Source organism: Seriola aureovittata, chromosome 9 (genome assembly GCF_021018895.1).
Source record: "Seriola aureovittata isolate HTS-2021-v1 ecotype China chromosome 9, ASM2101889v1, whole genome shotgun sequence".
Lineage (NCBI taxonomy): Eukaryota > Metazoa > Chordata > Actinopteri > Carangiformes > Carangidae > Seriola > Seriola aureovittata.
In genome coordinates, this window is record NC_079372.1 from 4,507,236 (window position 1) to 4,609,694 (window position 102,459).

Here is a 102,459-nt window from a genome sequence, read left to right on the forward strand (position 1 = left end):
TTCACATCAAAAGAGACACAATCAGGCAGCCTTGAATTCACCAAGAGACTTTTTTTTCTCTATTTTCTCTTCATCCAAGGAGCAGTCATTCATCACTCCCTCTTTGTTAATATCCCATAAGACCATAGGAGGGAGTCTGTGGCTTACACAGGCCCAGATCCAGCTGCTTGTGGATGACTCACAGGACAGTGCTTCCCTATGGGGAGCTCTATGTTCCCCTCCTCTCTCCCACTGTACCCCTCCTGCTCTCTCCTGCTGTCTCTCCTCCTCGCCACACTCTCTCACTCTGCCTCCTCTGTGCTCTCTCTAATCTCTTTTTCTCCTCGTTCCAGCCTCCCACCCTCTCCCTCTGTCCTCTCTCCAACCTGCCAGCTTTTTCTTCCCTTTCGAAGCTCCTCTCTCATCATCTTTAAAGTCACCACTCGCCTTTCTCCCCTTCATCATCTGCTCCCTCCCGTATGTTTTCTCTTACCAGCCTCTTCTTCTCCTTTTCTTCCAGCCACAAAGATTAGAGACCTTGCCCAGAGTCATTGAAGAGGTAATCTAAGGTGTACAGTAAATACATGCTGAGGGCACAGCAGAGAGAACAGCTGTCAGTGTAAGAAGTATTATCTGGTCCCTATGTGGAACTACCACCTACTTCCACGGTTTTGAAATCTCCAAAGCTTTTTACTGCATGACAGGGCTGGTCAACCCAGGCATTGTGTGCACTTTCCAGTTTGCTGCTAAATGGCACACATCAACCAGGGAATAGTTCTCACTGCTGAAACAGTTTATAGCAGCTGGCAGCAACAGCACTCGGGGATGTAACAGCCATTTGATTTGCGTGAGATCGAGTCAGTGTGGATATCTTACAGTTCTAAGGGACTGCAGGAAAATTACTAGAGGGGGAGGGTATTGTATTTTTTTTAATTTATTCTTCTGTGCCATGATGTGGCTGTTTTTTCCACAGTAAAGTAAAGTCAAATTAGCAACACAATATGTCCATGCCCTCTAGAAAGACACACAGTCCTATCGCCTTGACTATATTTGTCAAGAGAGACAAATCACTGTTGGGAAATGATTCTGTTTGATGAACTGACAGTGGTTCGGTTAAGGTTTGGGTAGGTTTACAGAAATGTCATGGTTTGGATTAAAATGACTTTGTTAAGGTTAGGAATACAAGTCCAATGTGATGTTCACCCATACATCCATACCAAGGCCCAAGGCATAAGCTAACTGAGCGGCTGTTTAGGGCCCCTGTGGCCTCCCTTACTATACTATGACTTTTTTATGCGTTATTATACAATGATGTTTTTGTGAAATGTTATGCCTTACTATGTGATGACATTTTTATGACTTTTTATGCCTTACTATATTATGATGTTGTAATGACATTTTATGCCTTGATATTTTATGATGTTTTTTATCCCTTAAAAATACAATGACATTTTTATGACATTTCATGCCTTACTATGAGTTTTTATGCCTTATACTATGACTACACTATGACATATACTGTATATGTATATATATGTATATATATATATATATATATATATATACTGTATATATATATGACATGTAAGTCCCTATATCAAGAGTGATGTTACCATGTGTCATCTATAGATTAGATTAGATCATTTTGAATAATAAAATTAGATATTTTATTTATCCCCTAGGGGAAATTCATGTGTCCATTAGCTCATTGTTGATAATAATAGTAATAATAAAAACAGTTAATAATAAATAAACAATGATAATTAGATTAGTCCACTTCATTTGACTGAGGTGTTGTATAGCCTGATGGCTATAAGAGGATATATTAATATCAAATATTACATATATACATCCTCTGGATATATGAAGATATAAGTTCATAACATATCTGAAATACGAGAAGAGAGAAGAGAAGAATGTTTGCATTAATCTGTGTAAAATATCCTGTTTTCATTCAGTATTTGTTGTATTTAGTATGTAATTTAGTATTACTATTAGAAGCATGTGTGAACAACCATAATATTGTTAGTTAATATTGTATATTTATTTTAAATATTGATTAATGTGGTGATTATTTTCTTGTGGACATGTGCAAACTTGTTGATTTGTCCAAACAGTCTTGCACAGACATGTTGTTTACTGTCAGAGTCTTTATATTTGAAAAGTATTTTTGCCAAAAATATGACTTAAACAATTATTTAAATATTAAAATTGTTGCAGATTAATTTTTTGTTGAGGGACTAATCAATTAGTCAACTCCTCATTTCACTTCTGCAGGCAATTAAAACTACATTGTTATTCAGTTTAATAGGTTCGAACTGGGTCATTTACCTTCTTTTTGTGCTGTCTAGTTTTGCCCTGGCATGTAGAATTGAATAAAATCACTGAAATATTGCTGACATTTTGAATTCCAGTGTTGTTTTTCTCCATAATGGGAATGCGTGTCTATGGGGAACAGGCTGTTCCACTAGGCAGCAAACAGTACATATGCCTCACTCTGGCAGGATGTAATGTTATTCAGCACATCAGAGTTCCCTCTGAGAAGTCAGCACTCTGGGTCAGCTCTACTTTATTTTCTATTTGTTGATGTTATTAATGTGTGAGTTCAGTCCGTTAACTTGTTATTTGTTATTTTTAATGTCAATTTTTCTCCCTTCAAGGCAGGAGATGTGATATTTACTGACACCTGAGGTTATACCAAACTAAATATGTCCATTGTCCTTTAGTTTGAATATAAAAGAACAGGTAAACAAACATACGGCATGTTTGTGTTTCTCCTCTGTGAATTTGACATATTAATTAAGATGATTCATCACAATTGTTTTCTATGTGGACAGCTATGCCAGCTGACAAATCTCCAACACATTATCCCATATGGGGAGGTAATGCAAAACCACCCACTGCTCCACTCCGGCTCTATTACAGTGCACTGAAAACTCACTCGTTCTTATAATATCAGTCTTTATGGAAGCCTAATGATGATTTATAGGCAATGCAAGGGCGGCTGGTGAATCGCGGTGGTGAGTCCATTTGTGCTGCTGAGCGAGACCTGTGTTGTAGCCCCGAGGTGAGTGGAGTTCATTTTGAGCAGCAGAGCGGAAAGGTTACAAAAGGGAGCGAGTGTGAGAAGTGAGGAGTAATAGCTGTAACGATCCTTCCCACTGACTCCAAATCCAAATCTGAAAAGAAACAGATATGCGTTTTCAATTGACCTGAGCTCTACAAATAGGTGGATGTTGTTCCACCCACCATTACACATGAAGCAGCTTATACCTTGCTGCTAGGGAACCTGGAGGCTGCTTTAACAGGGCAGAGCTGGCGGTGCACTGACACACCATGAAGAGATCTGGTTCTGGTTGGTTTCCAGGTCAATACCCAAACTCCAGCCTGATCTCTGATTAGAGTGGGAAGAGCTTGTGCACACCTCCCTCCTCGTACTGCTGAACAGATTAAAAACAGACACTGAGTCCAGAGGGGCGTTTGTTGGCTGCTGACCTTATTACAGTTTTTCTCAATCGCTTTGGCACATTTCTCGAATCATCCTCGACATTTGCAAAACAGTAAGTGAATTTCTCAAAACAATTCGTACAAATAGCAAAACACCATGGATTACCTGCAAAAGCCAGTCTCTTGCTCAAAATCCTTAGTTCATCTCTCAAAAGTAAATATCTGTGTCAATGAACATGTCACTGCCATCAGATGAAAAGTCCTTGTGTTATTGTGTACGGATAAGACAGTCAAATTGCTTAGTCGTGTTGTCAATATAACAGTTTACTCTGGAGGGATGTTCTGATGTAAACTATGGCTAAAGTTTTGATGACATTTATTGTAAATTGTTATACACCTTAGTGTATGTGGGAGATTGATTGCAAGAGACTGGACAAGATTCACATTTACGCTTTTACTGTTTGTGCTGTAATTTGTTGACAGACCATGTCACTGCGATACAGAAAAGCCTCTTCTGTCTCTTCCTCTGTTTTGCCTCCCAACTCCTCCGCCACGCAGCCTTACTCCTCTTCCTCTTCTTCTTCTCTCTGGCTGTTGACCCCGTCCAATTCCTTGTTCTTACATTGTCAGACATTGTAACATTGTGTTGTGCTCCGGCTATATATATATATATATATATATATATATATATATATATATATACTTGCCAGTTGGTTCATGAGATGCACCTTTGAGAATTTCAGAAAACTGGTTGATCATTTGTTGATCAAATGCTTCACACATTTCCCTTCGTTAGAGAAAGTCAAGATTCACCTGGGAGCAATTTACCAATTCAGGACAGATTTAGAAAAATAAGTCTAATGGAAATGTATAGAGATATGTTTGACATATTATGACAACTTGTTCAACCATTTTGCATGTAAAGACTTATGCGATGAACTAATGCCTAAATGTTGTGGGGGGTGACACTATTCACAGAGACCCATTATAATACATTTTGATCAACATGACATAAGCAATTGATAATGTAGGAAACAGCAGAGAATTGAACATAATCATTTGCATGATGAACCAAAGCATTTGCAACTTGTTCAAAGAAATGAAAAACTGCTTTTTTGATTTGCACAAGTGACACAATGATGTGAAGATTGAACAAGTAGTTTTGAGAATTTCAATTCTGATCTGAGAAATGTACCAAAGCGACAGAGAAAAACTGTAATTCACAATTGCGTTGGGACTTAGTTTGTTCATGTTAAAACATGCACGGTTGTCATTGCTCTGCCAAATTAAAAGTTGCAAGCAGGCACAAATTGGGTTTAATTTTCATCCGTAATTATTCATCTTGAATTCTTGATGCAGTCAAAATGTTGAAATAAGCATATGCATTTATACTGTCAACTGCCCAGACAGACTTTAACGCATGCAGTGGCAACAGTATCATATTTGAGATACTTCAGATGTGTCCACACACAAGTCAATATATTTAACAAATGTGAATATTCAGTATTAAAGGACTTGTTCCATATTTTAAAGTGAAAGTTCAGGTTTTTTTTTTACACAGGGTTGTGTGAGGTAGTCATACGTAGTCGTTACATTACCTGCAGTAGATTCTAATCAGCGCGCTGCCAGTCAGGAAAGCCGACCAGGAGCACCAGCAGAGTGGCAGAGCCATGTGTTGCTGTGCACGGGGCCACGAGACAAAACCAGGCGGTTTCCACTTGTCTTTATGCTGAGCTAAGCTTTTTATTGGTTGTACAGATATGAGAGAGGGATCAATCTTCTCGTCTAACTCTTGGCAGGAGAGTGAATAAGAGTGTTTCCCAAAATGTTAAACTAGTCCTTTAAGTGTCTGCCATGTACAGACTATACTGAGAGCGGTTTTTCAATATCTATTTTGGCTCATAAAATGTTGCCTGCCAGAACTCCAGAGTAATTGGCGCAATTCATTCTGAGAAGCACTCTTGTGAATGATTTTTGCATATTATATATGTGAAATGTTATATATATGTTATATATATAACATTATATATATATATATATATATATATATAGAATTATACCCTACTTATATATATATATATATATATATATAAGTAGGGTATAATTCTATGTCATTAGCTGTTGATTTTCTTCCTGGCTGCCAGTCGGAGGTTATTGTTCAGGCAGTAAGTGGGTGGGCAAAGGAGGTGTTGGCTCTGTCTTAGGCTGGTAATTTATGGCTCCAGCTGCTGTCTCCCTCTTCCAAGGTGCCTGGACAGCTTGATTCATCAGCAGTGAATCTTATTAGGGGGAGAAAAACAGATTTCTAAGGGGAACACATTCTGTGAGAGGACAGTGCTCATAGCTGATTGGACACCAGTCTCCCTGGGGGAGAGATGTGTGGATGCAAATCAACCAGCTTGTAAAAAAAAAAACTGCAATAAAAATCTCATGACAGCAGCTTTTCTAATGTATAATCCGAAAAAAAAAAAAAGGAAAAAAAAGATGAAATGTAGTTAAGACAGCTGAGCTTAAAGGGGACTCCATTGATTTTACACATCAAAGTCTGTTTACAGTTCTTATAATACCGCTGCATATATGGGAAAGAAGTTGTCTGAAGCCTTTAGTGTCTCCGGAGGAGCTGTGTGAAGTGACCTTACCACACCTCTGCTGCCCGCGGCTCTCTGAAATAACCTGTTGGCTCTCATGTTGCATTGTGGGTAATGGAGGCCCCCAAGTTTTAACAAGCAGGAGGTATGGATGGAATTTTTTTTTTAAAAAACAACAATATACAGTATATATATATATCTGGTTTTGTATGCTCGTTGCCATAATAATTTGAATTATATCAGCAACTGAATACTATATTGAAATGATATCATGACTGAAAAATTCAGATCCATCAATACCATTGAATTTATTGCACTGCAATATTTGACTTTGAAAACCACCTGTCTGAATTTATTTGGTTTAAGGTTCAATTCCTAAAAAAAAAATCAATACTCAGTTTTAATTTGTGCAATTTCAAAAACTTCATTTATTACTTCAATTATTTTAGGGTTCTCAATTCAGAAAATTCATGTGTCTATTATTGAAACGCTATATTGAAATTACTGTATTTTAGTAAAAATATATTCACCATTTTGTGTGGTGCAAAAAATTGCATTGTAGTGATGAACCTACAAATAAGAAATATCAGTTTGATGAGCTGCTCCACGAAGCAGTTTACAGAGCTTTATAACCAGTTTCAGCTCATTGTTTATCTGCCCAGTCCTCAGCTTTACTGGTTGAGTTGACTCTCACCGCAGCAGACAGGCACAGCTGGCAACTTTTTCATTTCCAAATCGTTACCTCAGGGAGTTGGCGGAGACCACAATAACATACAGGAGAGTAAATATTGGACTCATATTCATCAGGTGGCCAGAAACACTAATAAATGATATGTTGCTCTGTAACTGCCGGATGTGTAAATAAGCAACAGTTCGCTAACACGTTCACTATTCACTATGAAGTATTTGTTTCCTATCATTAATCTGAACCTAACCGTTTCCCTAACCCTCACCAGTCAGCTCTGCCTACTAAAACCAGCTTTTAGTTATTGTGGGGTTCAGTGTAAGTTTCTCCTCCATCGTACTTGCTTTTAGCTCATTGTGATCAAACACACAAAAAACCCATCTTGCATTCTGCCAAAGGTGTCAATATTTTTATTAATCTTCAGTTAAGGCAATCCATTACAAAGCATTTCACAAACCACAGTATGACGACAATATCATGTCCAACACCTGGTTTGGAAATTATTCAGCATGCAAGTCAGAGACCAAGAGAGGTATGTAAACAACCTGGGATAAAACAGGAGTAGTGGCAAGAAGAACCCATACAGTATGTGTCTCGTAGGAACAGAATGGAAAGAACCCAGAGATACAACATGCTAGAAGTGGCTGTTATCTCTAAATAACATCCAAAGAAACAAATGAAGCACATGGCAGATGCACTAATCAGGTGAAATGAAGGCAGACTACCAAAACTTCCTGCCATTTTGGCACAAACATGCACATTGTCTAGAGGCCAAGTTCATCTGAACACATTTTGGCACTGAAAAGTCTTTATATGGGGTTTATGTACATAATTAGAGTTCAGCCTCAAAGAAAACTCAAAATGAAAGGACAATCAGATCCATTTCCACCAGGATAAAATAAATAATTGTATTGTTGGAAAGACATCTTTTAGACTGAAAAATAGATTTTGTAATAATTTCATGTTTCACAATTGCATAAGTGTCATTACTGTGCTCATTTCATATTTATTGATTATGTGTTTACTACTGAGGGTAGCAGTTTTTTTTTCTTTTCTTTTTTTTGGAGCAGGCCTCAGGGCCAAAAACGTACAGCTTGTTGTAATCTTAGTAGAACAGACAAACAGCCATTTAATCCTACCTTAACTGATTTCTGATTAGTTTTAATTACATGAAATATGTTTGAAATGTGCACACAACATAAACCCCCACCTGAACTTCACATGGTTTCATTTCCTCTTTTCTCACAGACAGTTGCAATCACACTCAGTATATGAGCTGCATGCTGATGCTGACTTTCTGAGAGGCATCACGCCTGCCAGAGGAAAAACATTCCTAAGTTCAATTTCTGAGTAATGAGTACTTTGTTATTGTTTTGAAATGAAAAGTGAAAAAAATACAACTTTGACAAGAGATTACTTGCAAAGTAAATATATCACATTTATAATCTAATGATATTTAAGTTATTAATTCATAATACTTATTTAAATATATTTAATAGCAAATGTATTCAGTATATTTCTTTTTGGCTTGAATGGCTTTCTGTAGAGGTATACTGGTATTTATGAGTGTTATGTCACTAAAAACTTAGTGGCCTCATTTCACTTCTGAAGAGAATTTGGCAGCAGATTGAACGCTGCTTTGTCTTCTGAGGGACAAATGTCATCACTGATGAAAAATTAAAAGAGAAGAAAAAAGAAAACGAGGAGCTGGGCCTGTGACAGGAGGAGCTCGCTGCCTCCGGACTGAGTGTTTGCTACATCATTAGACTATCTTCTCTCTGAGAGCGCTGACGCAGTGGGAGTCAAAGAACACTGGACGGCTTACAAAGACCATAAAGCAACATGAACTATGTAAACAAAAAAACAAAGTAGAACAACAGCGCGGAAGAAGAGCTTCACATTCTCAGAGAACAACACAACAGATCTTTGTAAACGTCAGCTCTCCAGTGTCATTCAGGGAAACTCTGTTGGTACAAAGTAAGACTCAATAACACAACAGATCAAAAATAAACTCACTTCCTAATGAAACCCATGAATGTTTACTTTTTCCTTGAGGCAATGTAAATAGCCACAGTTGAATTGTAAACAAGTCTTGACTTTGAATATTGTACAAGGCTCAGCAACACTGTTAACTTTCATTACTTCAAAGATCATTAGTGAAGAGCTGTAAGTATAAAAAGTATAGTATCAGTCACTGAGGCTGTAATAGTCCTAATCTTACAACAGTTTGATCGTCACCAACGTTTTTTCTGTGTGTACATCTTAAACATGAGACCTGCTGCTGCTGGCAGAATAACACCTGGGTAACTGAATTTGGATATGTTTCCATATAATAGGCACATTTGGATCGAGATATTGAGTGACTGAGAGATACTAGTGAAAATAATGGCCATTAGACAGTAAATAGATAACTCAGGATGCACACAACTGGGACACAATGGCTGTAACTGTCTTTAGAAACCTTATGTACAGTCACTAAAAAGAATGTGTGAATATATCGACTTGAATTAATTCGTAAAATAACATTGTGAAATTGTGTCTTAGGCAATAAAATGGCATTCCAATGTTTTGTTAGAAAATGGGCTGATGTGCATTGGTGTAAAACAATGTAATCTGGGAACACTCGGTGAGACAATGAAAAAGTAAAACACATTAGACACAACGTGCACATAACACACCGACTGGATCAGAAAAGATGGACTCGTAACTGTTCTCGTTTTGTGCAGTAACTTGTTGCTTTCTTTAGATCACATTCAAATATCTCTGCTGCAAGATTTGTGATTGTTCAGTTTTCACTCTGGGAAAACAAATCAGCGGGTATTAGTTGACATCAGTCTTTCAAAAGTTTATTTGTCGGGTCCTTTAAAAGTACTGAGCAAAATCCCAGACAATAAACTGTAACCACAACAAATATAATGGAAAGAAACATAAAACAAGAGAGATTTGGCAGCATGACTTAAGAAGTGTAGTTTACCTGTCTGCGTACTAACAGGGAAAGCAAGTACGTGCTTTAAATTATTCATCTGTTTTCCTGTAAACATAAAGTTTCATTTTATTACATCAGTATAATACCGATACTATGCTTATAAATATACTCATGTCATCCTGTTTAAAATGATGGTGGAAGATGATGTAAAAGCCGTGTTGAAAACATAATGCGGGGTCCTTTCCATTATTTTCATTGTGGTGGCTGTAGGTTCTTTCAAAATAGTGGTTTTCAGCTTATTAACGTCATAACCTTTGTGCTTTTTATTTGGACAGTAATTAGTGCATTCTGTTACTATAAATATTAGAAATACGTATAAGACATGGTGCTGGAAAATTAGTATGGCAGCAGCTCACAGCAGGTCCTCTACATTACAGCTTGCAATCAAAAATTATCCATCAGTGAAAATGATTCATAAACTGCTGAATAGGTTTCATCACATGCTCTTATATTACAGACCTTATCAAAGTAGAAATGGGGACTTTTTTTTATTACACTGGTCACAAAATATAAGATGGAAAACTACAGGGGAAATATGACTTTAATCCCCAACCTTTAAAACCACCTCAAAGGAATAAGTTATTTCTGCAATAAATAAATAAATAAATTAGTATACACATGATCTTCTAGTTTAACACACATTAACTCCAAAAGGTATCACAAACATGATACACACTGGCACATTCTAATATATTTATGCCTTCAAACAGGCCCCTCTCTACGGGGTTTACTTGCTATCCAGTACATCACCACTTTGACAGGTTTGACAGCGAACAACTAAAACCTCCTTCTACACCGGGCTCCTCTCAGCGCTGAAGAGAGAAAAACTCCCTGATCATCAGCCGGTTCCCCCTAAACTGTCTTAAAGCTCCAAAACAAGATGGAGTCTCACCATCGTTTTTTTTTTTTTTTTAGCCGGATTAATATTTAAGATAGAGCCTCGAGAGCGTTTCCATTCTCCCCCTCAAAAGGACGGTTGGTGGAGGCAGGTTCCAATCAATCCTGACCCTGCCCCACCCCAACGTAGAGCTGTGCGGCGGCGGCGGTGGTGGTGGTGGTGGTGTGTGGAGGGGTTGGGGGTTCAGACGGGGTTGGACTGGGGGCGGTCCCCGGGCGAGTAAGCTGGTGGGACGGGGTTGGGTTTAATGCCTCTGCTCTTCATGTAGGAGATCAGCTGGTCAGGGATCTCAGCCAGTACGTCTTTAGCCAGCCTCGCCATGCTCAGCACGTGGTTACCTGTGCGGTCCATGTAATCTCTGAACGGGACGAACTGTTGTGACACGGGAAAGAAGGGTAGGACTTTATGAAGGGAACCTATCATGTATGCAGTCGTGTAGCGGTATTTCGTCTCAAGTCCTTCTAGTGAGTTCTAGCGTTCCACCATTTGCAGATGATTTGACACTTGAGGCACCTAATAATGGCAACACCTGTTCCACTAGATGTATGTTCCGCATCATACATGAGAACTTCCTATGTCATCTTTCCACATTACTCAACAGGAGGCAACTACCGTGCAATTACCTTGTGTATGTTGTTTCTTTCACTGTGATGGAGAGCGGGGATTGTAGTGAATACAACGCTTGATGGATGGATGGATGGATGGATGGATGGATGGATGGATGGATGGATGGATGGATGGATGGATGGATGGATGGATGGATGGATGGATGGATAGATAGATAGATAGATAGATAGATAGATAGATAGATAGATAGATAGATAGATAGATAGATAGATAGATAGATAGATAGATAGATAGATAGATAGACAAGTTGACATTGACATTTGGCTGTGGAAAAGAAAGCTCACAGAGTCTCCAATATGGAGAGAGTTCATCCTGCTGGGAGCATGAATGTTTGGTAAATGTAAATGTGCTCATTAGATTTTGATATTAGATGCGTACAAGTAAAGATTTTGTCTCGTGGCAGCGCCAGATGAAAGACCAAGGGGGGGTCACTAAAATGATTAGAAATGGTTTTCTCAGGACCTTGTCTCAGACCCATGTCGTATTTCAGGATAACATATTCCGCTTTGGAATAAAACAAACAACATTACCATCTAGAGACATGTCCACTAATGGAGCAGAAATGATACTTTTCAACCATTGTGCCTTTGGGAAATGAGCCGTTTCCGTCCCATGATGAGCCAAGAGTCAGACCAAACATTAGCGACGTCTCACCTGTACGATGTCTCTCTCTGCCAACTTCCCCCGTGAGGAGATCCTGATGTCGTCACCGTCCAGCTCCACCATGGCTACAGAGAAAAGATGTTTTCAGTATGCCTTTGTGTCCACATGGCACACACAGAAAGTAGTCAGGGTAAAAAATATTTTCCTACTGTGATGTTTGTTTGAATAAAACACAAAACCACTGACGTAAAGACACAACTGGTTTCCACTGTTTTGTTTTGTTTTTGCAAATCTGTCCCCAAAGAACTTTAGTTACTGTTCTCACCATCAAACTCAGCTTGACCAACTCCAACAATGATGATAGACATGGGGAGTTTAGCTGCCTGTCATGAACAAGAAAAGCAAACAGTCAGTTATCAGTCAGACACCTGGAAGAACACAAACTCTATTTGCTGAAAAACGCCTGACATCAGAGTCGATATCAGAGAACTGAGGGGTTACATTTCCAATTATTCTTGTTTTTTTCCCCACCAATTCGCTTCTCATTCCGTCAGAATTAATCTGAAGGTACAGTTCCCCAGAGAAGCCAGAGACAGAAACAATAATGAACAGGATAAAATAAGATAAACATAAATGATACATAGCATCATAACAGTTTCTTCACTGTGTTTCACATCCCATTATTCTGTATAGCTTGGGTTTCCTAGAGACTGACAGAAAATATGAAATACATTATTCAACCAAGGGGCCCCAAGGTTGTTAACACAGCCAGCATATGCCAACAGAATATTTTAGCTAACTACTATACAGTGTATATATTTTAAAGGCTGCTTTTAAAACGTGGAATCCAAAATGAGTTAGAGTACATGAGCTTACACAATGTTCTAGTGCTCTATGCTCACAAATAAGAGCAGCGGAAGAAAAGCAGTTAAGAAACATGTACAGACATGAACAAGTCAAAATGCTGTGTTCATAAAACACGACTACTTCATCCTACACACTTGCATCGCACAGTCTAACATTATTTATTCATCATGTTTGTATATAGAAATGGTCCAAATACTGTGAATGTCCGGACAGGAGAGCCACATGTCCCATCCATTCATCTCCACTTTAAACAAAACCTAAACCTACATAATAAAGGTTTAATAAAGGTTCATCTTTCACAGTTAGTGGTGTGGCGGTTACTCCGTTGCACGAATTTAAACCGCAGTCCCGGTGTGGAGACTGTGAAAGCTCTGGCATGAATGAATGATATATGCGTGTGGTAGAAATGCATTTACAGGGGAAAAAGTAGGTCAGCTTTCCTGGAAAAACCTCCCGAGGGAAGAGACCTGTCATAGATAGGACTAAACAGAGTGAGGAGGACCATCCTCTCCATGTTCTCTATCATTATTCCCCCTCCATCTCTGTTCCCATGTTATCTTTCCCTCCACCAGGCTCAGTCCTCATAACCTCTTGCTTGCTACACAAAAATACATACATTCTGTTTTGCCCCTTTCCAGCAGCAGAAGACCCTAAAGGCATTTACTTATAAATGCCAGATCAGATTCTCTATCCAGAGCTGAATTATTCAGTCTACACCATTTGTTACTTTACCTGTACTGTAAAGTCACTCGAGGGATCTTACTCCATCAATCTGTCTGAACTCATCCTTCCTCCTCTCGCTGAACAGAACCACAATAAACACAAATGGGCTGACAGCAGATACCTGTTCTCATAATAAGATTCTGTTGAACATTTAAGGACTGTACAGACTTATGCAGAGGGAAGATTGGCACTAAAATCATGCTAACACTTCAGCATCCAGATGTTCAGTACATGTAGTTAATCTCTTACAATCCCATTATCAAATATCAAAGGATAGAGCTGGAGTTTGTATTTACCCCAGAGGCTGTGCTGTTAAATGTGTGGCCATACTAGTCAGTGAGGGCTAATCTGTGCTGGTTTAGGGAACAAGGAAATCAGAATAAACATTACAGTGCAGTTCGGCCAGCAGCAGTATTTTATAACATTACTGCTGCCATGCGCAATGTGCTATCTGCAATCTTTAAAAAACACCTCTAAAAATACATCACAGCATCAGAGAGCACAAACAAGAAAGCAAAAGTGCAGAGATGAGTGTTGCATGTAACTCTTCCACCATGATTCATCCCTGCGGGGCGAAGGCTAAATGCCAAGTGAAACCTTTGCTCTGTGAAAAGAGTAGCCAGGTCCAAACTGAGAGGTGAGAGGTGGCAGCAGGACACAGCAGGTTCGGCCCAAGCAGCGCAGAGCAGCAGACAAGATCTTAAAAGGAAGGTGTGGCTGTTCGAATGGTTTGATTAACAGTCGCAAATTCCCTTTAAACCCAGTCTGCTGGGGGTCAGAGCACCGTGTACCTGGTCGACGATGACTCGCAGCGTGCCAGCCTTAGTGCTGTGGACGTATTCCAACTACAAATCTTTTCATGAGAAAGAAAATAGGCAGAATTGCAACAAAGGCAAGACAAACACAGTCAATTCTTAAAAAATCTGACCAATCAGATGCCTCACATGGTCCACCGGATCAGGCCCCTGCTTTTGATAAAGTGGACGTGTTGACCTCAAACTGAATTTCAGCTGAGGCCCTCAACCGCCCCGAGGGTCTCAATAAGAAGGAAATAATAGACGAACAGAGCACCCAGGCACAGGGGCTGAGACAAGTGGAGCAGAAAACATCCCATAAATCCTCAAATCTAGTGCTACTGGCTTATAAAGCCCTCAAAGTAACAAAAAGCCTGAGAGCAGTGTCACAGTAAGCTAAAAGCACCTGTGATGCCAATGCCCTCACAGAGGCGAAGGAGGAGCGAGCGACAGAGAGAGAGAGAGAGAGAGAGAGAGAGAGCGAGAGCGAGAGAGAGAGAGAGGTGAACGTCCACCGGCTAGAGTTAGAGATGCACTTACATTCACTATGGCCTCCTTGGTCTGAGCCATGTCTGATATGACGCCATCAGTGATAATGAGCAGGACAAAGTACTGAGATCCATCCTGAACCGCTGCTGCGTACCTGAAACAGAGGAGTCATCAGCACACAGTGGTTTAACTCAGAACCACACTGACGATGTTAAAGCTTAAAGTTGAAAACTGATGCAGACTACATGTTGATGGATTTACATGAAACTCTGAGATTGGTTTGAACAGCCAGAGAGAAAATCTAAAAGCAGCAACCACTGTGTCAGAGATTTAGGAAAAAAAAAAAAAAAAAGAAAAAACATTAAAAAAACATGTTGCTCAGAAACAAACTCCCCCTCCACCCAGCGTGTGACACAAAAGCTTAATATAGACACGTAAAGAAGTAAAATATGTTGTACAGCTCTTCGCGTCTCAGAGGTCTATCCAGACACTATTATGAAACCCATCAGAGACACCACAGTGAGTGTGGCCTAGTTCCATCTCCCATCGCTGGCTGGTCTATGAATAATTTATTAAACTGTTTATGCAAAGTGCTGCAGTCTTATTCTTTAAGAACATTATTGATTCCCCAGCACTCAATTGACCAGACTTGATGAGCTAGAAATAGGAAAAACATGTCAGATCACCGTGAGAGCCAAGGACAGGTCGGAGGTGAGCCCTCGCTCTCGCCCTCGCTCTCGCTCTCGGTTTGGTAAATTTGAATGTGAAGTGCTGACATTTTAATCAAAGAGCGTGCCCAGTCAGTGACAACGGCAAGAGCGATGACTAGTGTTTAGGAGATTAAAGAGACGTTTGTCTTCCTCATCTGCCGTGCAACAGTGCGGGCTACACTCACTGGAGACATGTGACCATGTTACCAGACACGATACTGCGTTACTGATCACCTACAGCGGGGTCAGCCCTGTAATCGCATATACCCGTGACTGACTGATTGACTGACTGGTTGAATGATCATATTTCCACCATTGGTCAGCCGAATGCCATGTGACTGAGTTAGAGTTTCCCCATTGGCCACTGCTCTTTCAAAAGGAAAGGGTGCAAACATTTTCTATTAGGTGTTTACAGCCTGAATTGATGCCAACTCAACATTAGTCGCTAGATTTAGAGACTTTTTTTCAAACGAGACTAGATATAAACCTTGTGCGTGGCTGGACCGTGTATGGGTCTCAAATGCTGCTACGCCTCCTGTTGCAACCTTGAGGAGACAGTTTTAAACCACACACATCTGCTGTGTGCGTAATGTGGTACAGCCCCATTTATAGCAAATCCTATGAATTGAATTTGTGCATTAATTCCATTGGCAATGACATGATGTTTGAATTAAAGCATATCGTGCTCCAGTCACAGTAATGCGTATTTATTGAATAAAGTGCCTCATCAACACATCTGAAAAGCTACATGACATGAAGCCATTTACAAGTCCCGTGCACTCGCCCGCCTCCCACCATCTTACCTTACCACTTTCACTCGACATCTGAAAAGCAATGTAGCACCTGCACTCTACTACGCCTGACACAACATACGCCTTATTACCATTTCTATTCATCTCAGCCTGACAGCTGATTGTTTATTTTCCCTTCATTGGGTCTGCTCAATTCATAGAGGAACCATCACTCACTGTCTTAATATCTCTGATGGCGCATCTGCCTGCGGAAGATTACTTACAGATCGACTTTGAATGAAAGGACGACTGTGGTGTGATGTGTTCAGTGGGACAGATATTTGTGTTTGTACCTTGCCACATGATTAACTACAGGGGCGAAGTTGGTGGGTCCATACAGCTGAACCGTCTTAAGGCTTTGATGGTAAGCTTCGAGAATCCCCTCCATGCCGTTGCAGTACGGGTTCTCAGTGTTGCCGTTCTGAGAAAAACAAAACATGAATGGTACAAAAAATACAAATAGGGCAGATAGAATTGATTACAATGGGGTTTCACGCGTTTGTTATTAATAGATTTGAACAGCGGTGTTACAGTTGTACTATACAGTGTTCAGGAAACCTGCAGTAAGAGATTTTCTTGGCCTCCTCCCGGCAGTGGAAACAAGTTGTGGACACAACACCGACATATCATCACCTTTCAAGTTGATGAGGTAAACAGCTGCTTATTTACTCATTCAGTTATCGAGCAACATTTAACATTCTTTTGGAGGCTTCAAGCTAGTATTAGCTTCTGGAAGATGTCGCTATGACTCACTCACAGGATAGCAAGGTCCTTGTTGTTGTTGTAGGTGAGGGGCTGGGCCGAGGGAGGGAGGGAGGGAGGGAGGGAGGGAGGGAGGGGGGAGGGGGAGGAATGATGTGAGTGGTTTGCTCGCCAGTTTCTAGCTTGATTTCCAGATCCTGATTATTGCAGCTTTAATAAGAGGCTGAAGCGCAGTGCTTCACTGCCCTCTCTGGTTGAAACTGTCAAGACTGTTGCATCTCTAACCACAGTGGTGGGTTTGTTTATGCACATTGTATATTGTCTGTCCCAGTGTGTAGTGAATGAGTGAAAACACAGCCAAGAAGCCGTTGCCTGGGTATTTACACATGTAACGTTTGTCTAGGTTAGTAGGTCAAACATTTGTCACCTCAGTTTTGTTCACACTGTGAAAAAATGTCCATCAAATTAACAGTGAAGTGTTGTAAGATCATGACATCAAAGAAGTGTAAATAGAAAAACAATGAAGCAGTGTTTAATTTACAGTAATATTTTGTAAAAGACAAAAAAATGCAACAAAAAATAACTTGATCTTAAAACAAGAATATGTTAAAAGAATCATATAATAGTAATGAATTTACACATTATTGTAGTTTAAATATAGAACAACTGTAATACTAGAAGCAACACAATGCAATTAATATTAGTTTTTTGACAGGTAGATTTTTTTTTTTTTTTTTTTAAATACAGAAAGAAACTATATTACATTTTACAATTCATATGTTACAGTAAAATTCTGTCAATATGAAGGGTTAAGAGGTCTGATTAGAACTGAGGTTTATACTAAACAACATATTAGAAGATGCAGCACCTGGCTATGCTAAAGAAAAACAAAAACATAGAACAAACACAATGTCTCTTTTTTATGATTCTATAAAATGATATAATCATATATTATATATTGTGTATTATATAACTGTATATACAAATATACGATACATCGCACAAAGTACGTAAATAAAAGTGTGTTTTATTGTTGGCCTTTGACAAGATTTAGCTTAGACTGCTTTCAATCAAAGCTAAGCTAATCTGAACACACTCCTGGTGACTACATGCTCTTCCCACACCCAGTGCAGCAGTGAGGCTGCAGCTGCAGGAGCCCTCAAGTACCACAGATACTTCTCCTCCAAAAAAAAAAAATATAAAAATCTAGTATAGATTTACTCTTCCGGGGCCGAATGACATTTTTGGAAGCATTCTTTTCTCCCAGAGATGTGCTCTTCAAACTTTTTTTCAAAGGTTAGCTTCTTTAGCTACAAGGCAAATTCCAAATCAAACCTATATAACAAATATTTCAACCAAGACTGTAACTTTTCTTTTAAACCCACTTACAAGACTAGAGCATGAAAGAATGAGGCTTCAATTATATGGTGAGATGAATCTTAATTTGCAAATTCTAATGGAAATATGGAGTGATGCAGACGTTACCCTGTAGACAGACTCCTCATTAGGCTGTACTATGCAGCAGCCAAAGCACATTAGCTGGCTGAGAGAAGCCAAATTGATTTAAGAATCCTTCAGCCTTACACAACCTAATTTGCACTATAAAAGGTAAATGGAATTCACTCTGAATTATGCATGTAAGAGGTGTGGAAGCATTCATCTAGAAATGCACACATCCATATTGCACATGAAAACATGCTTGCCTATACATGCTGGAGAGAGCATGTGCTCACACTCAAAGGCTCCACGGGGAGGGCCTAAATAAGTTTCACATCGAGTCAGATCAAGTATTCTGATGCAGAATTACTACAAGAGCATCTTGAATAACTTCATAATTTACTCACCAGAGGAAACTCATGGGAGACCCTCCCATCAGGGGGCAGCTTAGCACCGAATCCCAGGGCAGGGAACATCTTATCACTGTCATAGTCCTGGATGATCTCTCCCACAGCCTTCAGGGCCATGGCATAGGCATTCATCTGGTATGGGTTCATGTAGTGCAGTGAAGTGGACTGGGATGGATTTCCTTTCAAGACAAGAGCAGTCAGAGTCAGTGATGCAAGCCATCAGAGTGAGGCTGAACTGACGGCCGCAGCCAGAGAAACATGAGTGAACCCAGACTAAATTGGATGTTCTGAGTCAGAGGTGGGGCTTGATGTGACTGAGACTTATCAGCAATCCTGGAATTGAGTAATGTTATGACGGCTACTGAATGAGAAAAACAGGACATATTTATATTTCCCTGGGTATGATTTTGAAGTTACTGTGACTTGACGTGTATGTCTCATGGATATTAATCTCCAGCATTCCCCTTTGCACAAAGACAAATCAGTAACACTCAAAATATTAGATTCAGGAAATATCTAAATAGATCTATGCGTTTCTAGTCGTTTTGGTTTCATGACAACACTAGGATCTTGTGCCAAGTCCACGTTATGTTGGAATGGTTATTACAGCGTGCACTGACAATATAAGATATCCAGAAACGTGAGTGGAATTAGACTGAGCGAGGCACTTCGGCTGACATGAAGTGTCGACACGTTTGTTCGGTTTTCAGGCACGTCCGTACTGTGAAGCACCAAGTTGGATATATCTGCGCTGTCAGACCTCATGTTTACGTGAACAGTCTTTACAAGTCAGAAACTCGTGACTGCGATAAGGCCGCCATCACATGAACGCAGCATTGGGTTTGGGTGTTCTTTTGATTTGATAGGACAAGTCCTTAAGTGGAGGATTAGAGAGGAAGCATAGAGACAGATGTTAATGTTAGACCCATTTATTTGGTGCATTTCTACATTTGCACATCTGTATGTGAACGTGCCACCTCATTTAACAACGAATAATTTGTGTTGTACCTTTAAATACACAATTTATTGTTGTTTTGTATATCCCACTAGATGCAGTATTGTGTTTACCTTTTCTGTTTATAATCACTTTTGCCATGTCCTCTCTCTCTATATATATATCATACATGTACTTGACATTGTTTACTGTGTGAAAACATCAATAAAAATACATTTAAAAGAAAAATGATAAAATATATATAAAATATTACAAGCGGGGAGACAAATCCAGGCCCCTCTTTGACACACTGAAAATGCAATAGTCATACATCAGATGACAGATGGAAGCAGAGCAGGCTGACGGTGGTTGCAACACTCACCGTTTGATGCAGTGAAATCAATGGCCACTGTGAAGTGAATCTGAGTCCTGCAACAGATAAATAGGGTAAAGGAAGCTGTTAAACAAAAAAAAAAAGGAGGCAGGAAAACTCAGTGCTGCAGTTTAATGAGCTCTGGGCTCTCCTTTGTTTCACTGTGCTCTCTGCTCTACCTCACAATCCACCTGAGATGAGGTGGAACAATGCAAAATCCAAAACAGCGTTGATAATAGACCTACTTCCTATCTTCACAATGCTCTTGTTTTGCTCCATCCAATCAGGGGTTTATTATTCAATTTAAGAAAAAGAGAGAGCATACATCTTCTCATAGTCAAACTACATCCAAACCAGTATTGTGATCTTTAAATAACACTTACTTTCAAAGATTTAACAGCTCAGTGGCAAAGTTAAAACCACAAACACATCCCACAAACCCTACTAGTGCTTATAAAGGCACAGTTATTTGCCAAATGGTTTCCACAAACACCATAATGAGTTGCTGCAGCTGGCTTAATGACTTGACTGAACTCACACTGAGGAAAGATATGATTATTAACAAGGCATCAGAGCTGCAAAATAAAAACAATCCAGATTCATCACTAGTTGTTTTCACTGTGAACATTTACACAGTCTTGCTGCACCAGATTATCCAATACACACCATCAGAATCTTTATCATTGTAATCAACATTATTGTCTTTGCTTCACTTTGTTGCTATGGCGCAATCAATGGGGAAATTCAGGTATTCAATTCACTGCATCAATGTGAAAACGCAACCTCACAGTATGTCCAGGAACGACAGGATATTTTTTTTATTCATGAGCTTGTAATGATAGCCCAAACCTCAAAAGAGACTAAACACTGTCGAACAAGTCTCCGCTGCATTTGCCAGTTTCCCTAGAGGGACAAACGCACAGCGAAGGGAAGGTGGGTTTAGATCAAAGTGTGTGCTCTTTCATCGGGATTAACGCTGATTGCCTTCTCTGACTTCACCTCCATTATGATATTCCCACAAGCTCCGTATTGGAGATAATGGCGGCCTCCTCCAGGGGAGAGACTGACCCCAGCTCATTAATCAGTATTGAGCCGGACTGCTCGGCTGACAAAGGGGGGAACTGTTACAACGGCACGCTGCCTCAGCTGATGCTCTGCTGATTTCTGCGGTGAGTTTTGAATGTTTGGCCAGAAAAGCACAGTGGTGAGTCAAGGCCGGGTGCAGGACAGTAGAAACGGCAACATGGGAACGGTCAGTCAAACTGGCAATTAGGTCATCAGAGCATCACCTAGAGGTTCATCCTCAGACAGTAGCTGCTAAACTGCAGTGGGCTGAGCTACCCACAACATGATGCATTACCTCTTTTATCCGACTGCATTGACCGGTGTTATAGTTTTAGCATTAATAGCATAATGCTGTGTACAACTCCCAATCCTTTCATAAAGATAAAAACAGTGTAACAAGAAAACGCATACACAACTAGACACAACAAACGATAACCAGAATACAGTTTAACAATTGAAGCACCTAAATATAATAACAATGGAATGATCAGTCAGTTAATCAATGTCATAATTAATCACCTGAGACATTTATCAAACAAAAATGGAAAAAAAAGGATTAGCTGCTTTTCTGTGTTTTATATTATTGTCAGGTGAATATTTGGGTTTTCGATTGTTGGTCTGACAAAAATAATGTCAACGGATTTTCCAGTAAAGTTATCAAAACTTAACGTATGTGGTTTTTAGCCCTGTATTCTAGGAGTAGCGTTTCCACACCTCATGATTTCCGTCCTATGGTTCAATTTCAAAAGTGAGGGCGTGGAAGTCAGGGTGGTGTTTGAGGGTGTAGCATTTCTGATAGAAGATATTGCAGAATCACCTGCCATCAGTGTACTTCTCTGGTGATGGGTTTGTTAATACGTCAGTGGTGAGGTCTCCATCAGAAATGTGTATTGTATGATTATATACCATCACATATTATCTGACCAATGTCTTCTAGGAAAAACGTCAAGGTGGATATGCCTCGTTTCCGTGGGTGCTAATGCTTGGGTTGTGGTTATAATTAGGGTTGTTTTCTTCACATTGCTATCCCCATGTTCCACTCGGTGCAGTAGTTTTCCATGAGGATTCACGGGGTGAAAAGGTTCAGAAATCAGGGCTTTCTCAGTGTTGCCACTATCTATTAGAGAAAAGTACTGTGAACAAACAGGCCAGCAGAGCATGGACACAGCCGGGCCTCTGGGGATCAGTATTTGCTGTTGTCTGAGTCCTGCCGCAGGAAGAGTTACATCTCTCAGCGCGCATACAGTATGTCTGTGTTCAGTTGAGTGGCTTTGAGTTTCACTACTTGTTTTTTTTATTTATTTGTATTTTTTTTTTTTTTTTAAGTTTAACTTGTGACACGCGGTGGGGATTAGTTTAAGAGCTGAGCACACAAAATTTTTAGTGACAAAAACAAAAATCAATGTGGCTTGATGTGGACCGATGCTGGAGTATCGTCTGTTTTGCAGGTATTCTTACAAAGAACCAACAGCTGGTGGCTGGTCTGGAGATATGTTTTTTTTATCCCTGAAATCCTCCAATCTATAGTCCTTGAAAGCAGGTAATTTTTCAGTCATCTTTCATTTCTTAGACTTGTCCTTGAGCGTTATAGTGTTCTATGGACGAATTAATGCAACATCATCATTTCTTACATTTGATCAGGACTTCATAAATCTGACACCGGCCTTCAGACGGTCTCTTACACCCTGGCTCAGTACAAATCCTTCAGAACAGACGGTCCCAGTATTTCCCAGTGGGTTTCACATTGTCCCTTCATATCACCACTAACTTACTGTCTCATCTTCTCTCAGTTTTGGTCTCAGCTAAAATGACAGCTGTCTCTGTGTCACCTTGAATTATTGCAGAAGATTAAAATAGGTACGACTGTATCGGTATCATGTCAACCGTCCCCTTCCAGTCAGACAAACACCATATGGCAGGAGTCTTTGTAATGTGTAAAACATCGTGACACAGAATGCAGCTACAGTGAACACCTACAGTTGCATCAGTATGTGCTGGAAACCAGCCAACACAGACTACAGCAATGCGCAGATTGGCACAGTGTTTCTTGTTTAATGAAATTCAGGCAGATATACACAAGGGTGAAGTTTGGTTTGTGGGGTTGGGGATGGGTGGGGGTGGAGCATCCGTAATGTATGTATATATGCAAGAGTCATAGGAGTGGCCAGCCCACATGGGCTGACAACACACGTAGATTACCTCCAGAGAGGAAGCCAATACTCGGTACTACATACACATTACATCAAATATAAACCGAACAAAGTGAACATACAACTTTAACATGTACAGTGTAATTTAAACTTTCTTTGTTATATGTAAACGTGTTTTTAATTAACACTCAGTTGGCAGTTTTATGAGGGACAGCTAAAACAAATACAGTCTAATACAACAGTGCTGCTATAAACAGGTGTTTCTATTATTTTGTCCACGCCAGTTGTATCAGTGAGGGTAGACTAAATAACAGGTACACCTCTTTGTATAATGCAAATCAGTTCGACAGCACCACAGACCGCAGCCTACAAAATGATCACACAGCTGAATCAACACGTCTCCGAACTGGTTTCAGTACGAAAAACTGAACATTAAAAGCTTCATGAAGCAGGATTATTCACAGCAATAGACTGTATTAGTTTTAGCTGGGTGTGGGTGTACCTGCCAGCTGAGTGTACGTAAACTTGTACTCTACATTCATCTGCCACATCAAGCAGACTGTGACGCATTTCATCTCACCCTCTTCCCCCTCTGGGGCCGAATGGAAGAGTCCAGTTCCCACAACATAAGGCAGGATGTCAGATCTTAACTGACCTCGGGCTCCGCTCAGGTTAAGGGTGACACGTTGCTCGGGTTTGGTTTGTTTAATAATTCTTCTTCTTTTCCATGAGCAACACCGAGGCAACTTATTTCTAAATATATACTGTAAACCAAACTTGGACAATAACGTGGATGATTATCTAAGCAATCCCAATAAAAATTTAGTTTAATAAGTCTATTGTGCTGATGAACTTATTCCACGATCACATCACGTCATCCTTTGGCTTAACGTCACCTGGCTCCCATCTCATATCACCACATACTGACAGTTTAGGGGTCATTTTAAGCCACAAGATTTACACAGTTGTGTGTATGTATTGTAACCAAGGTCTTTATAAACCATAACCTTTTTCAGAACAGCTCCCAGAATCTGACAGGACACTTATTCCTGCTTCAAAAGTAAGATGATCATCTTAGTTAAAAACCTGAATGTTTTTAACTCTACCAATATGACAAAGGAACTGAACCATTATGAAACACAAACTTACTTTTGTGTCTCCCCTTTTTTCTAAAATGCATAATCCGGCTTTTATCTTTAATTGCCATTTACTCAACCATGTACAATATTTATTAAAATAAGATCCTGTTCAGAGTCTGCCAGCAGAACTACCCCATCTGCATAAATAAAGGTACCAACTGTGAGATCAGAACGGCTGACCTCTACGCCTGCTTGCCTGACCTCAAACATTAAATCATATATACATAGTGCAAATAGTGTAGGAAAGAGCACACCCCCTTGTTTCACACCAGAAGCAGTTGGAAACCGACTGCGGCTTGATAAAGAGCTTCCACAGCTTTGTAAAGTTTACCATCATTACCGTAGCTTTCAAAATCCTTCTGGAAATGTCCCCTCTCCTATATTCTCACACAAATGATTCCAGGCAGAGAAATTATATATATACAGTATATACAGTATATATATATGTATATATATATATATATATATATATATATAACCCTATATATATACATATGATCAATACAAGCTCTAATCCTATGGAACCCATTCTATTCGTCTGTCAAATGTCCCAATGATTCCAATAATGTTTGATTCTTTTATTAACACAGCAGAAATATTTATAACCACAACTAAGAAAACTTACCTCTCTATAATTCATAGGAACTCTGGGATCATTATAATTCATTTAAACAAACTGTGGGAATCATACTCTTTTCAAAACAAAAACTAAGGAGATGATACAGAACAGGGAGCAGACAAGGCAACTTCAGAAACTCATTAGATACGTTATCAATACCTGTTTGTTTTTTTTTTTAATTTTGTGCCATGAATTGCCTTCTTCCCTTTCTGTGAAACTTGTATTTCAATACTGATTACAGACCTGAATGGTGTTCTTATTGTCGACTATCCTATGGCAGGAAAAATATCATCCCAGTCACACCTGCACTTATTTGCAGTATGACTGGGATGATCCTCATCTCCACCCATATTGCTTTTAATTCTTTGTTACAATATTATACACAGAGTTGTACATAGCACTATTATTATAAGTAGTAATCTTTAAGGGAATATTAACTAGTCAATATAAAATTATGGATTCAATTATTTTACCTAAGCCAGATAACATGTAGAGAGGTCAGTCTTCCTTCTTTAGGCCCTGAGTAATGTCTGCAGGTGTTACTGTTAAGGCTGCACATAGCCTGGACCACCTTCACCAACCACGTAGGTGTGCAGCCTGTATAATGTAACCTGAGAGGCAAAACCCATTAGGCTTAACTGCATTGAGCACATGGTAATACTTGAAGGTGACTCAGATTATATAGCAACATTTTATCATTCAATCAACTCAGATCTCTCGTCTGGACTACGGCGGCTGTAGCAAGATAACCTATAATCCCCGGTGTGCTCAGATATACAGTATGTGGCAGTAAAAGTGGTCGTAAAAGAAAACTAAAAAAGATCGGGGAGGTCTAGACTGGCAAGATTTCAGAAAACTGTCACGTCAGTTTCTAGTTGCGGCGTCCCCCCCCCCGGACAAAGCTGAAAATAACTGTCTACATAACGTTACAGTGAAGCCATCCGCTTCTGCCTCCCCTTAAACTCAAACATGAGCAGGACCAACGACGGCCCAATGTCAGAATGAGACACCGAAGCAGCTCAAAAACAGTCCAGCGCACATTATCTGAAGTCATTTGATATCAACACCATCTCTTCCCTGTATTTCTGCAAATGTGAAACGCATGTAGAAAAAGCTGGTGAAAGAATCTGAGAAATATCTCCTGTTTTGAAGAATCAGTGAACGTCGAAGAAGAGGGGAAAAAAAAGAAAAGAAAATGATATGCTCCTATAAAAATACCATTCTCCTGCCTGACCACAAACCTATATGAAACAAAAAAATAAAATAAAATAAAAAATCACCTTCTCTCATTTCAGGTCAACACAACATTTTGGGATGAAACTATTAAACCTTAATAAGATCTTCACACAATAGCGACTGCACACAAGTCATCACACGGCCGATCTCACTGCAGATTTCATTTAAAAAGAAACATTTCAATATGTGATCAAAAGAATATAAATATTTCATTAGCCCCTCAGAGTCAGAGCAGTATATGGAGTTTGGACTTTAATTACCTCTGTTTGATCATATCTCTGCCCCAATTGAACGTTAATGAAAATTAATGAAAAACCAATTCACTGTGAAAGCAGTCAGGATGTGACAGGGTATCTGGAGAAGAAATTGCTATTTTTTACCCTTCGCTTCAGGAATAGTCCAACATGCATCATGCTAGTCATCATCTTTTACAGAGGGAGCAGTAAAGCAAACACACATGAAAGAAGAGGAATCATTAGAAGAAATCGAAAATATCAAATTTAGGTCACAGATCAGATTCATACAGCTTGCTGTTCAGGCTCTTGCTCATATTTCTCATCATCTCTCTGAATGGCAGTGTTGGCAGGCATTCAGGTTCAGTTTCTAGTTTTTCCTCAGTTTGATTTTATTCATTTGCATGAGTTGAAGAAAAGTCAAATCCTTCACTAGTAGAGATGCCAAATCGAAACTATGTGACCCATGGGAGTGACTGTGCGCCGCGCCAGAACCCATAAATTGCAATGTGTGGATGCGAATGCATAAAGTGTAAACAACAGTAGAATTAAATCTGAATCTGATTTCCGACTTAACTAAGATCATTCTTCAAAGATGTCAGTGTAAAATTAGGACATAAATAAAGGATTTGTTACAATAAAAAAAACACATCTTTTTGTATTAAGTATCTGTTGCAATATTTGTGACGACCTGCTCAGAGAGCAAACATCTTATTTTTCTATCTTGGTAATAGCTTGTTAAAACAGAATGCATCTTATAATTAGAGGACACATATCTAATCTTTCCCGGTTCACTCTCAGCACCCACTGCGTGTTGGATCGTCCCAATAGGGCAAATCTCCTCATTTCTAATGAGGTTTTGTGAGTTTTTCCCATCACATGTCTAAAGGTTAAGGTTGTGTGGTTTATCTTCAAAATGTGGGCGATGTGAAACCCTTTGAGACAATAACAGTTATTAAAGGTTACACAAATAAACCTGATCTAACTGGGCTAATGTTCACTGGAGAAAAGGCTCCATTTACACAGACTGATAAGACTTTAAAGTTGCCTAAAGGTTTTCCAGTTTAATGGACAAAACTGCAGCTACTTCTCCTGAGCTCTCTTCACTCACTGAGGCTGGTGTTTCATTTTCCATGGATACACTTAATCTTTCCCATTGTGGATAAGCAGCACGCTCATTGTTTCATCCCTTCACTCTAATCTTGTTTATTTTTCTCATCAGTCTGTCATGCAATCTGCTCCAAGCTGAGAATCTGTTAAAAGCAATATCTTTTTTCTTTTCCTTCTCTTACTTGATAAATTAAGTTATATATGATTGGAGCTCTCACAAAGTGAAATCATATCTTTGCAGTGGCGTCACAAATCACTTAGCCACCACAGCTGGTGCCGACATAGAGATCTGGTGGATAACAGCAGTGCACAAATAATATGAAATTAAATTCTAGGCTTGTATGTCTAAAATATACATATAAAGGTCCCAAGACAGAAGGAAAATGAAAATCTATTCTAGTGATGTTGGCATAGGTAGAGATCACAGGAGGAGGGGGAAGCCAGACAGCAGCCTAAATCTGATTTAATATTTATACTTTTAATTATATGAATCAATGATTCAGCTCATATAGATTGTCTTTAGGAAAGAAAAGCTTGAACTCATCTTAATCAAATATTTATGTATAATTTCTAGTTCATAGGACAACCAACCGGGACATAGAAATAGTCCAAAGCACAAATTTGCAAATAAGGAAAACACCTCCAACAACAAAATATCCACGATCTAGGAACCAGCAAATACAAACCACAGCTGGATGCAAACTAAGCAATCCGTCTTCAGAAGCACGTACAATGCAGATGTATATTGTTTTGGGTGCATACAGTATATGGAAATAAGAGGAAAAACAAGTCTACAATATAATATATCATGCACACCTATCAAAATGATGTGCATCAATTCAACCAAGTAGTAAAAACAAGTAGTCTTTAATATTTTGAGTAAATATATAGAAAGATGAATAACACTGAGAATCCTCCAGGACAGATTATTGGTTGGGTGTGAACCCACAAAGAAACAACAACCGAGGTCAAATTCTGTGATTCTCCGTAATGTACATTACTTTCACACATTTACAATGACTCGTTCTGCTTTGTAAACTCGACAGTTTTTTTTTGTTTGTTTGTTTTTTTAATTTGTGGACATACAATATTAAAAAGGTTCCCTGTGAACTTTTAGTAGCACTAAAGAGCATTTTTTATGAGCATGTGGCTGTTTTTGTTTGTCCCACTCACGCACTTGGGGACGTAGCTACATTCACGTGGGCGACACGATGCACAGCTCTGCCAGCGATGCGAACCAGTGAACCAGTGACGGCGGGCAGAAGAAGACTGCTAGCAAATAAACACTAATGTAAACTATGTAAGGTGTAAAATACTTTTTCTTTTTTTTTTTTTTTAAATCACATTTGTAAATGTTTAAGAGGAAGAAAATGTAATCAACACATTTGTTAGAAATCAAGGATACACACTGTGTGTTCTGGTAACACTGAATATAAACTTTTTTGTTTGTTTATTAGAAAACTCACTTGTAATGTTTGAGGTCTTTCCTGGCTATAGACTCTATTTCTATAAGGTCAACTGACATAACTGACACAAGGACACACAGTATAATAAATCCTTCATGCACACTTATGAAGTAATGCAGGCAGGAAGTGTTTTAGTGTCTCGTCAGTCACAACAACGCCATCTTGTAATAGGATATCAGGCGATCTGTGAGAAAGTGGATGAAAGTAAGAATCAGTGAATGAAAAAATAATTGCATACATGATTGAAGTCATTAGTGAATTATAATGAAGTTCATTTCCGGATCCATGAGATCCTTCACGTTTAAAAAGCAGGGTCAGTTGGTTTATGTTCAGCTCTCTGCCCTCAGAGACTCAAAAACCATCTTGTGGAGAAAATATGGAGCATCAATCAAAACAGAAAGAGAAAAGTAGCGATAGACTTGACTTACAGTACATAGAGATAGGAAAGTAATATTGAGCCTTTCTGCCCCCCACCCCCCACCCTGTCATGTTTTTGATGGTATCTTCCAGACTCTTCCTATCTCTGTGGCTCCTGATGAAGAATTTTAATAAACAAAGACTTCCATTATTGAGAGCACTTCTCATGGAAAACATCAGGGAGACAAAGACAACAGGAAGGCACAGACGCTACAGCGAGCCTTTCATGGTGATTTAAAAGCCCTCAAGAGAAAATATCACAACATCTGATGCTGGAGCGATTTTCTTTCAGGGATTTCATATTTCAAAAAAAAATCGCCCTGATCCCAGAGTGTTTTTTAAAGTAATAGTCTTTGTCATCATTCCCTCTCCCGGGCACGGCACCGAAAGAAGTGATGAGCTTTTAACATCTCTAAATGTCTGTAACAAAAAGATGAATTGCCACTCTACATAATGCTTCACTCCCCATGCTGGGTCAAAATAATTAATGGGGCAATCTCTCTCTCTCTCTCTCTCATTTCTGTCCGAAACAGTTTCATGTGAAGATTTCCACTTCGCGTTTAACATGATGGATAAAAAGCTGTGTCAACCCGTCAAACTGATGGCTTCATTAAGAGTTCAATTCAAATCTGAGTTTAAATAACTGAGGATTGTGCTTTAACAACAGACTCAGGTGTGTGCAGCCTTTAACAGTAGCTGCATATAACTTTTTTTTTTCTCCAATAATAATCACAATTAAAGCACGATGCACGTTAACACCTCCATCAGAATAAAGTCTCTCTCTCTCAGAATGAAATTTCATACATGTCCCGCACACGTTCACCCACGCCAAGATGTCCTCGGGGGAACAGCCTTCCTCAGGGGAGCGATCTATGAATGCATAACATTTACTAGTTTACTACCAAACAGAAGGTGCACCTTCTGTTCCAACACTCCAGCAGTATTAATTACAATTAGTAAAGTCAAATTTTTACTTCAGTGGAAATGCAGGTAAACCAAAAAGAGTCTACAGCGCTTGCAATAGGTCCATCTTTCTGAAGTGTGTTCTGCTGGATTTGTTGTATTATTGTGTATTTTAGAGTAAGTTTTTCCATCACCACTCTGTCAGCTACGTGTAAAGTCATCCGTCAGGAATCACAGCGAAATATGAAGAAAAGCTTTCGTGTTTTTAATCTCCGCATGGTTGCGCTAGTCTTCATGTCCTGATATTTCTTTGGACTTCCTCCTCATAAATTTTGAGTTTCTGAAGACATTTATCTGTTCCGACAAATCACCCTGTACATGAAAGCTAAATATCCAATAAATAATAAAATGATGTAGTCTTAAAACCTTTGCAGGCAATTTAGGGCTGTTTTTTTTTTTATCTTATTTTAAGGTCTCCTTTGCCACAGACGTTTAATATTCCACTGAACGTTTCTCTTCTTCTACACATCACGCAGAAATTTAAACTCAGAACACTAGTGAGAATACTATAAGCACACACCCCAGTATCAGCAAATCACCGTGCTCATCTTTAGGTTACTCAGAACTTGGATAAGTGTTTATCTGGGTGTAAGATGAGATAAGATGTCAAGATAAACAGACATAAAAACAAAACTATTTCTACCGAGTCACATTGTGTGCTTCTTTTGACCAACAAAATCTAATCAGTTCATCTTTGAGTCCAAGTGAACGTTTGTGCTAAATTTGAAGAAATTCCCTCGAGGCGTTACAGATACATAGATTTCACAAGAACGGAACGGACGGATGGATGGATGGACAAACGGAAAAACCAAAAACATAATGCCTTCAGCCACAGCTGTCATAAAAACCCAATATCTGAAATATGTGTGTAAGTGCTGAACATTTTGATTTGGACCTTCAGTGTATTAGTACCAGTTTTCTTTCTTCCTCCATTTTCATTCATTGTCTCTAGGACAAATTAGATCTGAAGCGAACAAGTACTTAAAGGTATAGATGAAAACACTGTTACTTTGTGTGTGTGTGTGTGTGTGTGTGTGTGTGTGTGTGTGTGTGTGTGTGTGTGTGTGAGCTGGGCAGAGAGACCAACAGGACAGATCTGGGACACTCAGCCATCAGCAGCAGGAAACTAAAACCAGGGCAGCCACTGATCCACTGAGAAACATTTCCATATGTGACAGGTTGTCCGGCCTTAATTAAGCTCTCAGATCTTCTCCATATTTTATCACAGTCATCCATATTCATTGACACTGTAGTTGTGGCTGCGGACAAGATCGTCTCCTTCGCGGCCACATAGCGCTCAGCACACACATGTGGAAAATTCCAGATCACTCACCCACTGTCGTCAATAACCCTGAGGCAAATGTGGACGGGTGCTTGTACTGCAATGGGCAGCAGGAGAGGTGGGAAACAGGATGAGTCACAGGAGCTGAAGTAATGCATTTAAATCTACTGTATTAAATCTCGCAGCACTGATTTTCTCCCTTATTTCCATGCATTAGTCACAGCATCAACATGTCTAAGTCTACAGGGCTCACTAACGTTCTCTGCTTCGGCAAACGAGTTAACTCCCACTATTGATTGATATTCTAACACTGCGTCTGTGAACAGTGAGACCACAGACAGAGTTCAGTGGAGTGACCTCGAGGTATTGCTGCTAGAAAAGAACTTTAGGTCAACCAAATAAGAAGTTTAATAAAAAATACAGCAATAAAACTTTTTCCCTTTATTTTTCCTTTCTTGTATAGGAAACAGCTGAGAGGCAGACAGGAACCAGGAACTCTGCAGTTAGTACTTGTGTTAGACCACCGGGCCACTGTGACGGCCCACAGCATCAAAACATGCCAGCACGAACCAAAAAAAAAAAACCGCGTCACCGTCTTTGACGATAAACACTGGAAGCGAGGAGCCATTTTATATGTGGCAATAATTTATTTTACTGTTCCTGTTGAGTCCAGTTGCAGACGACAGAACAGACGTATAAACAGGGGGGGCTTGAAACCTCTTTAGAGATAAACAGTCAACGCCGACATGGACAGGAGGGCTGCTGGTTGCTGTAGCTATTGCAGAGGTGCCAACAGGTGGCAAGCAGAATTCATGTGCTAAATTTTTTATCCGGCCCTCGTCAACAAAAGTGGCCATGTTCCTTTGTTGTAACAGTGTATGCCAGTTCCTGTTGTCTTTTGTCAGACAAGCAAAGATGTTACTTAAGGTTTTAGGGAGGTGGTTTATTTCTAACAGTGAGATGAAAACACCAATCATCACTAATAATATTCTGAAACTCTAATGCAACATGAAAACAGACGTCGTAGAGCACAGGCACAGAACAGACATGAAGAGAACCAGCAGATAGATTTACCCTCCACAGTTAGACAGAGATGGTGCAGTGACTCCCCCTCTCTAATGTACAGTAACTGTCATGTTGTTTCTGTTGTTGTAGCTTTTCTCACAGTTCACACAATGACATACTGTAGGTTGGTGTTTATACAGTTCAAACAAAACTAATGAAGGGTCCTTTCCATGTTTTAGGTCATGTAAAATAGTCCGTTTGGATCAAGACATTTGGGTCTGATATGTCTGTTTGTTTGGTTTTTTTTTTACAAAAATGACCAAGTTAAATTCTTAAAATGACATCTACTCCTCCTTCAAATCATTTTCATTTCAAAGGTTTTTACACATTGTAAACACAGATTTCAGCACAGAGAAAGTTTCCCCCTCTTCAGCAGCTGAAGGTGAAAACAGCTTTCTAATGTCAACATCTGCACTAACATCTGCACAGTGGAGCTCAAACATCCAAGTTAAGTGGCAATAAGTAAAACTAATTTTTGAGCGGCGAGGGACTTTAAGAAAATGAAGTAATTGCTGTTGCTCTGAGGAACCAGCCACAAAGGAAATACATTAATACACCACATGCTCGTACAAACAGTGGACTCACCCTCCTTTGATGTAATCCAGGAAGGTGTGCTCTGACTCCACGTTGAACGACAACAGGGACACCTGAGAGAAAAAGGTCCAAACAGATTATGTCACGCTCGATATGAAGGAGAGCAGAATCTACCAAGCTACACATTAACACTGACCTCTGAGCCAACAATCCACAAAATGACTTATCCACGCAGAGTGACTTTGACATCTGGGCAGCATATTAGTATCACAATCACTGAGAACATTAATGTGGCTGACAAGAGTCCCTTTATGCACTCCTGTGGACTCTGTGTTTCACCCCGTTTCAGGTCAAGAGAATGTTTTCCCATCTACTTAAAATTCACTGTCTGGATCAAAAGCTTTGAGACCGGGAACGGAACAAAAACATTTAACAGAGCTGAACTGCCTCATGCAATCCACTTAGAGGAAACTTCCTGATGAATACAAAAGCAAAGCAGGGTGAGGGGTGCGAGTGCAACGGGAGGTTTGCACTTATCTTAGAACTGAGTCTCACCGTCCCAGAGTTGATGTATCTCTTTTTCTTTATTTTCTTCTTGGCATTCACCACCTGGCATAAAGGCAGAATAAAAAAAGAAGGATAATGATAATATAAACTTACAGCACAATTCTTTTTATCCCCCCCTGGGGCAAGTAATAAAAACATCTTTGTCCTCCTACTCCATGTCTGTAAGGGTAATGGAGCATAGGGACTGAATCCAATAACCGCAGTGGGTGAGAATGAGATAGCATTGATCATACCTCGCAGCAAGACACAGATTATTCAGGGGGATTTTCATAAGCGCATATATTGTGCTGTACATTTTACATGCATATTACCAAGCTCTGGGGTGTGGAAAACGTGCCCTATATCTCGCCACAAACCATTTATTTGTCATAAACAAAATGGTAACCACATACAGGCTGAACTATGTAGTGTGCAAAATTCACAGGCGTGCACATAGATACACAAAAATGATAAGGAGAGCTGATTATGAGCTATTACAGCTCTCCCTGCTTTAACTTAATGTTACATGTAGAGCTCGCAGCCACAAACATGTATGGGACAGTAAGCTATCAAGGTCAGACATATCTACTGCTCATTCTGCGGGTCTGCACACAAACAGGAAACGCACCCCTGGAGGAGAGCGAGCTGTATAATAAAGGTGAAGTTATCCCAGGCTCTCCGTGGGCTCTACTCCTCCGTCCTGCCTCTGTCGTTCCTCCTCAACTCCTCCAACACATGATGATGCCTCACAGCGCCGCAGACATCGCTCAGTCACAACCGGGTTCGCATTGCGTCACACAGACATCACCTTGAATTATACCGGCCTCCGTTAGCATTAGCCTGCTGTCATCTCAGCTCACAGAGCTAATGTTTGCGGGCCTCGTGCATGTCAGGCTGAGTACACAGGAACCTGCACAGAGTCAAACACTGCGGCCTGTGACCTATTCAAATGCTTTCTATTTGTCAGCTGTGAAAAGGTGGATTCGTGTAGTTTTTGGCTAAATCCTGAGCCTGCTTCAAGGGCACTGACCTGGCAAAGAGTGTACGGAGAAACTGCTGTGTTTCATTTTCCAATGAAAATACAGAAAGGTTTGGTGAAGGGTAATGGATGCACCTTCTTCTGCCATGTCAGCAGGGCAGCTTTTCATGCCACTCACTCATTCCGTCTTCCTCACTGTCTTTCGCTCGCTCTGCCCTTACCCCCCCCCCCGTACCCACCTTCTTTTCCACCACTCTCTCTCTTCATCGGCCCTGTTCTTTCCTTAATCCACCACCATGACTAATTCAGAGGCTAATGTAACATGGCAAGTGTTTTAATGAGCAGGGACCGATAGGAGCCTCCCAGCGCCTAACAGTAATACCCTATCTCACCCTCAAAGGACCATCCAAAAAAAAAGTCCAATCAGCAGCATAGCTCTGTTGCATTCCCATTTGTATTCTCAACACAGAAGCACCTTTCCTCATCTGGTCTGCTGCACCACTTAACCTTACCGATGCTTAATGCCGGGCAGGGCGAGGGGAGACAGAGGAGGTTTGCTGTTAATCTCGAATAGCCACAACGCGACTCAAACGACCACGGCGTGGAGAGTATCCTGTCATTAAACTTTGGCTAACAAGACCTTGCAGAGCCAAAGGGCACACTGATTGGCTCTTAAATCGAAATTGTTTTTCTCAAACCTGCACCCAGAAGTTGAGCATAGGTTTGTTCCTGTGCCCTTGCAGGAATAACTTTTGTGCGAAAGGTGTTTCCACAGTTCATTCATGAGTAGTTTGCACACAGATCTGAGCAGGTACAGAGCAGCCGGTGTGCTTCACTTCACTTGAAACTCATTAACTGGCACAAAAATCTTGTATTGAACAAATAGATGTATCACACCTTCAGAGTTGGATAAAAAGGAAGTTTTTGCACTGTGACCTGAATTTTGCTTTAAAGTATAAAAGAGATCCAAGAGAAACAGCAGGAACAAGTAACAACTGTCAAAATGAAATGTGAAACCACAGCCGCTGTTTTACATGAGGGTCCTCAGCTCTGCGGGAACACTGACAGGGTGATAACAGTATAGACTCTCTTTCTCTCTACTCGCCTCGTAGACGTTTAACTGGCTCTGACCCCGACACAGCTCTTTGTAGCTGGTTGTGAATTCGCCGATGAAGTCGTGGCTGGAGGGAAAAGAGAAAACCCACATCACACACATGTTCAGCAGGTACAACGCTGAGAGGCCAGAGATAAAAGCAGCCGTAGGAATTACACCACAACCACTGATGCACAGATTGTGCTGTAAAAATCCATTTTCAATGAAAAATGAATAGCAGTTAAGTTTGAGGTATTGTGAATGTGCCGGCGGGGTTTCTATCGAGTGTTACTGAAGAAATACAAAGTAATTCACAGAGGAGCAACTGACACTGGGTAAGATGTCATCAATCAATTTATGATAATGAATAACGCGTCTGTGTGTGTGTGTGTGTGTGTGTGTGTGTGTGTGTGTGTGTGTGTGTGTGTGTGTGTGTGTGTGCGTCCACTACCTCCCGTCTCTGTCCCAGTCATACACTTCCACTTTGATCGTCCTGCGAAACACATCAAAAGAGAGAGAAAAAAATATTCAGGAGCCACCAGCTAAATGTCCTTGAGGGAAATTTCACAGTGAGCATTCCTGACATGACGCAGCACAAAACAAGCTAATAAAGCTCATTAATTGTGAGTGAAGGTTGAATTAATCAATCCAAGAGAGCCTGCCGTGTTTTGCATGCAAAAGATGCAAACATCTGCCTGAAGATCTAGTAGGAGAATGACTGAGAATGGTCAGCTGTGAAAATACATTAGCTCATGACAAATCTTTAATGAAACATTTATCTGAGTCTGAGACCGGTACACATTTACAAAGCTTACCTGGTTTCTGTCAGTCTTGCATCCCAAAAAAAAAAAAAAAAAAAAGCAAAGGAAGTCAGATTGGTAACCTGGCATTAAGGATTTGAATGACTTGTTAACCAGTGAGATTATGTTTCTCACCGTGGAGAGAGAGCAGGTAGACAGAGTTGCCAAAAGTCTGGGTAAAGCATTTTCTCTGCACATGCCAAAGATAGAAAACTAACCTCTTGGGAGGGAGCATATTTTTGCAAGTTCCTGAAATATGCTGCAAGGCGAGAAAGCAAATAAGTAAGCCTGGGAGAATTCACTGAGAATGAGGAAAGTGCTTCCCCCTCTTCTACTCGATCTGATGGAAAGATCAGTGGCTTGCCAACCCCCCACCCCACCCGACAGATGCTGTCAATCCAGGAGGATGCGTGGCGATGGAGGGCTGCCCTGTTATCCTGACCTGAACTCATTCTGTCTGCATTTAACATATTTCCCCACCTAACAGACATCAGGATTCACGTAGAGCGATGAGAGAGGGATGAGGTAAGATTTGTGCTGTGAATCTGTGCTAAAAGCAGCTGGGCTTTCCCTCTAAATACTGAACCAACATGTAATACATCCAGATATTCAAGGTTCAGAGTCAGAGTGAGACAACGTCTTCTACTCTTGACTGACAGACACACAAAAAAACTGACGTGTTTTGACACAGCATGACAGATGATTCCCAAGTGATGTGTCACTCACCATCAATTCTCTCTAATGTCATTTTCTTCCAACTAATGATCAGGGTCACACGCAGCAGCACTACAGAGAATTAGTCCCCGGATCAGTTTCATTTCTCTTCCTGCACCCACTGCATGTTGGAGTGGAAATTGCCGAGATTTCACTTTCCGATCGCTATTGGAGCCTGATCATTAAAAGATATTTGACTGATTCACCTGAGGCCGGGAGACGTGACCGAGGAGAGGGACTTAACGTGATTATTCCTGACTTAGAATAACATGTAACACATGGAGGAAATATGAAGTGCACAGGAGCATCGGCCATCCTGGGACCTCTGCCCTACTCTGTTCCTCCGGCTCCCGTCAGTCATCTCAGATCTGGATCTTCATCCTCCAGGAGATTCATCCTCCCCTCTTGTCTCTTCTAACTGTGTGTGAATGGCGTCCTTGAACTCTTCACAGATTAATATCCTTCATATTTGTTGGCACTCTATCTAAACGGAGGGGCTACGAATAGAGGGCATTGTATGATGTACAGATTGCACAGCCCTTTGAGGCATGTTTATGATTTTGGACTATAAAAATCCAACTGACATCACATGAAAACATTTAAAAGAAGACAAGGAAAATAAACAGGAGCTGAATCTGGGAAATCTGCATTAAGGGTTGAATCAAAACCAGGGCAGTTGTAATTATCACAGCATCATTGTATTTTTAATAAAAATTTTGATTTCATAAGCCACTAAAATTTGATTGGCTGAGAAATAGTGAATCAAAAGGATCCAAATCGCAGCGGCTCTGCTCAGTAGATGTTGGAAATAAAAAATGTCCAAAAAAAAAAAAACAATCAGCAAACTGAAGATATTTTAAATGAGAAGTCGGGGAGACCCTTAATAGCTGTAGATTTCTCTTGCCATCAAAATCCTCAAAGGGGATCAGACGTCTTTCATACTCCGGCTCCATCTGTCTGACCCAATTAGCTTCTCCGGGCAGGTGAGCAGAGTCAGGATGGAAGTGAGGAACCTCCGCTGACAACCAGCGTGGAGGAGAGGGCAAAGTTTGACACGTTCTTTGATGACTTCTACAGACTGTCATAGCTGTCTGCGTCCGCACACTTTCATGCTTACACACACACACACACACACACACACACACACACACACACACACACACACGCACACGCACACACACACGCACACACAAACGCACACACAAACGCACACACACACACACACACACACACACACACACACACACACACACACACACACACACACACACACACACACACACACACTCACCCACACACACGCAGTATGTTGTTACAGCCACCTGTCAACTTCTATAGAACGACAAATACAGCCACTCTTCCTCTCCCTCTCACTTTTTTTCTTAACTCAATTTTTTTTTTTTTTTTATTTTCCTGCCAAAACTCTTCCTCTTCCCCGGGTTTCCCGCGAGGCTCTTTGAGATTCCGATAAGATAGGAGATGCCACCGGTGCAGCCAATCAGAAATTTGAAATACTCTGAAAGCCTCTCGCCAGTTGTGGGTAAATCAATGAAGAGCGAGGCGAGGTAGCATGTAGTCAGAGACAGACCTGTAATAATTCTCCATTTCAGCAGCAGATAAAATGACGGCAGAAAATCAATGGCGTCTAAATCTGACGCACCCAACCCACTTTGAAATGAGTATGCTGTATATTGAAACTCTGCATGGTTTTGATTTTCCCGGGAAAATCACACTCCATGTGAGTGTGTGTGTGTGTGTGTGTGTGTGTGTGTGTGTGTGTGTGTGCGCAATGTGCGAGTGTGTATGTGCGCAGAAGACTTTATTGTACATCATCACTCATCCTACCTGTCATAGTCTCCATTGCAGAGCGCCCTGACGGGGATGGAGAAGGGCTGCCACACGGGGTTAAGTGTGTTCTTCACCACCTCAGTCTTGTGGCAAATGGTGAACCTGGGGACGCAGGTCATCTGGGATTTATAATCCGAAAACACACATCTCTAAGAAAAACTGAGCGATAAAATCTTCCCATTATAGTTTGCTTTGGGAGCACGTCTGCATAAAGGTATCTGTATGCAGCTGAGTTCGAGGGATCTCAATCTAATTCTCTCGACCTTGGTTCCCATCTTCTCTGATCTCCCCCCCTCCGCCCTCCTAGCTGACTTTGATAAGCCAAAATGAAACACCCCCCCCACTCCACCCCACCCCACGCCCTCACCCCCCGGGAAGCCAAAGCAAGGAAGAAACTCACGTGCCATCCTCGTTGCTTCTGTAGAAGACCATGAAGGGGTCTGACTTTCCAAAGAAGTCCTTTTTATCCAGTTTGTTGGCACAGAATTGCATTGTGGCGTAATCCTACAGACATAGGGGGGAAAAAAGAAAGTCAGAGAAGTGAAAAGACAAAAAAAAAAAAGCAAATGACATTGTAAATCCATGCTCCTGCCTCTGTTTGTCTCCTGTTGTTTGTTTATACATGCCGTGTGCCAAGATATAAAAGCACTGAAGCACCAAATAAAAGCAAAGTGCTGACTGAATCCTAATAAGAGCAGAGCGAAACCAACCAGTGGCCCCTAGTTTCCAAAATCCGCAAATGCATTCATTACCATTTCTTTATTATTTATTATGCAACTCCTGTATAACAACAGTGGATGGGATAAGGGATATCAAATAGAAAATACCTTGTTGTGATGAATATAATCATAGTAATAGTATGAGAGACCATGCAGAGGCACAGAGATGGATTCTAAAAACCTTGCACATGGAGGAGGGGGGCTGTGTACAAAAAGGATGTAGAGGGTGTGAGTGCAGCTAATGCTACATTAGAAAGGCTGGTATTACCATAATTATACTCATTTAGGCAGCATTTCAGTGTGTGCTGCCATTACAAGGACAATGAACATGCCCCATAATGCCCTTGGTTCCAGATAGTGTCCCTGTGGTCAAGGCATTAGTGTGCGTTGTATATAATAATGACGCCGTATACTGATCACACACCGGACAGGTAAGCGACCACAGCAGAAGAAACTCCGCAGTGTTCTCTGTCGCTGACAACCTTTATCTCAATGCTGGATTAAAAAAAACTCTTCAGCTCTGAAAAACACTGCATATGAAAGTCAAGTGTCTAATCAGCATATCTGAAATCGTGAGATTCGATACCAGAAGACAATCAGAGCCTTGAACTAGCTAAAAAAAATGAAAAAAAAAGATCCGTATTTCACCAGCTGGTCTCTCGAGCTTTTAGGTTTTCAAGTGCAGCTATTAGATCTGAATCAGCGAGCTGCTGGCCGGGGCCTTTATCGATCGCTCTGACCCACATCAGTGTGGTGCGCTCTGCCTCTGACCTGCCTCTCACTAACCCCCATCACGTCACTTTGCGCCTTGGACACAGACCAGCCTCTTTTTCTGAGGCAACTGCTGAGAGAAAGATGGACGCCACCACACAGATATGCAGTAAAATAAATCGTAATCTCCCGAAAATTGAGTTAATTTTATTATTGCTGTCGTTTCCAATCGTAGTTTATGTTTCCAACCAGCATTGTGGAAATGTTGAAACAGTCAGTGGTGACTAAATGGGTTGCTGCATATCTAATTTAATTTCCTACTGTCATTGTTTTGTCATTTTTTTTAACCGTCATCATTATTTGTTTCTGTTCAATATAGGTAAAGAGAGCGTGTTAATGGACGATTGCCTTTTCCCAATTTCTGTAGATGGATACGGATCAGGCAAGTTATAGAGCGATGCACTGTGCAGTTTGTACGTGATGCATGTCGAGCTCTTCCCTGATGTCTTCTCACAAGAGCATTTCATTTGTCAAGTTCCCACTGTGGCTCGTTTTGCGGATTTAGAAACAAGTGCAAGTTAAAACGGAGTATATAGCTGGACAGGTTGTGGTCCATGGGAGAAATTGGGGACGTAGTTGAAAACTGCTTTGGCACCAGCTACTTTCAATGGACGGTGGCTAAAGCCCGCCTGATGATGTATTATTCAAATTAACTTTGGGGGGGGGGGGGGGGGGGGGGGGGTGCTGACGTCTCTCTTCTATGGAAAGCAGTTTGTCCAAAATGTCGCTAGATTTGTCACTTAGTGCTTTTTTGAAAAAAGTCACCGAAGGGATCTGCCAGTGGAAAGTGTTGTGGATGTGCTGTAAATAGACACAATAGAAAATATTTGCACCAAATCATTTTGAAAGTGCAACTGCCAAATGGGAAAAGTCCAACACTCGGTCGACCAATGGTGTCACTCACTCACTTGACGTGCCCCGACTCAAGGGCCGCATTGTCGGAGGCCGCGCTCTACGAAGGCGTGGCCCTTCGTAGCTGTCGTAGACGGAGAAGGCCAAACCAAAATGAGACGGTCTGGTCTACATAGGATTTACAATGTGCGTCACCAGCCATGCCCGCCGTCACCATCGCATCACAAAGCGTGACTCCTGTCGCCTAGCAACTTGACAACACGTAACTTTTTTTCACAAAAATTTGAGGTTTTAAGGCCCTTGGTTTCAACAGTTGTACCGTTAGCTGTTGGAACTGAGCTGAAACCCAATACTTACATTTAACAATGTAATCCTCAGGTTCTCTGCCAGTGTTATTTACTTTGGAAACCAGCGCACACTGAATGTTGCGATAGGTTGGGCCTAGAAGGATCCGCCTATTGGATCCTCCGTTTCCCAGATAAAGAAGGACACGTTTGAAGGAGCCTCGTCGCCTAGTCACGCCGCTGTGACGCAATCGGTCTTCGCATGCGCCCTCCAAAGGATGCAGCCCCCGAATTGGGACACAGCTACTCACTCACTCACTCACTCACTCACTCACTCACTCACTCACTCACTCACTCATAAATTTGGGCATGTTTGCTTAGGTCAGTTATTAAATCCCTTAAAAATAGAACCATCTGATAACCATCCTGCTTAGCCCTGACACAGCCTCTACAATTACACTATCATGGCAACACAGTGCCTTAAGCCTTCATTAGGCACAGATAACACATACCCACTTTGGAGCCTAGCAGTGTTCTCTCATTAAGTGGGGAAAAAGGCAGAACATTCATTTCAGCCACTGAGGTTTAGGAGCAGCAGGGGAATACTGAGCGCAGTCTGCATCCTTCTTCCCATTTCTCTGCTCCGCCAAGATATCACTGCATGGGGTAAGTGGCAGAGCTATGCTCACTGTCACTTTCAGAAAGTGGGACTGGTCTTTCCAAGGAAAAGGAGGAAATGCAGACAATACTTGTATTCAAGTTAAATAAGCTTTTGGCTTCCACAGGATGGTGTACTGTAATGAATCACCGAATGAATCATGAGCCAGAGGATTATACGAAGGAGAAATTAACACAATTCCTCTGTACGCTTCACGCATCACTCCATTCTTTTGAGCGTTTGTCTATTATGACCATAAGGCTCGGGTGACGGATTTCTGTCATTGTGAGGAACAGTCTTATATACACAAAAGAAAAATGGTGACATTAACAGTGACAGTAATAAGCTCAATCCCGTTTTACAACTGCAGTGATAAAGTGAAGAATACTCGGTCAAGGGAAACACAATGCAAAGCATGTTGAGTGTATACTGTACACAGGCTCAGGAGGCACCTAACTGAAGGTGTAAGGACAGAGGGGGTCATATTGACAGATTGTAAAGCTCAGCTAGAAGCAAATCTATAATTTGTGATTTTATATAAATAATATGGACTTCACCTGACCATGTGTATGTTCATATACACTGAACCACACTTATGTGTTGCCTACTACATGAACAGGAAGAAACAATCTTTCAAATGTACACAAACACAAGCTGCAACACCCATCCAAATGTTGACGTTCTGACCCATGAGTGCTCAGGACCGGGTCAAACCACACCCATCTTCAAACCTCGATCTCAACTACACACCTGTAAAGTTTTTTTGACTGTTTCTCTCACGGTTGTGATGCTATCGCTGGGAACAAAATCTGTCCACAGACATACAGGCATATAAACACCTGCCAAAGTGCTGAAAACCACCCCTGTGCTGGTTCCTGCTACATTAGGTCTCTCCAGGACCACAGTTTGCAGGCACACACACACACACACACACACACACACACACACACAGTCTCAAAAGGTGAGAACAGCACCAGGCCCGCTGTTGCAGCTGGTAATAGAGCTCACTGTGGTTCACTGCTGTCATATGTAAAGTGCTGTGTGGTTTACTTAGATTTAAATCAGCCAGAGCTGCGGGTGGACTGTGAGGAGGATCTGGAAGGAACCCAGCCGCTGCTCAGCATGTCTTATGTGCCAGAGGTAACGACAGCCAAGAGGAAGCCTTTGATCCATGCAGAGGCTGTTGCTCTGTCTAATGACACCTGGCCTGCCTCTCGGTTAACAGTCCCTGCAGAACTTCCCCAGTCGATTCCCATTCTGCCGGTTTCAGTTTCCCCAAACAAGAGTTGCAGTGTTTACCTCTGGCGAAGCAACAACTCTGCTGTCTCCATTTATTGGTCACAGGTGGATTATAGAATAAACACCATCCAGATGGATGGTACCAATTCCAAACTGTTGTAAATCATAGGTAAGGGAACCGTGCTGACAGCAGCACCTCCATCTGAAACCTGCCATTTTTTCTTTTAATCGTCCTGGTCTTTACTCAAACCAGAGTAAACAGGGCAGGTGCGGAGTGACATGTCAAGTCTGGGTCTTTCTCATTGAGTCTGGGAGAAAGGAAATGGTCATTTGTACCAGTAATGATCATTTGCATTTATATTACAAAATGGCTTCTTGAAGTGGTGCTTTGCAGTGATGATGCTAACTCCTATCATCAGATCCAGTGCACCTGATGACTCACAGCAGCCCCTCAATGACTGTGAGCACCGACACTTCAATCCAGCAGGACCGAATCACCAATGGTTATGATGGCAGTTTTATCATCAGCATGGTCTATCTGTCTCACTCTGATGGGAGACTGTTTATTTGTCAGGAAAAAAAATCCTCAAAGCCACGACAACCAGGTGTTTTTACTCAACATGTATGTCGGGAAGTTATAAAGCTTTGGAACATTAGATGCTTGTATGTATTAAGACATCATAAAACATTTATACAGCAGTTGCAGCTCAATGGCTTTATAGCCTCTGAGGGAGGCCAGTTGTTCTGGCCAATAAGTCTTGCTACTCTCTCATGCTCCACTGGCAGCAGCATAATGTGATTATTTACTATCTTCATTTAGCAGGATAGAGAGAAAGCCAATGGGCATTAGTGGACACAGGTTATTAGAGCAGACTCATGGATTAACACACCACACATAGGGGGAAATGCTTGTTTTTAGTGATTGGAATGAACGCAGGCTCATTAAATAGCCATTCAAACCCATAACATATTCACTATGTACACCATTTCCAAATGACAAACACAGTTGCATAGAGACATGGCATATCCTGCTGGTTTAATGGGGACAGTTATGATACAACAAATCTTACTGAAGTCGAGGCTGTTAAACAACCCACTTCACTCCAGCAGGCTTGTGAACACCTCACACAACACGCGCCATTCCCTTAAGAGTGTCACATACAATTTCACAGTGACATGCCATAATCAGCCACTATAAACATGTCCAATTAAACTCTAATGTACCATTGTTATAGGACCCATTTCGAATTAGATCAGTGAACATTGCAAAACATGTATTATTATTATCATAGTAAGCCAATTAAAAAATAAACTGGTCAACACTTTTTGGACTTACTCTGCAGTTTCCCAGCTCCTCAGCAGACAAGATAATGGTCCCACATTTCTTCCCAGGTATGCCACTGTGAAAACAAAATAGATATGATTCACCCTTTCGACAAAAACATGTTCACAGCACAACCTTGAAGATCCACTTGATAATTTTGAAGGTTTGTGGCCTAAAGGGCACTGAGAGGCACTGTGCTGTATTTTGCAGCACAGCTGGCTGCTGGAGGTGAGTTAGCATCAGCCTCCGTTTGTGCGTCCAGTTATCTTCTCCAAGACGGCTAAAGTACAGCGGAGCAGCAGGCTTTCACTTGTACTCCACGGTCTTGACTTGTCACATCCCGTATGCCAACAAAGATTCCCAGCAGACAGCAAACCAGACATAAAAATTATAATAATTAAGAGAGATTGACAGTCACGCTTTTCATTTCTGACTATACAGGTGCATTTTCAACATAAAATTAGTTTTAATCCAATAATGCAATACACAATGTAAAAGTGACAGTCTGACAGATGATGATGAGCACATTATTTTGTTTCACCACTCTTAATGAATCAAAAGCAAGTTATAAATACCGGGTTTTGAGTGTTTTGGTACAATGTGGAATAAAACTGCTGAGACACAGAACTCCTGTGATCCCTGTTTGCCACCACCACCCTGAGACTTTAAAGCTCCGCAGGTCTGCTGTTGTTTACCGCTGATTTCTGCTCCAGCAGAAGATCAAGACATATCGCAGCACAAGGGAGCTTTGCAGCCTCTCTGTGTTTCAGCACATGACCTCCTCAGTAGCTTGCCAATCCGATGACACTAACAAAAATAGACACAGCACTTCTCCAGAGTTTGTACTAAATGTTATTTGGCTATATTTTTTTGAAGAGAATCTTTTTGATATTCAATCTCGCCAACTTTCAGCGTCCACTGAAGCTGTGAGAAGCAGAGAGTCGATTCCTCCCAACACAGAGTGAGACAACATATCTCCCTTCCAATCATACAGCAGTCCTCCAGCTGCTGATGCTCCTGTCATCTTTCCAGATCAAGACAGAAATTACACGGGAGTCCTGTTGTGGCCTTAGCTGGAGACTAATCATTAGAAGGTCAGACTTGCTGCTGATCCTCTTCAAGTTGATCTGACTGGCAGTAATACTGGATTCAATACTGCTAAATGAGAGGAAGCCTTTAACTATGAGCAGCAGAAGCTTGCATTATTTACAAAGATAATTTGAAGTATAAACCTGCACTGGCTGAACATACAGCACTCGATATGTCAGGGAACCTATTAAGAGATAGAGTGTGGTTTCCTTTTTCTTATCTGCTTGTGCAGGAAGTGTTGGGGGTGGGGTGTTTCCATTAACCTTTAGCGACCTCTCTCCAGTTTCCCTGGCAATGAACACAGACAGTTTAATGCTCCATAAAAGCAACTGTAGCCCCTGATCAATCAACTTTGATCAATATCTCAATATATATCCACTGCTCAAATCATCCAAGCTCAGCTTTTGCATATCCACCGTATGTGCAAAAGAACTATCAGACTTCCGTTCGGCTCAAAAAGGCCGTCACACTATCGGAGGGTAGGCACACTTCATTCTCAGGCTCTATCTTCAAGCTCCATGGAGACCACTTTCAAGGTGAATTAACTGTCCTTGAATAATTTATGTTTCACTCAGAGTCACCACCATGCCATTTGATGACACTTCAAAAAGCCAGTAAACCGCTGACCAATGAGGCCAGTAAACTCTGCACAGGCCAAGTTGTCTCACGCTGGTGACGATAACGACCAGTACGTCTTTCAAACTGGGAAATGAGATCCAGTGATTGATAAAATATCAACCAGATGCATTAAGATGCGCCACCCTGCTCTGATCTGCTGCTGAGACGACGGCAGGTACCAAAAGGGCAATGGTCTTTTGAATTAAGCATGCATTACTGAGTGCGGCATTTTCTCTGACAGTGACTAGTTAAGTTGAAGAGCAAGCAGGCACTGAATGGATAAACACAGTTCCTGTCATTTATCTGAGGCACACGAGTTCCTTTTTATTGCCCGGACTGAGCAGTTTTCTGCAGCTCTTAACAGCTTCTGTACCGACACGTGACTGCTGGGGATATGAAGTGTCCTGCATCAAGAGGCCTCATTCGCTCAGCACACATTCATTGATGCTTCCTCAGTGGGAGAACGCTTTGATGATGAAATTATGTGAAATGTGCTGCTGTGGTCCTCCTTCCTGTACTATCTGCACTGAACAAGGCCTACAGTCCGACTGCCGCAAGAAACTGGCGGGCTTTAATCAGTCGGCCATGTAAATGTGTGTCATATTTGTCTCCGCTGATTCTGCTGCAGTTCAAACATTTGAATATTCAAATCTCCACAGTCAAACAACATCAGGGTGTTTTGTGAAGTTTAACAGCCAGGCAATCCCCAGCTAACCAACCCATGTCAACAGAATAATGAGTTGTGCTTCAGTGTTTCAGGTTGCCTCATCACATCCATATACATATCTATGTACAGTATGAGGGCAGACTGTGTTTTTAGTCTTTCTCTTTCCAGTATTTTGTTTCAATTTGATTAATATTTTGGTCACATATGGATCAAATATAATATATAATAATGGATCAACCTCCGAGGCTGGGGGGGGGGTTTACAGTTAATTAAAGTTCTGCATGATTGAGGGTGTGGCCTCTTTGAGTGACAGGTTGGCGAGAGTATGATTGCCACAAGCCAGCATGCACCAAAGTCTCGGCTCAACACACGCCCCTCCTCTTTGCCCATTTCTTGATTAGCCGGGAGCTAGAGGGTTAGAGTCAGACACTGCCAAGATGGCGATGGCAGAACAGCTCACTCTGAGCTTCAAACCTCCTCTTCAGAAAACTGTGGGTGATGTCACCGAGGCTACGGCCATCTTTATTCACAGTCTATGGTGGGGATGTGTATCATGGTGTCTTCTGTCATGGAGGTGGGTGAGCTGGGACAAGTTACATCATCACAACCAGCAAAGTCAAACGAACACATAAAGTCAACTAATATGCGTCACTTCATAACATTGTCACTAGGTAGCGTGACTGCTGCAGTCATGTGATTAAGGATGTTTTTATGTGGAGATATAAACACACAGATTGTGACCAAATTATATCCTGAATTGTATCATCATGAGCTTTCATATTTTCATATAAAGTGATCATCAAATACATATTAATTAGAGACTGGTCAAGTTTAATTTGTTAACATTAGGCTAATATCAACTGATGTTGGCATTTTCATAGTTACTGCAGCTGCCTCTTTATAGCATTTTAGAAAACCCCAATTAGGATCAGTTAGGATTCATTTTCAACTCTGACCTGACAGTGCTACATGTTAGTTCGAGTGCAATCTGCCTGACTGCATTTTTATGAAATTCTTTGAGGATATTATATCCCAATGATGAATCCTAAGGTGCATTTCGATAATTGTTTTCCATGCCCTCCTTCCCTTCCCTTCCGCACCATTTAATAAGTGAGGGGGCGAGGTCTAAAGGGAGCAGATTATTTAAAATGGCGCGCACTCAGCCTTGTCTGTAGACTCGACAAATACTGTTCAGTGATGAATTAGCTGTTTGCTTAAATGTCTGTGCATTGCAGTTACTTCATCTTACAAACCAATTAATGTCAATGAGGAGAGTGCGTTTTCAGCTAATCATTGCAATATGTCAGCATAATTTGAGTCAATTAGTGTCTTCAATAATGATAAAATGAAAGTCAATAAGTCTAAAAAACCAAAAAAACAATGTTAAATACAGTATGATAATATCAACCGATTCTCACAAACACACAATGCACACTGGGTAGCATGAGTCTTCCATTGTTGGTCACTCCCTCCCTCGTCCACTCACATATTCACAGTACTGGACAGGCCAAGGAGAAGTGAACAAGAGCTTGTTAGACCACTATTGAAATGCACTGCTCATGTTTGCAGTGACCTCCCAGTCTTTTCTCTACTCTCACTATCAGGCAAAACATTTCCAGTTGAATACAAGAAAAAGAAAAAGGGTGTGAGATTTACAAATGAATGCTCCCCACAGAAGCAGACCCTTTCCATGTTGAAAACTATTTGAGCTGTCACCTTGAGGTAATAATGTCAACATGTAAAATGCATTAAAAGGCCTTTCATAATCTCATTGGCTGATTGCCACGCTCCAAATTTTAGCTACATTTCGGCAAAATCACAGCAAGCAACAGCGGACTGATATTTATATTATATGTATCAAACATTAGCTTCCTCTGCCCAGCCAATAAAATAAGATAATTTTCTTTTCTTTTTTTTTTTTAAATTTGAAACATAAAAGGTCGCAATTCAAGATTTTGTAACAGGCTCGAGTTAAGTGGTTCATTTTTAACAAGTGAGTTCAATAACAACCTTAAGTGTATCTGAAGAACAGTCATTTTAGCTCTATGCAATTCTATTACTTACTTTCTATTAGATTAAAGGCAATCTATACTTGAGAGGAACAGTAGTAAAGAACAGATGATTTTGCAGAAGCAGTGATGACATCTAAGTTCACAGTTAAGCGTAGACAATGAATGATGTTTGATGAGGCCGTCTTGTTCAGAAAAGACTGATGACTACCTGTTATCATCCATGGCTTCTGTGCTTCCAGTGACTGATTAATGTGATATAATAAAGGCATTAAGGCTTCCATCATCTCAGCAATGCAAGTGAGTAGTGACTGCACTAACCTCATGCTGAGTAGCTATGATACTTAACACCATTCACAGTTCTCTTTAATTCATACAGTCACTTACAGGTTACCCTCGGCACTCAACAGACACCGTGCCATGTGGTCCTGACCTATCCAATGCCCCGCTGTGATGTGTATTAATGTTGCCTGTGAAAACCTCAGCAGACCTCATATTAAGTCAGATTATCATCATGTTTGTGTGGAAACCCAGAGGATCAGAAACCTATCAGAGGATCAAACAAAACTTCACAACGAAAATAAACAAGTACAGACAGAAGTGAAACAGGGTCTTGTAGCACTGTGGCTCCCTTTCCCTACAAAGGAGTGGAAGGAAGAAGTGCTGTCATGCTCTTAGCTCACACTGAAACAGAGCTAACCACAGCTGTCTTGACAGATCCCCTGTTTGATCAACTGAATGGAAAGAGATCAAGCAGCATATTTCAGCATCACTACAATTACTTGGCCAAAGTTTCTGATATTCCTGTTCTGCAGAATACCAATGAGAACACTGGGAGAGGGGAGAGCATATTCCAGTCGCTAATTCCTGCACAAAATAAGCATCAAAGATCATTGTGCATGAGATATTATATCCTTGATATTCAGCCTCAATGTATGGCCTCTATAATTTCCCCTCCAGAGACAGTTGCTGTCGTGAAATGGTGATTCACAACGGCCTGCATTCTCTATTACCTCCCAGCGCGGAGGTGGGGTGGATGGAGGTTGGCGAGAATAACGTCCGAAGAGGGAGAAGGAAGCAATTGTTGATGCCGTTCACATTAGGTCATTAGAATGAGGAATGGTCTTGATATTTAACAACGCTGCAACGTGTCACGCATATATGAGTGGGGGAGGGTTATCTGCTCGACAATATGAATGAGAGCCCAAGAAGAAGAAAATGATTTTTTTTTTTTCCCCACACTGCAGCTGTTGCAGGGTGGGTCTACACACTTCCCTATGAGGCAAAACAACTGCAGTGTTATTAGGAAAACTGTTGTTTCACAGTTTCACACCTAAGTGGGCATAAGCAAATTAAAAGGTATTATTTGGGAAGGTGGAGTCTGAGGCAAAGCAAGAAATAAGATGAGAAATAGGAAAATGTTTACTGCACAAAAGAATGATTTCACTGAGACTGTCCAGTTCAGTCAATCCGGTGAAACTTTCTGGTTGACAATTGGATTGGAGTAAATGAACAAATCTGACTGGTTCGAGTTGAGTCAGAGACCAGCAGAGAGGGAGGGTAGACAGATAATCTGGTTTTGTGCCACAGTAAACATTTGGGGCAGTAGGCAGATCATAGTTGACAGAATTGGACAAGGCTGCCAAAACTCTTATGTGGGTTCAAATGGGATTATACCTTTAATCCCCTTGATCTTCATACACCGATAAGCACCCGTAATCCCTCACCTCACAAGGATTAAAAAAGAGCATGAAAAGTGTACCACCTAATTCAAAGGGACACTAGAACACCTAGTGTAGTTCTCAGAGAGGAAAAGAGAGCTGTTTCCTACTGGTGCTGCAAGAGCCGGTGTTTGTGTTTAAAACAGGTAGCTACAGGCAACCTGCGCTAAATTCTTTGAAGCTTTGTTAGAATCAGCACAAAGCAAGTAAATAGGGCAAAAAAATAAAAATAAAAAATATGGTGCAGAAAAATCTCAGGCGGATATACAAAACAACCAAACGAAAAGAATGTGTTTGTTTTTCTATCGGCGGAAACAAGGTGCAAGTTATGAGACCACATTGTCACCAACATCATCCTTGTTTTGTTGTTTGGTTGCAGTCATGTAGTGTAACCTACAGCATTGAGTGTTATTCAATAGATACCTCAAGTCTCCCACTGATGCATGACGATTATCACAACCTTGGTGCGTAAAACTAATCCTGTTTATACGAGTTTTGCGCTTATGTACTCCATAATTATGAACAATAAATATAAAATACGGATAAATTATGTATGTATTCCACTTGATGTGTGTGCAGTGATGTAATGAGATCGTTGTTGACATTTTGATTACATAAATTACGGCACAGGCTTTAATCACTGTAACAGTGTTTGATTTATTGGGATTCCAAATAAATGAGGCATTCATCAACCACCTGCAAGCTCAGAACCGCTTGTTCTGACTGAGAGAGAGAGAGAGAGAGAGGATTAAGACAACTTCTCATTCAAAAAGAAACTTCATCTCTCTGTCTAAAGACAAAAATGACTCAAAGTCATGACAGTGAGTTTCCTTCCTTCCTTGTTTTCTCTCCTGCCAAGAAGAAAAACCTTTCAATTTCCCCCCTGGCAAGAACAGAACATCCTTCTCTATCTGAGGACAAAAGAAATGCCCCGTTCTCTTTGTTATTACACGTGATGTAAGTTGCATTTTATCCCACTGGAGACACATGACATCAAATCACAGCATCCCTGTAGTGTCAAGAGGCCGTGGCACCTTTCGCCCCCCACCTGGCGTTAGGAAGTGAATAATGGAATTCATATCATGTTACAGTGGGTCGCCCTGACCTCCTCTGTGGTGTTCATCGCTGCCTATAGATTGTAATGTGCGTGCCGACAGATTGATAACATGGGAGTGTTACATCGAGGCAGCAGAGCGCTCATTCAGACGCTTTGAGGCGTTCTCACCTTTCCGGCTGATGACAGCCCCTGGCCGTGACAGGTATGATCACTGTCTGCGCCGAGTGCAAAACAAATAAGTTCAGCTCATCTGCTGTGTAAAAACCTCCCCTGCACTTGCCTGTTCTGGACCTGAGATTTCCATTATTAGTGTGAAACCAAAAATCTATTACCTATATATCCAATGAACTGCTTCTTTTCATGGTGGAAAAAAAGGAGAGATTTAGATTTTGTGTGACACCAAAGTCCTTGAAGACTCATAAACAGAACAACTGAGAGTGGGAAGTCTACAGTTTTCTACAGGAGCTGTGCGGCTGAAGAGGGAGGCGTTTTGCCTCCTATGCAACCAAAGCTGTACCTAATAAAACCCTGTTTCATTGGACAAAAAGGGGTTTCGTACAATCAGCACAGTTGGGGTTCTCCACACCTAAACAGGAATACATATTATTAGTGAGGGACCCTTGTTAGTGCTCAGCCTTGGAGCCCAAATTGGCATTCAGCAAGGCGGCAGAATGCTGTAATTGTGTGTGATGTCCCGAGGCAGAGATGCTGATTACTGTAAGCCGTCTAAAACACTTCATCCCTGTTAAGTAACACAGGCAAACACTGTACCTGCTTCTGTCTCTCCGCTCACAGTGCTACTTACAGTACTTAGATCACTTGTTATTTCAGTTTCAACAAAAAATGAACTTCTCCCACTCCCACTCATTATTTAAATAAGCAGCAGTGTTTTAACCAACAACCTTAAAAGTTCTGAGTCTCTGAAGGCGAGATGAAACAAGGGATGCTCTCTGCTTCAGTTTTCTCTGAGTGAACTTCTAGTGAGTCATATAGCTCTGCTACTTGACACAGCCATTTGTCATATTGTGAGCATTACACTAAAAATACATTTGACCTCTTCATATACATTGTTATACATTGATTATTGATTTTGATTATTGAGTGGTGAGGCAATTTCAAGTTAGGTTGTCTTCTGACTGTATTTCATCTAAAGACTATAAGGCCCAGACTACAGACAGGTGACAAATAAATGACAAAACTGAAAAAAAACAAATGCAGATGTTTCCACACATTTGCACTGCATGGTAAAATGAAGCTAATATCCAATCATGCTCTGTGTCATGTATTAAAATGCTAAGCAGGCCCAGTTGGTTTTGGTTATATATCCAGATGGCAAGAGGAAAAGATCGAAGTGAGGTTGATTGTCTAATCATAGCAGTGTATATGGGGTTGTAGTAATATAAACAATAGAGTGCAGCAAGGAATTATGTGTTTTTGTAGGCCAACCCAGAAGTAAGCTCTTGGATAAACAAAAGTTCATGACACTTACACGTTTTGTTCATCAAGATAATATTCACTTACCATTTTTGAAGTCTAAATACAATCAGCAGAAGTAAAAAGCTAATATCAGGCTATAAAACTACACCACGGTTGCAATACTTCAATCTCACCACCACTAAACTTTCAACTTATAGTTTGATTCAGCTCTGACCTATTCTACAAAGGCCTTTGCTCTTAGAAAGTTAATAATAGTTTACAAGAGCATGATTATGATCACAACAACGCTGTAAAGGAGGAGTGTTGAGTAGAGCAGTTTTCATGTTCAGTGTAACGATGTTTAATGTCTCCGAACATTACAGCTTATTACTGATAGCTGTATCAGGGCATTATTTCCAAGACAAAGATGTAAATATCACTAATTGACTCTAAAACAGCAGCATTGTCCTGCTCTCCAGCAAACACGAGTTAGTCATCATCCTAAAACTCTGTGAAAAAATACAGATTAAAAACATGAAAGTAGCCTTTCTATGCCAGGAAGCCAAACAAGGCTATCTTAGAATTAAATCATTCTACGCTTAGGTCTTATAATATTCTTTTTTTTGGGCTGAGTTTAGCCTCAGTCTTAATAGCACGATGTCACACACATAACATTAGGTATCAAGTCTATATTTTAAACTTCTTTTACAGGATTCTTGTTTTAAAATGAGTCAGCTAGAAGCATTAAAAAGTTAACCGAAGACAGCATTCAACCAACTTATGAAACTAATGTTAACTTAAGTAACTAGCTAACAACAGCTGTGATTTCAATCAACAAAACTGACAGTTGCTATAACGACAGGCTGCTTTTGTCTACCTCTGTGTGTAAGGTGAATCTACCACTAGCATGACAGCGTACAGCAAAATGAACTGAGGCTGTGTGGGGCTTAGCCAGCGGTCAATTACAAACTCATTTCAGTGAAATGTTTCCTCTTGCACATTCAAAGAGGAATTATCTGAGTCAGTGATTATATTGCTCCACAAAGTGAGGATTTATAGTATAATAATGAATTCTGATCAGCTATATAGTACTGTATGTAATACAGTAGTAAGCTGTGCCGTAAGCGATTCCAACCTAAACTTTTAAAATGCAAACTAGCAGACACCAGAAACCGCAGCTCAGATAACCAAAGAATTGAATCAGCACCTCTCTTTCTGAACAAATATCAAACATTTAACACAGTTTTTACTGCAATGCTGTTGTTGTGGATTGTATTACATCATACGGGTGTTGCTGTATTTAATTCCTAATCTAAAACTCGATTATAGGGAGCAAAAAAGATCCGTAGAGATAAACCAGAGCAGATAAAACGTTGAAATGATGTGTAGTCCTCAGTGGGAACACACGGGGATGGGGGAGTATAATAAAATATTTCGCATCTATACTTTAATAACAACATTGATTGAATTTGTTGCAAACTTGTGTTTCAGAGCTGAAAAGAGTTTTCAGTTGTCTTAAAGTGTGACTTGGTAGAGAGATGAATTAAAGTAAGGTTGATTTGATGAAAGCAGAGCCAAACTTCAATGTAAAAAAACGTTATCATTCATCACTCACTGCACCGGTGTGAGCAGTCATCGTTTAACATGCGCACCAGCCAATGTGTCAGTCAAAGCTTAATCTTAAAAACTCAATGCTGATTGTTCTGACTCTATGTTCCCTGAGGCCCCGTCACATACGGCTGAGTGTGACAGACCCACTCAGGAGCCATTTTAAGCTCCGATCTGCATCAACAGTGTGATGTTTCAGAAGTTTGTGTTTCTCTCTGGACTTTCTGCTGCTTTATCGATGCATTTCTTGATAGCAATTATTCAAAGCAGGTGAAATTATTGTCATCAGAGAGCAGGTTGGACACTAATGTGGCCTGTGACACGCTGATGACGTGATGTGAATGATTTACAGCAAAGCTCTGTTTAAAAAAAAAAATACAAGAAAGTTTGAATCAAATTGTGCCTTCATCAAAACAAACGAGAATTCAAGAGAAACTTTAACAGTTTAACTACACTTTAATCTTCCCTGTTTTTATTATTTCATTTTTGAATTCCACCAGTGGACTCACTTAAATCACATTTCTGCTTGGCCTTTGACTTTGAAGTGTATGTGCATTCAGAGTACCCGTGTGGTGGAGCCTCTGTAGAGCTGCCAACACACATTTCAGCAGTTTATGGTGAAAGCTAAAAGCAAACACAGAGATACACGCTGCTACACTGATAACAGAACCAAAGGCATAAAATCAATATTACATTAAACTGCCATGGTATCTCAGCGTCCAAAGTATATTACATATGAAATTTAACTTTTAACTTCATCTTCATATAAATGGAGTAGTGAACAGGCTTAATGTGTCAGACTAAGAAAATTACCATCAGCTCATTTTATGGGTGTAAGCGCCGAGACGAGCTGATCTCTTCTGTGAGCTAGAAAGTGAAGACACATCACACACACTTGTCGCTCACTGTACCTTGCTATTGTCTAAACATTTTTCCTAAACTTCCTACTCAGTTACTACTCTATATGCAGCGTTGCAGACACAACCGAAATACAAGATCATCCTTTTGATGATGGTTTGGTTCCCACAGGTGGGACACAGTTCAGGTGAGCCTTTGATGTGAGCTACGGCTCTAAATCTATTCTTTTTTTTTTTTATACATATTATTTTCTACATTTCTACGAATCTGTTTCCTCCCTTGGTTCCCACGGGTGCAGCCAACACACCCACAACAGTCATTGTGGTTTTGCTTACAGTTCATTTCCTGCTACAATCATGCAGCGCGAGGGCACAGTCACAGTAGGCTAATGGGTTTAACATGCTAATGTTGTGCTGCATTCATATGCTCTAGTGTGTGGTATAATTCACCACATCAACAGAAAAGGTTACTTCTATTTTGTATAATGAATTCCATTATCATGTTACCTATACAGCCATATAATGATTCCTTCCCACAGGCTGTAACCATGATCACAGCCATGAGAGCTGCATGGCAGCTAACACGTTCTTCAGTTAAAGATGTTATTCACCTACATCAGTCAATCATTTAGCTATGCATTTCCTCAGCTAGCAATAACTTTGATACATGCCTCTCATTAAACCACATTATAAACAGGAAGGATTTGTACCGCGGTGTCAGTTCGGTGCTCCATAGCTTATATTCCTTCCACTGGCACACGTTTCTATCTTAATAAAGTCATGTGGGAAAAGCCATACATTTTACCTGACCTGTTATTATCCCCGAGAAAAATAAGTCTGCGGAAATCTGCTCAGAGGTGATTACAGAAGATTACGTTTGTCCCCATGTGCGCAGTGTGCACAAATTCAGGAATGATTGAGGTAAATTATTGTTCCAAGTGTGAGCTGCAGGTTATGTTTATGCTTATATGAAGGGAAAAGGCGTGTGTTTATGTGTTTATGTGTGTATGCAGAACGCATTAATCACACTGTGTGTGTGCAAGGAATCCCACAATATGAGGAATATCCCAAAATTCAGTCCTCACAAAGTAAATCATTTATTTTGGGGGTTAAAAATCTTTAGTACTGAGTTAGATTTTTGGGATTAAGTGTGTAGCAGTTATGGTTAATGTCAACCTAGTTCCCTAAATCTTACATTCATTTACAACGAGTTTGCACTAGCACACACATTTTGACGGCGTAACGTAACGCAGCTCGGATTGCCAATGCAAAAATAACATGCTTTCTTTGTCTCCTAGCAACTACAGCATGATTTATGTTTTTAGGGTTATGTTTGGGCAACACAAGCGCTTGGTTAAGGATAAGGGAAAGGTTGTGGTCTTGATTAAGTATTGGAAAAGTCCTGGATGACTATAAGCAGCACTGGAACACGTAGACAGGTTCAGTATCTAAACATCTTTAGATAACCAACGCGTCATGTTGGACATGAACCCTGATCTCCAGCAAGTCCAAACTTCTCCCTGTGATTTCAGTGCAATATAACGAGATCACACTTAAAACATGATCCATGATATACTGTACGAATGTGTTTTGGAGGAGATATATTTACTCTCTGAAATTAGTTCAAACTCTCAAACATTTGTTTGTGTGTGTGTGTGTGTGTGTGTGTGTGTGTGTGTGTGTGTGTGTGTGTGTGTGTGTGTGTGTTTGATGGAGGAGGGAGCCAAAGGAAGGCTGAAAGTGAGCGAGTGAGAGGTTTGGGAGAACAAAAAGAAATAGAAATCAGAATGAGGAGAAAGGGGGTCAAACCAGAAAAAAAAAAAGAATCTGGTGGACAGAAGGAGAGAGAATAAATGAGAGATGAAGTGTGAAAAATAGGAAAAGGGGGTGCCGATGTGCTTCTTAAGCAGGTCATTGGATGCAGTGTGCCTTGGGAGGGCTTGTTTAAGCATGGCTAACAGATTTTCTCAGTCCCTGTGGAAGCCATTCCTCAAAGCTGCAGTCCAGAGAGGCACCGTCACATCAGGATGCATGAGAAGGAAATGGAGCACATAGCCATTAAACAACTCCTGAGCCGTCGCCTGTCGCAGGAGGGGAAGAAAACTCTGTGGATACTGTTTAGCTATTCAACTTGAATCCTTGCAGTTGTATGTCTCCAGCCACCAGTCTAGCCGCAGTTTACACCCAGACTCTGTCCAGACTCATATGATATATGTGGTACAGTTGCAGCTGACCTTTGAACTTTTGGATATAAAAGGTCATCACTTTATAATTTTATCCCATTAGACATTGTGCAAAGTTTTGACATAATTAGCATATTAATTCTTCACCTCAAAAAAACATGTTTTGTGACACCACAGTGGCCTTTGACCTTTAACCTCCAAGTTCTAATCAGTTCATCCTGGAGTCCAAGAGAAAGATCGTTCAAAATTTAAAGAAATTCCCTCCAGGTGTTCAGATATCGCGATCACGAGAATGTTACGGACACCCTGAAAACATAACGCATCCGGCCGCAGCTGCCTCAGAGGAACAGGGATGAATAAAACTGTAACCTTACCTGCATGTCGTCAGGAACAGAAAATCAAAAGCACCCTATATTTTTCCTGTATCTCTGAATTGCTACTCCCGTTTGTAAACTGTAACAACCAACAACCACATCATCACATCACCCTGTGTTGCAGCTAAATTTGGTGTTGCATCGGTGTAGAGTTTCGGCAGTGATCAAAGTGCCTCACTGAAGCTGCACAATCAATACTTTTGTCCATCACGTCTGTCTCATGCTCTCCACTCTCCGTGCTAGATCGCCTCCCTAATGACAGTAATTACAATGAGGAAGCCCACCCCCACCCCGGTTGTGTTCAATTGCACATCATCGCTCCACGCACACAGGTCTAATCTCGCAGTGTATTGTCCGATACCGATGGCTCTAGGATGCAGATATATTCATCACTGCCTCATCTTTGCCGGAATGCATGAAATCCTGCAGGAGAGCCGAGTCACATTTGAATGGGCTGAGAGGTGGCGCTGAGTTTTCATTATCTGATAATATCTGAAAAGTCGTGTTTGCAAAGTTAAAATGTTCTACTTGTCTCATTGAGATGATAAGTAAAGCAAAAATCTCTTCTTAGCTCTGAGTGGCTCTTATTCTTCCCACATGATTCTGCAAAATCAGTGTCCGTACAGAAAAATGAGCACTTACCCCAAAGGCTTCTCCAGGCGACTGGCAGGTGAGCCCACAATCTCTCCCAGTGTACAGTGGACCTGTCCCAGGAAGTCCTGCCGTGTGGGGGAGCATAAAGTGGGATGGAGAGAGAGAGAGACGCATGTTGGGGCAAAGGATGGGGGTGTTCAGATGGGTCGCGGGGGTAAGAAGGAGAGTCGGTGAGGAGTTAAGCATCGTTATAAGCATTGTACGGTTATAAATTAGGACGTCTAAGGCAGACACGTACGTTAAAGTCGGTTGGCTTCCAGGGTGGAGAAGGAGGAGGAAAAGAGAGAGACCAGGCAGCAGCAGTGACACAACAGAGCATATCATGGAACAAAAAGCACATGACTCAAAATACCAGACTGTCATCAACCAAGTGCAACAAAGAAGAGCAGAAGTGGATATGTGAGAGTGCAGATAGGCAGAACAGCAGAGGGTAAAGAGTCACAGAGTCTCAGAGGAAGAGAAAAGGAAAGTGAAGGAACTCAAGAGAAGAAAAAGCAACGAAGGCAGAAAGTTTCACAGGAGGAACAGTTTGTTTCCAGAGCATGGAGCACAATGTCAAAACATAGCAATAGAAGCATCACAGTGACAGAAGCATGATTAATGATGAAAATGTTGGTAGTATGCAAACCAAGAGCTGCAAATATATTCTTTATGTATCTGTATAGTACGAGTAGGAGTTTATTTATCAAAGCTTTTGGCATAAACGATGACACTAACATACATTCACCTGTTTACCTGAATGTATGTTTCTATATAATACAGCCCTGTCTCTTTCAGGAAAAGCCTCCACTTTAAAATGCAATGCATTGTTTTGAATAACTATGTGCTGTCTTGGAAATGAAAATTTAAATTGCAAACCACACTAAAGAGCACACAGGGAAATGTGTGGAAAAGCTTTGATAATGATGTGCAATGCTTCATTTCTCATTTAAAAGAAATGTAATGAGGATTTGCCAGATGCCAATGTAATTTTAATTATTATAGCTCTGGAGGAATAACGCACTTCATTTTACAAACTGAAGCAGATGGTAGAAGGTAAAGAAAAATAAACTTTTTTTTTTTTTTTGGGCAGGATGAAGCATAATTCACTCATTATTCCAAAATATATTTGAGCGTTTAGATGCCACAAACTTTGGTTTGCACAGAACCTGAATATTAAGAGACATGCACTAATTTAAGGACAGAATAAAAAGTTGAGGTCCTGATCCAGAAAAATAGAAAAGATCTTCACTTACATGCTTTGCCAGATCTGGGCTTTTAGAGTCAATATCATACCTGAAATCACAGAGAACACACATCACAAGGGCAAAGGTGTGGGCAAGGCGACAGAGGACCTTACACATTGCTACTGAACCTAATAAAAAGTTACTGGCTGCAGTGTGGACACTTTCTGCCTGTCAATCACACACCTGGGTCATTGGGGAAGCAAAAGGGAGCGGCCGAGGGGGGGGTGTAAGCAATAAATGTGACAGTTAATTAAGGAAGTCATTGTATGGTTTATGAACGTAATTTCAGTTCCACACCAGTGGGATCGTATTGAAACAATCTACCGATGCATAGAAAGTTTGAAGCATCTGTCAGTCAAACGTAATGTAAAAGTAATTAAACCTCAGTATGCCCTGGCTCCCACCTCTGTGATAAAAGAGAGATGTAAATGAGTAACACTAATTGTGAGGGGATGCACTCCCTCCTTTCCTGTTCCAGAGTCATATCATGATAGCGCGCCTAATGAATTCATTAAGTGACTAAAAATCCTCCGAGACTTGCAGAGCAGTCCTGGATACATCCTGGAAGTCCACCGGGGACTTCATGCTCGAAGGGAGAAAAAAAAAAAAGTGCGGATTTTTGGAAGCATATCTTTTCTCCTTGTGGAGGGGGGGGGGGATGATCCTGACTGTTCTGGGAGATCTCAAAATGAAACAGCACCTTTCTGACCCTCTCACTGGTCTGGCCTTTTCGAGAGGAGAAAGGCAGCTATATGTGAAAGGGGGGAGGACATGGGTCTCTGCGAGTTTAAAGGGAATTGGTTTCAGACGTTTGCTTTGCTTAGCAACAGGGAGATTAAGGATAAAACTTTATATGAAATATTTATCACCCTTATACCAATCTCCTTTCAACGAATGACTATTGAGACACTGCACCGATGAATAATTCCTCAGGAGAGGAGTCAGAGAAGAGAGAAGGAAAATGACTCAAGGAGAGAAAATGAGAGACAGAAGGGATGAAGAGATAGATGGGGGAAGAGGCAGAGTGAATGTGGAAGACGATGTTAAGCTGGTGGTGGAAACAAAAGGAGGAACTGGAGGACTGGGTTAGAAAAGGGCGGCACATCTGAAACACACACACACACCTCGGTGTGTGTCCTCAGGAGGACCTGATCAAACGAAATAACTCACACGTCAAAGCGCAGGTTCTGCTTCTCCTCAAAGAAGTAGTCCAGGATGTACTTCCTGACAAAGTCTGGGTTTAGTGTGTTGTCGATCACCTCTGTTCTGCCAAACTAAATCAGAACCAGGAGAGAAGGGGAGGGAAGATGAGGGAGATGAGAGAACAGAGCTTTGAGGCAACACATCATGCAGTCACTCAGAAACTACATTCACTGCTCTATTACCTCACCCCACCCCCTCTGTCTTCTCCCGACAGCCGCATGAATCCACGGCTTCAGATAAACTCAGATTTGATTAACAGAAGTCAATGATCACACAGTGTCAGCTCTTCTTCTCCACCTCTTCTCATTGTGATGGGGATGAGCGAGCCTGAGGAAAGCACTTTATTGAGACCAATTACAGTCATTTAATTTATAGCACATTCCCACCAATGTCACTCTCACAGCCTCTTCAAAACAATGGACGTTAGATGGGGCGGCGGGACAAAAGCAAAGAAAAATGGTGACTTTCACATTTTGTCTTTACACAGGAGAACCGTCGGCAAACCATCGGCTGTTCCCTGGTGTTAACAGGAAAATGGGAACCTGCCGGCAGAGACACCCAAAAAGGATTTGTCAGTGTTACAGAGCAAGACCTTCTGATGAGGTGAGGGGCTGATAAACAAATCAACACACACAGAAAGTGTTGCATCCCCCGCACACACACACGCACGCACACACGCACACGCACACACACACACACACACACAAACACACACACACACACACACACACACATTAATTGTATCTTAAATGAATAATTCAGAGTCAGGGAACTGATGTTGAGCCGCATAAATAAAAAATCCCCAGTACAACGTGTTACCATAAACTGACAGAGTGAATTAATAATAGCAGGGTTAGGGCTTAATGAAGAGATGAAACGGCAGGATTACAGACTCACACCTTTGTGATTACATCCATTGGGGGTAAAACTCAAAGTCAGACTTAAACGGGGGGGGGGGGGGGTTGTGCGTAACACATGACAGTGGGTTTGCCGAGATGTAACCTGCCATCAAAAATAAACCTGCGTCTAAGCCTATAAAAGTTTAACTACTGCTCGGCACGACCTCTTCTCACGCTGCGTTCCTGCAGATGCAAAGCAGGTGAAAACTCCACTGAGCAAAGTGAGAAGGGCTGAATGTGGCAGCAAGAGGCCAACAGCATATTCACTTTGGTCTCAGGCCAAACTTAACAAAGGAAGACGAATCAGCACCAGAACAAAGAACAGCCACCCGAGGAAATAACAGATCTCCCACTCCACATATTATTCCTACCTTGGCAAGTACACAGTCAGCCTGAAAAGCCAGAGTTGTGAAAGCACAATTAGCTGTCAACAGGAAAAAAAAAAAAGAACTGGGGTAAGGGGAAATCTGGGCGCTGGCAGTGTTCACCTCTTCCCCTCCAATGACCCCTAACCAGAATAAATTGTGAGCTGGAATGTCAGAAAATTCATCAGGGTGAAAGATTAACGTCTGGGAGTTTGACTTGACGTGGAAAGGCCTGGCTTTGCTTGAATTTGGGGAGGTTATATTGTGTCAGCTGCTCGGTTGAGCGAAAGTGGTAGACAGAAAAAAACCTGACATACAGTAGGAGTAATTACAGACAAGGGAGTTGAAGATGAAGACTTTAAAGCCACGTGGTAAGAATGATGGGTTACATCTTCAGTTTTATATAATCGACCACCTATGGTGATGAATATGTCACAAGAGCCGAGGTCTAAAGAGGAGCTGATCGTGACATCCCCCTGGAATCCAAAATATTTCTCCATAACATTTGTCTTCATTTTACCTCAAAACCTGTTTTTATGATCTTGCTTTCAATTAAATAGACTTTGCTTTTATTTGGTACATTTTTTATTCATTTTATTCCTTTTATACCTTTTTATGGTTTTTCAAAACTGTTTTTTATATTATTTTATTGCCCTTTTATTTTTCATATTGCCCCTTATGTCTGCTGCTATTACCTGTGTTTTCTTTTCTTTCTTTTCTTCTGTAAAGCATTTGAGCTGCAATTATGTATGAAAGGTGCCGTACAAATTAAGTTTATTATTATTATTATTACTACATTATCATCACATTCTTCTCTTGATGGTGGAATGTGAGCGACTCACAGTTTGTAACTGGATTACAGAAGGTCGGTGTCACAGTGTAAGGTGCTCTGACCCACCTTATCTACTCTGGGAAGAACAAAAACTAATTTCATGACAAGGGCAGGGGCAAAAGAGGCGTTCAGCTTTATCAATACTGCACAGCTTGAGTGTGGCGCTCACAAAGCCAGCTGTCCCCTGCAAGAGCAACACAGGCCTTTATCTTTTCCAGGGAGACACGCTCAGGCTGCACCCACAGTTTGTAAGCTCGAGGTGGGGCAGTGTAACCAGAGGTGACAGGTGTAGGAGGCTCTTCTCCCGTCAACGCTGCACTTGATGCTTGTGCGCATTTGCATATTAATCAGTAAAACTACTCTTTGGCCTTAGAAAAGAACATCAGTGTGTGGCAACAACGCCGAGATTTATTTGTTTACCGTGTGCGCTGACCGCCCTTGAAAGACATGTGAGCAAACATTATAATCAGACACAAAGCTCAAGTATTATTCGCTCTGGGTGATTAATGCTGCAAAAAGATTTCCTTTTAGTTTAGGCAATGAAAAGTCCACTCACTCGGATAATCAGCAGATCAATTAATCAATCAAACATCAAACTAATCTCTCCATCAATCAATCATTCTTCTTAATTGTCCCTGCTGTGAAATGTATTGCGCCGTCAGGTTAGAAGAAACAACAATCACACACACATTACACACACGAAGCAAAATAACACACACAAGTCACTACGACACAGACCAACAGAGCTGGAGATAAAATGAGAAAAAGGTTAAGTGGACAAGACTTCTCAAGGTGAACTGCAGAGGGTAAAAGTTAGCAGCACTGTCATGACTTTCATTTACATGTGAGTGTTTGCTGCTGCTGCTGCTGCTGCTGCTGCTGCTGCATCTTTGTGAGGATCACTTGTTCGACATCTTGGCCCGTCTTCACCTCTTCAGGGGATTGTTTGAGGGTTAAATAAATAGTTTGACATTTTGGGAAATACAGTTTATCACTCTCCTTTGCCAACAATAAGATGAGACGAGTGATACCACTCAGGAGTAACTGGACCAGATAACCAGCGGAGACTCCAGGAAGTTACTGCTCCTGCACAACAAATATTAAGCCAGATAAAAGCGTGATTGGATGTTTTGACACTTTGGTTTACGTATGAAGAAACAAACAATATAACGAGTTAATACATGACCTTCCCAGGTGCCGGTTGTCACATTTTTTTTTTTTTTTACCTTTAGACAGAACCAGGCTCACTGTTTCATCCCTGCCTTCAGTCTCCATGCTAAGCTAAACTCGTGGTCTCCTGGCTGTAGCTTCATATTTACTGTAAGATATGAATCTTATCATCTAGTCTATTTCTCTATTGCTGTACTTTATGTCGAAATCTATGTTATCAACTAGAACCTGTTCCAGACCGTCCTCTATTTTTAAGCGCCCACACCCACGAAAACACAACATTATCACTGAAATCTTCATTTTGTATGTTGGAAATCTGTTGTGACACTCCACTGTGCCACCAGCGTGACACCGAGCTCTTTGTGGAGTCAATAAACATCAATCAAAAAGTATTTGAGTGTGAAAGCAGAAGCAAAACACTCTGAGCTTGCAAAGTGTCTCTCTTCCCGTTAGGAAGCATGTATATACAGTATTGATTGCGTTGTTGTTTTCTGTTGTTATGGCTGACTTGGCTGGCGTTTAGCTTTTGTTTTATGTTCACGGAGAATTGTTACACCGAGAGTGTAAAAAAAAAAAAAAAAAAAAAATCTTAAATGAAGTATTCCCCATTGAGATGTAATTTAAATTGTCATTTCTGTGTATGAATATCCTTTGAGATCACAGGAACAAATAATGATCCCAGAAGGACCCTGTGTCTCTGTAATCGCTGCCTTCCTCCACTATCCGCCTCTCTGGTCTAATTAAGGCCCAGTGGCCAACAGCCGGAGGGGACTCTGACGCAGAGGCAAATCTTTATCGATACGTGTTGCTGTCACCTTCATCAGCCAATCAGTCATAGCCAACACAGTGCTGACCAGCACTTGGATATTCAGCGAGGTCAATCAATTGCAAATGATTGGCACTCACAGCATTTACCCTCAGAGTGTGTGTGTAGGTGTGTGTGTGTGTGTGTGTGTGTGTGTGTGTGTGTCTGTGGGGGGGCTGTAAACAGAGAGCAGGCTCTTGTGGCGAGGAGACAGGCTGATTGAGTTGTGTTGACAGAGGGACGGCTGTGATCTCTTACCTCTCTCCACTGTTTGGACTCCACGCCCTGGGTGTACAAGACAACCACTGAGAAGAGAGGAGGTGGGGGTGGAGGTAAAGAAAAAAAGAGAAGGAGAGCAGAGGAATACATTGTCACTAAACAAGCTCCATCAAGCAGCCCGCTCCTTCTAATAGTGTTTGTTTTGTTCCCCCTTTGACAACATTCGTCATTAATTATCCTGCCACACCCTGACAGCGTAATCAAGTGCCAAGCTTTGACGATGCTGCACTGCATCAAATTCTGGGTTCTGAAGCAAGATTGAAATCTCCTGGAGCACAGTTTAAGCCATGCAATCAAAACACAATTTCTTAACGGTGGGATTCTCCTGATTCCAATTTGATTTTGCGACTTCAAATGAAGCAGAGGCGGGCGAACGCTACGTGACCTGTCATATATCCTAAGGTTCATCTTCAGGCGAATACAAAACAGGGCAGGTGTGATATTTTCCCAGTAGCTTTCGTACACAAAGGGCTTGAACCTCCTCCCTATTATGTTAAATGCCCCCTTCATTCTCTATCCTGCAGGGAGTATCAAAGAAAATGCCTTTATGGCTGTTCCCTAGGTGTCTCACCAAAACCAAGCCATTTGTATTCAAAGGCTGGCGTTTATACCCTGCATGCATTAAGGTACTTTCTGTGGCTCTCAGTGAGGAAAGGTTGTCACATTACTGTGCAAATGATATGCAGTTATTGAAGGAACACTTTGAAATAGCAGAATAAACTGAATCAAAGTTAAGCTCAGCAAAAGTTAAAAAGTAAAGCTTCACAAAAGCAGAGGTGTCAACGAACCGAACTCTGAGCAAGGAGACACTAAACTGCAGTTATCTTCGTAAAAAACTTACATGGGTCAGATTTGGTGAAAGTGTCTCGGTCCAAGAGGTTCCTGCGGGAGAAGGAAACAATTACACATCAAAACCATATTCAAGCATGTGTTTATGTTTAGTCTGATTCATTTCACTGAATTTTAAGACGGCAGGTTAACAGGCAGTTCCATTGTAGTTTAATTAAAAGAAATCCCATATGCAAAGAGCTACAAAAGGAACGCATGGTGATTCACAGCCACATTGTCCTTGAGTTTTTCCGCGTGAGCAGAACAATAAGCACGTTAAAGCTCAGTGAAAGGACACAGAGGACAGAGACAGAAGTTCCAGTGAAAATATGGGCACTACTTTTAAAACAAGCCACACAACCCCTCCACATTTATTCTACTACGAGAACATTTTTGAACTGTAACGCTAACACACACACACACACACACACACACACACACACACACACACACACACAAGATAACCACATGCCAGATTTTTTCATTCAAGTAAATGAGGTTGTTGGGGACGAAACAGTAAAAATGTTAGCAACTGTTCATTTTAAAATGAGGCATTCTGACTGCAAGACAACGCCAGGTTGTGTCATGTGACAGGCGGGAGCACAGAAAGACTTTTTTCCCCTAAAAAACAAGGATTAGAAAAGAAGCAGCAGCATCACAGTGAAGAAAATGACAGGTTCAATGAAAAATTTAAAATTCTCAAAGAGCTGAATCATTACATCATTTCCTTCTTTCATGTGTGTTGGGAGTCAACCAGTACCAGAGAGGGACTGTATTTACAGCTCAGACAATTCATTGATCGATTTACAAAAAAATAATTGGCAACTATTTTGATAATCCACTGTGAGAAATGTGAGGATTTTGTGCTTTTCTTTGTCTTGTGGGACAATAAACTGGATGTATGGTGGTCAGACAAAAACGGGACCTGGGAAATTGTGAGGGACATTTTTCATTATTGTCTTAGATTTTACTAATTAATTGATTAATCAAGAAAATAACAGGCAGATTATTCGATATTTAATATAATCGCTAATTGCATATAATTCCAATGCATATGCGACAGAAAAAATATAAAAGTCTGAAGAACGTTCTCCACCATTTATATGAATGGGCTCCCATGGAACACAATATCCAACTCTCTTCATACGTGCATAACAACACAAAGGAAAGTGTGACATTCAAAACATAATCAGCTCTGTCACAGTTAGGTGGTGCTGCAGCGTGATGGTGAGGAGTCTAGCTGCTTTAGCTTTGGTGACTCTGGCCTAAGGGCAAAAAGCAGCAAGCCACGCCGCACACTACATGCTGTATGAGGATTTATTTCACCACTCACAGCAACACGGTACTATCAATACATTGAACCGGTCCATCAGTATGCATCCGTGGGCTAGATTAGATTCAAAGCTCATTCAGCATCAATGGCATCATCCTGGAGTCGCTTCAGGCCAAAGCGCGCTCCACGTGTGCCATATTGTCGCGTTTCACTCTGATCCAGTTCTCGTGCAGCAGCATGGTTATGTAAGTCACAACTCATTCAGTTCCCATTCAGTTTCCCTCAGTCTGAACCACTATTGCACGTCAGGAAACCCACAACAGCCTCTAAATCCTCACATTACTCTCTGTGGAGGAGCTATCCAGTTCCCTGACACTGATCATCATCCAACACCTTTTCAAGCAGCCAGACACTCACTGATTGGCTCATTCAAGATAAGATCTGCAATCAGCATCAATATTATTCATGTCATTTTTATTCTTTGCCTCTTCCAGACTGGATTTTGTGTTTCTTTCTGGGTGACGGAGGGAAATTCTGAGAGTTTCCCCGACAGTATTTCCTTCTTTCACTGTACAAGACCTAATGAAACCGATCTTGTCATAGGACAGTACCGCCATCAGTCACTTCAGTCAATATTTTACATGAGAGACATTTTCCACATCATGGTTTCAGCGATCTCATTAGCACATCAGTATAATGCAAAATCCTATCAATATGTCTTGTTTCTGGTTCCTGGTTTCGAGCCGTGTCAATAAATAACAACTTGCAGTTCAGAACAAGCCTCGTGCCTTTGGGGGACGACGGGATTTCAATGAATATAGATGAGATTTCATGACTGAATCCAAGCAACAGGACATCATTCATGTACACGTAATTCTGCATTCCTCTTCTGTCATAGGGATACGTGGGGGATAATAGATGCAGCTTCGTTGGGTATTAGCCTTAGGCTGACCTGACTACAGTTGGAACATTGTCAGTGTAATTATCATTGGAGATAACTAAGCCATCCATGACTAACTGCCTCTTTGTATCCACCTGTTAGTGTCTGGCATCCATTACCCTCAGACAATTAGCTTGTCCGTCACCTCGTCCCGGCTCTGACTGCGGAGGAGAGCGCGCCACACGGAAAAAGGAAAACACGACATCCCGTTTCACTTTTCTACAATGTTGCCAGAGAAAGCAAGGCCTCATTTGAGTTGCTCAACCTCACTTTGTTTTCACAGAACATGTCTGTTCCAAGAAGAAATTATGAGTATACAGACTTATACACCAGTACAAATTAATCCACCGTCTTACTGTGCACATGGCCAGAGAACACACAACAGTACCGCAGGATGGGTATTAAGATAATCCGTCTGCTTTCACTGAAGTAACGCAGCCTATTTCAAAAGGTAACTCCTTCTTTCTACAAATCTCAGTGGGATAAGAGAAGATCATTATCCCGAAAGCTGATGTAGAGAAAGTTCGTTGATGTAGATGAAGCTCATTGGAAGTAGGACAAAAGTAATTAGATCGAGCTACTTTTCATCCACACATTTCATATATCAACCTTGTTTCAGACTGCAGCACTTTTGTGATCATTAGGACCATCTGAAAATGCCTAACACCACTTTTCTTATTCCTCTTGATCTCACCACCTTCATTAAATCTGGGAGCGCAATAATCTGCTCTTGTCACCAAAGTATTTAATATTTTATCACTTGGAGCCCAGTGTGCATTATTAGTTGCAGAACAAACAATACTACAAGAAATGAAATTCAATTTCATCTGGGGGGGGGGGGGGGGGGGTAAAGGAAAAATTTCAGTTTAATAGCTTTCGGTGTATTCATCCCTTACAATGCATTGTTTGTTTATTAATTAGTGCATTAAACTTGTAGTACTTGGTTATGCATAATTTAATTAATAAGTAAGGCAGTACGGGGAAAATCAGTAAATGCTGAATTAGCATCACTCAGGTGATGTACGTGTTCAGCAATCAAATCTGCAAACTCTTTTTGGTTGTATAAATGTGTGAAAGAGTGTTTTGTTTGGCTGAGATACTGATAAATGTTTCCATTACAGGCTGAGAGTGAAGGAGATTTGACCTCTAAAACGTGGCTGGCTGCTGAACTCCAATTTAAAAGAATATATTAGGAGTGTATGTTCCCTCTCAGTCAGATCCCTGGAGATATTTTAGCAGCTCCTTCGTCCACGTGACTGATTATTAAACTAAGAAATGTGGGAATTAATTCCTGCACCCGCAGTGCCTTATTGCCAGCACTCCCTTAATTCCCCTCCACTTTCTTAGAGTTGTCGAAATCATAATTGGCACCTTGGAGAAATAGCATCTAATTCAGTGGAAAGTGGTTTTAAATAGTCTTGAAGTCGGCTGGCCAATTCCAGCATGAGCTGCTGCCTCATTGGTTCTTAAAAGGATACGACAAATGCAAGCATGAAAGTTAGTCTCTGACCGGGTTCGAGGAAGGAAAGTCGTTATATCCCATTGGAAACAATGGGAGATGTCTGGGAGCAGAAAGTGAAGGATGGTTTGCATTTTCAAGTCTGCTCTCTCACTTTCTCTCCTGCCCTGTGGCCCTCTCCTCTTTGACTGAGGACAGATATTTCCTTTCCACTCACACAACACAGGGTCAGTGGGTCTACTTTTTGTCTAATATAACCTTAAGCTGCATCTCGGGGGTCAAATGGTTACAGAACCAAACCGGGTATATATATATATATATATATATATATATATATATACACTGTTACAGAGGTCGGCCAGTCCTTTACAAAAAGGTGGAATTCATTTATTTAGACTGAAATGTTCTGTTTTCCTTGGGGGCATTTTTGTAACTCATAAAAAGCGATGTACAGTATACTGTGCAGTAAAGGTTATCAGGTACAGCCGCGTACTGTGCAAAACTGCTGAAATTAAAACAAACAAATTAAAACAACCAATAAAAATCTGAAGCACTACTGCATTTCATTAGCGGGAATGATCTCTGCATGGATTGCATAACTGAATCCCTGGATGGTGACAGATGATGATACAGAGTAGTGTTGCTTTTGTCTGGATCTCGAAACACTCCCCTCCATTACATTCACTGTGCAATCTGCTCCCTTTATTAGTGACAGACCCATCTGCTGACCTTCACTGTGATGCCACCAGGTGTCTTCTTCTCCTCCATCTGTTTAATTATTCAGTCTCTGTCCAACCTGGGATCTCTCCAGGTCGACAATACCTGCTGCAGAGTACTCCCAGGGTGGCTGTCTCACGGGCAGAGTCTCAGACATAAAACTGCTCTTCTGATAGTGTAATAAAGGAGAATGCACATATGCTACGACTCCCTGTTTCAGGCTGGCTTTTGGTGTGTGACTAATGTCCAACCTGGGAATAATATCACTGCTAATTGCATACTGTGACAGCCCGGGCTTTGTGCAGAGAAAGGTTTTTTTGGAGCTGAGGGAGATGCACACCCTGATACTATATGGCTGTTATAACCCTGGCAGAGCACTTTGCGCTGCTCTGAATTCACGCCAATTTCCCTTCATCTCTCTGTTCAATCTGAAAGAAAAAAAAAAAAAAAAAAAAAACCCAAGCTGCAAATAGCTTTGCAGGCGCACACTAAACATGTACTTCACAAACCGGCAACTTAAGCACATTGAATTGTACACAGGAACATATCAGGCACAGTGAAGCATTTCTAAGCACATACATATTTTGGCTTTGAAATTACGGTAACTAATCATTAAATAGAGATAGAGAAAAGAAACCCGTGGAGTCAGTCAAGTGTGGAGTAGAGGGAGCAGGGTCACTTTCAATAGAGATCATGATAATAAAGCCCACAAAGAAGCTCTCTCAGAAGATAATACTAAATGACGTTAGTGAGGGATGAGATTTCTATGATCATACCGTATAGGATGGAAACAGAAAATGGAGCTGTCTAATTGCTGGTGGCCTCATGTTGAGCCTTGATAGGTGAAGGCACACACAGCATGTAGGCAGTGCCAGACCGCGATGAGCATAAAACGATGAGTACTACAGCACTGTATGTATTCAGAGGTACAGTATGAACAGCTTATGACAAACACAAACACTAATTGACTTCAAATGTACCCACTGGGCTGGAAATAAAAGGCATAGGTAGTTTCTCAACAGACAGCATGATAATCAGATAATCAGACAGAATTGTATTTGACTTCACAACATGGAGGCTGCATGCTCCAAGGAGCGTGCGACGTGCTTCTTACATTTATTAGAGAAAAATCAACTTCCACCAATCCGTGCAGTGAAGTCAATCTCAACCACCCTCGTTGCTGTTTATCTGACTCTATTTTTCATGGGTGTAGATTGGCGGCTAGTTAGCTATGAAGCAAGATTACGTCCCCATTCTTCATCCAGTTTACTAAGATCTGATTGGTTAATTACTACTTCTGTGGAGATACATGCATTTGTGAAACTATACACAGAGAAGGGTGTTTTCAGAAGTGACAAGCACACCTCCCAACTCTCAACAACAACTCAACGCCTTCAAGGCACTTTGAGGTAGAGTAAGAAGCTCCGCCTCCTAAATTTATGGATGCGTATCGCCAAAGCACTGACACATTGGCAACCTCCAAGGCTGAAAAATGAAGCCAAAACAGAAGTACTAAAAACTGCAGTTCTTCGGATGGCCACTTGAGTCTGGCTCCAAAAGTGAGTCAATCTCCATAGACTCCAATTTTAAAATGTCTGTATTCTGTTATATATATATACAGTATGTTTACAGCCTAGTACAAAAATCGGTTTTTGGTCTCCACGCCCAATTTCCTCCTTCATGTACAGGGGGGTGAATTTTTATATAACTCACCTGTTTAAATTATATTAAGGCTTGAAGTTCTGTATAATTGAGGGCGTGGCAGCTTTGAGTGACAGGTGGCTGAGCGTACCCATGCCACAAGCCGGCATGCACCAAAGTCTCGGCTCAACACACGCCCCTCCTCTTTGCCCATTTTGGGATGAGCTGAGAGTTGGGGGGAGTCAGATACTGGCAAGATGGCGACGATGAAGCAGCTCACTCTGAACTTTAAAACCGCTCTTCAGAAACCTGTGAGTGACGTCACGGAGGCTCGTCCATCTTCATTTACAGTCTATGGTGGAATCCAGAATGTTTTGTACGGCGTAGACATTGATACTCTCTCTCACAGCTGAAGCACAACAAACCTTATAATATAAAACATTAATGACATGAGTAAAAATTAGAGAATTCGTTGTTTGGATTGTTTTAACAAAACCACAGTGACAGAAGACAGGACTGTAGGTTCTGGTAGGAACACCAGATTGTGTAGGAACAGGCAGCTAGCGGACCATGAGAAGAGTGAAAAAAAAAAAGTATATTAGACAAGTGTATAGTAACAGTTGTTTACTCCACCTTTAATATTTTAATTGCCAATCTTGTCAACATCCTGTCCATGTACGCTTGTGGCATGTAGCGTGTTCGGCCACATGGTTTAAATATGCAACAAGTTTTGTGGTTGGCGATTTGTCTTACAGAGAAAGAAAGAAATCTTGAGGAGCATGCTTCATTTTTTTCCACAAAGGCCAAAGAATGAAAAATGCTAAATGAGAGTTTGCATTAAGTGATGTGACATTAGGGATGGGCATTTTCAGTAATTTCAATATTCGAGTACTCTCATTACCTTTTGAACGAGTACTCAATTACTTGTAAATTATATATAAAATACGGGACACGACCAAGCCAACTGTTTGGCTGCCGGAGAATGTGATATGGAAGTTTAACGCCACATATCTTGCACTGCACGTTATTGTCGTGTTTTTTAATCAAAGTATTTCCATACATCACTTTTCCTGGTCACGGCTGCCGTGGTGCAGGAAATGCCAACTGAGTTCAACTTTAGTAGTCAAAAACAACACGTGCGCAGGTGCGTGAGTAGTAAAACGCCACTTGAATAATGACGTCAACTCGTACCCATCCCTACTCCCTATATCATAGACATTCAGTACTTAACTCTATAGTTTATGAGATTGTTATAAGAAAGTAGTGGGAACACCATGGACACTACTTTTTACCCACTCAGAACTCAGCCACTTTCAGAAGAAATGCAACAGTGTCAGCCATGTATTACATTATACACCAAAGGCTTTTCATTGAGTCTGGACTCAGAGACTCTTGTTTGCATTATGTAGTGGTCCTTGACTCCAAAGAGCGCCTTTGTTCACTGGATGGGAATTTTTATTTTTTTTTTAAAAAGAAATGTGTATAAGGTAAAGATGCTCTCCAGCTTTTTTTCTTTTCTTTTCTTTTAATGTGATATTCATGACTTTAAATTTTCTGAAAGCTCCAAATTCACAAGTTATAATATTGTAAATGTATTTTTTATTTTATTATTAATTATTATAATTACTATTATTATGTATTTATTTATTGTATGTTAACATTTTAAAAGAGTTTTTCTTTACTTTGACTATGTTGTAGCCGGTTGTAGCCGGTCTGGTACCGTGTATACACTAGGTAAAAGTGACCTTCCAGAATTTTCTCCACTGACAAAACTATGTTTTTGTCTAAAGAGAGAGATAAGACCACAGCACAGGTGGACTAGCCACGGGGACTACTGGCTAAAATTCCTGTTGGTCGGTGGCCCATCAAATCATCAGTTTTTAACAGCTCCATCAGTGTCATTTGTGCTACTGCAGTCCCAGTGGATCAGTCCAAGGCTGAATTTTTTTCCCAGACTGACTGAGGAGCCAATACTGGTCTGGCTTTAGTGAGATGGAGACCTCTACGAGCTGCTTAAGGGTCCAGTTTTGACTCAGAACTGTTACCAATATTATAAATATGTTCAGTAAATGTTGCTGTAGCTCGCTGGCTAACTGTCAGCATTGCCATGGAGCATGTCATGGCAATGCTATTGGTTGTGTCTGGATTGTTTTTGCTGGCTCTCATGTACAAAGGGTGACTTTATTCAGTTGAGCTTCTTCATGTGGGTTTAGTGGACACTTACTGGGCTTCGTAACACCTTGCTGACTGTGAACATGGAGGGAGGGGGAGGGAGGGTGAGCGGAGGCCGGAGGTGTGGCTGACGAAGCATTTGTTTTGGGTCTGAGATGCTGGTGATCTACATCTAGTGGCAGTGACACTGCTTCTACATAAGCCAATAATAATTTCCCAGTTTTGTAACTTGTGGTTAAGTTCATCTTGTACAATACACACATTTTGACTGACATTTTTCCTTACAGTGAAAATGAATTGTATTTCCTACAAATCAAGCCTGTTGTTTCGGGCTCTATACTCTGATTTGTAGCAAAGGCGCGCACACACATTCTCACCCACACGAGCAAAAATGTCCCTTCTAGCAACACAACAATACTAATGTATCTAACAGAGAAATTCCTAACGGATACGTCGACACACATGACAATAAACTGATAATGAGTAGCTTCTTAAGCCCTTTGGCTAAGACTGTCAACAAGCGAGAGACCTTCAGCATATGCAACACAATGTGGTGAAATCGTCACTGTGAAACCTGTCACACTTTGAACAAATCTGCCACCAGCTCACATTTCCTCGACAAGCTGTGATCTTCGGGTCAAATATCCCCGACGCAGAAATCCGCTAACATACTCTGCTGACCCTTAAGGTGCTTTGAAAATAGTGACAAAAGCAGCTTGATACCTCTGAGCCAAGAGGGACAGCTTTGATTTCCTTTTGCTACACCACACTCTTGACTTTCCCTGTCATTCCAATCAACACTTTCAGATGACACAGGCAACATGCAGAGTGTTATAAAGCACTGGCATGGCAGCACAACTGTGTTTCCATGGGATCCCCCTCTGCTGTCATACATCCCAAATGAGAATATATTAATAACACTGACACCACCACAAGCCAAGTGTCTGGGATCCAAACTCATTTTCACTGTGTCAGGGGTTCATGCATAATCATCCGCTTCATTGGCTTGTGAGACTCGCCTGCTGCAATCTTAACATCCCCAAAATTGGAAGAAAAAAAAAAAATCTGCCACCCCTTGGCACCCTCATGTCTCTCAGCCTCGATCCCCAACACAGATGCGACACATCACTTACAGACACAAGTCATCCCACAAGATAAAAGCTGCGAGCTCGCCTCAGGTCAGTCTTAACCCAGAACACGATATGAAAAGAACGGCACAGTAAAAACACTGCAAATTGAAATTTCTCTCCTACTCAGAGATTTTTTATTAATATTTTATGCTCTTGCACAATGCAAACTAGTTCAGTTCAAACTTTGCTGTCTGCCAGAGCAAAACAAAAGGATGTTTCAACCAGAAAAACCAGGTCACAGGGTTTGATTGAATGGGTAACCAAGACTGAATGTGATCAACAGCTACAACAGCTATTAACACAACAACAACAGCAGCGGAGTTACAGGCCACAGCAATGCACTCGAATAAAGAATAAGTTGGGTACACAGCTTGAATCCCAATCGCTGCGCTCAAGCAATTGTTTTTGACAGATCGAGCCGCAATGCCACACATCCTAATCATCCTGATGATTTCATTAAACCTCCCCCCTCTGCTGCAAGGAGTGCTTCAGGGACGGTTCACATCAAGAAGCAAGTTTTCAGATTGACCTCAGGGAACAGCAATCACTGACCTTCTGCACCAGGGATCCTCTCCTGTGAGCATTTGTCACAGGATGCTGGCAGTCACGTGACCTCTTGTGTGTTTCACCAGGTAATGAATCCCTCGGGAGCAGAGTGGCCTGGCTGGGTTAAACCCCCCTTCCCAGCTATGGAATGCATTGATTGGATGCAGTGCTGCTCTAACCAATATATCACAGTGAATGAATGGTTACAGTGTGAGCTCTGAAGCCACGGCAGAGATGAGGAGGGGATGGACAAGAAGAAGAGTCTTCGTCCTGATGAAATGGGCAACAGGGGCTGATAAAAGTTCGATGTTCAAACTGTCAGTTGGGAGGCTGAGTGGAAGGGACGGCGGCTTTGTGCGCCGATTTCTCTTTCAACAGCATACATGTGGTGTGTTATGACATGTTGCAAAGGACCAATACATTTTTATAATGGGAGAAGAAAAAAAAAAAAATCAAGCTACTTCCTTGTGCCTGGTGGTTTTTTTGGCCACAAATGTATGTCATGCACTTACAATGATACAATGTCCAAATCTGGGCTTTTCATCAAATCAATCTGCTCTTTTCTTTCCCCTCGCTCTTGTCTGGATGGTAACTATCTAAAATATGAGATGTCAACAAGCAATCTCTCAGGAGCAAGAAATTCTTTTTCCCTCGCTCTTTTCTGATAAGGGTTGTAAACCTTTTGTCAGGGTTGTCAAGCTTATCAGCAGGATTCTCCTCCCTCGTTCTGGTCACGCAGGCACATACAGTAAACAGTCCATTTACAAATCATTACTGACATCCTGCACATGGATCTGTACAGTGATGGACCAAAGAGCAAGAGATAAAAAAAAAAAAATCTATTCATTAAATGAAAATCCATGTGTCAAGCCTTTGAGGGCTTTGTGGTTTCTGTCTATGGGCAAATTTTTCCAGCATTCATTACTAAAAATGTGCTTCACAGTGGAACCACAGAGCTGAAGCCCCAGTTTCCCTTAAGTCATTGTACATGGGAACTCTTGAGACGATCTGGTACACTGAGATACAGAAAGGGCACATTGAACAATCGACTAGGATTCACATTTACTACTTTGCTCATAATTAAAGCATGATGTAGCAAACCGCATAGACAACTTATGAAATATTCATCAGTGCTACTTAAATATTAACTAATGAACACGCTCATTGCTGCCACATAAGAGGTGGGATCGCGCCTTAAAAGCACCAGGGGACCGCTGGCCTTAACCCACTGAACTGTATTCACTGTCATGTGTTTGGTAAGGCAGATATAGGAATAGAGGCCACTTTGAATTTGAAGAGCCATCTTGTCGTTGAGCGTAGCCCTTGCAGCCAAGAAGCAGATGCTGTGGGCTCGGCTCACTGGATGACCTGTGAGCAAAACCAATCAGAGCCATGGACAGGGAACAATGTGCCATCACAGCGGTATGCACTTGTTTTGATAAGGAGTTGTCTCCCTCAGTCCCTCCAGTTTGTCAGGGGGCTTGCTGCAATATTGGCAGAGGGTTATGAGAATGCCTGTAGGGCTGCACGCAGTTCCATGTGCGCTGCATTCTCCGAGCTTTCAGGCTTACTTAATCAATTACACAGAGTTGTTGAGCCTGTGCCTCTCATCCAGTGACACCCATTGCTTTCTACTTGCTTCTATTGTATGGTACAAATACACACTTGCTGATAAGTGGGGTGGGGGGCGGGGTGGGGTGGCTGCATGCATGGCTGTGCGTCTCACAGGTGTTGAAGCAGTCGTCAGAGGTTAGACATGAGCTACTGTAGCAATCTCCACAAGTCACAAAGAAGAACAGGCAGAACCCAAAGTAATCTAAGACAGGCAATGTTTCAAGGCCCGGTGAAAGCAGGGATGAATTTATATTCTCTATCAAACTGTGTCCTCGAGCAAGTCTTTGTTTTGGAGAGACATTAATGACAAACAAGGGAGCTGCAGATCGACAGAGCCTGGGGGCATCAACACAGATCGCAGCTTAAAGTATGAAGGTCTGAGGGAAAAAAACAATCGTGTGTACCAGGAGGGAAACAGCACGGGTCCAGCTGCGACTCACAACAAACACCCAGCGATGGATAAAACGCACACACAACCTGACACAACCTCCATATGCCAACCTTACACACAAACTTGTCACACACGCCCACTCTCACCTCAGTTTTACATAGGATCCTACAGAAAGCCAATGTAGAGGTTCGTCCTCTTTAAATAGCCCCCACCCTCCACTGCTGCACCATCCATCTCAACCTGTCCACTCCATAAAGGTTAACAGACTTGTTTTGAAATATGACTAATTAATTAACATCCAGGATGGGTTATAAGGTCGCCTGCATGGCAACAGCAATTCTGGATTCGTTGAACAGTTAATGATGAAACAGTGTTTTCAACAAGAGAAACAATCGATCAGACCCCCCCCCCCCCCAAAATAACTGACTGAGTGAGGTTTCAAGAGGAATGCAGATGAGAGGAGAGAAGGATGGCAGTGGGGTGTTTGGCTGCTAAATCTCTGGCCTGTGGCTGTATGTACATTGATTTATGAAATCGCTACAGGATCAGTTTCAACAGCAGTGCACATGGGAACACATCATTTACATGCATATAACACTGATGTAGCCAGGAGGTACAAAATATCTAAACACTGTGGATTAGGACAAAATGACACACAGCTGGGGAGGCCAAGGAAACACAGATCAACACCATTTTCCATGAGAAAATGTCATTAAAACTGCACCAACTGTACTTGTCGACCTATATAAAGCCACTGTGTGTTGCAGCAGCATGCTGTATACAGTGATACAGTGACTCTACCTGCAACCGGCGCTGCCCCACCCTTCCCAGCCGAAGCACTTGCCATCTCCGTGGTGTGTGCTGGTTTAGGGGGCAGAGGGATTCAGTTAAACGCCGGTGGACGAGGAGGGAGGACAGATTTAGTGATAATTGTGGTCCTCACGTTGCTGCAACGTTTTTCGGAAACCGTCAAGCTTCAGGCATGTCACGCTGCCTCGGGGGAAACCTCACGGGCACGCCAGCGAACTCCACGACGGTCGATATCTCCTGTGGCACGCAACATTGCGCGCGCAAAACACACAGCGCTCTAGACTCACGAGACTGCCGGAGACAGGGATTTTATCAAAACGGACACCGAAGAATCAGTCTTCACCATAAATAGGACAAACAGAAACGCGTAAAAGTTTAGGCACGGTCAGACTTGCAGCGTGTTGTCTAACTGTGAAATTCTATACATTACTGCAATGGTAATTAGTGCTGTGTGGATTTATAATTTAAAAATATAACAAAAAGGTCTCTAAAATTTGAAAATTATACAATGAGGTGTTGTATGTCTGTTGCGTCTTTACAGCAAAGACATCTCCGCGAGGATTTTACCTTCACAGCGTTCGTTGTCGTTTCACCTTTTATAAAGTTTTTCTTTCTACAATATAGTAGTTGTTTTTCATGACACATAACAAGAGCAGGTTGTGTTTTATAGAACTAAAATATTTACTGCTCATTACAAGTCCAGTCTTCTCTCCGCAAAACGCACCCAAAGCGCGCGGAGCTCCCCAAACCCTGACGCAGACACGGCAGAAGCAGCAGCAGCGGAGCGGACTCACCTGCATGACACGGTGATCTCCACTTTGGTGGCCGGGATGCTCCCACTGATGGGGTCGAAGTCACGGACCGTCGCCGTGGCCTCCACTTTGTCCATAACGTCTCCCTCCATATGTGCAGCGGGAGACCCAGGCCAACTCCCCGGCCCGCGTGAGTCCCTCTAAACCTGGAGAGCCGACGGTGGAGAGCCGGAGCGCAGCGGGCGAACGAGCAGGAGCGGGTAAGGTCCAGGCAAAGCTCCTAAGTGCTGTCCATTGGACGGGCAACAGCATGGAAAGTTTAACGGGAGGCTGCTGCGGCGGCGAGGCGACTGATCTGACTAAAGTGGGATCACATGGCAGGACGCATCAACGCCAACTCCGCTGTTTGCCTGGCAAAGAAGAATGAGCTCTTCTGCCAGAGGAGCGTTTGAAAAGTAAAAGCTGTGAACTCCACCCCGCCCCCCTGTCTGCATTCTCCTACACGCTGGGCTGCGACTGAAATTCAGTGCAGATTCAAGCTATTGATCAGTGGCAGGAGGGGTCGTTATTTTGGTCCAAATTGGTTTTAACAGCCTCTAACAGAAAATAAATAAGCATCTAGGGTCGTCAATACACGGCCATGTTTTTTTAGATGACAGATGACTGATGAATACAAGTGAAATATTTTAGACCGAATTGAATCAGCTCCAATTTCATTTTCTTGCTGTTTTGGTTTAAGACCCCACCTCTTCAAATTAACGTCAAAATAAAACGTTGAAGGTGAACCTTTAGGTCACACGCAATGGGTGAATAGTTTATTTTCACCTAGTGTTAAAATTACATCAGCTCCTCCAGAGCCACCAGCTCTTATTACTAATTGAAAAGCTTCTTGATGCTCTTTCAGCATCTGGACAGCTCCTCAAACTCCTACAGCTTCAGTCACAGCCTCCTTCCTTCCTCTGTGTTTTTCTGGCCAATAAAAAGTGACGCCCCCCCACACACGCGCGCGCGCGCACACACACACACACACACACACACTGTCATCGCTGGGAGACTGTATGGGAAGCTGTGCTCTCTCAGAGGAGCTCCATTTCCAATTCATCATATTCTTGATTGAACAACCTGCTGAAATGTTGAGGAATTCAACCTGACAAACTAATAATTCAAAGGTACACTGCTGTGGCAATTCTGTGGACATGCATACAGAGTGTGTGTGTGTGTGTGTGTGTGTGTGTGTGTGTGTGTGTGTGTGTGTGTGTGTGTGTGTGTGTATGAGAGAGAGAGAGATTGTAGGGAAGTTACTACCATCAGTCACCACAACCAACTACCAGGAAATCTCCAAGGTGAGGATCACTGGGCAGAGTGATTGTTTCTCTCTTGCAAAACGCTTTTTTAAGAAATCACTCACACTCACTCTCCCATGTCCCCTGAAACCATCCACACACTCATCAGTGGCAAATGGAAAATAAACTCTATTTTTGCACAAACATACAGAGCTTCCTCAGTTTGTGACATTATATTATGCTACATATTTCACAAACATAGAGTAAGCACTCATGCGGCTATGGAAGCTGCAGCTACATGGTCCACGCTACAGGGGATCCATCATTCTCAAGGTATCATTTCTTAGCAGCATGCATCGTGGGAGGTCTATGCACCGTGGTAACGCGCTGCTATAGCTACAATTACACACCTGGGAGTGCGACTTGGGCTGATTGGGCTGCACATTTCGGACACAGCAGCACCAGAGTGCAGCTTCATCATTAGTCATGTTCACTCAGTAATTAGGCCTCGCGGTGGCCCTTAGTCGGGTTGATTTTGAGCTCCCTCCAATGCGCTGCTCCCAGCCGCCTGCTGAGAGTTCTCCACTGTTCCCACCCGCAGCCGCCCCACTTCCTACAGCTCTGGCAGGAGTGTAATTACGGCTATATGAACCCTCGCTGCGGGGCAGTTGTGTGTGTGTGTGTGTGTGTGTGTGTGTGTGTGTGTGTGTGTGTGTGTGTGTGTGTGTGTGTGTGTTTTAGGAGCAGTGGTACCACCCAGACCTGCTCAGCATCAGCAGCAGACCTCAGCATCAGCAGGGGGAGGAGGCATGATGACAGGGTACAAGCTCCAACATGGCTGGTGGTCTGCAGTGAAGAAACCACGGCAACAAGCACAGAGGCTGAACGTTAAGTGCATTTATTGGAATACTATTTAACCATTTCTATTTCTGTGCATTTTTTTTGATTTTTCATTTTGCGTTACTTTATACCACGCCACAACAACACGGAGGGAAATATTGAACATTTTGCTCCACTACATTTATCTTACAGCTGTTGCATTTCAGCCAAAGATTTTAAATTTAACATTACAGAACCCCTCCAGGCATGTTTGAAGATGTATGATACTGCTCTGTTTGGAATAGTGATTTTTATCCGATGTGGTTTTTCAGCAAAAAAAAAAAAGTTCAAACATCTATGTAAAATTACATCTCCGTCATTCAAGTTTAACCTCTGGACACAGGATGTCTCCTGTTGTCCTTGTGTGTGTGCTGGAGGTTTCAGATTTACATATCACACTGGTGCAATTTGCATATTGAACCACGATTGGCTTCCAATACAGCCTACCATCTGGACTTGCTACAACACTAAAGGGATAGTTTGACATTTTGGGAAGTATGCCTATTCACCGTCTCGCCCAGAGTTAAGTGAGAAGATCGATGCCACTCTCATGGTAAATCTGAAGCGACCAACAGGAGACGGTTAACAAAGCTTAATTTAAACTACTTAACTAACTTAAGCCAAGACTGGAAACAGCTAGCCGGGCTCTGTCTGAAGGGAACAACATCTGCCTACCAACAACTCTAAAGCTCACTAATCAAAACACTTTACAACTACTTTTACTTGCAATGGAGTATTGGTATATTTCTGTTGTGGTGCTGTCACTTCCAACAAAGATGCGTTACTCAAACTCCAACCGCAAGGAGACAGAAAAACATCAGGACAAGCAGCAGCCACCATCATATCCCTTAGCTTAAGCCACGGTATGCTCAAAATAAAGCTACCAACTAACTACCAACAAGATGAAGTGTTTGTAGCAGCTCTCAACAGGCGCACTCGAAGCCTGCCATCACAGAGGGGCTGAGACGTGATAATCGTTCAGATGGAGATAACGGCACACACTGTTGCACTCATCTGTACATATGAGAAGTGACAGAAGTAGTTGCGTGAAGAATGAAGCCAAGAGAGCTCGAGAGCGCAGTTAAAATCCTGCACACACTTCTTACCTCCACACATCTGGCCACCTGTCTCCAGCTGTCAGTTCAGGCGTCAGAAGGGTTTAGGGCGAGGGGGTTTCTGTTTGCCGTTTGACAGGCACCTCGAGTGCAGCAATGCTGACGTCATCAGACCATGTTCAGAGCTACATGAAGATGATGATGATGATGATGATGATGATGATGATTCAGGTGCCAAATACTTTCGATAACAGTTTAGTCTGCTGCCATGTTCTGTCCTACACAGAAGGAAAACATACGAAACGCACATCATATTTATTAACAAACTGCATTTACTCATGTACAAACCGCAGTTTTGATGTACTTGTCATTTACTAGAGTAATTCCATTTTCTGCTACTTTATTGGCTAATTTAACTCAAATACATTTCAAAAGGGAAATATTGTTCTTTTGACTCCAATATAATTACATTACAGCTGGACTAATTTCATAGATACAAACTGTTAATATATAATATAAATATATTAATGACCAGCTACAAACATCATTAAATATGATCCAATTAATATACATTATTACCAACCTTCATGAAGGTTATAATGTTCACGTTTGTTTTATTGGTGCTGTTGAACTGTATTACATTATACAGAGAGGTGTTACTGTTGGTTAGCCTACTCTCAATGAAATTCATAAATACAAATAAATAAAATTCATGAATGAGGATTTATCGTATTAGACTGCATTAGTTATAGCTGAATGTACCTAATAAACTGATAACTGAATTAATAATAAAAGCCTATATCAGTCACAGAGGTCTGCTACATAATGAGTATTTTTACTTTTGCTAATGCTGGTAATACTTAATACTCAGCCTGCAAACTTTTACTGAAGCCACATTTTGGTCGCAGGACTTTTACCTGTGACAGACTATTTCTGTAAGTCAAAGATCTTCAACAAAATACTTATCATCTGCTGTATGCAGCATCTGGCATGTCTACAAAATAATAATATTATCATCTACTACTAAAAGTACTTGAGATCAGGGACAAAACAGGTTAAGATTTTAAAGGATATATCTTGATTATTTTAGAAACTTATGTATACATTTTTATTAAATTAGGTTTTGGCTATTTAACCATGTTTTGGAACAACCTCCCAGTCATGATATTTTTATATAAATGACATGTATGCTGGGTCCGCACTAGACTTTTGTCAGCACCATCAGTATATAAAATCATTTTATAACAGTTATTTTGACTCTTAGCAGTTTATTGGTTTTCTTAATTGTACACAGGTTTTCAAATGAATCATATATCACTTTTGAAAAGTTAGATTAGTCAATGATTTAATGACTGCAGTTTAAGGTTATATAGATTAACCAGTGTTGTATTTAATCTCCACAGGGAACAGTGATACTCAGTAGCATAATAATTACACATTAACTTTGGAAATGTTTAATGTACATTAAACAACACAACTAGTGTGGTTGAGTTACCCAGTAGCCCAGTTAGCTCAAGAAGTTAGCTTAACTTAGCTATCACATGATATCACTATGACACCACACATTAACACTTAGCATAAATGTAAATGGCGTCTTTTTCCTCTCTCAGCTGCAAACACAACAGTTTTAGATGAATACAGGCCGCGTGCTCTGAACTGAACATACACACGCGCGCAGGGGAACTAAACAAAACAACTAGCACACAAACACACGGTTCATCAGCTCAGCGCTCAGCACATTACTTCACACAGCGAAACAAAGCTGTTGTTTTACCTGTAGCAGGTCGGTCTTCAAAATGTACTTCCGTAATCTCAGAGGTGTCTCCTTCCTGTCCGCAGTGATGATACGTTTGACTGGAATAAAAACAACGTTTAAATCCTTTTTTTTTTTCACCGACTTCCTCTTCGCTGGGGCGAATCTGGTCCGCTCCTCAGGCCGGAGCCGTGTTGCCAGATTCGGCTGTTTGGGCTACTTTCTCTTTTCAATTTGAAAATGTTGTTTCTGTTGAATACTTGTTTCCATCAGTTTAGTTTTGGGGCATTTATCCCCGAGGGTTTCAAACGGGAGACACATGAGGGAAATATACTACATGAGGTGAGGTGACAGGTGCATGCAGGTGGCATAAAACATCAGGAAGCTATAGTTAGTTACTGTAGTTTGAAATCATCGAATAAAAGATGATAAAATGTGTTATTCAGAATCTGTTTTGAATCTTGTTTTGTTTGTTTGTTTGTTTGTTTTTGTTGTTGTTGTTTATTTGTTTTTTGTTTTTATTGTTGGCCATTTTTGGCTTTATTATGATAGGGACAGTGAGAGAGATACAGGAAAGTCAGGGAGGAGATAGGTGCCACTACATCCAATGATACATAGCCAACAGGAAGTGGTAAAAGTTACTTCATTTTCCAAGATGTAAACAGATTTAGGCTAAAAGCATAATTCACTGAATCCATGGAAACATTACACTTCTCATTTATTGTAAAAGTTTACATTTCTACATGTCAAGAATTTATTGCCACTTTCCCATTCAAGTGAAAGTGATCTCACAGTTGTACATTTACTTCAGTAATGATGTGAATAATTGTTCTGAAGTTCATGACATACAGAAAAGCATTGTGAGCATCTGCACGCTGCTGGCATTTCCTGTTCATATGAAAAGAATAGGAATAAGGACGAGCACACTAAAAGTAATATCATCTATTTTTCTCAGCAGTCTGAAAACATTACATGCATCTACTTGGAAATGAACATCTGTGAAGCAACACACTGTAAATGTACCGTGGAAGAAATATTGGATATGAATTCTCTAGATGATTGTTTCTAAAAGTGGAATTTTGTTTGTTTTAGTTTTGCATTTAGTCTCAGTCTTCAACGTCTCTGTGGAAAAGCAGGCAAGGACAAGTTTGCCATCTGTGGCAAAGTTTTTGTGTTCCAGTGCACAAACTACCGACTAATGAATGAATGAACCTAATTTCAGTTTGTCCCTCTGTTCCCTCCGAGAATAAATAGTGTTACAATGCCCAGACGCAGAGTTTAGAGGTTGAAGTTACAAATCTGCAGCCTACTGGCATCAGACAGCAGCAAGATCACAAGGAAGATACTGACAGTGGAACTGTGGATCTTTGTATGAGGCTGTTTGGGCTAAAAATGTGTTGATGCATAGGCTACTGCTTTTGTATTTTACTTTTGTTACCATTGCTGTCATCTTGTCTTTGCTTGCTTGTGCAGTGTTTATTATTTTTATCTTTTGACCTTTGCTATATCTGATGTGGCATTTTTAGTGATACATGTGGTATATGTGATAATTCTATAACTCTATCCATGCATGTTTCTCCTTTTGTAGTTAACTGCGTAACTTTTTATGTTGATTTTTTTAGTACAGCTACAGTGTAAAAACTTCAGTGTTGATTGACCAGAAATCCTTCAGAGGTCTGAAAAAATTCCAGGGGGAGTATTTTCTGGGAGAGAAGGAGTTTTCAGTGCTGAAAATTTCTGATTGGTTAAACACGGACCCTGCAGCAACTACAACTTGTGTACAGCTTCATTCACAATATGAGGTTGAAAACAGAAAACAAGTGAGTTGACAGAAAAACTCAACAACAACATGTAACAAAGATGAAGAAAACACAACAACAGTAGTTTAGTTTAGTTTAGTTTAGTTTAGTTTAGTTTAGTTTTGTTTAGTTTTGTTTATTTGTTTATTTGACAGGGAAAATGCAATTTAACATAGTTTTAAAACAGGGTATGAAGTTGAGTTTATAGCTATTGCTAATTCTTGACTCCGGTACCTCATTGGGCTTTTACATGTGTTATGGAATTAAAAGAGTCAATAGGAAAAACAACACAATTAATACCCTACAATAAGCTAAAAATATGTACATGTACAGTCTAAAAAGAGACAACAACAGCACAACAAGCTACAAATAGTCAAACAAAAACAATTAACAATAGATACAATTGCCCAGAAATGAGCACAGCTTTGATTAGCTTTTAGCTAGCACCGAACCTTCGTTGTAAAGGAATCTATGTCTGGAGTTATATTTATTTTAAAAAAACAAAAAAACAAAACAAAACCTAAATCTACATATAAACATGTTTTCAGCACCAGGAGAACTTCACTGAACTCCACGCAATGTCTTTAACATGATGCCTGAGGCCTGAACACAAAGAACAGCTACACTCTCACTCTCCCAGGATATAAATCAGCGTTGCCCCCCGTGCTGAGTCGGAAAGCACATTTGACACTGAGTTGGACAGAGCTTCACTGAACGTGCAGGGAGGAAGTGTGTGAGATTTCCACTCATTCATCTTACTCTACCATGTGACACAGAGGAAAGGCGAGGTGTGACTGCTGCACGGGGCCATCACAGGGCAGGGCTTCTTTATGTGGGAATGTGTACATAGGCATGACACGTATATGTACGGGTCCATGTGTGCAGCAGGGACTCATCCATTACACTGACTGGACTCCAGGAAATGTTGTGTCAGCAGCCGCCTCGACGCCATCACTGAAACACTGGAGCGTGGCTGTTTTCAGCGGTGGAGGCGGGAAAACAGCCGTGTTTTACTGTGGTGGAGCTCTGCCACTTCCCCGTCAGGGAGTTCATTATGTTGAGAGAGAGATTCACAGGCCAGCAAAGTGGAGGCATTTCTTGTTATAGAGTGCAGAGGAGACACGTCACACTCTCTGTTGTACTGTACGTTGTGGCTGAAATCTGCTTCAGTATTCACACATGGTGGTGTGAATCTCAGAAATCCTCCCGTGATAATAGGTGGTGAATTACAGTCGCAGGTACAGTTGCAGTTATGTAAGTATGCTTTGAAAAGCTCAGGATCACACCCTCGGCTCTCCGTGTTTTCAGTTTGAAATGCCGCGCACGTAACACGGGGTAATTCATTCAAATCATTTTTCTCTCAAAAAGAAAAAGAAAATAAACCGAAAGATAGCTTTGCATTTATTGAGAGCTGTCATGCATCGAAAAAATCATATTACCTTTCATAATTTCAAAGTGTGATTGGTAAGGGGAAAAAAAATCTTGCACATTTTAATAAAAGAAAATAATACTGGGGGCATTTCTCATATCCTCTCGAAGATCTGTTAGTGCGGCGTCTGTGACAGCAGTGAGGACTCAGCTGTGTGGTGGGCTGGCAGCCAAAGACAGGTCTCCTCTCTTCCACTTCATGTCCAAAGCAAACTTTATAGCTGATAAAGCAAGCCAAAGGAATTTGTTGGTGCCCTTTAATGATCCTGGAGAGAGAAATGATCACTGATAACTGGAAGCATCATTAGCAATTCTGCACCGCACATCCTCTTGAATCCCCTGAAGGATCTGTGAGATACCAAAGCATGACAGTTGAATTTCAGACTCTTTGTCCCTCACTTGCCCTCACTAACTCTGAATGGTTTGCATACAAAACACCTTTACAAAACCAGAGCAAGGGTGAGACTATCTCCAGGCTCCAGCGACATACCACGTCATTTCACCATCTCTGCAGAAATATCTGCTTCATATTCTGTTTGCCAGCAAGTAGAGGGGCCAATCAATGCATTCAGTTGCTCTGCTTAAATGCCAAGCTGTAACAGACAGAAATGATCCCCAGAGAAGTCATTTAGGGATTCTCAGCTGGATGAGCTGCCTCCCTCTGAATGCCAAGAGCCCGTAAACTTGTTAGAGACATAATCTGGAAAAGTTCAGGTCCCTCACATCTGCATGAGGGTTTCTCTGAATAGCGCGGTGTTGCCTCACGCCTCCTTGCTTCACTCCACAGGCAACTCATCATCCACCAGCAGCCTGACCTAGATCCAGCCATCCCTGTGCTCACATCCTATACATATTCATTGGTCTCTCTTAATCATAAGACAGCCCCTTGAGCGGAAGAGAAAACTCTCTAATTAGTTGCTATCATACGATGGCAGCTCATTGGACTGCGTTTGTCTTGCCTGCCACATGTTTTTGTCTCAGCGTGCTGCTGCAGTCACTTTTGTGCAGGTTCAACTCTGGCTGTCATCCTCCATATCTGTGGTCACTTGTAAAATGAGGGTCGTGATGAGTTCCTGTGACTCTCATTCTGCTGTATTATGTTGGGCAAAGTAAACACATGACGTTGCGCTTGAAGCCGCCTGCTCAGAAGTAGCAACGCTGCAGAGACCTCGCTGCATGATTGACTGACTGATTGAAGTGTGTAGCTTCTTATTCTCAGAGAAATAAATCTAAGAAGCGTGCGCTTGCCCTCTTCAGAGTGTGTTACTGTTATCTTCTCAGTGCGGACACTTACTGGCCGTTCATGCAAACTGTTTCCTGTAAATGAAATAAAACACACTAAGACCAAAATATCAGAATTTAAAAGGCACTTTCCCTTTTTACTGTTCAAAAAAACGATTGATTTCAGTGTCGGTTGTGATTGCATGCTGATGAAACTGGCAGCTCATGTTAATACAATACAGTGGATTGCATGAGATTGCTGGTTGCATAGAAATTTCAAACCGCTGTGTCTGTGTGAATCCACAAAGTCCATACTAATATCAAATATGAATTTGGCTCTGCAATAAACAACGTTATTATGGACGAACACATATTTCACGACGTGTCAGTATTTTGTATTCAGTAATGCTCTTTCATACAGTTGTCAGGCTTGCAAGAGGCCCTGGATCCTGCACCTCCAGTGATGCAATGATGCATCTTCGTGGTGTCTTTTCTTTCATCACAGACCCACAGCTAATGCTTTCCCTCCTATTGACTGCGAACATGATCTTTCCCTAACCTTAACAACATTTAAGTTGCCATCTGTAAACACTGGGAAAAGCAAGGATTGTAAAAAGGTTGACATCAGAAATGATAAATACATAAAAAGTTATTGTGTAATTCACAGTTATGCAGAAACATCCAGTACTGACCATCCTATCTGGCAATCCTATTACTGGTAAATGGACTTTGACATGTAAAATCAGCGGACTGCTCCTATAAATTGCAGGTTATTTTCAGGAATCGTAGCAAGGTCAGCCAGTCACCTCTTCGATATGAAATGAATTCACTAATATGAAATCCTTCAAGGTAAGCTTTGGGCAAACACCTGCGGTCAGACTTCATATAAGTCATGAAGTTAAGGCACCTCTGTGGTTAGACAGCTCCAGAGACAGTCCTCAAAACAAAATTATGTACAGAACCCTCTGAAACCCTCAGTCAAACTCTCTGCTGCAAAATAAAAGAGAACTGTTCTTCTTCCAGTCTGAAGTTTGACAGGAAACAAACGTGTTAGAGTTTAATGGAGAAAAAAAACACGTAATATCTTCAAAGGCCTCAAAAAGTGAAAATGTCAGACTGACAAACAAAATAAAGTTGACAGGTTCCTCCCCTTTTCTCCAGGAAGAATTAAAAAAGAAATTGACTCTTGTTAACACATGCACACACATTTTTGTATGTCTGTCCTTGTGAGGACTTGCATTTCTTACATAGAGAATTTATAACTTTATTACTCTTCAGTACTCCTCAGCTCTGCAGAGCCTTTTCAGTCTTTCAGTACATTTTCTTTTTTTCTCTCTCTCTCTTTTTGGTTTTCCAGCCTGAAACTTTACTGTCTTGGTTCACTCTAACTGCTCTCATCAGCTCTATAGAAACACTGTACACCACCTGCTCAACGCCAAACAGCAGACAGGAAAAAATACTGGAGAACGTTTGGAACATTTAGCAGCTGAAAACCCAGATATTTCCCTCAGAAGTTGGTGGAGACCAAAAACAGAGCTAAAAGAGAGTGTATATAGGACTTACATTCAGCCATTGGATCCAATACTATGATGTTTAAATAAGAAACTGTTTGCTAACAAGTTCCCTATATCAACTTAAAATGTAATAACGTGTCAAGTTGCGTTTGGAGCTTGCTTCAGCTGCCCACATGTGGTCAAGAAAATCAGTTATTGCAGGTTTGACTTGAACCTAATTCTAATCTTAATCCTGAAATTAATCTCAACCAGCCTTTTGAAGGAGTGAAGACCTGCTAAAATGTTTCCTTGTATCAGGGTTTCAAACTCAAATTGGTCCTCACAAAGATAGACATACAGTAGTTCCAACATCATCAACATCACAGCTACGTGGCTAACCCTAACGCCAAACTAGCCCCCAAGCATGCCCTCGAATTAATGAGCACTGGTCACAATCTCCTCTATTTGCAAAAATATCTCTCACACACAAATTAAGAGGTACAAGAAAAAACACACACTTATTACTATTTGGGAGCTTCCACAGAATTACTGTTTATATTCAGGAACTGAATCTCAAGAAATTCCTTCATTACAGCTGCATGCATGCATGAACTGCACACAGCATGGTGTCCAGTGTCAATCAATAAAAGAAAATGAATTGAATTACCTCAGAGGCAGGGAGCCTGGGAGAAATGTATCATCTGTTCATCCACCGAATCCCAGGCCACAGCATCATCAAAATTTTCCATTTCAGCCTCTTCATGCAGCAGCAGCACACCCACTAATCATTCTACTTTAGGATGCTAACTGAAGTAATTTCGTTTGTGTTGACTGAAACTCAGCAGCTCCACCACTCGTCTTTAATGAAATAAGAATGATTTAGATGCTTAATAAAAAACCTGCTTTAAGTGGCATTGGCATCATCACCACAGCTGAGAATGGTGTACAACCTTTACAGAGAAAAGAAGAAGCAAACCCCTTCCAAAACATTTTGACCACATCTATTTATTCAACAAGCGGTGGGTTTAATCTTTTATGCTCCATCCCTGTCGCCTCCTGCCCCTGCAACACCAGGAAGCATGGGAATATTTTCCTCCTACTCCTGAACAAAGTTTGCATTCCATTGTGGGCAGGAGGGACTTTCATCACAGTGTTTTCTCAAAGCTATATCCATGCAAATCATTGCATTTATCCCCTGTGCACTGTGTGCAGTATGGGTGGAAACAGATACACAGCCAGTGATATTTGAACATTGCCATGGTTAGGCTCACAGCAGGCACAGTGCTCCACCAATGGCTCGCTGAGGAGAAATAGCAGGATTCCTCCCACACAGAGATCAGATGCAGGTGCAGCAGAGCACCGCTGAGCTGGAGCCACGAAGAGGAGGACTACGATTACAGCACACATCCCTAAATATTATCCAGTGATCTGCCGGCGAAGTAGAAAAATATAGAGTGCCACATTCTTGTGGTATGTGCCTAAACACCACTGGTGTTGAGTGAGTGACGACACTAGTTGTTATCATCCTCAGAGCATCAGCATGGGATGGCATGAACTCCTGTCTCTGGAGTGGACCTGTACATGTGTGACAGCATGATTAATGTGACTCCACACCCTCTGCATTATTCGACCCTTGTGGCGCTCACATCTAGATAATGAGGAAAGCCTGCTCGCCAGCAGAAACACACCCCCCACCCCCCCACCCCGTTCTCTGTGCACATGCCTTCCGGTGCAGCCATCACAGCCAGAGCATGCTCCGAGCAGGATTTGCCATTATGGTTTTCCTCATTACAGGAGCAGCGTGATTTTAGGAGTTGATGGGTATCCACATGCTCACAGGGGCCGGGGGAAGTCAATGCTGCCTGGAAAAATAAATAAATAAATATAAAAAAACTCATCAGTGGCAAGTGCTGGTAGCAGTGCAGGCCTGCTGTGGCGTCGTTAACGCCAGCAGTTTTTAACCCCTTGAGCTATTCCTTACCACCCCACCAGCAGCAGCCGCCACATGAGTTTCCATAGAAATGACAGCTCACTGGCCTCCAATATACTCCACAGCCAAACCAGTCGACAGGTGATGAAGTGAAAGGCACTTTTCTGAAATCACTCAATGTTTACAGTTCGTTCTTCATACTCTGCCGACAAGAGATTGTCGCCTTTATAGGCAGAGCTTATGCATTCGACACCTGTCCATTGCCTTCATCTATACCCTCCCTCTTGATAGACATATAGAGTGTGCTCGGTATGTGTTTCTATGAGCAACCTGCAGGTAAGATGCCAAAGGACAGACAATGTAAGCTGTTATGCTTAATAAACAGTGTGTTGCACAAATTATATCGAAAGATTGTCTATTAGAAGAAAAAGCAGACAATGTTTGTTCAGCAGCAAGTGCCTACTAAAATTCTTAGATCCCCATTCATGCTGTCCAGTATTTAGCCACAGCTTTATGTGATGGAGCACCACTCTTTTCTTATGTGCATAAAACAGAATCATTTATTGGCACCCAGCAGTGTGATGTGGGTTTTTTTTCTCTGTACTTTTCTCCCTGCAAGACCATAACTGTGTCATAAAGCTGATACAGACTGTAAATCTACAGAAGAAGAAGAACCCTCCAGTGGAGGCGAAATACACTAACAAGAAGAGATAGCAGTACCAAAAGTATAAGAGAGAAATGTCTTTGCATATCCAGCAACCACCTTGAAGCTGGATCCAGTCACTCTCAGCTCCGGTTTACAGTGATTTTACATGAACTGGCATCATCATCAGTCACTGTTTCATCAGTGTTTGATGTAAATAGTGTTTGTTTGATTATCTTCTGAACAGCCCTCTTGAAAAAGTGAGTGAATATGTGAAGAGAGAGCAAGGCACAGAAGCTGTGCCCCAGTTTCACATTGATGCTAACAGGGTTTTCAGTAAGTGTGCATTCACACTTTTAAAGTGACAACATTAAGTGTACTCAAAGATATCAGTATGCTCTCTACATTCACTTCAGTCTTGAGTGTGCTGTTAATGGGCACCAGTTTCCCACAATGCAATGCACAAAGGACACGGAGAGGAGCAAATCACAGCTGCAAAACATTAAAACAAACTTCAGATGGAGCTGACACAGCTCCAATAAGAACACAAAACAGCAGCAACAAAAAGATAAATGAAATAAATCTAAAGAAAAAACATGTTATCTTTATTTTGAAAGACTAATACAACATGTCCGTGTGGTAAATATGAAGCTGGGACCGGCGTCTGGTTCACTTAGCTTAGCATACAGACTGGAAGTAGGGAGCAGTGTTTCCAGATATGACACCAAAACCCAGTAAAGCCTCAAAGCAACTCCACTGTCCAATGTATTTTGGTATTTAATGTAATTTTTTCATTCGTCCAGACACTCAGAGCTTCCCTGTTATTTTCTGTGGCTCAATGCAATCTCTATTTGTGTAATATTAGAACTACTGAACTGCTATTGAACCCAGTGTCCTTTCAAGCTTATTGATACGGATGGAGAGGAAAGGCCACTTCATTGGAATATGGTTTTCCATATTTGGAAACTGTCCAAATGATACAAAAAAAAAAAAAAGCACCACAAGTTATCACAAGCCACCCAGAACCATTTTTACCCTCCCAGTCTGTCAGGACTATTGAAGCGCAGCACAGGACAGGTGGACGCAAAGGCAGATACTCAGGCAGTCCCAAGCTGTGAAGTATATTTTAAAAAAGAAAATGACTTTTACTGGAGGACAGACAGACAGGCAGACAGACAGGCAGGCAGACAGACAGACAGACAGGCAGGCAGGCAGGCAGGCAGACAGACAGACAGGCAGGCAGACAGACAGGCAGGCAGACAGACAGGCAGGCAGACAGGCAGACAGGCAGGCAGGCAGACAGCACACAGGGGACAAAGCCAGGAATGAAAACAGACAAACTGACAAAGAGTGAGGGGGAACAGAAAGACTAAATACTCTAGTGAGGGAGAGACAATTAGACACAGGTGAAACTAATTAGGGTGGGGCAGACAATCAAAAAGGCGGGCAAACACACAAGGGCAGGACGCTAACGAACCATGAACACAACAGGTCAAGAGATTTCAGTCTGGAAAGTCTGGAAACAGTTCGGTTTTGTTCAGGCCAGCTTAGCCTTTTTTTTGAAAAACAAATTAAGTAAATATTAATTATTAATAAATATTAAATATAAAAAAGGAATTAACTTGTATTAAGTGTTAATTATTGAGCTTTCTTTTTATTTTGGACAGAGCCAAGCTAGCCATTTCCCCATGTTTCCAGTCTATACGCCGACCTAAGATTATCATCTGCAAGCTTCATGTAGACAAACATGACAGTGGCATCAATCTTCTCATCTACGTACCTCTGAGCCAGAAAGAGAATAAGCGTTGCCAAATTTGGCAGTTTGTTTGATGTCTGTCAGAGCATGTCTTGCATCATTTACAGTTAGCAGCTTAGAACAGGGTCTTGTATTGGAGCAGCAGAATCTGTATATGAATATTTAATGGTGCTCAGTGAATGCAGTTGTTTAATGGGATGGGGACAGACAGAGAGAGAGAGAGAGAGAGAGATATATAGAGAGAGAGAGAGGGCATGCTGTAAACTAATACCCTTTTACAATCCACGGTGTGAACTTGCAGAGGAACAACAGTGACATGGAGAGTGGGCAGAATCTGCAGTAAAAAAAAAATCCTTCACAGTTCAATTAACAGCAAGAATTTCCCCGCAGCTCTGGCAGCACCGCTTCGCCAAATTTTACTGTCATGGGGGGAAAAAAATCCTCCTTCCTATCACTTCTGCTACAAGGTTATATAACTTTGGAACATCGTTTACACATACAGTGCCTGGAAACAGACGCTTTCTCAGACTCATGCAGTGACAATCAGAGAGTGAACGAATTTGCTCTGAGGAGGAAATCGTATGTAAGAACTAAATGAGCTCCCACTGCAAGAAGAGAGAGAGAGAGAGAGAGTATACATTAGTGTGTGGCGGCTGCCCTCGCCTCTCTTCAGGGCACTTGACAGACGTATTGATGGTGACATTTCAAAAGGGCACTGAACATCATGAATGAAATTATAGGTGTGTTTTCTTTAATCAATGGAGGGCCCCTGGTATTACGCAACTGAAAGTGTACACATGCAATCAAAGTTCAGAGCCTCAGGTCTCCGCACACAGAGGGAGGTTAGAAGGGAAAGAATAACGATGAGATTCACCCCAGAGATAAATATGCCTCCTTGCCACACGTGCACTCGCATGACTGCACCCGTGCCTGACATCTCACCCAGCGTGTGTGTGAGCCTGGAGACGAAGCTGGTGTTGTTTCACCAGCAGCAGCAGCTGTGTATGGGGAGAGGCGGCGGCGGCTGCGGTGGCGGTTTCCACAGGGTTTCAGTCTGTCAGGAGGACTGAATGATGACCCCCATTTAATACGTGATATCATGTTCACACATACACGCACACACACACACTGGGCTTCTGTCCCAGAAACAAAAAGGTGCATCTGCAAAACGCCCAGGGAATAAACACATTTACTCACAGATCCAAATGAGGAAGAAAGACAGAGAGAGAGAGAGAGAGAGAGAGAGAGAGAGAGAGAGAGAGAGAGAGAGAGAGAGAATAAGTAAAAGTAGCTGTTTGAATAAGAGAATTAATGTGATTGAAGATTTTGTGTATTAATACAAACACTGGAGGATCAGAAGCCTCTTCAAAGACTATCACACCACGAAGGGTTTATGTAAAAGACACCCAGGGTGCTTTTCAACATCAAAAGATAACATGGGCATACTCTGCAAGAAAGAAAAAGAAAAAAAAACAAAATGTATTATTGATTTTCACATAGATTTTTCTGTCTGTTGCAAGTGAATCTGTGTAAATACCGTATGTAAACACACGTGTGAACAAAGGAGAGGGACAGTCTGTTCCTTGTGTGGCAGCTTGTTTCAGTGGAAGTATGGGAGGAGTACAGTCCTAATCTGTCCTCTGTGCATACACTATGATAACTCAACACACTCAGTACTCTTAATGGCACACTGCCCCCTCTTGGACAATATTGGCTAATAAAAGATTTTTTTCATCAAGGCAATGAGAGCTCACCAACACAGAGGAAAAACCACTTTAAGTAATTTTCTGTGTTTTCATCTTTGCTCCCCCCTTTTCTAGTGTGGGAGAAAAATCTCATTAGTGTGACACGAAACACGCATTCCAAGAGCTGTAACCATAGCGGACGCCCCAGTTACCCCAAATACAGCAATGCTGGGTTGGTGAAGGTGTGAAAGTCCATTGTGCATCTTTTCTCTGTCTAAAATAACAAGATGTGCCCGGCCGAGGTCCGGCTCACCTCCTGCTTTCTGCTGCCAAGCCGAGCTGATTCTAACAGAGATGGGATGAAAGAAAATTGGAAACACAGAGCCGAGTGGACGAGCATCTATGAAGCCGTGCTGACATAACGAAAGGGAGACAGCATTAGCGCAGACATCAGGTCAGACATCACGGACGGGGAGGAGAATGTTTGTGCCGTTTGGTGAACACAAGCTGTTGCTCGGAGAGGAGCACTAAAATGTGGCTGCTCATCTCTTGTCCTGGGCAGAGCTGCTGCAACCATTACTACACCTGCACAAAAGTCACAGAGCTCATTATCTTCCAACATTGTTTCTGCAGGGACACAAAGCCACAATACAGCTGAGGGTCAGGGTTATTGATCCAATGCAATATGCACAACCCCAGTGAGATTAAAACTACAAAAATGAAGGGATGCTAGAAAATACACTCAGAGAAAGTTTGACCCTGTAACAACGTGCCTGCATACTGATGGGAGTGGTTTATTAAACTGAATGCTAAGTAGAGAGGACTTTCTAAATCTGAGCATTCTCTTCAAACCAGCATCACATGGGCAGCACCCTCCTCTGGGCCAATCATAAAAGAAAGTAGTGCCTGACTTTAAATGACTGTTAATATTCAGATGAAATGTCTCTTCATCTCTAATTGGCATTGAAATCCATTGGAGTGCGGTGAGAACTGGCCTTTAGACACAAACACTTTACAAAGACAGACAGACACTTCAGTGGGCGGTAAGATGAGTCACGTAACGTTAAGCAACAATACAACAGAAAGAACATGTGATGATGATTGAATATTTGTCAGATTTCTGGAAAACATTATGATGTACTCTGCTCTCCGTCTCACCGGCGAACCTTAATCACATCAAGGAATAAGCATGTCGCTCATTTGATGAAAGCTGGCCATAAATGTAATAAAGCTGCCAAGGTTATTAGAACTGCCAAAGGCCATTTTACTCACACACCTCGTATTGGATTATGGAGAGAAATATGATGAACCAAGGAAGTAGAACTTGCCCATTTACAAAGGGACCAGGGGAGGTTTAATGGCTTGTGACTGAATCCATTCATACACATTAATTCTTATAGCAGTGACAATCTGCAGTGGTTTATTACAGCTCTGTGAAAACTCGCAGACGTCCATGTAAGGAGTGTAAGATGTCGGCCATGTGTTTCCTGTGTGCAGCATATACAGTCACTGAATAACTTCTCTAGCTTTGATCACAAGTTACATACAGCAAATGTATCAAAACTGCTCCTGAAGTGTTCAGTTTCAGGATCAGTTATTTATTTATTTTTTTTGTTGAGTTGATCAGCCTCTAGAGTTGCCAATAACAACATCTAAAATGGTTAATTAATTCAGATTGGGATGGATTTTTACAGCCTCACAATCAAATTAAACTGATAACTAATTGTCTGATTAAACCTCTGTTGGCCAACCACTAAAAACCAAATCCAACCAAACCAATCACCGGACCATAACAAACTAGCAAACCAAACAGCTTCCAGCTCCCCAGTACAGCACCCCTCTCCCACCGATGGATGCTACCAACCACTGTAAAATGACCAGTTCTTATCTTCATCACAATTAAACTCCTGCAATAACTTTAACTTGAGAGCAACACAAATCAGCTGTTAACACAAATCCCATCACCATCAAAGTTGAAATGCTAAACTTGTTAGCAAATAGTTGCTTATTTAGGATCCAGCAGACACAGACAAACATTAGCATTTGTTTTGGAGTCATGTTTGTTGCAAAGTGATGCACAAGTCCAACAACAACTCTGCTTTTAGGTCTGTTTTTGGTCTCCGCCACCTCCGCCCACAAGCTAAACAAAGTTTGTCACTATCAGCAGCCACTGTCACACACAAGTAGTCTTCTTGTTCTTTGTTAATATCAAAATAAAGATTATGGTTGTTTCAAACAGCAACAAACTATACAACTGATGTTGCTACTATTAGCCTGTATGAAGAGACACTGTGGGGAGAACGAGAGCACATGTACAGTAGCTAAATGGGTCACATGCTGTGTTGAAACATGTATGTAATGAACATTGTGCCCTTTTAAAAAATGAATTACAGACACATTTTATATAGGTTCAGACAACATGCGAGAAAACATCCTCCTGCCCATTGTGGATTAAAACCCTGATGAAGTTTTTCACCTTGTTGCTGATCTATTCACCGCCATTTGCAAGGCGAGACGCAGCGCCCCACATTCACTTCATCCATCATCTTAATTGTGTTATGCAATCTGTGGCTCGGGTTAAAGGTGTTTACTTGTACCTCTCTTCGCTTCTCGCTCGCCTGCCTCTGTGGCTTGTGAATTCGCTGCAGAGGAAACCAAACTGGCAGATCGTCTTAACAGCCGCTCTGAACTGCAGTGAGGCCCAGGAATTATTGAACAAATGGATAAACAAACCTGACTCCCTGAGGGATGGGAGTGACAAGGCAGAAGAGCCCAGCTATCAGGATTGCTTAAGGACTCACTCGTCTGAGGTAAAGATCCCAGATGCATGGTCAACCCTCCCTGGGTCCTTTAAGTGTAAACAGTCCTGTGGCTCAATTATAGATCTTCAGGTTGTCAGTCATGCAGTAATTAAAGAGATCTCATTCTAACGTGAATCAATTATTTTCTCTTCTCATTAGAATTCAGATCATTACCAGAAAACAAACCTCGGCCACGTCTGAGTCCAGCTGAAGACCTTTGATGCATGTCATCCCCTCTCTCCCTTTCTCTCTCTCTCTCTCTCTCTTTCTCCATTAATTTCGTACCACATTCCTACCATCTACTCTCTAATCCAGGCAAATAAACACACGCTGCTACAAACACCACAAACTACAGAAAATCATGGATGGTGTCAGACAACCGTTACATCTCTAAACAAACATTAAAGGAGTTCATGTTGTTTCTCTGCCATTGCATTAGCAGGCTGCAGTCTCCAAGTCCACATTCAGGCCGAGGCTGGATGGGGCGACAGCTACAGGATGGATTACCAACTGGGCAAAGGAGGCATCTGATTCACTTTGCGTCAGCTGGTGCTAACAAGATCATTCTCTGTTACCTGGGGACTCTTGGTCCAAAATGTAGTTTTGTAAAATGATTTATAATTCAAGTTGATATTTTGTTTAAATGGTTTGAATTCCCTGATTTAGTTGCAGTTAATAGCAAACTAATTTACACACCAACAAACCCGAGGTCAGTGATATTCAAGGAGGAGAGAGCTGTTTGGTCACTGGGGCTTTAGACAAAATATAATTAAGAGGTCTTGTTTTTTTAGCCACGTAAAAGCTATGCTAGTGTTGAGTTACCATTTTATTTTTATTTTTTTCCTTTTATTGGTTTTATATGTCTTACTTTTATTTTTTTATTTATTTATTTTTTATCACATTTTATTCCTACTTAAATAGTTTTATTTTACACATTTTTACTGATCGGTTGTTACTTAATTATTTTATTTTCTTAATGGTTTTTAATCATTTCTGTGTTTTGAATGTGTGTTTTATATTTTATCTTTACACTATCCACATAGTTTTGTGGTTGCAACTTCCTTGATAACTCATGCTGCTTTGTGCAACATTCCACCTGGAAGGAAATGTGCTGTATAAATAAAGTTTTGCTTTGCTTTGCTTGCTATGGTAAACATTACACCTGGTAAACATCAACATGTTAGCATGTTGTTAGCATTTAGCTCAAGTACAGCCTCACAGAGATGCTAGCATGGCTATAGGCTTGTGTTCTGTGTGTGGTGGTTTTTAAGAGGAAAATCATGCTTTGTGGCACAAGGAGAAATGCTCTCAGCTAAAACAAAGAGAAGCTCCTCTTAGGTGCATAAAAAGCTAAAAAAAAACCTTTTAGAGTGGAAGACGGTGGAGTGACTGAAAAAGCCAATGCAAACAAGGTTTCATTCTCCTCAGTAAATGGAGAAAGAAATGCAGCTTTAATTTATGCTCAGGAGACGGTGGCACCTCTAAAGTCAAAGCTGCGAGTGCTTCAGTTTGTAACAAAGGTGAGAAAATGGAAAGACAGCGAAACACCTTCACACCGTTCTGCTAATGTCAGATCGTCTCTGCGATGGAAAAAGACACTTATAATCAACAGGGGTGTAGAAAAGCTTTACCTCAACCCAACACATCAATCCGTAAGATAGACATCAAGTTTCATCTTCATTATAACACAGCTAATAACACAGCAGCACTGCTCTGGGTCAACAGCAGATGGTCATGGATTCCCTTCTTAATTTGTAACCAGGGGGTGTGAATGAGACAGAAGTGAATTTTGGATTTCACAAATTCCCTCATACCACAACAGGCTGTCTGTATTTTGACTATGAAATAAGCTCAGTACAAGGTTTTTTGCCAGAAAACAAATGAAAGGATTCATTTTCCTGCAAGTGTACAGTATATCTGTGTTTGCGTTTTCCATACACTTGAAGGCATCACTGAGGAAACTGCGAGCTTGATGAAATCTTCACAAGACAGTCAGACTCTTCAGAAGCTGTCACACATATCAGGGATTACGCCTCATTAGAGCAGCACTGAAAAGCAGCACCCCCCCCACCCCCACCCCCCCATCATTTCTCCACATGCTGGTTTTGATTAGTCTTTTTTACCTAAATTGTGACACCCTCCTTCTCGATCTCATCCTCCCAGTCAGAGCTGGTGATGTTTCCCTGTCTGCTACACCCGCCAACAGCGGCTGATTGTTCCTCCTGAGCTGCAGGGAGCCATCAGGGATCCCCCCGGGGGCTGCTCATCCCTGAATACTG

The 102,459-nt window shown here is 41.4% G+C and overlaps 1 protein-coding gene across 5 annotated transcripts; it reads right to left on the reverse strand.

The window, feature by feature from the left end:
* Nucleotides 1-7,081: 7,081 nt before the first annotated feature.
* Nucleotides 7,082-81,356, reverse strand: cpne5a (copine Va). Of its 5 annotated transcripts, none has more exons than XM_056385485.1 (22): nt 80,497-81,355; nt 67,023-67,063; nt 66,161-66,207; nt 61,799-61,902; nt 60,638-60,677; nt 59,641-59,655; nt 59,391-59,467; nt 45,162-45,225; nt 39,703-39,806; nt 39,300-39,404; nt 36,756-36,770; nt 36,392-36,433; nt 35,953-36,028; nt 33,878-33,931; nt 33,374-33,435; nt 20,053-20,099; nt 18,734-18,915; nt 16,481-16,608; nt 14,738-14,840; nt 12,139-12,196; nt 11,865-11,938; nt 7,082-10,955 (listed from the first exon to the last, which is right to left on the reverse strand). In XM_056385485.1, exons 1-22 carry the CDS (start codon nt 80,604-80,606, stop codon nt 10,767-10,769), a joined length of 1,737 nt encoding a protein of 578 aa, XP_056241460.1. In that variant the 5' UTR covers nt 80,607-81,355; the 3' UTR covers nt 7,082-10,766. The 5 variants fall into 5 exon arrangements, with proteins under 5 accessions (XP_056241460.1, XP_056241464.1, XP_056241462.1 ...); XM_056385489.1 differs by lacking the exon at nt 80,497-81,355 and adding an exon at nt 79,694-79,716; XM_056385487.1 differs by lacking the exon at nt 59,641-59,655 and having other exon boundaries at nt 80,497-81,356.
* Between the last annotated feature and the right edge of the window lie 21,103 nt (nt 81,357-102,459).

Bases quoted from the DNA above. Each gene is read 5' to 3' on its own strand.
- cpne5a (XM_056385485.1), bottom strand. From the start codon at position 80,606: ATGGAGGGAGACGTTATGGACAAAGTGGAGGCCACGGCGACGGTCCGT. The intron at 39,405-39,702 runs GTGAGTTTCTTC...CTGCGTCCCCAG, and splicing joins AGAAGCAACGAGGATGGCAC to GTTCACCATTTGCCACAAGA. The intron at 10,956-11,864 runs GTGAGACGTCGC...GTGTCACAACAG, and splicing joins CAGAGAGAGACATCGTACAG to TTCGTCCCGTTCAGAGATTA.